Genomic DNA, 144179 nt, shown 5'->3' with positions numbered 1-144179 from the left:
AAAATCATGGGAGTATTTTCTGTTTAGACACAACAGGTTGCCCTTACAGCCACAGCCAAAACTAGCAGCAACTGGCAGCCTTAGGAGTGATCTGACAGGGTAGCAGAAATGCTAATTTAAGCACACTTCCAACTTTCCAGGTCTTTGTTTTCAGAGCTTAACCCTGGCAGTATTCATTAGACAGTAAACTTCCCATACGGAGCTACTGTGGAAGGACAATTTAACATACCTGCTTTTATCAGGTAAGAGATAACTAATCCTTCCCTAGCAATTTCCCTGCATTGTTAGTTTGCTTCAAATCCCTAACGTTGTTTAATTGCCTTTTTTGTAATGTGAATCTCCAGCCACGCACAACAGTGAACGCTGGCTGCTTACACACGGAGACAGGTGCTTCAGTGGCTGCAGGGCTCACATCATTAGGCACACACAGAGCTATTAATCATTGCAGTTTACTCTGAGGCACAAACCTGAATTAAGTCACGCCACTTTCCTACGCAAAACAATAGCTTAACTGTAATAGGTAAGGCAAAGGAGTTTTGAGAGGTAGAGTTTCAGAAACTAGAGCAACTCCCCCCCCCCAATAATCAGGCAAGACAAGAAAACATGCTGTAATTTAAGAACTAGGAGGTTTAATAATTTGTTTTCAACAAGGGAAGAAAATTATTTTGAAGATAATCTTAGAGCCTCACACAGCCTCTTTGTTTCCTTCAGATGCGGGATTCTTCAATATGGGAAAAATTGTCAGTACTCTCATTTACATTCTGTGATCTGTAGCACTGCATTCATCCCAGTGATATGAATGGTGGGGTTTTTTTCACACAATGTGGATTTTTACATAGAGCATGGATTTTCAAAAGAGTCTAGGAAACTACAGCACAAGCTCAATGTCCAAAGTATTCTTAGGTTTTGATTTTTAAGTAAACTACACAACAAAAGGACAAAAAATTAATTTTGCTGGAAGCAACGTAAGAAGACATGTTTAAAATCCTGTTAGATGCTTACAGATGCTTCTATGTTGCTTGAGGTACCCACATATATTTAAAAATTTGGCTGCAACACACATATCGTTAGAGAGTTTAATGTACTTGGCACCCAGGGATTTTGGAAAAGGGATCTAGACTGTTGAAAATATTAGCAAGTGGTAGTACCATAATCTGTCCCACACATGTGAAATGTTAAAATTGTCTTAACCCTTTTGTTCCATCATTTGACTAGAATACATTACTTACTGGGAGAGCTCTGAAATTCTAAAGCTAGTTCTACCTTAACAAGAAAACAATGCATGGAAATCAGTCCCTCAATCCAGAACTGAGCTTTAGAAATCTTGCTGGAAGTATTAGCATCCTTCTCAACTTTGTACTACTACATTAAGTAGATGAACAAGAAAAGATTTGTATGAAACATTGCTTTCTACAACACAGTAGAGCAGGAAACTATATTAACTTTAAAGATTTGCCTGGCAACTGCTGCAACTAACTAGCACACAGCAAAGAGTAATATTAAAGTCAGCAATATAGTTATAATTCATAAAGGGTTTGTTATTTAATGAGATTTCTCAAAATGGAAGATGGAAGAGACACTGCATTTTCTCCCATGTGAAACACGGAAGGATCATTGGAGACACCTAGAAAATGGATTACAATACAGCACATCTCCGATGGTAGTAGAGTGCCACAACATAGCTTAGGGTGAAGTTCACCTAGCAATAACCACACTTAATATGTGCATAATGTATCTAAATGTGGGCTGCTCCATAGAGGCTCCATTTTGTTGTCCCCCCACCAGCTGTATGCTCCCACTACCTTCCTCAAGACAGAGCTATCAATCACACAAAGCAGATGGTGCGTCAGCTTAGCTCTTTTACTCAACCCCAAATCATCCCTGAATAAAACCAAATAAATATGATGTGTGTTTGTGGCAAGTTCAGCAGCTGAGCAGAAGACCCACCTATCCCTATGGCTTCACCATCTGATGCATGGGGAGGCAGTCACGCCGGTGGCAGGTAGGTCACACAAAGCGCATCCTAAAAACGGGCCCTCAGTCCAGGCATTTGCAAAGAAGCAAGCATGTTACAGCAGCCTCCATTTGCTGCTATGGCTTGTCCAACACCAAGGGAAGTTGGTGAGGGCTATTAAAAAGCTTGCAGTATCAACCTTGTCTTTGTATAGCCTGTCCCTTTAGTACATGAAAGGGTCCCCTGGGATCTCATAGCAGGCAAGGAGCAAAGTGCTGCTCCAGCCCTTTGAGCTCCCACATGCCAGGAGAAGAGCAGCAGGCTGGATCCCTTCAGATGGCAGCCTAATGACCACGTGCAGGGCAGGGCTCAGCACACTTGTGTCTTGGACATAAATACACCTTTTCAGCCTTACAGTAATCTTGATAAGGATGAGCACCCAAGGCCCAAGTTTGCTACATTTGCCAGCTGAGTTCTCCTCTTGCTTGCCTCTCACACTCATTCTATCTTTGATCCTCTCAAGGAGAAAAAGGATCTAGAAGAGCTTGTGGAAAACTTTACACACAGCAGCACTCAAAAAAGAGATAAGAAGAAGGTGCTGGTGAATACTGTAATGGCATAATCTACTTCAGTGGGAGATTCTCATCTGGCTGATGTATTCCATTTCTGACACACTACTGAAAGTAGGGTGCAGAAACAGAGCTAGAAAAAAAAAAAAAAAGGACAAGATTTGCCAGAGAATTTGGTACCAACACACATTCTAGGTAGACTTTATGAAGTGTGAAATGATGGCCTGGAGCTGGTCCTAGGGAAATCAGTGTTAAAATTCCATATACATTAATAGAAGCAGAGTAAATTCAGTATTGACTAATTTTGAAGAGTCTGACTATTTAACAGGAAGAGTATCTATTTTCTAAATGTCATGCTAATAGATAAGTTAAGGACATCAACAATTCAGAACAGTCACTCCTGCTTAAACTCCAATTAGAAGAGAAGCACTTGGAACAAACGTAATGGAGCCCTACTGAAGCCACTGCTCTAAAATAGTATTAATGCAATAGCTGATTAAGTCTGAATAAAACATGCACTTGTGTACAAACGCAATAGCAGAAGCTAACTGGAAGAAAAAAACAGCAACCCTGACTGTGACTGTTTCAGCACATAAAGAGGTGGACAAGTGACTGCGGTCAGGATGAAGTCATTCTCACTGTATAGCATCAGGCAACTGGCTGAGTGCAAGGCTGCCCGAGGTTCAGCAAAGTCAGCCTGGTGACATGTGGAGCAGATGCTGAAAGTCTGACAGCTGGAAATGTTGGAAGCACTTGTCATCAGGAGGTGGCAGAAAGCTTATGTCAGCTGGAAAAGAGCCTGGATGCTCGTTGCTAGGGCAGCAAAGAGGGTTTTGACAGAGAGAAGTGTTAGTGAGCAACGACTAGAGATAAGAGAGCAAATCCCTGGGAAGGCAGAGGAGGGCTGGTTCTTCAAGTTTATCTTTAGCGATAGGGATACAACAGGTCACAGCGAACCCCCAGTTTGGGGCAGGGGCTTGCATAGTCCTAAAGTCATCTGCCGCTAGCTTAACCCCAGAAGGGAATTCTTAGTTTGACATTTCATGCTCACTCTCAATGTTATGGTATAAATGCTACAGCTCACAGGAAGGTTGCAGATGAGGAGGAAAGCAAGGAGCAGGGAGAAGAAAATACTCATCTTGGGAAGAGTTAAGATTCACTAGACTTGACCTTGAGAATTGAATGACCAAAGTTTGCATACACTTAAGTCTGCGCCTGGCAAAGTGCCTTCTTTTTGTAATTTACTTTCCTCTGGAGGCATTCAGAGTAAAGCAACAAAGACATAGCAGATGTATCTCTGAGTCGATATTATTTGGTCCTGAAAAGAATAGAGGGGAGGAAAAAAACCAAAGGTTCATTAATTCAGTTTGCTAAAATACAAGTATGTTGAAGAACAGGCAGAAAACTTACAGACTATGGGAAATGCATAGTCTTCAGAAAGACTGAAAAATAAGACCTTCTTAGTAGCTGTTTTTACTCCAGATCCAGTAAAAATACTAGAAAACAACAAAAAATAGAAAGTCTTTTGCAAGTGTTTTTTATTAAACAAGTTTCCCCAAATGTACAGTATTGCTCAGAGATTTTCAAGAGCATGAGCCTCTTCGAAAAGTGTTATAAAAATTACAGTATTGATAGCAATTTCAGATAAATGGAAAACCCAAGGTCTTTGTCAATTTTCACACTATGAGAAGTTCCTTTAACTGAGTACAGCTGGCTGAACCTTTTTTCATTAAATGGTTTATTGGTTTGGACGACTCAAATTGGGGAAATTCACCTAGTGCTGTTTCTTTTTCATTTCCAAGGTTGGGAGTGGACATTTCTGAAATGAAATATTCCAGTTTTGGTAGCAGACTTGCACAGTCACTGGCATTATCTATACTCACTCATGCACACTCAAATAAGATTCGTGAGACAAGATGGCAAACACTTGTCTAGGCTGTGGGAGATACAGGTTTAAAACTGTCCTCTCCTCCCCTCTGTGCTCCGTGTCCTAGTTCAGACCAAGAGCTCAACCAGCAACCAGAGATTTTGGTAGCTACACACTTGAATGGGGAGTATGCTGGGTGTTTCACTCTCAAGTTCTGCTACTGAAGCTTTTCCAAGTTGTATAAATTTATATAATAAATCAGATAGAGAAAGAATAAGCTTATGGCCTGCTGACTAGGTTACTCCCTTTGCACAGCGGCAGGAGAACGTGAAGTAGAGGGGTCAGAGCCTATCTCTTGATTCTCAGCCTCTCTCTTGCCCCTGCAGATGTGTGCCATGGCCCCACATCAGACTCATAAACAGAGAAGATCCAGCACAAGAAACCTGACCCATGAGTTCTGATTTTGCTTGCTTGATCCACCGGGGTTATTTTTTAATCTAGGCATCCTAGGAAAGAAACAGAGCTCCATCCCAGAATACTTAATTTCCAGTGTTAAGACTTTCGTCTGAGTGTTAGGCAAACCTTACTAAAAGCTTGAAGCAGTTTGGGGTCTTGAATTTAAGTTGTTAACATCGCAAGTAAATTGCCCTACTCACTCAACCAGTGGATTAAACGGGAGAGCTGGGACTACTTCCCTCGCACGTTTATGATCCAATCCTCTGCTTTTATTAAATGTACCTGAAAACCAAATGAAACAGTTTGCCAGGTGTTAAAAAATGTTTCTATAACCTCAAATCAATTCTTGTTGCTGTGCTGACAATTCTAAAGAAATGAAGTTTCCATTCAGTCCATAACATTTTTTTTTCAGTTCAGCTGCCAAAATACTTTAAACCCAGCAACTATTTGCACAGCCCTATAAATTAGGTTTACTAAAGGAAACAATTAGCAAGCCTGTAGCCTACAGGAATTTCAATTGGTGCTGCTACAGCGCATTGTTTAAGTAATTAGAAAATGATTCCAACTATTGTGAGTATTTGCAACACAAATGCGGAGCACATAGATGCTGTTCTATTAATAATGGGAGCTATAAAAAGATTGAAAAGCTAGTCTGCAGAGGAGGTCACATGCTTATTAGTCTAACCAGTACATGATTTTTATTGTCACCGAATAGCAACATTAAAATAAAATAGGACTGTACAGGGAAATGTGTTCTCGCACTGCTAAATTTGTGCGAAATCAAGAGACACAGATGTGTCACCTACTCCATTTGAGCTTAAACAGATGAACATCGGCATAAAGACATGAATATAATAATTGGTGAAGTTAAGTTGTACCACCAGACTAGAATTCTGCATGAAATACTGAGCAGAGCTATAAAATCAGCAGCAAGATGTCACAAAACCAAAATGAGTTTCCAAACGAGTGTCTTTTTCCAAATGGAAATAGCGTCAATCATAAATGTTGATCCTGTGAAAACTAATTTAACGGGAAAACTCAGCAGAGATGCTCAAACCACAATTTAATACACTCTACAATCCTGAAATGCATTTGATCTGCTTAAGACGGTAATACTCCCAAGTAATAATTTCAATTGCAGCCTTAAAAAAATTCTGCACCTCACATCTAGCTATTAAGCCTTAGAGATGGGCTAGCAGCCAGATGTTTATAAACTCTTTTCAGGTTACAATTTAGTTACGGTTACAGGGTTAGACAATGTCCTCTCATTTAGCCCTTCAACTGACTAGCTTAACCATTATGTGCCACTACACTAGGCATATGCACCCTGCTGCCTGCTGCTGTCCAATGCCAAGTCATCTATTTCCCCGCTACTGCTAGGCTGAGGCCGCTCCATTCATCCCTCAGACAGCCTCCTTTCAGGGGAGCATTACAGGCTCAACAGACCTCTTTGTTGGAGTTCTATTTACACCACCATTTTTTGTTACTCAGATTGTGAAAGGAAACAACAGGAGATGGAGAGGAGACGGACTGCTAACACAGTGGACCAGAAGTCATCAACCTCGGTTCTTTGAAGTGATATGCACAGTAAGCACAGAAACTATACCGATATGCGAAATAACCTGGTGGTCTAAGTGCAGTTCCAAATAGACGTGTGGATCTATATCTACAAAAAGTCAGCATCATAATCAGCAGTAACTGGCAACCTTCCCTGTTATTTACAAAGAACTGCAGTGTAATTATTCACCCGGCTCCCATTGATTATAATGGGATTTGGATGGATAAATCCCCATGTAACTCTTTGAAAATTTGGGAGCTTTGGGGCAGTCGCCGCTCAGAGGTGCAAGACCAAACACATGTTCAGACGGAATGTGCTCCCTTCCGAGCACAGATAAATGCAGCAGCAGCAGCAAGTATTGTGAGCCTTTGACTCGACTGCCGCCATCTCAAAGCTGTTGTGAGACAGAAATGCACCTCCCTGCAGCAGGGCAGCGCAACGACCATGTGCCTCCCGGACGCAGGAGCACAGGGGCACACGCTGAACTTTGAAGACGTGTTTAATTCCCTTTGACTTCAGCAAGACTAAAGCACACACACAACTGCTTCGTGGCACAGATTTCAGCACGTGACCCAGGACGTAAGGTATATGGCAGTGGTCCAGAGGCATCGCAGTTGTCGGGTTTTCGCTGGGGAAGCTGCTTTGCATACACACCGTGCTGCTCAGCAGCTGCCTCCCCAGTACACCGCGGGCCAGCATGCTCCTTGCCCACACCACAAAGACTTTTCTGCAGCCACATCGCTTCACTCCTGTGAGTCACCCCGTCGACTTCGAGTAGGAGCAACACGCTGCGTTTCAGTGGGCATTAGCAAGACCAAGGCTTTAGATGCTGAGGTGAAAGACACAGAATGTTAAACCACAAATGGAGCGGGCATAAAGGGCTTGGGTTTGGTGAACTCTGTGCCATCGGGACAGGCTCCCTACACTGGAGAGCAGCTCCAGCAAGGGAACATCTGTATCTCTCGCTTCTTTGCCATACTCTTACTGGAATACACCTGTTATCCCCCAGCCACGTTACCTTCTTTGCTTAGTGCAGCACCCCTTCTCCCAGCTCCAGTTTCCTCTCCGGCCCTCAGCTGTCCTGCTACTCCTTTCTGAGCTTCCCTGAAAGGCAGCTCCACGCTACTTCGGTTGCCAGATTTTAAGTTTGCAAGTGCGTGGCACTCCGCTCCCACCAGCTGTGGTGTCCATCAGCCTTCCTAGCGCTCTCTCACTCTCTGCCACTATTTTCCAAGGTAGTGATGCTTTAGACAAGATAAACACCGCTGGAGGCAAAAGTAGTATTGCTTTTCTGTGATAATTATTTCCCATTTCTACAATGGGACAGATGCCAGATAGTGCTGTTGTGTAAGATAGGTCTACATGCATTGCCTTTACCAGGAGACCACCACCAGTCTTTCAGAATATTGTATTGGAGCCTGAACTTTGGGGTCCTGGGATGATAAAGGTCACACTGTTTTCATTTTATGAAATGCACATTTTTAGACTTCCTTTTTCAGGAAAAAAAAAAATTGAAAAAGAGAACCCTAATAGTTAAAAAATTAAAAGTGACTAAGAAGAATTGTAATGTTATTGTGGAAAATTTTCTATTCCTAAACCAGTCACATCACTGGGGGAACAAGGGGCTTGGCTCTTGAATTTTCATTATTTGAAGTAAAAGACGTTTGTCTTCACTAATTTTTGCATATATCAGGAAAAACACATTTTCATGTCCTGCTTTATGGCAGATTAACTTAGTAGTTCTCCCTTGGCTGGTGTGTTTTGCTGATTTTTAAGAGCACCTCCTTCACAAAATAAAAGTGTTCTTCTTTTATCTGACAATATCCAGAGGCTGGACATAAACTAGACAATGCACAGAGCACAGTGTGTGCATGCATGTTTCAATGCACTGAAATTTTCACTTTTAATTCTAACCAGTGCAAATGACAATTAAAAGCAGTAGAACCAGTGCAAATGACAATTAAAAGCAATAGCCTTTCAACTTTTGCAAGAAGAGGTCCCATTTTTCTATTTTATGGGGTAGTTAGAAAAACAAAATTTTATTGCCTGTATAGGGGAACAATTTTCAGTGTTTTAAGACTATAGTGAAACCAGCTGATGTCCATCTTGTTTTATCCATACTGCTTTATTCTTTGATCATAAGTGTATCCAATTAATATTTTTATGTTATTTTACTTTCTTGGTAAATTGTGTGCATAATAAGATATAAAAAAAGTATACTAGTTACTATTATTTTCCTAATGGGTTTTTCTTTCCAGTACAGTATTGTAGTTATCACATTGACAATTTGCCAAAATTATCTGACCTACTCCGGAGCTTCAGCAGTTCTGACATTCCTACAAAAGTTCCAAGAAGAAAAAAAAAAAAAAAAAATCCATTATTTTTTGCTTCCCAGTAGTCCCAGAATCCAGTCTAATCAGCCAGAAAGAGTTGTTCCCTTCTAAGGCCAAAGCAAGCCTTTTAAGCATATCAAGTTTATGATAACATAGACAAATCCATCAAAGCAGTCTTTAGGAGCTCAAAGAATAAAACCTAAAGTGTTTGTTGTGTTCTGTTGAATGGCGGGGTAAAGCTTTGTCAAAAAATTGACAGGGCTGCCTCATCTTCAAGAGATTGAGATGGAAAAACAGGGCCTCAAATGTTAATTGCATATGTCATTTAAATTGCTATGATTTGGTCTACACTAACTTACGCAGCTCCTTGGCTTTGATTAAATTTTTGCCAAAGACTTGTTTGATAAGTGTTATAACGCTACAGTATGTGCATACTGAATGTGGGCACTCAGTCTATGCAGAAACCTCTATTGTCTAGTCCCATTTTGGCTGCTTCGTCCTATTTATCAAAACACTGAAGAAAGAAAGGGAAAAAGTAGGATAACAACATATACAAATTTTCCCTTTAATATTTCTGCTTTGTCAGAGGTAAATGCTCTTTGGCCTTCCAACTTTCAAAAAAAGAGATCCTGCTGTTGCAATTTAAAGAATGCTTAGAAATAAAAAGCTACTACTTTTATAACAGAAAAACATTTAGTGATTTAAACTTGTTGTGAAGGTTCTGATGCATATTCTGGGTTAAACGGCCAGTATGGAAATTATACAACGAAACCGCGTAAAATTATGAAATGCAACCCGCTCTATTAATATATATATATTTTAAATATACATGTATTTGTAGGGAAATATTTAGGAAAGGTACCACTATCTTTCCTAGATAAGGCCTTTCCTTCCCAGCAGTGGCTGATATTAATTAATTATATTCCTGTGGCATTTGTTGATATTAGGGGCTGCACACAGCCCTGCCACATAGGGAGAACTTCGTGGCAAGCACTGCACAGGTCTCGCTGGCAGAAGACTCCAGCTGGGGAGCGGGCCAGCTAGCAGGCAGCAATTCCTGAAGTCGCCGTACTTGAGGAGCGCTCAGTTGCAAACCCAAGCCCCAAGGTGCTCTATGCAGGTGCAGAGCAAGGCCACCCTGGGCTTGCTGCAGGGGATGTCACACGACGAGGGTCAGCCCCTGCTTCTCTTCACGGCAGGACTGATGTCTGCTACGTGTGAGCACGTATAGGGTATTTCTCCCCGCCCCGTACAGCAGAGACACACTAAAAGCCTCCTCCCACGCTACACAAAAAGTGAAGGACCACGTACATGCCCTTGGCAGCCTTGCTACTTAGGAATGAAGCACTTCATGGCCGCTCAGGACTTGCAAGGGTGGCCATCTCTTCAGGATTCTAAACGACTGACATAGAAAGGGCCTGGAGACCACACACCACCTCCATTTGCCTGTCTCGTGCATCAAGTAACAAAATTAAGTAACTATCTGGCCCCAAAAAACAATAAAGTTTGACCAGCTGCTGGTGTGGGAGGCTTTGAGCAGCCTGCTCAAGGAATCTCGTAAGAGTCCACTTCCCCACAGCCACTTGCCAGGCGCACAAAGCAAACGCAACAGGGAGAACATTTAATAAAGACACATATGTCCTCCCTTGTGTTTAAAATGGGTAGTGGAGCAGGAGAGGCCAACGGCGGCGGTCCGGGCTGCACAGGCCCAGCCCAGCATTGGGGTGGATGGAGCAGCGTGCCGTCTCGTCCGCCGCCGAGGTTGGCCTGGCGCAGCGCTACCGCTGAGCCCCCGGCTGGCAACAGCGACGCCAGTAAACCTCAGAGCGAAAAAAAACCCAGACGTTTTGTGTAACGCTTCCATGACTCGCTGCGGGAGCGGTGACGGGCGGGCAAAGCCGAGCCAGACCCGGACCCCCCCCCCCCTCCAGCGCCGGCATCTTGGGGCTCTGTGCGCCCCCCCGCTGCGCCGCCGCCAAATGGCCGCCCGCCAGCGCCCCTGCTGAGGGGACGTGGGGTCGGGCGGCCAGCCGGCCGGTGGCAGAACCATCATTCCTGCCCGTGGCTGGGGGCACGGCTACCGCCGTGGGAGGAGGAAGAGGAGGGAAGAGGGGGGCTGGAGAAGGGCTGGTGGAGGCAGGAGGTGTGGGGGGGCTGTGGTGGACAAACCCACACCTGAACCTCAACCCAGTGCCCCTGCCCCAAAATACAGGGGCCTTCGTGCTTCCTAGCCCACTGGCTTGGCATCACCCACCTCTCCCGGCCCCGCTCAGCAGCCCCTGTTCGCCTCCGTGCCTTTTGCCCTTCCTCTTAGAAAATGGAGCCATCAAGAGACTTTCAACCCTTCCCTGCCCTCCTACAGTTTTTGCAGCGTTTTACAACAGCTGGCCCATGGTGAGACAGGAGTTCTCTGTACAGCTCCATGCATGAATCGCAATTACCCTTCATTAGGACTGCAGTAGTATCAAAAAGCCCAGGCAAAATTTTTTGGTGCTTAGTGGCTAAAGCATACATAAGAATACATGGGTTTTCCCCCAACAACCTTGCCATCTACTTTAAGACAAGATAATAAATGCTGGAAAATTAGTACAACACTGCAATAGAGATGAGCTCAATGATAATGAGCAAAGTATTTAGACAAATTACTTCTATTTTCAAAATAAAACGAAAAACAACACACAAAAACTGTCAGTCATCCAACTAAAGAAATTAAAGTGCACATCAGGGGCATCTGCTTGTCTGCTCTGAAGCTTGTATTTCACCACAGTGTAAATAGACTGGGATTTACCTGGACTGTTACAAGAAAATAGTACTTTTACTCATATAAAAGCCATTCTGCCATAGTTTTAAGCCCGTATTATTTTCTTGTCCTGTTCTGTCCAGTTTTTGGTGGATAGCGTTAGTTTACACTTCATTAGCAAGTACTTTTTACCCAGCAGCCAGAGAGGCCCTGACTGGACAAATTGCATCTAGTCTTTAACCTTATCTGCTGCTGCTGGATGCTGTGTTTAGACAGGAGTTTTGCATTTATAGCAAATACTGTTTTGCCAAGTCACCGTTCGCCACTACTGAGGGGACACTGGCAAGGGAAAGGTCGTTCCCAAGGCCATACATACACCAATCACCCATTGCACACTGATGTTATAGTCCTTAGCTGGGTCCAAAACCTTTAATTGTCCTTTTACTGGGGGCTAGATAAAACTTTTGGATACCTTAGTCTGTCTACACATTAAAACAGGGCTTCGCTGTCCTCTCCCCCTTGCCAATACCCACAATACTCTCCCCCTCGCCTCCATGCCACACAGAAGCCCGTGACGCTTTCCTCTACGTTGTGTACCCAACTTTCATGGCCAGGGTTAGTCTGCACCTGGTGCCCACAGCTGCACACACAGCACCACGCTACCATGTAGTATTTGCCTCTACACATTGTATTTCTCCATGGCCACCGTCAACACGCTCCACCGTGCTTCCTTGTATACACCGCTTTTGTTCTTCGTTCTCCCAACCCCTGCACCATGAACTGCAGCACCCAGATAGCAGCATCTCACGGGACGTTCCTTAAGCTTTCCTGTCCAGTTCTTGGCCCTACGGACAAAGCCCTTCCTAGTTGTGACAAGCCTTCGCCTGCTGCTCTTGGTCTTTGTCTCAGGCGGCACACCCACCTAGTACATGGCAGCCCTCATCACCAAGCCATTGCCACCTCCACAGGGAAGGGCAATTGGAGGTAAGTCTGGAGAGGGAAGGATTGTTTATTATCCCAAATAAAGTTAAAAATGCGACATGGACTGTAATGTTGGTTCCATTTTTTAAGCACTTCCACATCCAAATTCTGGCACAGATAGGCTGATACTTAAAGAAAAAGTGTCATTATCAGTATGTGTTGGTAAAAAAAAATTAAAACAACAACAACAAAAATCAGTATTTTTGTACAAGTTTTTCACTTTAACAAGTTGGAAAGAAGTATACTAATAGAATATGATGAAATACTAGCAAATGGTCTGCTGTGTTTGAAATAAAACTCATTTTATTTTTAAGGCCCAGTAGCCTTCCTCTCAACTGGTCCCTAGCTTCCCACAGAATCAAAATGTTACCATGTACAATGTTGAGAAAAGTGGAATCTAAACTACCCCAAGAATATTTGCAGTTTTATTGCATAGTAACAGCGGAAATCAGGTTTGATTAGCAAGAAAAAGCATTTTCAGAATCTGCAAGTTCTCTATTACTTGCTAGCTGGTAAACAAATAAATAATGCAGTGTGAATTGAAACGCATCTCTACTTTGAGCTATATAATGTAATTTTCACAATTTAATTCAGCTCTAATGAGATTAGAGTTTGCAGATGTGTAGTCCAGTACTTTTGTAAAGGTACATTAGTGTACATATTAACTAGAAAAGCAAGTCTCCATTTTACGGTATTTGCTGACTAAGACTAGACTGTCAATGCCTTTATGTGACTCTGCAAAAGTATAGTGAAGACTTTTTCTTTTTCCTCCCTCAATTTGATCCTCATGACCTCGAAAGATGAGAGATCAAAAGTCAGTTGCCTCATACTTTTTCTGACCGCAACAGCAAAAGGAGCTGAGGAAGCAGAGAGTGGAAGCAGGGCATCTAGATGGGTTGAAGTTTCTGCTAGGTGCAGCTATATCTTTTGGTACTTTAATTCTTCTAAAAGCCTATATCTTTCCCCAAGGGAATGTTGACTTGCATTCCCTGTTTCTCCCTCGGACAAGTGCAAAGTGCCACACAGGCAGATGGTAAAACTGTAGCATATCACTCAGAGCAAAATGCAAGGACACAGCACCCACAGGGCTAAGATGTACATGGCAAAAACCAACATGAAGTGGCACCTTGAGACTTCAAGTGTATATTCAATATAACAGCGACCACAACGAAACACAGACGTTTCAACTGAAAAACACTAAACATTCATAAAAATTGGAAAAAATTATCCCCTCGAGTTTTAGAATTTTTATAGAAAATTAGAAGTCTTATATCCAGAATTGGAAGATTTTAAAGGAAAAACAAGAACTAAACAAATGCCATCTTTGATAATGACCTCTTTTGGTAGAACCCACTTTGTAACCAAAAGTACAACCGTTAGACATCATTGAATACTCTCAGGTTCCCCTTATCAGCCTTTTTTGTGTGAGCAATACTACAGGCTTTATGGTGTACCTGTACAGCTGCCTAATTAAAATAGCTGCAAGATTAGAACTAGACCTTTTTGATAAGTCTAGGAGATATTTAGTTTAAACCTCAGCTTGCTAATTTTGTTGCAGCGATTTTGTCCCCATGACTGAAGAATAAAAAGGGAATTCACTGCCACAGGAGGCCCAAAGGTGCAGTAAAATATCCATCCATGGAGTTATTAATAACTCAGCTGGACTCAGCCCTGAGCATCCTGATGTCCTTCACTGTTTTGTACTGGAGGTTGGTCCAGATAACTGCCAAGGTCCCTTTTTGGCTGAAGTTACACTATAACTATATGTCCACAGAGTACGGCAGCGTCCTTGTTGGTCAGTCACCCTGAGGGAATTCATTAGCTGCACCCATCGCACATCGCAGACATTGAAATTGCTCGACTTCCATCCTCGGTGTAGCCGCAGGTTTCTAAGCAGCTTTCAGGTGAGAGGGGCGGAGGGAGCTTGCCAACCATCCAGCAACCCACAGGATAGAAGGGGTGGTGAGGGTTAAGAGAAGAAAACCCATCTGGCTGTTGTGCATCACGAAGTTCTAATACTTGTTTTGAATGTGTTTCAGGAAAATTATGTATTATCAAGAGAGGAACAATGGAAGTATGTTAATTTACATATCGCTTGCAAATGTTTTGTTAAATGAATTGTGCAATTATAGTGATACCAGAAACCCTTAACATTTGTTCATAGAAGTATAGTTAGTAAAGAATTGTATTTTCTTGAAAAGTTTTACTGGAACTTTTTATTCTGTCAGTTTAATTAGTTCCTCAGCAAAACAAAATAGGGAACAGCTTCATAGCAATTGTTATGGAGATTGTTGTTGTAGTACAGTGTTTTCCTTTAGGTACAATAAATATAATGCTTCCTGTCCTTGCAAGTCTAATATAAAGAAATGGTCCTTTAACCATCATTTTAATACCTGCTTGGGGGCGTTGGGGGGAAAAGCTTGTTATGTCCCTTGTTGCCGCCTTCCCTTTTCTTGGGGTGCACATTAATGGTGCTATCTCCAGCTATCGGCTCGCCCCGCCAGCGCACCCAGCACCAGTGCGCTGCCCGTACGGGGACACCCGTCATTGCAGCCTGAAGGACACCCAGTGCATCGCACCGATGTCCTGCTTCGAGATACTTAACACAAGCACAATGCCTGCAGACAAGATGTGATACCCTCTGGTACTTCCATAAAGCTGGGAAGACAGACATGTTTGACACCGGTATCAGTACCCACTTTGGTGCTGTGGCATCTGAGCACAGCACCCATCACGTAGCCTTTTTTTTTTAATGCAAAAAAAGTGGGCACTTTTCCTTCTGAAGAAGGGATGGGAAAGAACAACACATTTTCAGCCCATATCCAGATTTCTCCAAAGTCAAAAGTTTTAATTGGATTCAAAGTTTGGCTAATATAGGATAGCAAGTAATAGCAGCAAAGAACGGCTTTGGGCTTTTGTGTAGTTCCTTGCTGTGTCTGAACAGAGTAGCTGCTGCCTGTCAGCCACCATGACACGAGGCCTTGATCCACAAATCATCCAGGGCAGGCGTCAACATGCTGCAGCTCCCTTCCAGCCCATGTGCACAGTATTTCTCCCCACAGGGACGGGAGACTGTGCATGTCTGCCTCTTTAGCTTCATTGCAGGGTGCATTTGGGGTGCACTCAGTGCATACACAGATCTAGAAGCCAGGAGGTGCTGTTGAGTCCTGAAATGGAGACCCAGAAAGCTCCAAGTCAGAGGAGAACTAACATCCAGGTTAGTTTGAATCAGGCTCAGAGGAAGATCGGGATTCTTACTGCGGGGACACAAGGCTCCAATCTAACACAGAAGATCACTCAGCTTTAGTTATGAAGGAGGTTGATTTATGGCTCTAAGACAATCCCCTCCTTTCTTAGAGGCTCAAGGAAACTCTCATTAAATCTAGAAGGAAGATAAATACCGGCTACAATTCTCACTTTATAGGGAAGGAAGCTGAAACAAGGGTTTAAGCCCTCTTCTGAGTTTGCATTTACCTTGGGCTAAAAGATTATGTGGAGCTCAGATCTGCGATTATGAAATGTCTGCTTAAAATTCATAGGCACTATGTATTTGTGGCTATAATTATGTTCAGGACTGAGTTACTAGAAAAAGAAAAGGAAAAAAAAGACATCTCTCTGCCTGTTACTTTACTCTACATTTCCTTTTTCAGGATAATAGTTCCAATTACAAAGACCAAGTATTCTTACCTAGTTTGTTACCTTATATCTTCATGCATAACAACACTAATCTATTTCCTCATGAAGTCTCTCTCATATATAGGCTTACTGTCACCTCTAGGTATAACAAATCAATCTAGACTTTTTTTTTTTTTAAAAAGCACACATATTTTCTTTTCAAGTTGCAACATCAGAAGATGGGTGCAAAGCACCATGGCTGTGAATCAAGGCATTTGGAGATGGTTCTTATTCTCACTACAACCTTGGTTGTTGCCCAGATTGTGCTTGTTCAGTGGAAGCAGAGCCACTGTCATTCATACAGTGTGAATAGAAAGACAGGAGTTTTGGAGCTGTAGTCGTTAAGATGTCTTTCTCAGGTAACAGTTGGGATTCATAACATACTCTTAAGGGTTTACATCTAGCCAGACAACTGACCCTCTGTGGAAAACAGCAAGCAGTGGTTCTTGGTCAGGTGGAGAATAGCTTTTAGGCAGGAAGAAAAAAAACCAACTGGTATTTTATTTTCTGTGTATGCATTCTGATGCTGTGGTCAGTCTTCAGTAGGGTAAAGCTTTTAAGGCAAAGGCTTTGAGTTCTCAAACAACTGTCTAATAATGGACCAGGGAGGAGAACAAAGTCACTACCCTTATCTAGCTGAAGTGATGCTACAGAGGGTTTACTGGGAGAGTCCAAGGCCTCTATTCATCAAGTTACTCAAGCAAAAGCCCAATTAGAGAGAAAGGTTGTCTTGTGGTTAACGTGCTAAAACTGGGGCTTATGGTGTTTCATCTCACTTCCTTTTCCCTACCACAGACTTCTCTGCAAACCTGAGAAAACTAGAGTGACGTGATTTCCATCCCTGACCTCCCTATTGAATAGTTAAAAAAAAAGTTAGGCATCTTGGAAAGGGACAGTCCTTAAAAATGTGAGTTTTAAGCAAATGTTAAACAAATAATAGGGTTTACACAGATATTTCAAGCAGGCAGAATTCTAAGCACACAAGCAGTTTCTTAGCTTTTTCCTCTTCATCAGCTGATGAGTGCCCTAAGTCATCTGTAGATTGAAATCTGTTTTTTTGTAACTGAACTTCTTAATAGCAGTGACAGCAATAAATGTCATGATCAATACTTTATCCCTTGACAATTGCTCCTTAGATTCTGAAGCACCATACCCCCTGATTTGACTGGTCTGTTAAACACTAAATAATGAAACCTTTATACAATTTACAGAAACTTTTAGTAAGGGGTATAAAACCAGCCTGATCCATGACAGCTTTACTCTTAGTGGAGTTTCCCAGTCGTGCAAAAAATTGCAATACAGAGGTTGTGAAACAGGCTCTTCAGCTCTACAGAGCTAGGTACAGTGATGAAATGTTCATCATGACAACACATACACAGGTGAAGTGTCTAATGAAGTCACAGGTAGCGCAGCTCATTGAGGCTTTTAGCTTCATGCCACTAACTCCCTACCTTTACAAACACACACTCCTAGCCCTGAGCGCACACAGTACGAGAGCACGTATAGCATCATCATCTACAATACTACTTTACTATTATGTTCTCTTTAACTTCTCTTCAAGACCACTTCTGCTGTATCATTCAATCATTTTATGTTCATGTTAACACCTCGGTTCAGAGCTTTTCAAGTATTTCTTTCCTATCAATTTTTGCCTACTGATTTCAACAGACATTTAGAATAAAGAACACAACACTGAAGTGACTGAAGTCACTCAGACTGTCCATGTCTGTTTTCCATTGCAAATATTTTGCATGAGACTGATACCGAATCAGCGCTGAAACACACTTGAACTTGTATGCATACAATGATGAACAGCTGGGAAGGTCCCTATCTGCCTGGGAAAGCCTGTGGGAGTCTAAGCAGCATGCACTCTGCATTGCTTTGGCATTACCTTTTAATGAACAATTAAAAAAAAGGTAATCTACCAGTACCTTTAGCAGTACTTCAAGTTAGTTAATGTGTACTACATCGACTTAACGTCTGTCAAAAATGCCAATGGAGTAGCCACTTGTTACAGTGCTATCACTTGCATAACCTAGTCTTCAGCAACTGAAGCTTCATTCCCAACTATTAGTTTACAGGAGCCAGTCACACCTACAAAGTGACATAGCCAATAGGGAAAAAATATACTTTTAAATTTATTTAATCTAATTTAGGGAGGCTCCAGTACAACTACAACCATCACAATGCTTTAATAAGACTTCGTGATGGTTTTTGTGTTTTTGCACTGCAAAACATCTGCACCAGAAACATACTGGGGCGTTCGGTGCACAACTGCGTGGCAGCAGCGAGGCCTCCTTCTCCAGCAAAAGAGGAACTGAAGCAGAGCCTCTTTCAGTAAAAATAGTAGGACCAGAAGCTGAAGTTCACTTTGTACTGAGTTTTGGCAGTTCCGCTTCACGCTCTGTTTGGTTGCGAGAGTAATATATTCTCACACCTACCATCTACGTATAAAGTTACGTTATAATAGTGAACACTACTCACAGCGGGTCTCTGCCAGTAGACGGTTTGTTGCATTTATTCCATGTTAGGTAACTTCAGAGCGTTTGTCACTAAAACAGCTTACAAGCTTGTGTATTAAGTTATAAGTGCCCTCATGTTTCATACCCAGATAACTTTTGTATAGTTTTTTAACACACTGTTCATCTCGTTGCATTAGCTTGCTTTTTTTAAAAGCATGTCATGCAGCAATGTTAAAGTTACAAATGTCTACCAGTACAGTAGATGCCAAAATCTGATCCACTATACTTTGAAGACTAACAAAAAGGACAAATATTAAGATCCAAAGTTGAACGATTAATGAGATCTTTACACAAGATAGATGAAAAATAACTTGTATACATTGCTGCATCAGATAAAGAAACCTTCTGATTTCGGAGTAGAAACTGTAAAGATGGTCACATTTAGGATTTAAACAACTTAGTTACTGCGTACAGGAAATTGCCCATTTGACATAAAAATAAACAAACAAACAAAATATCTACTGCTCTCCTAAGTACAGGCAGGTCTAGCCTTCTGCATTACAGTTCTTCCAGGTGGCAGTTATTACGCTTGCATTCATGTGCGTATCATTTTTGTTTTATTTGGTAGGAAACATTCAAATAAGTCAAAATTTGAAAATCAACCACATGCTCACTAAAGAGGAAACAGCCCTCTACTTTCGCTTGCTTACACATTTCTCTTACTTGCCATCCAGCTTTTGACCACTTGGTTTATGCCTGTAGAGTTCACATATAGGTTATGCACAGCAGTGTCTAAATATCGAAGAGAAGAAACCAAACACTTCCCCCTGCTTGTAACAACATACTTGCATCTTTAGCAGCAAAAGAGAAGGAAAATCAGACAAAGAGGTAGGACACATTATTTTCAATGGAAGAGGTAAATCTAAGGCTCCTTTTCTCTGATCAAAACCTGCTTTCTCTTCTCTTTTTCATCTCAAGAGATCAACAAAACAGGTAGCCAGCCCTCCATTGCCTATCGTGGCTTGGAAAGCAGCATCAGCTGACAAATCTGTGTCTCTGATTCTTTGAGGTCAGGATGGGTGTTTGCATGTATATGTCCCTGCTCTGGATACTCATGCTATTCTCAGACAGCTCACAGTCCTGTTAATAGAAATAAAGCAAAAGATTGCAGTGATTGACTCCTACCCTCCCCATCAAAGTGCTTTGAAACATGTAAAAAAGAAAAGTTTGGCTTCTTTTTGAAAGGAAAAGGAAATGAAGGTCAAAGAGAGCATAAAATCAGCCCTACATGCAAAGGGCATTCATTAGCTTGGTCAAAAAGAACAAAAAATAAAAAGCAGCAACTACTTACTAGATGCAAGAGAAACAGCAACAGCCCATAGCTTCCAAAAGAGCCTTATCTAGGCTTATCAAGATGTAAAATGTCTCCTAAAAAAAAAAAAAAAAAAAGCCATGCTGGGGAAGGCTCTTATTTCAAAGGGGCAAGAGCAGAAAAATTGCAGCACAGCAACCAAGGCTCAGCTGTGGGTAATTTTGGCAAGAGGGAAGAGATTGCCCTTCACCAGATGGCTACATATGAAGTAACATGGGTGATGATCCGGGGGTGGGGGGGGCGGGAAATAAGGAAGAGGTTTTTCTAGTAAGTCTTAGTCTGAAATAAAATGTAGGCCACTCTGACAATTGTGTTTTTTTCTTCTAGGTGGTAGCTGATGGTTTGGGGTTAACCTCCATATGATGAGGAACCCGATTAGAGAAAATCATCATTTCTCAGTTACTTTTGAGAATTCTGTTATTGTTATTTGAGATTTAAAAAATAAATATGGAGGCTGTGTTCTGCTGATTCACGTTGTAGAAAACTGATTTTCAATGGATTTGCATCTGTGTTCAGATAATGCTCTCATTTCACCACTTCACTCACGAATTTTGCACTCCTCTAACTCAGTGAGGTGCAGGCAATTATGTGCTCTGGGACATGGGGTGGCAATCAAGAATGTCAGTCAGAGAATTGCCATCCTTGAAAAAAACATTCCTATCCTGTCCTAGCCTATCCTACCCATTTTTCTCAACACAAAGGCAGGAGTCTAGCATATCAAATGGGGAAAGAAGGAAAAAGCTTATTAGTGTTCTGACTCTGTATATTCCCAACGGAAATTCTGACTATCAGGTACTCAGCTGATTCTTATAATGCAATTTGCTTGCCATTGGAAGCTGTCCATTGATGAAAATTAAATAAATATGATATAGCTGGATAAAATCGTTCTCCCCCAGCATAATAGAAATCTTGAAATATCTGAGATAGAAAGGCAGATTTGTCATGGTCTCTGAACAATCTCAAACACAAAAGCATTACTTCTGGTCTCGTAGGTGGTTGCCCATTTTACTGATTATGTATCTTGTATCATGTGGCAGTCATGTAATGAGAACTTACTTTGGAATATAGTTGAAAAATGAAGCAGCGTACTTATGACAGCATTGATTTCTCTACCTAAGTAATGAGGCAAATCTTGAAAATAAGGTTATTTGGTTTACTTAATATAGAAATCCCTGCCAATTTCCAATATACTATCAAGTATAAGCATATTAATTTAAACCTTAAAAAAAAACAACCCAACAGCTGATTTATTATTTCTTTCATGCATATGTTTTTGAGTATTTGAATATGTCTACATCAAAAGAAACTAGATTTTTAGAGAGCCAGTTGCCAAGTTAACGAGTTCTGGTAAGGTCAGTCTGTCACAATAAATCTAATTATTACACAGTTATTTTCTTTATGTATACAGTTTTCACCATATGCTATAAGAAGGAAAGGATAGTGGAATAATGCTGTTCTGTTGAACTTGCTGTTTGAATCTGTTGAATTCTTACTCGCTCAGAGTGGGGGGAATGTTGTGATGGAAGCAGAGGACAGATGGACATTTTTCAGTTGGTGCTTGTATGACCTATTTAATCTGCATAATTAGAAAATGGGAAAGTCTATGACGCTGATGCTGACTTCACTTCTAGGTCTTTCTGAGCTCATTTAAAGTACAGTAATGAGAAAAACATTTTACCTTTGGGCAGCAATCTGATTTGTCAGGAAATTCCTCTTGCTATGATGGGTGAATGAGGAAAATTTGGAATAACATGATCCAGATGTTAAAGCTCCCATTTAGCAGCAATGCAGATGTGTTATTTTATGGCATTGTCCAGATGGTGACCTTTCAGTATTAATAGTAAATCAATACTGGGGTTTTCATCTGTATGACTTAACTCCTATCTTTGTCCTCATTTACATGACAAAATACTCATGCATTTCATGTGGGGACTAATAGTATTAAAATTAGCAATCTGGAAGACATAAAAATCAATAAGGAAATTGAAACAATTACTGCAAACAATATATACCGATTGATCTGATAGCAGCATCACCTGAGAGAAGATAATTGAGATACCATTTTTTAATTGAGATACCATTTTTTAATTAACCAGCATTTCATTTTGCAGCTAACACGATAAACAAAGTTCTATTATAGATTTGTATTAGAAAGTAGCTACTCTACTGAAGAGGTGTGCCTGCTCAGTTTTGGCTTTGCCACTTAAATTCGGATTTTACTTTCAGTCTACTGAAGGAAAAAGCAACCCCGGGTACGTAAGCACGTTGGAGGGGGATCGCATTGGACAGTAGCAAGGCAGGCAGGCAACGGGGAGCCTTTGGTGGCCGCCGGTGAAGGCCAGGAGACCTCATGCTCTGCGATCAGGGACGTGTAGGGACCGCTCACCCGTGGCACAGGAGGAGCTCTGTCACTTTTGTGGTCACAAGCAGCAGACTGCGGTCCCGTAAAGCCAGGGCTACAGGGTGGAAAAATACATAACAGGGATGTGATCTAATGAAGTTGTGTCACTGTCTTTTACAGGTGTTTCTAGCTGTTACTTTATTTAAACTTAGATTGTGAAATGCCAGTTTGCTCAATAGTTGCATGCTGTTTGGGGTTTGAGGGGATTTTTTTTAAGAGTTTCTCCTTTTTCTGAGGAGAAGAAGAAGGATCCAGTCCTGTTTCAGTTGAAATCTGTGGCAAAACTATGTTCAGTTTCACAAGGAGTAACACACATTCCCTCAGAATGTTAAGAAAAGAGATTCATCTTCCATGGAAACACCTTTTTACTTTAGATGGAGTGTGCTTTTTGTTCGCTTTTAAAAAATCCCCCCGCTCCAAAGCAAACATAAATTTGAAAACCATTTCCCCTCAGGTTTCTTTTTTAATTTTTAGTAACCTTTCTGTAAAGATGCAGGAGCTAACTACAAACATATATTAAAGTCAGTCTTGCTTTACCTTTGTCATCATCAGGCTTCCACAATCCCAAATCCACAGCTTATTAATGTGATCATGGAGACAACTGACATTACAGGGCTTTTGACTCTTCAGTGGGTTCCCAATATTTGCTTATTGGAAAAGAAGCAGGGTATTTCATCACTGTGGGCAATTCAAGCAAATATACCTATTAAGCTTGATATAATTTCATTCAGAAAAACAGTTTAAAAGTTTAAGCCACAGCATTTTCTTGTGCTGTAGAACTAGTTTTTAAGAAAAACCTTCAGTAGTGCGGTCATGTAACTGAGCAACATCCCAAATGAATGCAGCCAAATGTGCCTGTCTGAAAGTTTACAAGAGCAGCTTTAAGGCTCAAAGGCCAAACTGTCTCCACCGGTTGCTAAAGTTCGTGCATCAGCAATAAGATTTTAATTATTTCTTGGTAACTCTGTGCATCCTGGCAACAGTAAACTAAGACAACTGTAGCTGTTTTCGTGCTGTCCTTATCTTTGATGGCACTTAAAATGCGTTTATGCATCCTTGACTTTCAGCAAATATTTTGTTGTTCTTTGGCTTCTTTTTTCGTGTAAACTTGATCTTGACAGTTTTACAAGATCAGTGGCATACCAACAAGAAATTTGTCTAATGACATCTGTGCAGTCTGCGGGAAGAAAATTTTTGTGGATGTAAATGAAGAAGGGGATCATTGAAAATACCTACCAGCTGTCCTGTAATCATGTGTATCCTTTCCATGCAATTATGGAACTGTTGCTTTCTCCTCTTTTATGCCGCATTAAAAATAATAACAACGGCAATAAATACCAAGAAAAAAAGGAACCAAAGCCACATTCAGAAACAACATAACACAGAAGTAAAGATAGAAGCCTGAAATGTACTTCGGTTCTGTGACACAAGTTGAGGCCACGGCGCTTTTTGACAGACAAACCGATGCAAGAGTGGCCGTAATCACAGAATCACAGAATCACAGAATCACTAGGTTGGAAAGGACCTTCAAGATCATCAAGTCCAACCATTAATCCAGCACCACCATGTCCCCTAAACCATGTCCTGAAGCGCCACATCCACACGTTTTTTGAACACTTCCAGAGATGGCGACTCCACCACCTCCCTGGGCAGCCTGTTCCAATGCCTGACCACCCTCTCAGAATCCTACAGTTTGAGACCGAAATCCGCCTTCCGGGTACCTGGTGCGCAGCCTGTGCGGGTGTGCCCGGCACGGTGTCAGGCCAGGCGCGATGACCCACCGGTCAGCTCTGCCAAATCAGGCACCCGTGTTCTGCAGAGGATTTCCTCCAGCCGGCCCTGGGGCTGTGTTTGCTGGCTGGTTTTAAGGCAGATGTGGAACCCTTCTCAAAAGACGGCGCATACGTACGAATACCAGTCTGGATGTTCAGGACGTTGGATTCAACTTCGAAGTAATTCTAAATGTTCTAAAGAATTTGACGTCATTTGAAACTGATTGGTTATTAACCAAGGCAGTATCCATAATCAGTCATTAAAATTAGCTGTTGATGGCTTGACTAGGTTTGCAGATGTAGGCACTGGGCGTTGTTTATATGTGAGATTCCTTGACAATACACCTGATACCAGGTTTCATGCATTCTGCATCTGTGGCTGGTGCATTGCTGGCAAGAACCAGACTTGCCCATACTGCCCTGAGAAGGCTGATTTGAAGAGGATGTTAAGCCCATATCCTTAAACCCATATCCTTTCCCTAACAATTGTGCTTTTGATTTGGGTTTTCTAAACCGTAGCCTGATTACTGGCTAATTCTTGTTTTGATCTGCAGTGGAGGGATGAGATGGCCATGTTAAATAAATGGAAAACCCATTATTATTAAGGAACAATTATATTTAGGAAAGATGATAGTTTTGTTTGGCTTTATCTTATCTAAGACCCCAAGCAAGCTAGGAAAAGAAAAGTGCGTATATATTTTCCTTCCTGATTTTAAGACATCCGGAAATCATTTTTATAATGAGAGGAACATTTTAAAGAATGTAAATTGCAGTTTTATACAGACCATACAGTGGATTTTGCTCTTTAATGAAATAACAAAATTGATACAATTCACTTTCAGAACAAGTGCTGGTTTTTCCTCCAAGTAAAGTAAAGTAAAGGAGCAAGTAAACGACATTTTTCCTTTAGCAAATGAAATAATAGTTGAAGATCTGCTGCTGCATCTGTAGAAACCTACTTGAGTGGAAGCAAAGTTTGGCTTACTTTTCTGAAGCCTATTTTAACCATATGTGAGGAGGATATTTAAATTTAACCTTACCCCAATAAAAAAGGAGGTAAATTAAAAGAGTTGAAAGGAAGGCATTTAAAATTTTTAACCCAATACTTTTTCTTTGATTCTGGCTAAGAAAAACACTAAGATTTACATATTGTTGCATTTTCTCTCCAGTTTCCTTAACAAGAGATTAGGTGGGAGTGCACACGTAGTGTATGGACAACTTTTGGACTAGCTCTGCTATCTGGTGGTTTGGCAACCAGCTGCTATAGGCATCGTCCAAGGCATTAATTACTCACTGGGTGTAGAATAAGATTCACATTATTAGCGAGAATGCAAAGTGTTGGATATTTGCCTGTCTACAATAGTATGCATATTCTGTACTTAATTTTAAAAGACGAGAGAAAATAGCAGTTAGTTGAACTCTGCTGTGCTATATATCCTTTTGCAGGATAGTGCCTCTTTTTGCATTACAGCAAGACTGTACAGCACGTTATTAAAGCATTTTTTTATTTTCTCAAAGTAAGAATTAAAAGAAATTGCTACCTTTAATGAGAAAATTATGTTAAAAAAAGCCCAACTATTTTCTTAGTATGAATATTCCTTAAATAAACAGGAAAAGAAAGCGTCAAAATGTTGTTTGTTTCACTATTAAATATATTGATAGTGGCTTCCAGTTGAAATTCTGACTACAGAAAGTTGTGCAGCAGATAAGGACAATTTTAAGTCAGATAATGGCTTTGTATACAGCAAATTCTGAAACATTGCACCCAAATAGTTTGATCATTTGGTTAGCTTTTTTCCCCCTCGCCGCTTTCAAGAGCTGCTGTATTGTAACTCGCGCATCTTCCAATGGCCATTTACAAAAAGCTCTGACCACAGCAATGTTTACAGTGTGCCCGGTAGTCAGATAGGCCTATATGAGGAGGTCCTGTATTATGTCCTCCTTGACTTGCTGTCACCATGTTCAAAAGTCCCAGCTTCCAATAACCAGCTCCTCAAACACAGGAGGATGAAGTTCCGATCCCTAACCACCAATTCCATATGTTGCTATTGCTTTTAAAACAAAACAAAACAAAACGAACAAACAAAACCAAAAAATGAAAAAAAGAAAGAAAAAGCAGATCAAAATGAATGCATGTCTTGCTGCTTAGCAGCTGGATATTTGACATCTGTACTATCCTGCCCACACCATGAGGAACTGAAACACAGCGTGTTTATGCAAGAATGGGCAGTTCTGCTTAGGAGTCAGAGAAGCTGGTCTAAAAAAGTAATTAGCCTAACTGAAGTAGCTTTTTAACTCAGACAAAATATGGTCAGTATTTTAATAGTCTTTACATCGTCATTAGAAATCAGAAAGACAGATTAGCTTAACTTACACTTTAATATGTATAAGAATAAAGCAGAGATTGCAGGAAGCCATCTACAGAAGAAGGTAAGGTTTAGATGCTAAAAATAGGAAACAATGCAATTAAAAAACCCTTAAGTAAATGAAAGAAAGAGCAAATCTTAAGTACATAGAAGGAAGGTGGCTTTGCTTGCTTAGATGAAATAGCAAAGTAAATAATTCTCATAACGCGTTATGTCTGTGTTCATATATGCAAAAATGCACATAAACAAATCTTTCTCTTTGCATTACACTGTCAGAGTTGCCTAATTGTGGGTATAACGGAAAAATGTTTGTCCTCAGCCTTCTCAATGACTAGCAAAGGACGGGGGTACTTCTGCTCCCACTGACACGTTGGCTCTGTGGAGAGGAACCTTGTAAAAGTAGTAACATGACAGGTACCTGTGAGATGAGACTTCCAATGTACCAACTCAGTTACAAATCCTGAGATGTTTGAACAGAGATTTTTTTCGTGTTAGATGCCCAAGACCAAAAAACAACAATGAAAACACTATCTTGGACATGATCTACTCACAGATACAGCAAAATGCTGTAGGCATTTCCACGTGAGGGCTTTTAAGATCTACTTCTGCACATGCCTGGAAATGCCCTACACTGTGCCTAAGCCCTGAACCGATCCAGAAGTTAGTTGTCTCTCTGGCCTACCAGATTCAAGCTGTTAGGGTTCATCTGGAACTTCCTGTGGCTGCAAGGCAAGTGTCACCTAAAATACCCCTTTCTTTTTAGATCATCTGTGAAGGAAGAGCCTGGTGCCAGTGTCTCCCATTTATTCCACTTCTTCAGCAATTAGACACCTTGTCCCAGCAATCTTCTTGAGAAAACATGGCCCCAGCTGACAGCAAACACGTCTCAGGTGGGATGCTCTCTACCCACTGTGGTTTTGTGGACTACGTTTACAGAGAGCAAAAACGTAGGAAACACCCTTTTCATGCCTGTCCTAAGGCTGTTGATCAGAGAGAGGGGTATGGTGTTGGATTCAAAGACTAATATATACAGTGTTTCCCATGTTCTAGCTGGGAATAGCTTAAACTCCATTTACGCAAGTCAGAAGAGTGTTTGGACCCTACTGTGAAGGATCTATTCCCACATATGCTACAATGAAAGCAGACAAATCATCCATAGGTGTCTTCCACCAAGAGAGTTGTCTCCCATAAAACATCTATGTTACAACAGCCACTGCCACAGTGTGAAAGTGCATTTTTTCATTAAGCCTTGCAGCCACAATGCTCAGGAGATCTGGACATTAAACGTAACAGTGATTGAGAAATACTGCTGAGAATCAGTCCTGAGATCCACTAACTAGGAGAACTAGGACAAAAATCCTTGCTGCATCAACTGATTTCTATTGCATTAGATTAGAAGTGGTTTATACAAAGAAGGCAGAAATGCCTCTCTCCTAAAGCTTTTGCAAAGATACAGATATATAAACTACATAGCTGTATATCTAAACAACTTTCTGTCATTAAATATTTAAATGAAGCAGCTTTTGCTAACACTGCTGATTCACGTGTGTAGACAAGTGTTGTGGTTTAACCCAGGAAGGCAGCTCAGCACCACACAGCCGCTTGCTCACTCCCACCGCCGTGGCATGGGGAAGAGAATGGGAATGGTGAAAGTGAGAAGACTCGTGGCTTGAGATAAAGGCAGTTTAATAGGTAAAAGCAAAAGCCGCGCGTGCAAGCAAAGCGAAATGAGGAATTCAGTCAGTGCTTCCCACTGGCAGGCAGGTGTTCAGCCATCCCCAGGAAATCAGGGCTCCATCACGTGTAACGGTTACTTGGGAAGACACACACCGTAACTCCAAACATCCTCCCTTCTTCTTTCTTTCCCACAACTTTTATTGCTGAGCATGGCGTTTATATGGCATGGGACATCCCTTTGGTCAGCTGGGATCAGCTGTTCCAGCTGTGTCCTATCCCAAAATATCATGCACCCCAGCATACTCACTGGCAGCACAGTGTGAGAAACAGGAAAGGCCTTGATGCTGTGCAAGCACTGTTCAGCAATAACTAAAACATACCTGTGTTATCAACACTGTTTTGGTCACAAATCCAAACCACAGCACCATAGGAGCAACTATGAAGATAATTAACTCTATTCCAGCCCAAACCAGTACAACAATTCACGACCACAGCTACAAGAAGAAACTAATACCACAGCAGGTAATAGAATTTATGGTAGCTCATCTTTCTGTTCTCAAGATACAGATAGGTGATGGGATGAACATGCAAGGGAAACAAATACAGAGAACATTTGCTACATATTTAGCCTTTAATGTCCCTGTCTAGGATTTTAGAGCTACTTTCAAATTAAACCAAAACATCACCTGCTGCTCTTCTTCAAGAGGCCACTCCAGGTAGGTCTTTGTGTTCATGATCTTCCGCAGTTTGCAGAACCTCTTGGGAATCGCTTTGCTCTGGATGGGCTCCAGGAGGACGAGGATCGCTGCATCGTTGTTCTCGTCAAAGAGGCGGAAGTGTGAGAAGTCCAGCTCATACTTGCACCACTCGCTCTGCACAAAGTGCTCGGACAGCACAAAGAGCGTTTTGTGGCTCTTCTCTATGGAGTCAATGATGTTGTCCACAATCCACTTCCCGGGCACAAAGTCCCGCTTATGGAGGCAGAGCCGAAACGGGGGGCAGGCCTGCTCCAGCTCCCGCACCATTATGTTTTCCACCCAGTCGGAGTCGTTCTCGCTGTAGGAGACAAAAGCGTCGTAGCAGATGTCCTTCAACGGGGCTCGCTTGGGCTTCCGCTTAGCTTGGAGCCATGCCCAGGTCATTCTCAGGTACCAGACCACGTGGTACTTGTAGCCAATGGCCACAAGGGCGAGGATGACCAGGAACACCAGGACGCAGATCAACGACACCACGAGGGACCTGTGGCACTCCATCAGGGAGAGGTGCACGACTCCAACCTGCGCCCCTCTCACTGCCAGGGGAGAGTCACACACGTACTTGTCTGGCCACCCCACCAGCACCCTGGCTATCCCGGCCTGGTGGTGGATGAAGGAGAGGAATTCACAGGAGCAGATGAAGGTGTTGTCGCTGGCATCCAGCAGCTCTATTTTCTTGAAGGACTCAAACTCTTCCCTGGAGAAACTGTTGAGCTTGTTTCTTCTGATTGACAAGGCCACTAAGTTAGGCACAGGTGCGGCACTAGGCAAGGTCTTCAGCTGGTTTTTTGTGAGGTACAGCTCTTTGAGAAACGGCAGTTGCAGTCCAAACTCCCTCAGGTTGTTGGCGCTAACGTCCAAAACTTCCAGTGTTGGGGGAATGCACGTCGTTAGTTTAGGAATTTGAGTGCTGGAGAGGTTTAAATATTTCAGGGTTTTTGGCCATTCACACACATCTGGAATCTCACCAAAATTATTTTGGCTAATGTCTAAGAGAATTAGTTTTTTTAGATGAGACAAACTTTTACCTGTCATTTCTAAGTCACTCAGTGAATTCTGACTTAAATTTAGAGTTTGTAGTGAGTGCCAGCCACCCTGGCAGGCCGAATGCTCCAAACTCTGGTCTCCAAGTAAATTTGCACTAAGGTCAAGATACTCTAATGACAGAAGCTGTTGTGAAAGCCTGCATGGTACCAAAAACACCTTGGTGTTTTCAACTGTGACTTTGGTAAGAAGAGATACTAGTCTTCCCACAGCCTGAAGATCTGTAAACAAATAAAATTCTTCTATAGATAATTTCTCTATTGTCAGAACTCTAAGAGTCTGTGATTGGTTTGCTTGAATCTGTATTTCCCATTGTCCAGTTCCCAAGAGTCTGCAGTCTATTATCTCTACCTCCACTAATTTTGGCATGTCTTCTAAAATGCTGATAATCTCAGGCACAGTAGCATCTGTTAATAAGGCCTGTTTAAAAGAAATTTTCTTTGCAAAAGAAGATGACATGACTCTCAATAGTTGTATTTCGGCAGGTATACTGAATGCTATTTCTCTCACTTCTAACCAAGTGACGGAGTACAGAAGGTCCCTGACAATTGCTGAGAATATGTTAGTATTACTTAGGTTTATGATCATGTGATTTATCTTCTTAATTGATTTCAAACTTCCCAGCTCATACCAACTGAGATTGCCACCATCAATCCACAGCTTGTCGAGAAGGTCAATGCCCTCAAAGTTCCCGTGCCTTATCGTGGAGAACCACGGGTTGCCCAGGTGGAGAGAGCTCAGGTTCCTCAGGTTAGAAAAGGGGGAGCCTTCCCCCAGGTCTCTGTAGGAGTTCCCTTGAAGGTGGAGGTGCTGGAGTGAAAAAAGGTGCCCAAACCACGCAGGGGACAAGTGAGCCAAGCTGTTATTTGATAAGTCCAAGAGCTCCAGTTTCCCAAGGGAGCAAAACGAGTCCTCCTCTATTGAGCTGATTTCGTTGGACTGCAGCAGCAGGGCTCTCAGGTTCACAGCCTGCTGCAGATCCTGGGATCGGATGTGCTTTATCCTGTTGTGGGCCAGGTTTAACATTGTGATTTTGTCCGTGAGCCCGGGGGGAATGAAGTCCAAGCCCATCGAAGAGCAGTTGCAAAGCTGAGTGTCATCACATGAAGGACAAGCCTGCTTCAGCACTTGCTCTTCGGAGAGGTTTGCAGCTAAGACCATGTAGATGGTCCACACTCGCCAGGCGTGTGTAGTCATTATTTTGCCTAAAATATGAAATACAGTAGAGTAAATATAAAATGAATAGTTAGTTTTGAAGAAGCTATGTTTTGGATATATCTAAAACATAATCCCTACTGTTCTGTCCTGTTGAAGGCACTATAAATATATTTGGTTTTAACACTGTTCAGAGGTGAAACATTTAGTCAAAACAAGGCACATTGCACATAAATATTTCAGAATCATTTGCTAAATGCTAAGTACACTGAATTTACTCTTCCCTGTGGTTTCTAATTTTGGAATGAGGACTATCAAATTAATTAACAGCTGCACAAATCTTTTGCAGATTCAGCTAAATATCTGAATAATCACATCATTACTAATCTGATTCTTCGCCTGTTTAGAAAATAGTCTCCGTACATCCCCCCTCAGCCCCGCCTTAGGTCTTTTTCTTCTGGATCTGTGAATATTATCTTGTATATTCATTTTTAACTATATAGAATCTCCTGTATGTGTTTCAAATTCTGGTTACATCAAGAAGAGTCAGCGTCTTGTGGGAGATCTAATACTCCTTTCAAGCATACGTCTAATCTCAGTTCTGACAATGGGGAGAAGGGGGCCGCGTATCTTTCAGTCCCTTTCTTCATTTTATCTGTCTTTGGCTATTCTGATTGTAAATGTACTAGGAGCAGGGAAATAAATATTTTCCTGGATGTCTGTGTTGGCCATTGTTATCATGCTGCGATCAGCCCGATATTTGTTGAGGAAGCTTAAGATGGGAAAACTGACTGTTGCAACCTACAGACTTTTAGCGCTTCCTTTTTACTGCCACATCCTTCTCCTCTGCCGGTGCCTTTTTCTGCTTTGGGTCTCTGTGGCAGAGATGAGGTCAGGCCCAGCCACAAGGAAGAGCCAGGGCCTTTCAGATCCTCCTGCAGATCAGTTGGTTGGGCTAGATCAGCATTTTCCATCCCCACAGCTTGTTCCTCATTTTCTGGACTGAAATGATTCAAGAGGAGCCACAGAGCTGTGGATCTTGTGTCAATTCTCTTTCCCCTCACAGTCATGCCTTTCATAGTACTGATTTGACATGGCTTTTTGTGTTACAGAGCTTGCTGCAATATCCAGCCCGTCCTCACTCCTAGCAAGATGACTTTAGTTCTTCTGTCCTTCTGGGGAGTTGGTAAAACAATTCTCAAAACCTGAGAGGGCTGTTTTCTCTTCAAAACTCTTATTATATATTGAATTATAACCCTTTTATGGTTACGTTTTCTTGAAAAGGATCAAAGACCACTTTAAAGCATAACTTTCCCCAGTGTGTCACAATCCCAGCCCCATCTCAGTAGGTATCTTACTGAGGGTGAAAAGAGTGAACTGACCCCAAAGAAGCCAATGAACAGTTTCCCCAAAGATCATCATGGGCTCTGTATCATGTTAATAGGGTTAAATTTGCTCACTGAGGAGTATTTTCTCCTTCAGTCATCCCACTGAGACTCTGTACAGAAGATCTACTGTACCTTGAAGTCATACTCTAATTTGTTTTACAACACCTGACCCCATGCAGCCAGGTTCATACAGACAAGTCCTACTCTTTTAGTTGCATTATTTTTAGCAAGAGTTGCTTGAAATTATTCAAAAGGTGCAGAGTTAGCTAAGGTTGTTTGAGCATATGGGGAGAGGAGGAAAAGTTGTGGATATTTTTTTCGATCATTCCATCTCTTCCCACCTGACGGACTATAAACATTTTGACCTCTTGTGTTATTTTCCTTTAATCTCTGTCTCTCTCATGTAGAGCTTTGGGTCTTGAAGGACACATTCCTCTTCCCTGTCTTTAGATGCCCACAGCTGATCTGGTCACCCACCATGTCCTCCAACACAAATGGAGAGAAATAACTTTTAGGGTCAAGTCACATCATGTCCCTTAGATACTCACATTAAGATGTGATAACTCCAAGAGAAATGACCCCATCAACTTAAAATGGAGCACCATAGTTTAGATACCTAGAGATTTATGTATGTGAAACCCACCCAAAAATTGCAAACTGTAGTCACACTCACCTGCTGTCCAGCTGAGGCTCTTTCACAGGGCTTTTTTGGTCTTGCAAGTCTGGCTGATAACACAGTGCTGTAGGCCACAGAGGCAAAGCTATGAGTAAGATGAGTTTCACAAGCAACAAATTAAAGGGATTTTTAAAGTTGCCATCAAAGTGCTTACTGTTAGAAAAATAAACAACCAGCCAACCTGGCCTATCAAAATCTATCTGTAGGTAGGTTATTTACAGCTGGAAAATTGGCAGCACAGAAGGGAACTGGGCATGTACTGCGCTGGAAATATCGGCTGAGCCTAATGGCTCCCCACCTTACCAGCCTGAAACCAAGCAGGGACTGCAGTACTGAACCCCATTTGGTTGGGGCAGGCACAGGATGCTTTTCCTTATTGCCACTTCCCTGAGTGTCTTTGCCAGCTTCTTTTGCTGATCTGTAATGTGAGCAGACACTCAGGGAAATCCCATTCCCACCCTCATTCGTTTTCAGCCATTCTCTTCCCCTTCTCATTCCTGCCTAATAATTTGTCTTAAGACCCTGAGCTGCAGGGCCGTTTCAGATCTCTGCACTCGCTCAGAAATACAGCTCCACTTCACGATATCATCGCCTTACCAAGGAATCACTTCTCCCTGTTCTGCTGGGAAGAAAAAAAGCCACACAGGAATTGAAATTCAGCTAAAAATATGGAAACTTGCACAGATGCCCTCATACCATAAGGCGTTGTGATGAACTAACCTTTCGAAGTGTTGCTGGATCACAGACAAAGAGTCCGAGCCATCAGACATGCTCAGGACTACCTTCCCTGGCCCAGGCCAGTAAAAGTATTCGAAGAAACACGCGCATGTTCTTAGACAAAACCCGTGAGTGCCAACAGAATGAGGTTCTATAAATGCTGACAAATGCTAAAGGCGAATGTAACTGCTAAAAAAAAGCGTCCCAATAGTGTGCAAATTGACTGTAGCCTGGGGACTGCTACCAAGCTAAATAAGGGCTGGTAAGTTCGAGCAGTGCCATGGAGCCTGCAGCGGGAGGGTCGCTGGTTGGTGAAGAGCTCAATCCACAAGCAGACTGTTGGGTTGATGGTTGGACTTGATGATCTTAAAGGTCTTTTCCAACCTTAATGATCCTGTGATTCTGTGAAAGCTGCAGCTTTCCACTGCGTTGTGTGTGGGTTACATACGTCCTGGCTATCACCCACCAGCACTGCCTTAATAGCCAGTGTGTGTACGCACACACGCGCAGACATATTTAGGCATGCCCCTTTCTCGCTCCTGACACAGAGGATGTGCAACGGGGCAGGGTGAGGTGAGGAGATAGCTGATCCCACTGCCCCGAGGCCATTGCTGAACGAGCTCTTTCCTAGTTGAATTCCTAAAGCAAACGCAGCCCACCTTCACACCCAGCCTTTCCTGGGCAGCCGGTATCGACACACAAGTGGGAAAACATACAAACAGGACAAAGCACATACAAGGCAGCACACACCCCGCCACCCCTCCCTGAGGAAACTGAGTAGAAATGGCAGAAAATGACCTAACTCATCCCTTTTCCACTTGCTGCTTTCCTCTCTCCCCTTTCCTGAAGGACATTGCTCCCATCAGCATGTCCTGGCTCTCCCAGGCAGCCTTCCCTCTGCTGCCTGCCTGCCTGCCTGCCTGCCTGCCGTGCAGCCCTGCCAGCTGCCTGTGACTGCACCTGCCCGCTCCACTTCTGCTGGCAGCCAGACATCCCTCCCCGCGCCCGCGGGAGACGGCCCCGGCCCGGCAGCCCCACGCGCCCTGACCCCGCCGTGCAGAGGAGGAGAGCTCGGTGGCAGAGGTTAGGTGGCCTCTTCCCAGCACTCCCTCCCTGCTTCTTGCTCCGGCCTGGCCGCTCCGCTCTCTCTCCCTGCGTCTCCAGCCTCCGCCTGCCTGCAAACTCACCTCTGCGCAGAAAAGATTCCCGGGGCCTCCAGCTCCGGTGCCTGCATGCTGGTTAACCCATGTTGTGTTTCGTCTTTCTCAAGCCGACGCCGCTTTACCCAGCTTCCTCTCGCACCGCTGCTTCCTTCCCACTTCGCCTCTCAACCTTGGCAATGTAAGCAGGGGAATTCCCACCTAGGGGATCCGATTGGCGTAAGAGCAGTAACACTATCAGCCCTTTTAAACGTGCCGGCACGTAGAAGTCTGCGTTTATGGTATGAGCACACTGTGTGAAAGCCAAGGCTTCTCCTACCCCTCTCTCTGACCCAGCCTTTGAAATGACCAGCAAGACATGTTTTCCTCCTTACCTCTAGGCACGCCGTCTCCTAATCCGTTTTATCAGTGCCCAGTGTTTGCTATCGGATGATTCACTCATCACCGGAGTTCGGCCTTGATTAGCCCGTGAGCTGTTCTTATCCAAGAGAGTGAATAGAAAAATTCTTTTCTAGTAGGCTTTTGGACTAACCCTAGAGATACTGTTATAACAGGAAAGTAGAACTGAAAGTGGTGTTTGCAGGCTACACGCACAGAAACTATCATCTCATGTGTGTACATATGTATACACTTACACAAGGGAGTGTGAATATACACCTATGCATAGGGCATGTACACAGATATACATTTATATGAATGTGTACATGTATACCAACAGAGACACGTGTGTATAAGAAAATTTCCCCATTTTTCAAATACCCACTCAGTCCATATGCCAGTGCCTCGGTGTTTCACCACAAAACAGTTGCACATATGAGGTTTAATCAAGATTCATTTAGACTCTCCTGCACTTGAACTCCAGCAACACAAGCGAAGGGAAGCATGGAAGTGCCGAGTTAGAGAAACCCACATCCAACTGTATCCCCTCGGAGACGATTTCAGGTTTCCACTAGAATACCTAAAGCACAAGAAACCCACAACAGCTGTGACTCCAGGCCCTCAGAGTGGGACCAGATATCTTAATGTAAACATCTGTTATCTACCTGCTTGTCTAGATTCCCTTTATACTGGTGAAGAGCAATGCAGTAGTTCTAGGAGATACCTCATACTGAAGTAGAAAGATGAATTGCCTCTTATCAGTGTGATTTTCTGCACTGGTTATAAAGGAAGATACGTAGAACTGTAAGGGGTGCGCAGCCCAACTATTACTTAAATGTGCCGTGCAAAGTGGAAGAGCAGAAACAAGAAGCGAGCCAGTCTACAACACCATCTATCCTGCTCATTAGAAACACACGCTCGCACCCCACATGTAGAAGGCTTCAGCAATTTCTGTGGGTAGGTAGAAGGGAATGTGGTGGTGACCGCGGAGAGAAAAACAAGCATTCACAGGGAGAAAGAAGCCTAAGGAAAAAAAAAAACACAACAGTGATTTAAGGCCTCTGGATTTCACCACAGTGATTGTATATGGTGCCAGGATGCTTCCTTTGCAGGTGTTAAGTAAAGTCCAACCTGTGCATGGTGGTATGGACTCTGGTGTAACTAGCCAGAATAACAGACTTGTGAATGGAGGTATGTATTCAATACTGTCTTTTTGTGTGTTGCACAGAAATGGTAGGGTTTCGGAGGGCTAATTTTAATGTAAATCCTCAGGTTTTTTCAGAACTTAATTTTAATTACCCTGCCATGCATGATGGCACTGAAAATAAACTAAAGGAGAACAACAGACATGGGGGAGTATTGAAGCACTTAGCTTTTATTTTCATTTGTAAATTACAATGGCATTGTTAGGAACTAGTTTGGGCTCTGGTAACAGGAGGAAGAAGTACAGAAATAACCTACATTCAGCTAAATGTATGTAGAAAAGAGTATGAAGTCCAACATGGCTTCCAAATATCATAGTTATTGGCAGGGATTTTGAAAGATCAGCGTATCAAATCACTGGAAAGCCTAAAGTGGGTCTTTCTCATTTACTAAGAAGATAATTATTTATATAGACAACAAAGCAGGTTGTCCTTAGGCAGAAAAATAAGACAGAAAAATTTGCTTAGCAGGAAGAAACACTGACATATATCCTTTCTGGAATTATACTGAAACTGGGGCTGCCAACTTGTTCTATGACTTCAAGGCTTCTTTCAAGTTTTCCCAAAAGATCTGCTGCTGCTCTTCACCAGGAGGCCACTCCAGGTAGGTCTTTGTGTTCATGATCTTCCGCAGCTTGCAGAACCTCTTGGGAATTGCTTTGCTCTGGATGGGCTCCAGGAGGACGAGGATCGCTGCATCGTTGTTCTCGTCAAAGAGGCGGAAGTGTGAGAAGTCCAGCTCATACTTGCACCACTCGCTCTGCACAAAGTGCTCGGACAGCACAAAGAGCGTTTTGTGGCTCTTCTCTATGGAGTCAATGATGTTGTCCACAATCCACTTCCCGGGCACAAAGTCCCGCTTATGGAGGCAGAGCCGAAACGGGGGGCAGGCCTGCTCCAGCTCCCGCACCATTATGTTTTCCACCCAGTCGGAGTCGTTCTCGCTGTAGGAGACAAAAGCGTCGTAGCAGATGTCCTTCAACGGGGCTCGCTTGGGCTTCCGCTTAGCTTGGAGCCATGCCCAGGTCATTCTCAGGTACCAGACCACGTGGTACTTGTAGCCAATGGCCACAAGGGTGAGGATGACCAGGAACACCAGGACGCAGATCAACGACACCACGAGGGACCTGTGGCACTCCATCAGGGAGAGGTGCACGACTCCAACCTGCGCCCCTCTCACTGCCAGGGGAGAGTCACACACGTACTTGTCTGGCCACCCCACCAGCACCCCGGCTATCCCGGCCTGGTGGTGGATGAAGGAGAGGAATTCACAGGAGCAGATGAAGGTGTTGTCGCTGGCATCCAGCAGCTCCATTTTCTTGAAGGACTCAAACTCTTCCCTGGAGAAACTGTTGAGCTTGTTTCTTCTGATTGACAAGGCCACTAAGTTAGGCACAGGTGCGGCACTAGGCAAGGTCTTCAGCTGGTTTTTTGTGAGGTACAGCTCTTTGAGAAACGGCAGTTGCAGTCCAAACTCCCTCAGGTTGTTGGCGCTAACGTCCAAAACTTCCAGTGTTGGGGGAATGCACGTCGTTAGTTTAGGAATTTGAGTGCTGGAGAGGTTTAAATATTTCAGGGTTTTTGGCCATGCACACACATCTGGAATCTCACCAAACTTGTTTTGGCTAATGTCAAGATTAATCAGTTTAGGTAGACGTCTTACAGAATTTGCAGTCTGTTTCAGAGATTTCAAAGAGTTTTGACTTAGATTTAAAGTTTGCAATGAAGGCCAAGCATCTTCACAGATTGTCTCACTTAAGCGATTATTTACAAGCAAATTATCATGAAAGTCCAGATACAGAAGTGATGAAAAATGCTTCGCAAGTTTGCATGGTACCATGAAAACTCTAGAGCTTGCAATGGTAAGTCGTTTCAGTTTGTTTATTTGTGACTCCATACCTTCCAGGTCAAAAAACAAATGAAAATTCTGAATCATTATATTTACTACTGATACTGTTTCAACCAAACTTTCCCCACTGCTTTCAATTTCCTTAGTATCCCATGCCCCTTTCCCCTCAAGCACACAATCGATTGCCTCCAACTCTTGCAGAGATGTGATTTCTTTCAGTAATACTATTATTCGGCTAATATATTGATCTGTGAACACAGCATCTTTAAATGTAAGCTTTTGTATCCTAAAAGGAAGTGTAGAGTTCTGCACAAAGCTTTTTTTTTCAGTCTTTAATTTGATTTCTCTCACTTCTAACCAAGTGACGGAGTACAGAAGGTCCCTGACAATTGCTGAGAATATGTTAGTATTACTTAGGTTTATGATCATGTGATTTATCTTCTTAATTGATTTCAAACTTCCCAGCTCATACCAACTGAGATTGCCACCATCAATCCACAGCTTGTCGAGAAGGTCAATGCCCTCAAAGTTCCCGTGCCTTATCGTGGAGAACCACGGGTTGCCCAGGTGGAGAGAGCTCAGGTTCCTCAGGTTAGAAAAGGGGGAGCCTTCCCCCAGGTCTCTGTAGGAGTTCCCTTGAAGGTGGAGGTGCTGGAGTGAAAAAAGGTGCCCAAACCACGCAGGGGACAAGTGAGCCAAGCTGTTATTTGATAAGTCCAAGAGCTCCAGTTTCCCAAGGGAGCAAAACGAGTCCTCCTCTATTGAGCTGATTTCGTTGGACTGCAGCAGCAGGGCTCTCAGGTTCACAGCCTGCTGCAGATCCTGGGATCGGATGTGCTTTATCCTGTTGTGGGCCAGGTTTAACATTGTGATTTTGTCCGTGAGCCCGGGGGGAATGAAGTCCAAGCCCATCGAAGAGCAGTTGCAAAGCTGAGTGTCATCACATGAAGGACAAGCCTGCTTCAGCACTTGCTCTTCGGAGAGGTTTGCAGCTAAGACCATGTAGATGGTCCACACTCGCCAGGCATGTGTAGTTCTTGATTTGTGGTTTCGGTTGAACATTTTGCTATAGGAAACAGAAAGGGGAGAGGATAGTATCAATTTTTAGTTTTGAACAGCAACTGAAAACAATTGAAAGCCAATGCAATTTCATCAGGAAGTTCAGGTTCAAATTTTTTCATGTAGGAGTTATCCTGTGACATCAGTCTTCCTCTCCTACTTCAGCTGCTCAGTCCTGCAAACCTGGCGTGCTACTCATCTCTGGGGTACAGCCATGTCATGTCTCAACAGTCAGAAAGGACAATTCTCAACATCCTGCCTTTTCATATATGCATTGGCTATGGCTCTCACCTCTTACGTCTCTCACTTTACACCTCCTCTCAGCAACGAAGCTACAGCTGGATGTTTCATCCCTAAACATTGGAAGATGGTTAGATCATCACTGATCTGGATGAGGGGATTGAGTGCTCCCTCAGCAAGTTTGCAGACGACACCAAGTTGGGTAGGAGTGTTGATCTGCTGGAGGGCAGGAAGGCTCTACAGAAGGATCTGGACAGGCTGGATCAATGGGATGAGGCCAGCTGTATGAGGTTCAAAACAGCTACATGCCCTGTCCTGAACTTGGGTCACAACAACCCCATGCAATGCTACAGGCTTGGGGAAGAGTGGCTGGAGAGCTGCCTGGCAGAAAATTACCTGGGGGTGTTGGTCAACAGCCAGCTGAATATGAGCCGGCAGTGTGCCCAGGTGGCCAAGAAGGCCAACAGCGTCCTGGCCTGTATCAGAAATAGCAGGAGCAGGGAAGTGATGGTTCCCCTGTATTTGGCACTGGTGAGGCCACACCTTGAATACCGTGTTCAGTTTTGGGTCCCTCGCTACGTGAAAGACATTGAGGTGCTGGAGCATGTCCAAAGAAGGGCCATGAAGCTGATGAAGGGTCTAGAGCACAAGTCTTATGAGGAGCGGCTGAGGGAACCAGGGTTGTTTAGCCTGGAGAAAAGGAGGCTGAGGGGAGACCTTATGTCTCTCTACAACTACCTGAAAGGAGGTTGTGGCGAGGTGGGTGTTGGTCTCTTCTCCCAAGTAACTAGCGATAGGACGAGAGGAAATGGCCTCAAGTTGTACCCAGAAAGCTTTATATTGGATATTGGAAAAATTTCTTTACTGAAAGGGCTGTCAAGCACTGGAACAGACTACCCAGGGAATTGGTTGAGTTACCATCCCTGGAGGTATTTAGAAGATGTGTAGACATGGTCCTTAGGGACATGGTTTAGTGGTGGACTTGGCAGTGTTAGGTTAATGGTTGGGTGATCTTAAGGGTCTTTTCCAACCTAAATGATTCTATGATTCTAAATTCTCACAGCCTTCGCAGCATTATCCTGTCCATCTAGTATGGCTGCCCGTGAGGCAAAAGCCCGAACAGACCGTGTCTACTCTCTCAGCCCTTCGAGTGGGCTGTGGCTTCTGACACCGCAAACTTTCCTGGAAGAGATTGCGGGGCCCCCCCATGGAGTTTCACCAGCCTCAGGGCTTCTAAAAAGCAGAGCTATGTAGGCTACTGGCACACCCTTTTATACACTGTGTAAGCAATTTACATTCTTTACTGCAAAGGCAGAACAAGCTGATATGCAACCAAACAAGTCTATCACCCTTTTCTGTAAATCAACACTGGTAGTAGATGGGAATTGGATGTTACCGTCACCCTATAAACAGTGGATGTAATTAGAACAATACTGATTTTAATTTACAGAAGGGCTGTGTTTCCTGCCACGGGTGCCAAAGAACATTCCTCCATTGGCTACACCAGAAAATAAGTCACTTATTAAAGCTCACAAGCTGGTGTAAACAGCTCCAGTACTGCCGACAAACAATATCCCCAAATCCTGAATATGCAGGGAGTAAACACTTACCTTGTATACTGCCTGCTGTGTTTCAGTCTCCTCGTGTGCTGACCGTGTACTCTGGGATCCGTGCGGTCACCTCATACGTGCAAGTACAACAAAAGCTGGAAACCCTTTGGTAGGTATGATGGATGACAGTCCTGGAGTGAGAAAATAGTTCAGTTCGTGCTCCTCAAACTAAACTTTATGTTGACAGTTTCCCAACATCCTCTAACTACTCAGCCAGTGAAGCATACCAGTTTGCACAGCTTTTCTTCAGTGGCAGCTCCCCTAAGGAAACCATGGCTTCTGAAGAGTTTGGCATTTCCTGGCATACATGACATTGCCCTTCAAACTGGGATTTCAACCACTTCTATTGCTGCTGCTGACAGGGTATGCAAAAATGAAGGTAGATCGTATTTGCACTCTTTTCTTTGCAAGCTGAAATGCAGTGGCCGATATCTCTCCTCTCGTCAGTCATCACCCATCGCTGGAAAGGCTGATGCAACCATACTGCACAAGTCATTCTTTCACAATCACTTCCTCCAGCGTTAAATGCAGAAATAGTTCCTAGGCAGAACTGCATTCAGCTCCCTGTATCTCTACTTTCAATGCTTATTATTTGGGGGTGGGTGTTCACTGTACTGAGCAAGAGAACATCTCAGCACTGTCATGTTATTTTGTTGTGTGGGGTCTGTAAAATGTTATCGATAGATAGATTGAGATATGTATTATATTGATATTAATGTTGGAGTCAAACTGTTTAGCCAAAGAGAGTACTAGAGAAACACTCCGTATCATTTCATTTCCTAGGGTACGGCGTTCATATGTTATCAACAAATAGAAAATGTATAAGAATGGGAACGAAACTCTGTCTGAACAAGAAGACACAGTTTGAAAGGAAGTATCCCTCTGTAAACATCCAAGGCAATTTTGAGAGTGGAGGTTTGATGATATTTATTTTAGCCTGACTGAATGGAAACACATGGCTGGCCAAATGGCCAAGCATGCTGCATGCAGGAAGGGGTAGGGAGTCTTCCTACCATCTCTGAAAGGGAAACCCATTAAATTCAAAGGCCAAACCTTCCTCCTGCCATTTCTATTTTTTTTCTATGCACAGAAATGGTCACGATCTGCTGCCTGCTTGCACCAAGAAGTACCTGCCGGAGAGCAGACAGACAGACCGATTTCTGCCAGCTGCTTGGCCACGTGTCAGAGGGCTCACGGTGACCTCTCATGTGCTGAAGGGTGGCAAAGCCCAGGCAGAGGCCCGAGTGCGTCTCATAACAACCTTCAGTCCCACTACATTAAAATTAGCATTGCACATTAGGTTAAGAACTCAACACTTTCCAAAAAAAGGAACTGAAAGACTGAGGTACCCTTGTATTTTCTGTCTCTTACAGAGGATAGATGATAAGCATAACAACATTTTAAAATAAAGACAGAGCAGCTGGTGAGAATAACGTTCATCCGCTTTTTCTCCAGAGTAAATGTATGTTTAGCACTGAACAAAGTTGCACCTTGTGGGTGTTTTCTCTCCTCCTCCAAGTTTAAGCTATGATTATCCTCTTCTATAGTGTTTAAAAAAGGCACGTACCTCCTCACCTGTGCCAGTACTTTTTCCCCGCAGAAAGGCACAGATCTGCGACAAGCCTGTGCTTTTGCAACTGCAGCTGCTCCCAGCAGAGACACCACCCAAGCCTTTGCCGGCGGCTAGATAGGGCTGACACAGAGCTGTGCCCATCATTTTTGAGGCTCTCTTGCTTCAAACGTTCCTGTTTACCCGACAGCAGCACAAGCAGCGCACGCTTCCCCCAGCTGGCTCTTCCCTGGCCCCCAGCTACAGCCTGCTCAGCACCCACCTCTCGCCACTCGGCGCCGGGTCCCCGCGTTGCCGCTGCGGGCAGAGGGACGGGCTCCTGCCACAGCCCTCCTCCGCTAGCAGGCTGCTGCGGCCAGGCGGGGCAGGGCCGGCGGTGGGGGGCTGTGTTAGTCAGGTGGTGAGCGAAAGACTTGTAGAGATGGAAACCTATCTATGTGGGGCAGAACCCCGCTGCTTTTCTGCTGGTCAAAGACCACGAACCAGGCGGCAGCACTAGTCCTCAGTCTGCCATCGGAGTTAGAAGGGTTATTTCACTGTTACAAGCCCACTGCCTGCTCTTTCTGCGTTGTGTTACTCAGGGAACATGGCTTTCGGCTCAGACTCCGGTTGCCAGAGCCCTGCAGCCCTCTCCCCTCTGCCAGCCACAGCTACCAGCTTCTCCATCTCGTGCAGCATCCGGGCATGTCACACTCCTTAAAGCACTTCCCCTTCCCAGTCCCACACGAGAGGATCCTGCAGCCCATCCCCTCCCTTCCTCTCTTTCCTCCTATATGTCAGCATCCACACTCAGAGCCGCTTTTTGCTTTTCCGCTCAGAAAAGACAAGTAAGTAGTGCAGAAGGGGCCCAACCCAGGCAACACCCTGCCCCAGACCCCCCTGCCTCGAAGAAAAGGCAGAAGCAGTAGAAAAGGAAGGAAGGTCATGAATCTGTTGGCCAGCCTGCAATACGAGCAGAAACGCTTTGCAAATCTTTGCAAGCAGTGCAAAACCGCTTCCTGATACTTACCGCTGGTAACCAGGACGTGTCAGCGCGTCAGCTCAGCCGCAGCGGTGCCAGCCGGGCTGAGCCCGGGGCACTCTTCTCCTAACCCCCCCTGGAAACAGCTGGCGAGGAAAAGCAGTCAAATCTGTGCTTGCGCTCTTTGGAGCAGGAGGTATACTACTTGTGTAATTGAAAGCAGAACGGCTTGGCATCCTTTCATGGTCCTGGAAGCAGAGCCTTGGCATGCACCGCTGGTGCCTACGCTTTAATCTGACTTGCAGGGCTTTGGGTATTCGTCTTCAAACTACAACAAAAAAGGAGTATTATAATGAAAAATAAACAATTTTAACTTTGTCGTGTTCTGTATCAGACCTATCCCGCCAGCAGCCCCATCCCCTGGTTAGATCTTCAGACTGAAAGTTCAAATGCAGCGGAGCAGGTTCCCCTTGTTTCTCTGCTGGGCTGTCCTCGCCCTGCCGTTGTGGCAGAGCATGGTAATGCTGTGGAAATGGTCACTCACTCGACAGCCAGCCTTCGGGACTGCCTCCGTCCAGGAAGCAGGGTTGTGGGGTTTTTTTATCGTATCGTTTCTGAAAGCATTCAATCAGAATAACATGATGCTGATTTGCTGCCTTAACAGAGGAGCAGCTAGCAGGGAAGTTCTTAGGCTAAGACACCAAAGCTTATTCTAATAATATGGAAAGTTTTGTTTTTCTACAACGGTTGCATCAGCATGACTCAACAAGAGAAAAGCCTTAATTTATTCCAAAATAATCCTGTTGAGTTTTTGACTCCCAAGGAAATTGCATCAACAGAAAGCAGCCTGCATGCAAGACGAAACTGGACGACGCAGTTCCTTCCTTACTTTGCACTTTCTTGGGTGAAACAATTTGCTTCAGGTGAGAACATTGGGATTTGCCATGAATACACAGCTGTAAAACAGTAAGTACTACAGCAAGTTTTGGCACCCTTTCCTGAAGTCCACTATGACAAAGCAGCATGGGGCCGGACACCACTCAAGCGTGCCGACGGGTAGCTCAGCCGCACGCGAACGCTGGACACGCAGCGGGATCACAGGCGCCCGCCTTCGAGCGCGCCTGCCACCGGGCTCGCTGGCACACTGCCGGGAGCGAGGCAAAATATAAAACTGAGACCAACAATTAATGAAACTCCCTTGGCGTGTGCAGGGGAGAGGTCTGCCTGGAAATACATCTGGTTGAGTATCGCTTCCCTACGGGCACCGCCGGGGGCTTCCTGAATCCCTGCGGAAGGGGCTCAGCTCCCAGAGAAGGTGCAAGGGGACCAAACATGCAGGCAGGTGCCCAAGACCCACAAAAATGCTGCTGAGAGCAGCCTTGACCTCAGCTTTTCTTACAGGCTAGCTTGGCTGTACCAGCCCTCATACTTCCCATATTCATCACCTTGGATCTGCACAGGCACTCCACAGGGAGCCTAATCAGGCTGTAGGACTCGGGAACCTGACACACAAACATCACAGTACTGGGACCTTGGGGGTCAGCCCAAATGTACTTCTCATCACCTGGGCAAACGGGCTTGCTGCTGAGGATCCATCCCCTAAGACAGACATAATCTGGAAATCACATCTTTTAACATATTTTCTGCGATTTTCATACTGTTAATTGGTTCAACATTCTCAACGTGCACAGCTATTTCTTTGGTGTTTTAGACACCTTCAGGAAATACCTCTGTGCAGCTTTCTGAAGTACCACTCAGTATTTCGAAGGACTTTTTTTCTTTGCTCTACATATATCGCACTCTTGTTGTGTCCATCCGCTTGCTTTGCTGCACCCCAAGCTATATGACAGAGGTCATCTGTTATGGGCTGCCCAGAGAGGTATTTGGAGATATAAAACATATTTCCAGCTTTTAAGAAAACGAGGTGACATGCCTCTTTCAAAACAAGGATTTTGCAGGTTTCCGGGGAGGGCCACATCCACTCTCGCCTCTGGCCTCCCAGGAGGCACCGAACCTCACCGTGCTGAGACGGTGTCATCCCCCCAGAGCATCCCCGGCCGTCGGGGCTGCTGTCAGTACCCCAGGGTTGTGGTCCTCACATACCCTACAAGGAACAGACTGCACTACGGGGGGTCGGGAAGAAAGAGGAACAGGATGTCTTATGCTTACTGTTGGATGGCTTCTGCTTCATTTCAGCTCACCAGGAGAGAAAACACCCTGTCACAGCCCGCCGGGTGCAAGCCATCATTGGCAGGCTGTTGCGAGGAAGTTACGGTTTAATATCCCAGCACTGGAATTTCCCGCAAGGAGGAAAAAAATCTTCACTCAGCTCCAGAGGAAAAACTCCTTCAAGAGAGGCTGGGCAAAGGGACACGCATGTCAGTGCGCTTCAGTGTGGGGAAGGTCCAGCAAACCTTGTCTTGCCTTGTTGAGAGGAATGCATAGACACATATCTTGTACCTAGGTCTAGCTAGTGCTAATACATTGAAAAAGTGGGGGGGTTTCTTTCTTCTTTTTTTTTTTTTTTTTTTTTTTTTATGGAAGGGAAACATTCCTGGGAATGGGACCAAGTCATTGCAGAACCAGCTAGAGTTTGTTTCCTGTACGGAGATGGAAAACACTGTGCTGGGGCTACAGAGATACATATTTAACTGCTTGTTATACAAAAAAAAAAATTCTGTTTAACAGTTGGGCAAGAATCTGAGCAGGAAATGAATCAGATCATTATCATATGCCATAAAAATATCAAGATTTTTGTATTCATTCCAAAAAAGACAATGCCAGGATATATTTTGCACAGGTAGTTCAGGCTTTGCATTCAACTGCTGCCTCCCCCTGTATTTGATGCCATGAAATATTTCAGACATGACAGTGCATTTCAGAAAGAGAAAAACAGTCCATTCCAAATCTTTATTTCTAGTTATTCAAGACTTCAGAAGCTCTTTCTTCAGTGCAGGTACTTTTCTGATTTATCACCTATCAAAGCTCCATTTTTAAAAAAATAGGAAAAACAAAAAATTTAGTGGGCTATTTTCCTAGGGCTTTTTGCACCGAAAAAAATCACGCTTCATGAATTTCTTGCAGGGACTATTTCTATTGTGTTCTTTTGCAATTGTATCATTTTTTAAACCAACTTTTTAGAAGCTTGAATACAGCAGAGTTGTAAACACCCATAAAAAAATCATTTTTACTAAAAATGAAAATCCTGATCATAAAATTATGTCAGTAAGTATTTGAAAAGTGTGTGTTGACTCTGACAGAGCCACCAAAACATCTTCAAATAATTAGCTATTTCCAATATCTGACCATTCTCTGACTTTCCAGACTTGAACGTGATTGAAAACAGACATCCCAAGCTGATTTTCAAGTACACACTCAGCTATTTTAATCATTCCTCCTAAATTATCCTCAGATTGTATTTCTTGCTCTTCTGTAAGTTTTCTTGAGTGCAGCAGTACCAGCTTAGTAATGATAGATTCAGAACGGGCCGTGTAACTCTTGTGCCTCTGCTGCAAGCTGCCTTTTTGTCTTTATCGCAGCATCTGCTGAAAGAAATACCCCGTACTGGGGGATCAAGCCCCAAAACAAGGCGCTTTCTACTACTGTGAAATGCCCACAGGTACAGACTTCGAGATGAATTCCTGTCTAACACCCAAAAAAAGCTACCTGGACATGCCACGTAGAGCATGGCTGTGCCTTGGCAATGCAGGTATGGCCGGGATGGTCTGGAGACACCTCCAGCAAGCCCCACCGCAGCTGGCCATGCTCTCCCAGCGCGGTGCATTTACTCAACAGCTTTGGTGGGAAATGCTTTGCCTTGCTTTCTCCAGGTTTGGTTTCAACCCAGCGGTTTCTGCCAGGCCACGGTCTCCATTTGAAGAAAGGGAGCACAGGCGTGGACTTGAGAGGGAATAGTCCTTTCTTAGCAATGTCCCATTACTCCAATAGTGATGGTCCAGAAACATTGCCAACCCTGTAGGGCTTTTAAACAGGACTTGGGAACTGCAGCAGAGACCAAAACCTCGGTGCAATAGGTGATTGCAAGCACAGGGCAACAGAAACAAAAAAACCTCCGCTCTTCACTTGAAAGCAAGTAGGGAACTTATACAAAGATTGCAACAGGGAGTTGTAGTAATGCTTCGGCATTACTTTTGTAAATCTCTAATAAGTGTAGGATGCATGGTAACTCGCTTTCAAGTAATCTGCTCTGTACTTTGCAGCTTTTGGACAGAAGAGTTATCAAAGGAAATATCATGGGCAAAACAACCATGTAAAAACAACCAGCTTTCATCTCAACAGCTGGACAAGAAGTCAGTTCACAGATAACTGCAGGGTAATAAAGTTTGTCTACCTTACATCTGCTCCACTGGGGGAAAAGAGCATCAGATTAGATGCACTCCCTTACCTTGTATCAATTCACGTGATATTTCTCCAACGCTGAACTCGCCGTGAGGTTTGCACCTGCGGGCACAAGAAGATCTTTGTTTGGGTCTTAGTATCTAGCATTTAACAACTCTTACCCAGTAGACTGGCCACCTGGGTTTTTTTCAGCTTACAACTTACACAAGCGTCAGTAATAGAGATTCTTTTCTATTTATAGAAATTATGTTGCATTTGCACTTCTTTCATGTGCTGTTTTTATGACATAATTTTAAATTAATTTCCTGTACATTCCATGATTAATAGTTTCAACAAATTTCCTTTAAAATCAGTCCTTCAGAGTAGTTTATTTCTCTGGGGTTGGTTCCTTGAACTCTTTGTTCCCAGCTCACATCTGGGACCAAAAGGCCAGGCAAACCATACTGAGGTGCACAACCCTCTGCTGAAGGGACTCTCTCTCAATCGTCTCTCTGGTGGCTCCATGTTTCTGTCTGATAGTGTCCGCTCTGATGTTTGCAAAGCCTTCCAGTTGATTAGCATCTTTCAAGAATCACTAACAAAAATGCAGTAGTAATGGGAGAACGGATGGATAATGTGAAGGCTGGCTGGACTTTTCTCCCCTGCTGTTCAGAGGTCTAAATTTTTCTGTAAAATAAGTATTCTTCACACTTGTCATGACGAAACACAGCCTATGAATGAGTTTGACTTGTTCCCTGTTTCTGCAGGTGGAGAATTCCTGTCTCCAGGCCGGGCGGCCCCTTCTCTTTCACAGAGAACTCAGCAAGGACCTGGACAAAAAACCTGTGAGCTCATAACTTCTCGCCAAGTAACGGGACAACATTGATACCACTGACTCACTCTGGGCAAATCAGGCCTGCAACTGGATTAAGGGAGAAGGGAGTGCTGCCATCCATTTTGGCTCTGCACGCTCCTCCTGCCGAAACAGCCTCCTGGCCGTGAAGGAACTGCTTTGTGCTCCGCTCTGCCTTTTACTCCCGTTAGGAAGTCCCCAAAAGAAACTCCCCCGTCCCCCAGGAATGCCACTGATCATAAAATAATCCCTCCCCATTTGCTTTCCCGAACTCTGCTGGCACGGCGATGACGACAGCCGCTGCCAAAGTTAACAAGCAGGCACGTTAATCCCCCCTCTTGCTGGAGAGTCTTTCCAGACCTGCCGAAGCTTTTGGCCGGGGGCAGGTTTGTCTCAGGGCGATTCCCAATAAGCCTATCTGCAGGAGAACGGCAAGCGAGCACCTAATCTGAAATGAAAGAAGCACTCGGGGGCACGGGACCAGCTTTGCTGTGCGGCTGGCGCTTTCATTTGCAGTTTTTCATTCGGGTGGTTTACTTTGGCTAGTCATCTTTGGTAAACGTCGTGCAACACTGAAACCAGGAAATACCCGAAAATAAATAAAGAAACGGCGATTACTAATAGGCTTCTCTGTCCTATTTTGTCTTTAAAGTTTCGCACCTCCCGCTCCGGCATTCAGCCAGGTGTTTTCCTGTCCCTCCAGCCCTTGCTTTTCCCCGTAGCTTTCGGCGTGAAAGAGAACAACTTTTGTAGCTAACACTGTTGCCTTCAGCGGTGCCTTTACTCTCTAATTAGACGGACCCCTACTGCATTTTAAAGAGGAAATCAGGTAGTAAAGGTGCTGAGGTGCTGCAGGGCCGTCTGTCCGGAGCGGGGCTTGCGTCCACCCCTCCTTGCTCCTCCAGGGCAGAAGCCAGAAGACGGGACAGACTGGAGACGAGGAGATCCCCCGGCTCCCCGTCCCCGCTGGTGAGGAAGTGGCCAGGAGCTGGGTCACCGTAAGCGGGTACATTGAATCCAGCCTGCATTGGGCGGGCAGCAGGACAAGACCGCTCCTGTACGCAGAGGCACTGGCTTTGCCTGGCTCTGGAGAGCCGTAATCTTCCACCCTAGAGGCTGTGGCAGGGGGAAGTGACCAAGACAATCTGTCACAATTGCTCTTTTTCCTACAACAAGCAGGATACATACAGAAATTCAGGGCAGATTGCCACAGGACTGGAGCTGGCGTTGGGTGAGGGGATTGTTTTGGAACCAGAGGACTCCCCAAACCTCTGTAAATGCTCCCACAACTGAGATACAGAAGAACAGAAGGTGCTACTTTCTCCTCTTCTGGACATGTTTTCTGAAGGAGCCAGGTGGTTAGGAACTGGGTTAAGCCTTGCAGAAAAGGTGGGCAGAGGAGATAAGAGCGAGAGCTTAAATACAGGACACTGGCCGGGATGGTCAGCACCAGCTGCACTGAGACATCCTGAGCATCCTCAGAAGCAGAGCCAGATACCCAAAAGGAATCTAAACCCCAGGGCCTCCACATATCAGGTGCCAGCTGAATATGGGACACCCGAGAACTAAATACTACTCTTGCATGTCTAAAAGGGTAGCAGGATCCCAAATTCTGCCTGAGCCTCTTCCTCTTACCAAAAGGAGGCTGACTTTCTTTCCTTCTCTCTTTATTGTAGGAGACAGGTTAAGTTCTAATGGTTAAGACCGAATTCGAGAAAATATCCCTGCCACAGATTTTTTGCACGGATTTTGGAGGTGACATTGACCTCCAGCTTCTTGCATAGGCCTTCTGGAAACTCTGCTCCAGGCCATTTTGACGGGGAACCCAGGGGAAGGGTACCGTTACCAGATCCAGGAGTATCTTAACTGTGCTCGCTGTCTCCATCTCCACTGCCACAAACATGCTTTTCAATCAAGCCAAGGAAAAGGTTAGACTCCTTAAAAACAAACATTCACGTAACAAACAAAGCGGGCAAACAAAACAGAAGCCCGTGTCCCGGGAAGCCAAGTCTCAGTGAGGTAAAGGAGTGAAGGATCACGGCGTTCCCCTCTGATAGCACAGGGCTCGGCTTGACCAACAGAGCAGCAAGGCACAGGGGAGAGACAAGCTTTAAACCGGTGTTCAGTGCTGCTGGAAAGCAGAAGCAGCTGTTCTGCAGACAAACTAATAAAAGTCAGCCTCTCGCACAAGAGCGAGCTTTGCTCAACTGTAACTCTAAAAAAGTCTGGACTCCAAAAGGTTTATTCTAGCTTGGGGGAAACGGCCTCTTCAGCCCTAGGGTAAATTGTACAGCTGGAAGACAGTTTTCTGAGCTTGCAGCAGCTGGCGCACGACGTCTCCACTTGCTGCAGTTCCCATGGCTTCGGTCACGTTAGACATCAGACGTATAACCTGTCCAAGAGACCACATGGCAGCACAGAGTCAGCTTGTACCGATCTAAGGCAGGCATGCTATGGTCTTACTTCTCCCTGTCTCTTTCTGGAAGTTAAAACAGATACCCATGAGTAAGCGGGCTGATCTAAGCAGGCAGGGATGCTGACATACTCAGCCCCTCAAGGGGACCTGGGCAGCTCCAGAGACTTCCTACTCCTTCCTCTCATGAAACGCTTCCTTACCAGGCTCTCCTCTCAGACCCCAGGCTTGTGGACTTCTCTTAATATCTGCAGTATGTTTGAGGCAGCACTGCGTCCACAGTAGTAGTAATTAAAAAACAAGAAAAAAACCCCAAACCAAAACAGAGCAGTCATTAGGCCTTGTTCACTGCAGGAATACATGGGGGAATTTGAAATCAGCAAGGCAGTCCCGTTAGTGTAAGGATACATTTTGTCTGTCATCTATTAAAATGCATGGCTGTGTGTGCCTGGCAAGTGCTTCAATGTTGTTCTTTTGATCTTTGCAAAGATAAAACTGTAATATTTTTGTAGGTATATGAGAACATTAGTTACTAGACTAGTTAAAAACCACTTAACTTTTGAAACTGGTGCCATCTGTTTCCTATTTTTATTTATTGAACTCAATACTCAATCTCTTGAGGACTTCTCTAACAAACTCTTAACACAAAATATCAGCAATGCCTTGGCCAAGACATCTGAACTCCTGCTTGACAGGTCTGCGGATGGGGCTGGTCATACAGACAACGGAGTATTCAGACAAGAGAAAGCAAGGAGAAGGCCGGGCAGAAGGGCATCTAGGAGCTTTTTGCTCTCACCCCTCAAGTCAGCTCTTCAAAAAGAAGAATACTGCCCTGGTTAGGCTTCAGGCTTCTCTATTACAGCAAACAGCATCTTGCAACCAAAACCAAACCTGCAGCTGACTGAGCTTCAGTCATGTAAGTCATTCTGGGGGATGCACCAGGCTTATATTAGGCTAAGAAAACTAATAAGAGTTAACAGATACTTTATATCTCACTCAAGGATTTTGAAGCATTTCTATAAGCCATTATTTGGTCCTCAACAAATTGTGTGACAAACTTTGGTCCTTAAACTTGTAAATTATTAAAAACCTTTCAAAACTCGTTAATTATTAAAAACCTTTCAAGTGAACAGAAGGGTTCCTTTCTTATAAAAAACAAACTCTTCGCCAACCAGTGAATGCACAGGGCACCTATAAAAGGCACAAAGATATCTCTCCCTAATGACATTGTGAACTTAGGGCTTCCAAAAGTTGCACATTGCTGTAGGGTATTGACCAGGGTCATGAACTTCAGCTATTGCAAGGGAAACTCATAACCTTGCCTGTGAACCTTGCTCAGAAGGCAGAAATACTTACAGACAGGAAAAGCTTGTGTCACCATAAGCTCAGCCCCTGCAGGCTGTCCACCCCCAGCATCTCCATCAGGTCTTCATGCTCCAGGTTTCTACTTGCCATCAGGAGCATCCCTGCTCCGGGGTGTCCTGAGCTGTCCGCAGCTCAGGCCAGGCCATGTGGGGCCACGACGTTCGCGTCTGCAACCGAAAGCGTAAGCAAACCCTGCAAGCCAGGAGAGAGGGAGACCAGCTGCGCTTGCTGTGATGTAGTGGTGGTGAAAGTGATAGCAAAGTGCCAGGAGGAAACTGCCCAGCCACATCTGTGCTCACCGGGGTGATGGTGTGGGAAAATTGGACAACTGAGCCTTGATTAAGCAGAAGATACCTATGGTCTGATTTCTTGCAGCCCTGGAAACTGCACTGCATGCCAAGGACACATAGACGGGAAAAAAAAGAAACTTGGTAGTCAAAGTCCTTTGGTGAGCACATGAACTGGATGCGGTACCAGCCATGGGAGCGCAAAGGCACGTGCAGCGCGTGCCTGACGTCCTTAGCCAACAGGAAAGGGTGGTAGGCGCCTAATTAAAAACCAATAACCACAGGAGGAACACAAGCTGGGATTTAGGAGAGGCTTTCATCAACGTAAGTAGGGCCAGCATCTCCTCTGGTTAACAACCGCTTGCCGTCCGCAGAGAGGCTGATCGACCCGCAGGCAGCTCCGGAAAGAGCAGATCGATACAAAACCACCGCTGAGCTCCAGAAACCATTTACGCCACAGACCGTGGGCCAGGCGGCTGAAAAGCACTGGGCGGGGGGGGTGTGAGCTGAGGGGGAGCGAAGGCTTCCCACACTGCTCCAGAAACGGGGCGGCAATGAGGTCATTTTCCATTCCCTCATGAGCACCACGCGCCCCGTCCAGGAGGTACATGCGCCGTGGGGAGCCGGGCTGGAGGACGGGTGAACCGCCCTGCGTGCGAGCGGCTGGAGGAGCGCCGCGGCGATGCGGACTTTCTCACGTGAGCGCCGCCGAGGAGAGAGCCACAAGCTCCCACGGCCATGCCGCTGTCTCACAGGCCTGAGGAGAGCGGTGGGGGAAGGTTACTGCGTTTTCTGCCGCTTCTGCAAGGTTCCCTTATCAGTTTCAACATCTGGTTCGCACTCTTCGGCGTTTCCTACGCCACACTGCAAAACACCTTTCATCTAACAAGGCCGTGTCGAGCGAATGAAGTGAAACATTTCTCTCCCTAAATCAGAACCAGCAATCGTAGTAGGTTCTCGTAGGGCGTTGCTGGCCGAGCGCGTCACTGCAGCACCTCGACATTGTGTGAGACAGGTTATTTCTGCTTCCGAGACAGCCCCGCACCACAGCACCCGCTGACCCCAGCCCGGCGAAGGCGGCCCGCCTGCCGCGCCGCCGCCTCTGGGAGCCGCAGCGGGTCCAGCGCGCAGGCTTCCCCCACATCTGTGCGAAGGAAGACGTGCGAAAGCATTAGCTTCCCTTCACAAATTGTACATTCAGTCAAAATTAAAACCAAACAAATGGCTCCCAGCAAACCAAGCGTTTCGCCAAGCCCGGTCGGAGAAAGGAGGTCTGGCAAAGCCCGTCACGCCACGGGTACGGCAGCCGTGCCCCAGAGTGTGGTAGGGTGGTCGGGGGGATGGTCTGTCACCTTCTCAAAATCACTGCAGGGAAGTTGGGTTTACTGAAGGGGACAGGGGCTTTTTGGTCACTCATGGAGGAGACGTGCTCCTTCCAAGAGACGTATACGTACGCACTCGGTTGCAAGCCAAGCCTGGCTGCTGGTAGCTTAGCTGACAATGATTAAATAACCGGTTTATGCTAGAGGAGCAGCTCGTCCACACGAGCTAGAGCAGCTCATCTGGCACCGGAGCCTACGCTGGGGAGGCCCCTCGTTCCAGGCCAGCGCAGCCCCTGCTCACGCAGCTTGCTGGCAGCCTCCAGGCACCAAAAACTCCAGAGAGGTGCGTAGGGCCGCGTGGAAACACCAAACCACCACTGCCTCTCAACAAGGCCGCTGAAACCCCAGACGGCCCGGGAGCCACTCCCGCGCACGACAAGGGGAGCAGCCAGAAACAGCCGCCCTTCAGAGCAACCCCAGCCAGAAAGGGTTTGTGGGGTTGTGCTTGCTGCTGCTGCTGTTGAAGCAAGCAGCAAGAAATGAAATACAGCAGAGGTCACGGAAAAAGCGAGCCGCCTGGTGTGCAACCCACAGCGACAACGGAGGCATTTTTGTCAGGCAGGCACGGACAGATGGCTTTTGCAGGGAAACCCGCTCCAGAGATGGAGGGAGGAGCAGTAATATTCAGCTTTCAGCAGCAGGGGAGCGCCTGTGTCCGTGCATTAGCGACGAGCTGCAGAGGCGGGTGCGAGCTCCCAGGACCTCCGTTGCAACACCACCTTGTCGGGCCGGGACAATAAATCCTCGCGCCGCTCCGCTCTTGTCGCCCGCCCGCGACGGGGCAGAGCACGGATTGCCCACTGCCTCCCACCGCACCACCTCCTCCGGCTCGCAGGGGCGGGGAGCACCGCTGGGTCTCGTCCAGCAGAGCCTCCTCCAAGGGCAGGAATGGGCAACTGCCCCCACCAGCGCCAGGGACCTCCTCCTCCAGCTGGGACACCGACCGCCGCCAGCCTCCTGCCTGTCAGAAAGGCAGGGTGGGTGTTGCATTGCCCCTGGGACGGAGGACAGCCGCAGCAGCGCGGCGGTCCTGGGGAGACAGCCCACCCCAGGGTGCTGCAGAAGAGGACGTGCTAAGCCCTGCCCAGAGCCGTTTCCCCCATAGAAGCGGACGGGCAGGCGGAACACCGGGATGGGGCAATAGACGGTACAAGGAAGACGCGCCCACTGCAATGGGGCACCTTTTCCACAGCTTGCTGAAAGCAAAACAAGTACGTGGGGAGGGCCAAAGAAGATGGGGGTGACTTGATGACTAAGAAAAACAAACAACGGGTGTTCCCCGAGGCGGAGAGAGAAGAAAGCAAATGTTTGGAAAACAAGGCCCAACCTACCATCGTAAAGACCGCCCAAGAGCTCACCTGGCAGGACGGCAGCGCCGGCTCTGCAGGAACCACGGCCTTCCAGGCGGCACCGGGGCTTCTCCCGAGGCAGGGAGAAGTTGGGTGCTGGTGCTGACGGCTCGGCCAGCCCCAGCGAAGGTGCTGAGCACCTCCCCGCTTCCTCCCCTTCCGCCCTCTTCCGCGGATTCGGAGAGTTAACAGCTCTCTCTTAATGAGCTCATTTGCCCGCTGGCAATCGGATCTCTCAGCTGCCCTCGGAGCTTTCAGGCTCATTTCTGCAAGTGCAGCAGCGAGCTGCTTGCCGGTCATCACTCCTTGGAGCGGCTGGAAGGGTCCTGCACGCCCAGGTCCAGCTGCAGGACAGACCCGCCAGCCGCCCCCCTGCTCGAGACGAGGTCGGGAGAGCGAGCAAGGATGGCGCTGCCCGGGTGCGCCTGCCTTCGGGGCCGCCTTCCCGCGCGCTTTCGCACTCATGCACGGTATTCGCAGCTCGGTCTGGCCAGCCTGCTGCTCCCAAGCAGCTCCCGGGCCAGAGCGCTGGTGGCCAGGCTGCTGGGCAGCCCAAATACCTCCCTTCAGAAGCAAGCTCAACACCGTACCAGCCCCACTCGCCAAGAAACAGGGTCCCAGCAGAGCACTGCCCTCTCCTATGGCAGGAGAAGCTGCGTTGGACACTCCTCTTCCCTGGATGCTGAGAGGGGCTTGCTGCAGCCTAGCCAGGCTGGGGCAGGTGGACACCCGTGCAGTAGATGCTGGCTTTATCCAAACGCTGCCTCTCATAGGACCTATAAACCTTCACAAAACGTGCCAGGAGTATTCCCTGGCTCCAGGATGGAAATTCCGGACAAACCAGGCAGGCTTGGCCAAGATGTCCCGTGTATCCTGCCCAAGGAGGGCGACACCTTGGGACCCCCAGCTCCCAACGCACACCTAAGAAGCCGCAAACCCGCTGGGAGCAGCCGTGGCTGTCACTTCTCCCAGCTCTCTTTTCAAGAAAAAGAATGTCCTGAGTTTATATAGCGTTTGCATTGGGACAGAAATCAACCCTGAAAGCTAGGAACCTCTCATGATTTCCCCCTCCCCCATAACCAGCCCTATGAGAACTGTGCAAGCTATTCCTCTTCTACACCGGTATTTTTGTGGGTTTTTTTTCCCTTTGCAGTCTTCAGCATTTCTTGGGTTAACTGAGAACTCCTTTTGCTGACGTTCTCAAAAAAGTGGTACCAGTTTCAGAGAGATCAGTGAAGCTCCCAATCTTGCTATAAGGAATTCCTGGCACAAGGCAAGAAATTGGGAACTATTTTGCTCACGACAATGAGATGTCTTTAGAGCAACCTCTCCAGTTTCACTCTAGTAGAATTACAATCATTTTGGTACAAAGAAATTTGTAGTGGAATTATTTATTTCAATTTCCCCTTAACTGTAGGAGGAATGATTTTTAACTGAGCTCAAATCCACTTGCATTCAGTGGATTGCTAATTAAGCTACAGATGTCTCCTGATGGCAGCAATTATTCCTGGTAACCTTAATAAGCTTGTTACATTCCTTAGTTATTGTTATGAAAAGTTATATGAAATACTTTGCCTAATACTACACAGCTCCTGGGGGAATTACTTCTTGTGATCTGTTCTGGTGTGATTAAAGAGAATGATTGTTTTCTTTCTTAGCAGTATTTCTCAAGTTTGTTGTGGCTCATTTCCCTTGCCTTTTGCTGGCACTTTAACAACTCTGACCAACTTTTTCAGAGAGGTCTTCTTTCCCAAACATTTCTAGCTTTTTTTGCTCTCCCTGAACTCCCCTGTGTCTTTGCTTGGTTTATTGCATGTTTTTTTTCCTCTCTTCTTTCAGTGATTTATTCTGTCCGGAACATACACATTACAAGAGGGACTCACTCGGTGCTGATCAGAACTCTGTAGGGTTTTGTTGTTGTTGTTACAGTTTGTTGCAGATGGAAGAAGAGCATCTCCTTACACGGGTACTTGAGGAAAAGCTTCACTTCAGTGCATGGAAAACACAGATCTCCTTAAAATAATTAACAGAATTAACAGAATGAGCTGGGTAAGCTAAGTAAGCACAGCTTTGCACGTCCTCTCTTCTCTCCTGTGCCTCTGCATGTCCAAAATTCAATGAACATGCTACACAACAAGCAACATTATCCAGGGAATAAAGAACCACTGCATTTCAAACTGAATTACCACTTTTTTTTTCCTCCTCCGTATTTATTGTGTTCGCACTCCCTCTCTATTCCACCCGAAATCTCCTGCCATAGGCAAGGGGTGCACAGGAAGCACGTCAGTGGTTACGATAGCTTCTCATGGCTTAGTACTGATTTCAGAAGCATCAAAGTTCATATGGACACGTGAACTTTCCTTCAGAATCACAAGCAATTACGATTAAACTCCTCAGTCAAACAGATGCCCGCCCAGCACAACGCATCACGGAAAGCAGCCCAAGGCTCCAAGCGCTAGCTCCTGATCAAGCCATTAAAACACCAGGGTTTTGAAAAGCATTCAGTGACGATCCCATTTTTCTGACATCGAAACCAAGGGAAGGCTTAGGAGCACCATCCACAGAAGCAGCTAAAGCAGGTAAATGTAGCAGCTTTTGACTATCCCCACCCAGTCGCCACCTCTTTTTGAGCTAACTCAAAGTAGAGTTAGCGCAGGAGAGCGTAGCTAGTACGGTATCTTTCAACAAAGCTTTGTTTGCAGGAATTGTTGATGTACTAAAACAAACTTCTGGCGGAAACGGGCTGTTTCTGGTGAAACATTTCAGGATCTGGGATGGCGTTTCTGGCTGAAACCAGCAAGTCAGAGGGGCTAGTCTGACAGCTCAGCAACATGGTGAGACTGGCTGGGCCAGAATTCAGGTTTGGGAGCTCAGACTGCCGAGTAGCCTGGCATGCAGGCTGTCGGCTATTTTGCGGTGCCTCTTCTGCTCCGCCTTTAAATAAAAACAAATGTGAAAGCCTCAACATTTTGGTGTCAAACGGAGGTCCTGTCTTCCAGTCAATCCAAGTTCAACGGGCAAGAGGAAAACAATTAAAGTACCAAAAGTAAGAAACTCGCTCAAGTTCACAGAATCCTCAAAATGGTGACCAGACCCTGGTGGTCTCTAGTCCGACCTCCCATGAGGAGCAATACACTGCCACCACCACCACCACAGCAAGTCACGTGAGGCTTCCTTCGGCCACGTCATCAACACTTCCAAGCACAGAGATGTGTCCACCCCTCGGGGCAACCCATTCTCCTGCAGCACCACCCTCCGAGAGACGTCCCTTGTGTTCAACCTGAACCTCCCACGCCACAACCTGTGACTGCTGCCGTTGGCTGTAACGCCTGCAGCCACCACACGGGCTTTGGTTCTGCCGTCTTGATGTCTTCAAGCAGCTGTACAGGCTGCTACTGGATCCCCCCTTACCCTCTCTTTCTCCAAGCTTGACAAGTCCCCTTGTCGAGGACATCTCTGAATCTAAGGGATGCCTTTGCCTTTCTCTGCCACCTATAAGGGTGAAGGTGCCCAGACATGCTCTGCCATGCCAGAACAAAGGGCCCCATGGGAACCGTCTGCGGAGACAACTTAGGGCTCCACGGGAATGCTCAGCAGAGACAGCCTGCACGGTGGAAAGACTCAGCCCCGAGCTGGGTGGCAGCACTTCCCCGGTTGCCTTTCCAACTACAAAGATTCAGTCTCGTCACACGAGCTAACACAACGCTGTTCTGTTTCGGAGAGTGGTGTGAACTCCACTCTCAAAGAAATACTTGTTCCAGTTCAAGCTTTGGCATTTTAAACAAGGGCAATTAAATGCACTGAAAATGCTATTGCAACATGAAGGCTAAAAATAAAAACACAAAATGTCAGGAGTCACTCACAAGAAAAGTTCCTGAAAGAAACGCCCACTCCCCCACGCTGCACAAGCGTAACGTCATGCAAGTGACAGCTTGCATTTTGAAGCCAGATAAACAAGCCACAACTCAGCCTTTTTTCTATTGCCAGAAGTTTACACCCACAAATAACTATGTCAGCAGTAGAATCTGGCACCACTTGGAAAATCTCTGATCTGCATTAACAGGTAGGTCCCCAGTGTTACTGTTTGGTACAGATGCGATTACTTTTGGGTGCAAGTTTGTACCTACAAACACTGAGGCCCTCCTAGATTATACCACAGAATGTAAACTTCAGAAGAAACATGCAGTACAGGTTCAGGAATGATTTTAAGAACCTAACACTGACCTTAAACTTGAAAAAAAAAATATAGCCTTCACCTGACAGAGGTGAAGAGCGTCCTGAATATGCTTTGCTTTTTAAAATGCACTGAATGCTCAGACTTCAGTAAAAAAAATTTATTTTCAATATAAAAGTGCCAAAATATCCACCAACATTGTAATCTATTCAACAACCAGCTTACTCTAGTAATCAAAATTGCAAGCATCTTTATTCACATTTTAAATCAAATTCCTTTCACACGTTTCCACAGTAACCCGAGTCCCTCGAAAGTGGGAAATTTGCATTTCGATTGGCTGCTGTAGTCCATATGTCCAAGTTCATGTAGGCACGGAAGGGGTTAAACCTCGGATAGTATTCCTGCTTACACATAACTGCCTGGTTTTCCACGTGGGTCGAGTGTTGGGTCGTGGCACTGACGGGGCAGCAGCCTTCATAAACATCACTCTGAGGTGCCCAGATGGAACCAAAAAGTCCAGACATTGGAGACAAGCTTCGGGTGCTTGAGAGGTAGGGCTGTAGGGCAAGATAAAATTATCATGGGAAACTGCAAAATGGACCTTTTGCCAACGAAAACGTGGAAATGTAGTACCGAATGGGAGGAAGCAGCATTTATGCAGAGCGCTTAGGAAACAGACAAGTAGAAAATTGCACACAAGTTTACAAAGCAATATGGTCGCTGAAAATAGTACAGCAGTGTGTGTGTGCGCGCGCGCACGTGCGCAAATGCACTTTGCTAAATGAAGCCATATGAGCTCCTCCCTGCACGGCATTGGTATTACTGTAACAGGAACACAATATTCAGTTCTGGTCAGGCTGTTAAGAAAAATAAGGGAGAAAGAGAAGACATGTGAAGAGCACCATGAATGTTTTGAGAGTTAAAAGAGAAGGACGCCTAAGAAATTACAAGAAAAAGGCAGAAATACGTGTCAGTACTGAAAGACTACGCACACCGGGAGCAGAGAGGGATATTCAGTATGGAAAAGAGACTATAACTGGGAGCTAGGGAATTTAGTTAGAAAATTTCTAAAGCTTATAAAGAACCTCCTGGAGGGCAAGATGTGTTAGTCTGCGAGGAAGTCTCTCAGAGAAGGTCATGGAAGTCTTGGGACTTTTAAAACTGAATGAAACACTGAAATGTATTGTGGGGAAAAGCGTGCCGGGGAAATGAACTGAATTATCTAATGTATTTTCCAATCTCTACCTTCTGTGTTTCCTGGCATTCCTGAATAAAATATGAAATAAAGCCACGTTTATTTTAGGAAACAGTCTTCTACCAGTTTTGCCACTTTTTAACACAGCAGAATTTTCACCTTCACAGTTGGAATTATTTCTTGCTTTATTTGGTTAGTTTTTTCAAAATAAACCTATTGTAAATAAAAAAATAATTCTAAAATAGAAGATTTGAAATATGAGCAGAAGAGAAGGTGGTTACAATTAAAGACCACCTTGAACAGAAGTCACTACATTGCACTACGGGATGACATAACATGGCTAGTCTAGAGCGTAACAGGTCAAAGTCAGCACTCAGAAATCTGCACAAATCCAGCTTAAATCACTTGGACTTCCTAGCAAAAAAACCTGTCAAAGTCACTGCGAGCAGCTCTCCATTCAGCTCTACAATTTCCTAATCTCCTTGGGCTTTGCTGTCAGCACTTTTTGTGTTTTACCCTCATCTGGAAAGGTCGAGTTTGATAGAAAAAAGTCTCAGTAGACTATGCAAGTCCAAAATGTTTTTCCGTATGTAAGAAGATTTTAGTCAATTTTCAGGCAAAAGGATCAGTCTTAAAATTTCACAGACAAGGTCCAGTAACAACCTTGACCAACAATTGGGAAAAAGCCACGCTACCAATGCCAGCATCAGATACATACATCAGGCTACTTAAAGGATTCATGAAGATCATGCGAGCAATAGGGAAAGACAGGAATGCACCAGGAAGCCTTTGAAGCGGCACACAAAGGCAGTGCCTCGCAGTGACAATACTCACTGTGGAGTTTATGTAACTGGCAGGCTCCCAGGCAGGTGGCATGTTGGGAGGCGCGTTCCAGGTGGAGGGACAGCTCTGGTCAATAAAGGCTGTATTCTGCACTGCTGCAGTACCTGGGAAGCCACTGGGGTAGTTCATGTTTTCTGCAGTTTATAAAAGCAGGAAGACAAAATAAGGCTTTTGCAATATAAACGCTACTAACATTTCTGTGGAGGAACATTGAATCTTCTCGGAGCGAGCCAGGCTGGAACCAACCTAAGCCTTCAGTGACTTCAGGCAGCATCAGGGCAGCACAGCAGCTAAGCGTAACAATTTCTGTTAACAAGACTACCACTCTATGTTAGGGACCCACTAACAAATTGCTATCAGGAGGACGGGATAAAGAGTTGGCAATTCTCTACTGTAGAACAGAGTCTTTATTAACCACAGAACGTGCATGGCAGAGCCTACCCAGGCTTCACTGCCAACATGCCTCAGCTCTAAGCACCCAAGGGACCACTGTGCTGCTTGTGATACTGTAGCCTGACCTTTAATTATTGCTTAGGTAATGCTAAAGAATTCTAGGTTGCTGCCAGTGTGCTTCCCAAGCCAAGAAACTCTAGCCTGGAAAGGTAATTGGTCACAAGAGGTCTTCTGTTTCACACACTGGAAGGCAGAAGCCTGCCAGAGGGAAAACAAAGAAAATTGTGCAAAAAGATTTGTGTAATACTGTGGTCACAAGCGTTTCTCTCTATTCCCTCTCAGACAGAGTCCTGTATACTGGCTTTTCAGACTTAACTCCATACGAAGATCAGTCTTCTCGTCTGCCACACACAGACAAAGTTTATTACTACAGAGCACCCAGTCAGCTGGAAACCATGAAGTCCGCTTAAGCAATGAATGCCCAGATGTTTATAGACAAGCTCAGCCTTTTGTTCTACAAAAGGTGAGAGAAAAAAAACATGCTCAGTGATAATTCATAAGCTTTATTTCATCTTACCTTCTGGGAAAGCACCATATTCGTTCATCTCTAGTGGACAATACATGTTGGAAAACTGGCTGTCACAAGCTGCATTCCAGTCGATGAAGCTGTCCCAAGAAAAAGAAAAATCTGCTGTCAGAAACAATTCGCAGAACTTCTGAAAATTATTTAGAAATATTTATTTAATGTAAAGCGGTTAGATAGAAAATGTCTGTAACTGATGATGAGGCTTTTCATATTTTGCTTGCCAGTTCTGCCAGTATCTACTCTGTGCCACTATGTAATCACAGCGATTCTCTCACTGAGCTCTTTTTGCTCTGGGAGGATGAACAACTTGTAATGACAGCTACCAGAGTCCTGCCACACCTAACTCGGTTCAACTTCTTCCTCTGTAAAAAGAAAATAATTGTACTTCTTTCCCACAACCATGGAAATGGTAGGTATAAAGTGACATAATGTGATTCGAAATAGAAGAAAATGTAACGCATTCTCAAGCATTTGAATGCTTCAGAATAGCAACTACAACGGGGATTTCTACTTTCCCTACCACACATGTTCAAGTCCTGTTAAATATGTTTTCTAAACTACACGTTCATTTGAGGGATTATACTTGTTTTAATTAAAATAATTTCAGAATTTCAAGTAGATTTTTCAAAAGTAATTCTTAAAGATATGTCAGAAGTGAAACAAGCCCTGCTATGCAGCGAGCTTGAAGAAGTTCAAGTCTGGACCAAGTCTGGACCTAGTCTGGACAAGGTAGGCATATGAAAGGTTTTCACGTTGTGCTGATTCAGTTTCATTATTAAGGCAAGAAGTTATCATAAGTTATCATTACTACCTATGAATAATTAAATGCATTTTTCCATATACAGTCCAATTGAGATGGGTGTATGAAAAGCAAAGTAGCATAATACAGAATCTGCCACAAATCACCATATATTTCATCTGACTAGAGAGTCGGACAGACCGCTGGCCATTGCTCCCAATCGTTAGGGCTGCAGTTTGTTGACATGACAGTTAGAATTGAGGTTAGCAGGCTGGTCAGGGCCACAAGATCATCTCTCGGGGATTTCTGTGTTACCACTCTGTCATTTTAGACGACAGGGTATGACTTGAAAAACTGGCCGTATTGCATTGCTATGTGGTGGCAAAGTATTTCTTCTCACTAGTTTGTGGTGCATCTTTCATTAATAAAATTTGTAGCGTGGAGAGTCTGAAGTGCAAGAATTATTCAAGTTCACTACTACAGGAAGATAAACACAAATCTACAGAGACTGAAACAGTGAGACCAACTTGTATCCTTACACCACCTTCAAACTGGACTATTTGCCTTTATTTAACAATGTCTGTTCATGCCATTTAATGTGAGTACACACTGCGTAACACACCACATAATACAAAGAAGCTATGTGTTTAGCAGGAGGGCAACGAACCTAAAAGCCAGGTTCTGGCTTTTTTTTCTGCCTGGCCATGCAAAAGAAGTGGAAGAAATTAAGAGCTTTACAAAAATTATTTAATTAAATTTGAAAGAAGTTCTGGAATATCTGTATATGAGCAGGAACGCCAGTGGATTTGTCTTAGCAAAATTAATCATGATGTACTAATGGAAGAGCATAAACAACTAGCACTAAGATTGAAGTGACAGCAAGAATTTTACTTTAACTATTATCTGCCTTACAAATATTATAAGATAAGCCCAAGTGCAGCCCTCTGCACCACCATAACTTGCCTGTTGTGGACAGAGGGAGTTTCTTGGATCATGCACGGTATATTATTCTCAAGGTTGTAGTTTAAACTGTTGGTCAGGCAGACCGGCTGAGCAGGCCACAAGTCTCCTGTTGGGTAAAGACCTAAAAAGGGAAAAGGGAATGAAATGCACAACAACAGGAAGGAGGCTCCACAAACTCTGAATATCACAATGACACTTTATTCTCAGATCCACAAAAAGGACTATATGCTAGATAAAAGATCCCGAGCTACCAACCAATCTATTTTTTTGTGAAAGACGAATGTCCATCTTTAAACAAATCTCATAATTTCTATTTGTTAAAAAATATATATAAAAAGACTTGGATTGAGTCTGAAATTCAACAAAACAGGGCAAGAAATTGCTACAGAGAGTCCTTAAATCATTAGCCGCCAGCTCCAAGGCAGCACCCTTCCTCATGGCAGGATGGACGGCAGGGATGCAGTCCCCACCAGCCTCCCCTTTGCCCCCACCCATCAGTCCGTAACCATCTCTGAAGTCCAACTGCACAAATGCAGTGGGAACCACGTCGGGTTTTTAATAGACTAGAGCCATTCACAACAAACAATATGTGAATTCGTTACGGCTGTATTTAGCCCCTAGGGCAGATATTCATTGTGCTGCTCTCTACCGTCTGAGTTCCCTGACTGCCCACAGATACTTGGTTCCTATCAACTCTGTAGGAACAGGCAGCTGGAGAAAGGAAAAAGTAAAAATCAGCAGTTTCCATGAGACAACGGTTGCAAAGTTGGCTCTATTTCATTATTTCACACATATTATGAATATTGCTACTGTGGAAAAGGTTTAATCAGCATTTGTATCCTACCAGACACAGGTTAAGCCTACAGCAAAAGGGACAGCCATGGGCAGGCAGTTCTGCTGCCCAAAGAACCATGCGCCCTCCTAACCAGCTTTTGAACTCCACCGCACCATGTGGCCTGTCGCTTTTATGAATCCCACTCAATAAGTTAGTATTATTTCCCTTTGATATACAAACAATGAAAACTCAAGAGTTTCAACAGCCCAACCCAACCTCATTCACTATTGCTTTCAAAGAGAGCAAGTTCCAACGATGGAAATTTAGAGAGAAAAATGGCCCTATTTGATTTGATGACGAGCTTCTTTTTAACACAGCAAGCAGTGCTCTTGATCTCCCAACCACATTACTTTTGGACATAAATCTGTGCAAAGCAAGAGGATGAAAAAACAAAGAACACCTAAAACATGAGTTGAAAGCTAAATGCTGTCTTCACACAGAGAAGATGCAGCAAAAAAAGTCAAGGTTGCAATATTCCATTTGCTAACTTTGCTCTTAACTTGTTTAGAAGTAAGTCAGGTCCAGTTACAACAGGTCTGTCAAGTTGGTGTATACAAGTGTTATTAGCAACATAACTGAAACTGCTTGACAGGGTATGCAGAAACCAGCTTCAGTTGTTAATAAAGTAACTGACCTTTATTTTTGTCAGGATCTGCAGCTATGTCAGTGAAATTGGGACATAAGGTTTCAGGATATTGGGGGATGCTGTTCATGTCTCTGCTGAACGAAAAGAAAATTCAGTTTCTTAAGTCTAGGCACTGTTACGTTTCATAGTGCAAAGTATTTCAAAGGCAATATACAAAGATCTAAAAAATACTCTAATGAACATCATGATTGCTATTGCTTTCCCACATTCTTTCCAAATTTTTCTCATTTTGAATTACCACGTGCAATTTTAACAGTTTGTTTTTCCAATTAAAAGCCAGCTACTTATTACACATGCAAAATACATACATACATCTTAATTACCCCACTTTTATTATCAAAGTATCAACCTATTGCAAATTAATTCAACAGCTCTTCTCTAAAATTCAAAAACAAGCTATAGTCCATGAAGATGAGCAGGATCTCTCATGTTTCAATGCTCCCAACAACCTTCCAGCAAGTTTACTTTCATGTGCATGAAGACACATGGGCACACATGATCATCAATTTCGTATTCGTTGAATCCCATCAAAGAAACTAGTCAATATGAATGGAAAAGGAACATTTTCAAGACCAGAATCCCAGAGGAAAAGGATTAAATTACTTCTGCTAGTGAAGAGAGTCATGAATGAGAAGTAAAATGAGGACTCATAGCAATAAAAATTGTAGATGCTATTTCTACTACAGTAAAGAGGTGGAAAGGAGTGTGGGGGAGAGGGGAATCAATCTTCATGCTGTATATCCTAGGAGAACATTATTCCCATTAAAAGAATAACATCAACTTGAAAGTCTCACTCCCACCTTTTTTTTTTTTTTTTTAAGCCATTATTACTTTAATATAACTAAGTGCTAATGGAAATGTAGTTAAGTTGCTAAGATCTGGAAGAAATGAGATTGGAAAAATAATTTCCTTTTTTCCCCAATTTTACTTTACATTTGGAAGCATTTATCACATTTCCCCAGTATAATCCACTTTGCATAGATCTTTTCACATACTGAAGAAGATTCTTCTTCTTCCAAGAAGTACAATTAGATGATCACAAAACCCGACAACAGGTAGGTATAATTTATCAAAATGAGACAAGATTTCAGGTTGGTGTGTTTCTTTAATGCCTTACAGGTGTAGATTCAATTTTTTTACCTGGTATTGCAGATGTTATGAGACAGATTTAAAGTGATAGGAGTTTCAGATGGAAAGTCATTTTGTGAAACATTCTCTCCTAAAGAAAAGAATGACTGTGAAAATCAAAGATCCTAAAAAAAGAAGTATGCACAGAATATACATACACACAGACTCATCAACTGTGTTAATTGAATTTTCTCGCACACCAGAGTATCACTAACTGCATTAATTTCAAAATGTGCGATCTATGTCCACGTGGTTTTAAATGTATTTTGTAACTTATAAGTGATTACCACACTCACGGAGAGTGGAGAGGTTCCTTGTTACTACCAAATTAATTTTGAATTTGAAATTACTTATTTTCTTTTTTCTAAGAGGCATTACAATTTTAACAAACAGAAAAGTCATGTGCACACAATTCGTTACCTATTAGATTCCAGGTTCAGATACATCACACACTATCTTTTGCTAATGTAAAGTTTATATACACAAATACACATGTAAGTACATGCACATTTTTAAATTATTCAAAACAGCTTTTTTTCAGGGACTCAAAGCTGGTTTTACTTGTGTCGCTTCAGCACTTTCTTTAAAATTTACTTCTAGTGCTACATCAATCTGGATAGTGATGGTGGTGACAGGGTTTAGGCTTTCAACTATTTTAATGGTATTCAGGCATTCAAACAACTGCAGTAATGAACCACAGTTCCCATTTCTCACACTAGTCACGTGGCTCAGGTCTCCCGACTACTTATGCCTCGAATACCGCTATCCAAACACAGCCTCCTCACATCTGAGCTCCTTTCACACATTCCTCATTTGTGGATTTCTTAAATAGCTAAAACAGAAAGATCATATTTTTATCAAAATAATGTGATGTAACATAAATTCAAAGGCAGAAATTGCTTTGACTAGTGATTCTCAATTCTTCCATCTTTCCAAGAAAACACATTGTGCAGCTTGCTCAGTGAGAAGCCTGACACTTTCTCAGTGAGCCTGACAGCTCATCTTCATCTCCACAAAACTTGTGCTACTTTTTTTTTCAAGTACCAAGTTCCTTAAACCTGTCCTCATTTTCCTGAGAGGTGCCCTATAAAAGACAAGGTACATGCCTCATGCCGCGGTCCCCCTTTCCATTCAGAAGGAAGGCTGAAACTCTGCCCACTACGGTGCAAAGGTGGTATCTGCAGAACTTACTGGATGGAAGAAAATGCCTGGCAGTAATCATGGGCTTTTTATCTCCGTCCGAACTGCTGGTACTGCTCCAGCTACCCCAGCTCCCACGACTGGCACGAACACTTCCCGATGAACTTCCACAGTCTGAGCTTGAATCAGAACAAAACTTCTCCAAACACTTCTTTTTGGACCGTTGATAAAAGCCTTCTAAAGAAGTTGCAAAAACAAAACAACACAAAACACTTAAGAAAGTCTTTCAGCTGAAGATTCAGTGAAAAGTCATCTGAAACATGAATTCACATGGATTCTCTGAATTTCTTGATAATAGAACAGCAAGTAGTATTTACTGATAGCCTCAAGAAAAATGTGCCAGCCCCTACCAGGAGGAGCTTATGACCTACATGACATCCCCAGTACAACAATTGCAAGTGAGGATACAGTGCAGTTAAGAGGCAATAGTTTGAAATAGGAAGCCCCTACTGCTCTTTGAAATATATACTTAATATTTGAAACATATCCTGGCTGTAGGAACATGCGTATTAAAAGCAACAACAAATGTTGCAAGTAACGAATTCATTAAGTGATAGATTTTCCTTTCTCATTATCTCGTCAGGAAGGCAAAGGACAATCCTATAAACATTGATAACCTCTTCAGCCCTCCTCTTCCCAAAAGCCAAGGAAAACAGCTGATTAGAATCCTGATGGAAAGGCAGGAAGCAGGTACCCAAGCTAGCGGTGGTTTTTAAAACTGATGTGCCTATTCGAAAGGTGGCCTTTGCAATACAGCCGCTCCAATTAATACTGGCTTTAATTTGAACACACAAGCAGACTGTCAATCCTTCACCCGGGACTGATAGATTATGGCTTCAGACTGATCCATCTTCCGATTTGCACCACCAACCAACCACATGGGGAAAGCATGTGGAGCCCTTCAGAAGTGAGCAGGTATTTCAGGCACTGCGTCGTGCCAGTCCCGCCATCTTCGCGTCAGGGTTCAAAAGGGAGAGAAGCACCAGTCTCTCAAGGAACGAATACAGCTCTACTGTCACAAAAACCACATGACATTTCTTCCCCCGGGTAAGACAATTAAGATTGCGTACCTGTTTCTCCCTGTATAGACAAGCTCCCAGCTTTTTGGTCTGCTTTACAATTTTCCCCGTTACCCTGAGGACACCAGGCTCTTATTCCAATATTCGCTCTCAGATCCGGCCTTTCAAATTCACTGCACATATGCTTCAACTCACTCTGCTCAGGGACCCTAATACAACCACACCCAAAGAAACATGTTTGCATTTTACATTTCAGCTGCATTTTCCTTTTCAGGCATTAAACACTTCAATTCACATGGCTATCGAGGCAGGATGTGGGGCAAGGCATAGGTTTAGGAGTCTTATTCCCCAACTTCACAGAAACCTAGAAAAATCTTTCCCAAAATGCAGTATCCCACCACACAGCCTACTGCTTCTCAGGGGGAGAAGCAAAACAACGTGCGTACGTTTAACTCCGTTCTCCAACACACTTGCAGAAGGCACTCGGACGTTACCGTGGTAAGCACAGCCCAGCACCGTACAAAGATGGAGATACACAGAAACACGTGTCCTACGTCTAATTCGCTGGCATAAGTATAACTAGAATAAAACCATCATCTGCAGTAATCTTAAGTTTTTGCTAGTACAACAGAAATACCTGGATCCAATATCATAATCAGAGAGTATTAAGGGATAACAAATAAAAGCCAGCTGCCAAGTTTCCAGAGGAAGGAAATGGTTCCATCTTAACTCAGAAAGTAGTGACTCGCTGAATCAGTTCAAGGAACAGATGCCAAATTTCAGTGCTTTTTATCCTTCCTACTACAAAGGTGTGCATCCTGCAAAGATTTACACATGTGCTGACTTCCCACACAATGAATAGTAATTTGTTTATAATGAGTTATAACAGCCCCTTCAGATTTACAATCTCCTTGTTAAGTCCACTGACCTCAACAGGACTACTCGCAATAAAAATTAAGTCTGTGAAGGCTTTGTAGGATTGTGACCTTAATTCAAAAGGCTGGGGGAAGGGAAGTAGGAGCATTTTCTCCTCATAAGTGTTTCTATTCTAGCAGCAGTTTGTAACTGGTATTTTTTTAACAACAGTCCAAATAAATTTTAAAAAATCAACAACAACAAAAAAAAAACCCAACCATCAATTAAGAGTAATGTAGCTGACTTTAGAAATGCATTTAAACAAACCTCAGGGGAGGAAATAACTTCCCAAATTGCTGTCAATATTCTTTCAAGCTTAGTGCTGCTCTAACCTTTTTAATCATTACGGCAAAAATGCAAGCCACTGTCTCTTTTCTATGGATTTCTCTTCCTCTTTCAAAACTACTAGAAGACAACATTCCCTCAGTTACTCAATATAGCAGATGCTTCTCTTGAAGGTGGAATTATTTCATCAATTTTGTTTTCCTTTTTTCACTGAAGAGAATACACGACTGGGTTTTATCCACACAAGACGCAACGGAAAGGAAGCTAACCGTCCAAACTTCAGAGACAGCAAATTCCAGACTAGAACGGGGAGCGACCACTGCTGTGCAGAATGGGGTGTGTCTATGTACATGCAGATTTAGAAATGGAAAAATTTTTTTTTTTTTTTTGCTGGTGATACTTAGTACTGCACATTCTTAAAAGTTAAGGCTCAGGCCAGGATTAAAGTGTGTTTATTTAAATAGATAAAGCAATCCTGCCTAATGTACTATGCAAAACCTGTGGAAACATTACAGCAACTCTGGATTTCTTCATGATTTGGTGAGGCAATACATACCTTGTAGATACATTAACATTCTTCTTCTTATTTTTTCTAGATGTCCTATTTCTATTCCAATTCATATTTGGTACGTTTCCTTCCTTCTTCTCCTGAGGTTTCTTCTTTCTATATGGATCTTCTTGCTAAAGGTAAAAATATGAGCTGAGACAATACATACATTATAAAATGAAGTTACCTCAGTAAATGAACTCCATTGGATTTTTCTAGCTAAATTTCTCTGGACAAAATGACCCGACCCAAATGCATAGTTATTTCATGATTTAGTGCCTTTCCACAGCACATCCTCTTTCCAGCACCATCAATTTGACCAGCCTTTCCAAGACTCTGTCCTTCAAGACACCAACTGATGATGAGAGAGAAATTTTTGAATTCCCAATGTTAGCATTTTCCCCCTCACAGCATCTAGTTCTGACTCTCAGAGAAATAAAAAAAATAGAGGGAGAAAAAGGAAAGCAGTCAATAACATTCCCAATGTGCTAAAAACAAAAAACATCTGCCAGATTTATGATCAGTTTGTGTGCAAGTTCAGCAGCACTAAATCCTCCCTTTCCTCAGCAGCTGGGGGGGTGGGGGGAGGCATTCATTTGAACTACAACTGAGGAAATTATGGGGTAACTTAACCAACAAATGGTTGGTTAAGAAAAATGACAATAGTCATTTTTTAAAAATGCAAGAAACCAACTGAAGCACCATCAGCCACACACAGAAAGAAGTTTGTAACCACAGTTCCCAAACAGTTCCCTGTCTTTTCTGATACACATTCCTCAAGCATGGTAAGCAATTCCTCCTTACACCTTTTTGCCATGGAATTCCTATCCAGTAGACAGGAGAGAAACATAACCCAAATTCTTGGGTTTACTAATTACCTGATGAACTTCTTTACACTGCCTGCAAGACAGGTACAGTCTGTTGTGTTTTTCATGCTCAGAAACCAGGGATGAAAAATGATCCTTCTCAGTAGCTTCACAATACGTTAAGGGGGTTTCTGCCTGCTGTATTCTCAAACGCAAATTTCTGACACAAAGCTCTGTATTTGGAGATCAGGTCTGCAAACGAAGGACGATATGCCCATCTAGGACACCTCCCCTCCGGAGTACGTTCCCACATCATTACTGCGGCTGACATCTGGCATTAGATTCCAGTATGTTTGTGCCTGCTCCGACAATAACAAAGAATATCTCTGGTTGTGATACGGCCAATATCACAATATAAGGGCTGTTTTAATTTTTACCCAAGTTGTTGAGCATTCTATCTAGCAGCATTAATATGCAATGGCTGTGGGATGGCACGTCTGCATACTTCCTCATTCATCTGATTTAGAGTTTCAGATCTGTGACTGTAATAGTCCCTACATACACGTACATACCTATATGTGTATACATATATAAATAAAGAACAAAAGATCATTTTAAATTTGAAAAGCAGAAAGATCACAATACAAACCTCAGAAGAGGTAATCTCCTCTTTTGCGCAGCAGGGAGTCTCTTCCTTAGGTCCCTTATTAATCTTTTTCTCCGTGGAAGGCTTTAGGTTGATCTGCTTTTTTAAAGTCTCACAGTTTTCTGTTTCATTCCTGAGAGGCACTTGCTGGCTATTCCCTACAATTAAACAGTAACATCAGTTTGCTTGGGAAAAGAATGGGCTCCCCATCATAACTACAGTTATCTTCTACCTGTCTTTAAAAACAGACTTGTGCTGCTTTCCAAAACACTACGAGACTAACCTCTAGGCTGATGATGCTGAAAATTTCAAAATCAAAAGCTAATACTGTATAAAAATTCTTACAGCAGTTGCAAAAAAGTAGGTCTGTATTGACTTATGCTCATGGGCACACCACTCCTGGCACATGCATAAATTACCCAAGTCCTCCTCATCTCATCTGAATTTGAGCTATTTGGGTCCCAGCCATGGGTCTGTAAGGTAGAATCTGAAGCCAGATTCTAAAGCCAGGACTAAAAAACCCTGCAAGCTGGGTGGGGAGGAAACTTTTCAAAAATGGGTCGATCAAAACAAGGACAGCCTTTATTTGGAGCTTTACATCTCTGAAGTGCTCTCTGCATTCACCATGAAAACAAAGGGAAGTCCTCCTTTCTTTAGGATGAGTTCTGCATTAAAAGTTGATTTTCTTGAGAGGCTTGCAAGGAAGAAGAATTATTCTTGCATAACAAAAGCCAAGAGATGAAGAAAATGAGAGGAAGCCCGCCTCAGCAACTAGCTGAGTTGCCCAGTCAAGTCACAGTCCTCCACCTGGGCCCTGCCAATGCTGATCAGGACAGAATTAACTTCAGCTCTGATCGATTCCAGGTATCTCAGGTATCTGCAATACGTGCACAGTGGTCTGCTACTGAGACTCTTGGCTGCTCTGCATGAGAAATACCGTCACTTATCACATTGAACTTCTCAAACGGGAAAGGCACATGTGAACGTTTTTACGGTTTCCTATCTACCAACCAACCACAACATCTTAGCTGTGAGTCAGCCACCCCCTCCTCTCTGGAGCGGGCAGTCATGATGACTGCAAAAGGAGCCCATGTAGATGAAAGACTGGGGGAGACACCAGGCAAGGGAGGCTACCAGAGCTCTAAAGAACACTCCGTTGCTTTCCAGCTTACAAGCACACGAGAAGTACCTGAGGTCTTGAAGAGTCCTTGTTTGCACAAAAACAGGTCTGTAACTATAACCAAGAGACACACACTGCAACATGGTACATTTTACACTTTGTTTATCCCACCAAACTTCTTGAAACACAGAAATACTCACATCCCTGACAGTGCAGAAAATCACAACTGCTAATAGACAACACGACAGATTACTTGTATTCAGTGGTAATGCGCTACAAGTAACTGCCAGTACTCCTGAATCACTCCCTCAAGGTGGAAGTTTTGTCAGTGAATTGTTTGTGAGATACCAGACAATTGGTTTATGTATAACCATGATTTCCACAGCCTGTACTCAGAGTTACTTTCCTCTGCACGTAAATACAGTTAAGACATAATTACTATTTCTTCCCCCCAGCTGATTTTCTAATTCAAAGCAAAGAATGAACAACATTACAGCAGGTCCTGAAATCCCTCTGTGATGGCTCACTCACTAAATAAACAGACTGCCACAGCTACAGCAAATGCCAGTGTTCAGCATTCAACTACTCTGCCGAGTGCCTAAGTAAAGCCAAGCTTCCAGAGGACACATTCTCCTACACTGCTCTTGATTTCCCCCACGTGCTCTTGGGCTGCTCTTAAAATTTTGACTTGTGAAGCTAAGAGGTTAAGACTTACCAAGAAGCTTAATTCCACAACTAAAATAAAAATGAAAATAAAAATATAGCTATGCAGTTACTAAGAGAAATGTTGATTTGCAGATTCCTACAAAATATAATTTCACAACACACTGATGTCAGCTTTTGTTATTTTAGGTGCTTTTATCAAAGGAGTTCTGAATATCCCGTATGAAGCGTACTTGCCTGATGACTCTAAAAACAGGCATAAGATTTTCAGTGGACCTGAAAATCAAGAACTGTGATGCTTCTGAATATTTGACAAAGGCAATTTGCATTTTCTAAGAAGATCTATGACATCAATTATTTTAACCATTAAAATGCTACAGCACAAGCTTGAAATCTGTAAACCAAGGCAAATTTATGATTTATGAAACAAATTGTAATGCAAGCTATTTCCTTAGGCATGTAAACAGATAAATCATAGTCAACACATAAGAAATACCACATCTCCTTGTCCCACGCAAAAGACAAAATCCTAATCACAGTGAACTCCACAGAAGATTTCACCCAGTAGTTTCAACTGACAGAAATTGAAAAAAAAAAAAAAAATTACCACTATTTTTCCTAGAAATTTCTTGCAGTTCTGGCTGTTGCTGAGGTGAATTTCTGGACAAGTGACTTTCAGGTAGCTTCTTGGACATCTTCAAAGGACAGAACTCCTGTTCTTTGAGCTCAGCTAGATTTTCTGAAGTTTTAAGGTTAGTTTCCTTAGGAAACATACATGTTTGAAGATCTTCCTTCAGATCACACTCTGAAGAAGTATTTTTAATGAGAACTGTATTTTTCAGTGCACTTTCTTCTTTACCCAGAAAGTTTTCTGGAAGAGTTAAATTCTTGTTAACGTTTATGCCATCTGCATATTTTAGAGTCACCCAGTTCTCACTGACAACATCAGTGCAAATGTCCTCTTTTGGTGCTGAGATTTGGTTCTCCACCATCTGATTTTGTTTCTCATCAGTAGTTGCAATGGCACTGCCAGCTGCTGTGTTTGGTTTCTGCTTACTGTAGAAAACTGAACATTTGTGTTTCTTCTGGGAGTGGCTGTAGGTCGCAGGACTTCTCTTCGCCGCATTCTGACTTCGGCTGGAAGAAGTGCCTACAGACAGGAAGCCCTTCCCTTTACCTTTATCTGAGGAACTATAGGAATCCATAAATGTCTTGCAGCTTCCCCTGGAGAAAAAATAAATTAGTTGAGATTTGTTTTTATCTATGAAGCTATCATGAATTTTTTTATGGGATATTTTTGTAACAAAAAGAAAGGGGGGAATATTGACAAGCCACTAAACTGCATTAGGTCGTCAGTCTATCATACCAGCTAAGCACATTCTGATTTCAGTGGGAGTTGAGCAAGACTCAAGTGTGTGCTCAGACTTCAAACACACATATGCTTGAGTAAGCACCTAACTGACCACTCAAGAGGGTCAGATTTGAGAACCATTTTTCCATTCCTTCCACAGCTGCTGCACATGGTGCATCCTTTACTTCCATCACACAATTTTTACTCTATGTACTACTGATAATATACAAGATTAATAAACCCTTGAGTTCTTCCATTTCTCTTTTATGGAGATGAATATACACCACACTGAAAGCTCTCTGAAAGAAGTTGCCTGGAACACTATCTCCTTTAAACCAGCCTGCAGCAATATCAAAATACAAACAGACAGAAAGCATCACTCCACAATAAACAGGGTACAAAAAAAGGCAATTCAAAAGAAGAAAAAAAAGTATTTTTACTTGTAGGAATCAGAGCTGATTACGTTAACAGAGTTGCTGTTCTGCTGCGGTGAAGAACTAGGATTTGGCCTCTGCCTCGATTTCATGAACTCTGCTAGAATATACTGGGCTTGCTGGAAGGCTATCAGAATCACTCCGAGCAGGGACAAACTGCCAAAGAAAACAAGAGATACTGGTGTCTGCAGTTTTCAGGGGTATTCAGTGAAAGGGTTAAAAAGCTTCTAACAAGATGCACTTTTCAATCATTTTGTTAGTAAAGTCTAGGTAAGACAACAAACGAGAAAACTCAAAATACAGTTTAAAATAAATAACAGTTCTAACGGTCTTTTCCTATTTTCCTTTTAGCCCTTGCTAATTATTCTCTCAACAAAATAAATCAGCCATGAGTTTTACAAAGAAAAAAAATCTAACGAAGAAGAAATCCATTCTAAAAAAGCCAATACTTGGTTTGAAAATCAGTTAGAAGTCTCACTGCAACACAATAATATATCAGAGTATGATACTTATCAATTTTCTGAGTACATTCTATTCATTCATAAGAGTTATATCACTATTTTGACATTTAATACTCTCTTTTCCTAGAGAAAATGCTGGCATAAAATGGGCTACAAATGCCACCATACTTCTGAACTAAAACCGAAGCTGCAAAACAATCTTTCTTTCTCTCTGGTGTATTAATTGCACCAAATATGAATCGACCAGAACAAAAATCTTCGCAGTTCATCAAACCACCATCTCAATTGTGCAGTATAAATTTTATCAGCGGGAAAACAGAATGAGCAATTCCTGATTTTTCAGATCCCTGCAGTCTCCTTCTGTTGCACTTAGAACCATGTAACATGGTATTAACTGTTGTTTCATTTGTGCTCTGACTGTTTTCAGTGTCAAAACAACAACGCAAGCAGAACAGTGTGCATCAGTATCTCAGGTATGCACCGGCACACATATGTATCACCATGACATTCACATTCACTGCTTGTTAGTACTGATTGTAGGAATTCAGGGTTGGTGTGATGAAAGCACTGGACATCATCTGTGACAAACACATCATTCAGTTCACGCTACACAGTGTGAACAGTTAGTAAAGGAAAGCAAAAGAAGAATATGCGTAGGAGCAGAAACCTTAATTGTTGTACAAAGGTACAGTCCCCTTAACGGCAGTTTACCACGTGCAAGCAATGAGTCAGCTAACACAAGCCACATCATCTTTCTCGGGTAGCCTGTTCGGAGTGTTCTTAGCAAAAGCTAACAATGGACATGAGTATTTTTTAACAAGTGAAAGGAGGAAAGAAGCAGAAGGAAAAGCAGGTCCTCACTTGGTTGTCTGAAACTTTACTAATAATATTCATGTTTACTTTCCAGAAACACTTAAAGATAACCTACCAGTCCACTCAATTCTTTTTATGACGTTTGGATACTAATACGTTATATGTGCATCTCTACTGCAGGGGGAGTAAGTCTTCTAGCAAAGGGGAGTATCAACTGCATATTCCTGTGGGGGTACCCAAATCCTTTTTCTCTACAGCCTTAACATGGAAATTTATCAGAAGCAGCATGAAATGCTTGACAACTCCATCACACCTAGGCTGTCACAGCCAGCTAGCAGGACTCTCAGGAGACTTAGATGCAGTAAAGATTTAGGCCCTATCACCACTAAAAACCTAACATAAGCCAAAAGTGCTTGCTGATCTTTCACTGGTGGGCCCCTTTCCATCTGGTGCAGGAGCCCTAAAGCATTACCTTACAAAGAGGACAGTGAGCCTCCAGAAAGACTCTTCCCAGCTGGGTCCTGGCACCACATCTGCACACAGTGGTAGCAGATGGTGAGGAAGAGTCACATTGAGCGTGAAGTGGAACTCCAAATCAGCAGCAGTCACCAGTGTAAGTTCACGGATTACCCATGAAGATGTAAAGTCAGGAGTGAATCTGTCAGGGAAAGCAGACAGAGCTAGTGTCATTTTTCCATTGTGGGGCTGAATTTCATTTTCTGAAGTCACACTGATACCAAAAAACACAAAATAATTTCTGATTTAATAACAGGAAACAAAGAAAATGAAATAAGTGACCACTGTCTGCTTAGACTATGCAGATGGCATTAGCACCTAACAGAGGTAAGACTCTGAGGCCATCTTCAAGCAGTAAAATATGTGGTTTTATTGTGACTCTTCACAATACTCTCGTTACTGTGACTCATTTTCGTCTTCTCAAGGAGGTGCACATCATCAAATCATGTTAATCAAAACACTCTTTACCAAAAGTACAGTTGTCAAGAGTACAGGCAGCATTACTTCAGAAAGGGCCAGGTCCTAGAGTAAGTCTAGAACAAGGCTGGAAAGATAGGGAAAGCAGAAGAAAACACCAGATTTGTCTCTTCTTCCACTTATTTCCCTGAGTCATACCATGATTCTATTTGACTGCCAAGGGTACTTGCCTTTCCAATCAGTAGAGGTGATACTTGTTGTACATGAAACCGCAGTTACTATAATACAGTAATATTAACTCTGCTTATGCTTAAGTCATGACTTTCACTCAACAGGACTTAAAAAAAAAAATCAGTTTTAGACTATGTGCAATGTTAGGAAAACGTGACTAGATTGTGGTCAGGCTACTTGGAACAAGCTAGAGAATAACAATCAAATAAAAAAAAAAAGCCAGTGGCAAAGCATTCCTTACTCTTTTATCGTGACAACTCTTTTGCTTTAATTTATTAGTCATAATGCACTAATAAAAGCATGTATGCTGCTTTTTAAAAATAATGTATTATCAATTTGCTAGTACTACCCTTACTGAAAAGGGGAAATGCTTATGAAATTTATATTCAAAGCTCACCAAATTTTGTGTGCAGGTGTGCTATTGGAGTGTCTGTTACTGAAATCAATTATTTCAAATTTCCACTTAAGTTAATTTGTCAGCAAAATTGTCAGTGCTTACACAATGCTGATTTCTCGTGATGAGTTCTGAGCCAGGAAAAATTCCTGACAGTCTAACACTTCAAATCCATATCCTTGGCAACTGTAGCCATTGATTTTCATTGATGAAATTGTTATAGGAAGAGGCCCAATATTCTCTACTTTGAAGTTCTTCGTAATGGATAGAATTTGCTTGCTGTCTTTCAGTTCTTAAAGGAAAAAAAAAAAAATTATTTTACAGTGCTTAAAGACTACTTTCTTATGTTTATAAATAAATTGCTATTTTTACTTTCAATTTAATAAAAAAATTCAGAAGTTACCAACATTTTAATAGACTGTGTTGCAGTAGTGTATTTCTAGAATTTGTAACTATCCTCAGTCAGTCTTTTGAGAAAACAGAATCAACACCTCTCATGACCAAGCTCTTCAGCTTTTCCTATTTCAACATTCTGTTTACTTAACATCACTGTACCATGTACCGTATTAGTATCACTACAGAGTAACGCAGCCAGCTACAAAATCAGAGACCTGTTTCTTCTTACTCACGTCGTCTGCAGTCCATTAGTGTAGCTTCTGGCACCTTGAATCGAAGAGATCCTCCCGCACCAGGTAGTCTCCCCCCTACTTTAAGCAATTCTTTGGCTCCAAAGCCTTCTACATTGACCACATCCAGAACAGTCAAGTTGTTTCTGCCATAACATAAAAATCAAGCAATCAGCCACTAAAACACAAATGAAGTTTGCAAAGTCATGGCTTTGCTATCTAGGTGCCAATCCAAGACAACAGCGTTTCAGTAACAGAATCACTGGCCACACCTGGACAGGTTTCCCCTAAATACAGGCAGGATCACTCCAGAACAAGTCACCAGTAAATTTCACACAGTGCAGGAACAAGCTTTGTAACCACTGCCACCGGATAACAACAGTGCTACCTAGTAAAAATGGTTGCTTCTTCCATTAACTTGCTTTTCTTCCAGAGATAACCAACGTGTGGCTGCACATCGACCACAGATCAAGAAAAAAAGGCTCTATTTTTAAATGACTGAGACATAAGGCACAAAGACGCCTTAAGCAATTTTTATTAAACTGGGGGTATTCTGACTGTCCAATTTTGATCATCTGTCTTTGCTCCAAGATTTGGCGAATTCATTTTTCCATTGAGTTGTTTGAGTCTCACTTACAACTGAAACCTGGCTTACCTGATTAAAATAAGGGAAGCTACTCTTCTGAAGTCAACCGGTGTAAAAATTACACCAACTTTTCTGGTTTCCAGTGGCTGTAAACTTAACCAAAGCAGCTCAGAACTGCATTTCTTGTTGATGAGATCCTCTTGATGGGCCTTCTGTTAAACAAAAATGCACTTCTTATTCACAAAAACCATGTGTGTTTAAAGATCTCAATAAAGAAAGCACTACATCTTTACTTAGCACCACAGAAGGTATTTTTGGCAAGGTGCAACAACTGCTAAGTTATTATACAAAAGTCTTTCAATTTGACAACATAAAACATCAGATAAGGTTGTTTATTTGAGCAAAAGTTCATATTACTGCACTTATTATGAGGAATGTATTATTTCATTTTTTAAAGCAGCTTTTATTTGCTCAGATGGAAAAGAAATTATAGTGTCTTTCATATTCAAGGAATCCTGAAACACTTCACAACACAATGAGAACTGACAGTATACTGATTGCACAGGGAAATGTGGCAACCATTATACCCTCAGTGTATGACTTGCAACTTGATTTAAGTGAGAAAGGGACTGCTGGCAAATATGTTGATCATTTGAGTCACTGGAAACAAGCCAAAGTGAACTCCCTACCATATTAATTGAAGACCAGAACCACCATAAGTTCACTGAGTCTAGAAATAATGTAAATTTTCTTTTGGTTTTTTTCAATGCTGCTGTTTATTCTTTTTCCCATTAGAAAAAAAAAGAAAATATCCCTAAAAGTTTCTATTCCAGAACTGGGGGTCTCCACTTAGAAAGGGGGGATCAGACACCTATAGCAGTTAAAACAACCATAAACATTACAAAATGGGCTCTTGCTTGGTTGTTTTTCAATTTATGGCTGTTGTACTAATGGCTTTTCTGATTTTTTCCAGTCCAAGATGTTTTTCTTCTTAGTGTATTTTATGAAAAAAGAACATACAAAAAAGTTTCAGAACCTGCATTTAACAGTCAATATTTATTAAAAGCAAACCACATATGGCATTTGCAAACTTCACCCTGTCACTCCCTACAAACAAAGATACGCATGCACTCAAATGTGTGCCTAACAATTCGTTACACATGTACATAAAGTGACTAGGGAAATGATGACAAATCCAAAAATGTAAATATTAACAACCAGTGATTTGGTTAACAAGCCAAGATCCATCTCATACATGCCGAATACCCATCTAACCATACATGTTCCCTCTAGCTCTTCAAGTCTCTAATGAAAAACAGATATTACACACACTGATGTAAAGATTTGCCGCTATTTTTCCATTTGGAAACTCAGTCCTACCAATGTACTATTGGAACTACCTTCTCTTTTTCAGTGTGTGCCTACAGGCTATGGTTTATGAACTGCTGTCTCCTCTCTTTTACAACAACTCTTACAACTGTTGCCAGAAAGGAAAGGTTAGGTTTGATTAGTATAGCAAACATAGTCTTTACTTTTTATAAGGTACTAATCTTTCATTAAGGTCTTAAAGCATATGTGCAGAAGCGTGTATCTACATAGGACACTAAAGATATGGCTGCAGCATGCCCAAACAGCAAGGAAATACATCAATTCCAGGCTTTTGCACAAACTAGAAGTCTAAGAATAAATTCTCCGAGTACCCTGGACAGTACTCCGGTCATCAGAATATGCCAACATCCCTGATACAGCATCTTCTCTATTTCTGTCATCCATGACACAACACCTCAGAGTATAACCACAGCTCAGCACTGCTGTGACATAGTCTCATGTTATCACACTCGTGTTAAAAATGAGGCAATGGGAACCAGAGAGCGCCACGACATTCCAACCTGAATCCAGGAGTTGCAATGAGACTGAGGTGAAGTGTAGAAATCCAGCCTTCTCCTCCCTTGAGCTATCAGACAGTATTTCCCTCTACTGAAAAGATTATCAGCTAGCTTCTGACATCACTGACTCAAAAGCCTAACATTTCATTGTCAGCCTGAGGCTAAATGTAAGTCCCAACACAGAATACAAATGGTGGCCTCTTCAACACATACACACACGCATACAGACATGCATACACTCCCTCCCTATAGTTTTTTTCAAAACAGACTCAAACTCTGAAAAAAAAATTACTGCAAAGATACATGCCTGACAGAAAATCAAGAAAACACTATTAAATTGCTTTAAATAGCACTTGGGAACAACTCAGAGTAGCTCGAAAAAGCTTCTAGTGTGTCTGACCACTTCTATCAAAATTAGCCATCTTACCCTGTGAGAACATTCATCCATGAGCCTGAATTCAGTGGTTGTGAAATTAATAGCTTGCACGTTTATGCCGAACCTAAATAAACCAAAACAAAAAATTAAGTGCCTCAAACCTAGTCTGTCAGAACTACACTGACTTATTTTTATATGCTGGCATTTATTCTTAAATAAAGAATACTTTCACAATTGCATTTTGGCAGATGTGAAACACAGTGGAAATATGGGTCTGCATTTCAACAGAATATACTACAAATCAGTTTTATGTGGATTCCGCACATTTGGAAAACAGACAAATGTTTGATCTCAGCATACAATATTGCAAAAGATCACAATCAAGAAATACAATTTCTAAGCCACACAAACACAAATGCCCCAAAGCTTCTTCTGCCAATATAACTGTTAAGAAATAATCATTATCAAATCCCATTCATTTACTTAAATATCCCTCTTTCTGCTCATGATTTGTTTGGGACAAATTCTTATTTTCTTTCACATACTTTGCAAATTGAATTAACTCGCAGCAGTTGATTATTTGCCTGAGAGCAAATTATAAGCATTTAACATTAAGATATTAAAAACAGACATAGGAAAACCAATAGGTAAAATTTAGATTATAGAGGACTAATGGATCTCCAGCCACTAAACTGGAAATTCACTTTTCACAACTTTCTATGACATATGGTTAAAAAGAACCAGTTAGTGGACGTGATTTCTGGTAAACCTAGAAAATCTGCAGAAACAAAGGCGTGCAAATACAGAGAATATGTAGTTTCAAACCACTAGAAAGAGTCTATGTGGAAATTATATTTAGTATGTAAAGAGATGTAGTTTTTAACATGCATATATATATACACACACATACAGACACACACACACACATATATATGCACATACACATACCTGTGTAAAGAAATGAGGTTAAGGAAGCAGTTACACAGGGGTGTGGACCCCAAATAAGCAAGTTACACTTAAGCACGTGAGTAGTCTCACTGGCTCCAACTAAGCAAGTAGTCCTACCAAGTACACATTTTTTCCAAAGTCAAGTGTGACAGCCAGGGCTTATTTTGGTGAACTTCAGCCCACCCCTTCACCATGCCCCTTTATATGTTCCTTTCACTCTTAGCTATATTCCTCATTAGTTCTTCTCAGTTCTAAAACAGAAAGTTCAAAACAATGTAGAAACATTTGCTTAGCTGGCCCTAAACATTTACATTTCCTGGCTCTGGACTGAATTTTTGTTCCTGGCTCCTGTTTCCTCTTCTTCAACCAGGGTTTTTACCTAAGAAAAAGCTAAGAAGAAAACTTTTTCTGGTGGGAAGGTTCAGTTACCTTCCTCCCCACTGATCAGTCTGCAGACCCTGTATACTTCCCAACCTGCCTTGCAGGGAGAAGCACATACCCAATTCTGCACGTTGCTCAGGGGCAGCTTTGCACAAGTTTACACCAAGCCTCGTATCTTAAAAGATAACCTATTATAGTTTAAGGCTGGCAGACATATTGGTTTTATCAATGATAAGGTACATTACAAATCATGCACCATACAGTGAGCGGCTTGTATCTTCCAAAATGGGTCAGAACATTTTCCTCACCTAAGTTATGTTTTGAAAAACTGAAACAAACAATAAGCAACAATCACAAGGCACAGCAAATAGATCTTTTAAAAGGGAAAACAATATCCTGAGATAGTTATACTCATTACCATTTGTTGAGCAGACTCAGTGAAGCTTGGGGATCAGGGTAGTAAGAAAGAGGCAGAAGCTGCAACGTAACTGGGAAGGATGAAGGGTTTCTTAGTACAAAATATTTTACCTAAACAGTTTGGAAGGGAAAAGAAGTAGTTAAAACCTACATACTTGACAAGTGGAAGGTAAAATAATTCAGCACTGGTCATATGATCTGCATTTTCAAGGGACTTCAGCCTGGCTTCTGTCTTAATGTAATAAAATCATATGTGCACAAAACTGCATGGAACAGCAGGTCACATGTCACCACAATGTCATCATTTGCAAAAACAGCTAAGAGTGCATGAAAAACTGCATGTGCAAAAATACAGCCCTCCTCCAGCCCCCAGACAACACTTTTATCTGTATTTTGATTTTTGCAGGCACACATGAACAAACCTCTTCCACAGAAGGTGAAGTTAATGAGGTGCCACCCTTTCTCACAGAAGTCTAATTGCAAGCAGGTTGTACACATTACTATAATGACTGACAATTAAATGTCACAAATGGAGTATTAAGGTAGTTCACAATATGTGCATATAAAAACTATCTCCATATGACAGGTTCTGGCACAGGCTAGGTTAGTAGTGACCTATATCTGACAAACAAGAAAGAAAACCACCAGTGTGGTTGGAAGACACATAGCTCTGCTGGTCTCTCAAGTGCTGTATTCTCTTGCGGATATTTTACACAATTCTGTTACATAAGGCAACAGCATGAGGAAGGCCTTCCCGTAACCACATGCATCATTAATGGCAGTACATCCTATCCCTAGTCTCTTGTTCAATTATTTTATCGCAAGCATGTAACTTATACAATGATGCAAGGAAAGCCTTAACAACTAGGAACAATTGTTAGTTAAGACCTACACTGCTTTACTCCTCTCCTTATATTAAAATATTACAACTAGGTAGCGAGAGAACTTATCAAAGAGCCAAAGGGATACAAATCTGGTGTCTTAAAATTAGACTTCAAAACATTGATCTACAAGCAGTGTGAAAATGCCAAGCATCACCAAATATTAACTGCAAACTTTGTTATCTAAACAAGCTAAACACACATCAACTCAGAAAAAACTTAACAACAACCATCCTCACCATACTACTTTTAACTGCTGTGGCACTGAAGTTGAGCGTAAGGCCAGGCTCTGTAGTCAACCGTGGCAAGAAAAAGGCAAAGGACTCCTCTTCAGGCTTCTTCTGGTGAATAAAGCGAGCTGATCCTAAAATACTTCTCCTGCTTTATTGGCAAAACCAAAAGCTTTGTTAATTTTCTCTTCTTTTTTCTTTCAAACAAAGAAAAAAAAGTAGTTGCCAGGACCTATAATTACGTCAACTAATCTTTCCTTGAAAATGTACTTCACAAAATAAAGCCCATAAAGCTGTAACCTAGTAGTTAGAGAGTCAGTGTAACTTATATGCCTCCCTTCAGTCTCCACTTTTCCACCTGCAACATGACTGTGGTTTTAACAGCTCTACCTCCTTATTCTGGAAAGGGGCTGATGTCCCTGATGCACTATCTCTACAAGAATTGCTCGGTCACAGTGACTGCTCCCTTCCCACCATCCCCAGTATGCAGTATTTATTAGGCCTGGGACTAAAAACCTTAAAAGCTATTCAAAGACCACGATCCTGAAAAGACTGCTATGTGACCTGTTGATGAAGGACTCATGCAACTCCACAAATGATGTGGTAAAACATGCTTTGACTGGTTTCACACTGGGTAGCTGTGGTGGGGTTGTTATAGTCAGAACATTATTTACATCCTAAAGTTCAGGCATATGAAACGTTTACTTATGGCTGGCAGTGCCTTGAAATGGAAGCTGGGGGTGTCTGGGGTGCTCTGAAATTCCAGGTGCTTCAAGATAACTAACTTAAGTGCAGGAAGGTCAAAAATGTTTGTTCTAATTAAGAATACTTCAGAACAGAAATACTGTTTCTTACAACACTGTACTGGCTTGATTTAAGAACCTCAACAGATTCTGTACAGACCTGCAGGCTTCCCCACGTCTTATTTTTTGCCATCTTTCATAAAGTTCACTTGCAAGCTCAGAATCCACATCCCAGGCAGAACGGTCCAGAGAGAGACTCTTCTGCCAAAGCAGATTTGCTAAAACGATAACAGATTTTTCATGTTTTACAGAGATAACATTTGCTCCTTCCATCAATCTACTTCTGAACACGAGTTAGCAGTATCTGCAAAAGGTCCTGACACAAAAAATGAAAAAGGCAACCCACTTTTTCCCTTCAAAGCAAGCGTATGTGAGGGTATATATATTATTGTCTGTATCTGATTTGCTTAAAGAAATACATCTGCAAAACCACAGTAATTCTACATGCAAACAAGAGTATGGATATTGCACAGGCTTTGTATGCACTAGTAAGCCCTTTTTACTGTTGCTATTTCTAATGGATACCATTGAAAAATCATGATGTTATCAGTAGTCTTAACACAGAACTCTCCACTGATGTCAATAAAGTATCAAGATATATACTATTCTCTACATTGTGGTACAAAATTATAATATCACAACACAGCAGGGAGCAAAACAAATCCCACAGTTTGGCAGAAATGGTGTTTTCATTTTAGCTTCTTTTTTCGAGGTGCTGATGTTTTTCTCAAATTCTTCTTAAGATAAAATTGCAAGGCTTTACATCAGCCTAAAGATTAATGACTTTTAGAAAGATAGACTCATATTGGTTCAGGCATTTTCACATAGCAGAAAGGAGTTAGAAAAGCAAATTTCTTTTAAAAGAAAACAAAAATGGCTTATTTTTAAAGTACATGTACTTAATTTAAAAATTCTTAGTGTTTAAAGTAACCAACTGAGATTGATGATGACTGGAATAATCCAGCTACAAGTTCTTTAGGTCAGTATTTTCAGGTTTGTGCATTAGACTTTTCTATTTAACAAACACTAATATCCTAAATTAGAAGGCAGAATACCTGCACGTAAAGATCCATTTATGTGTGTTGTTAGAATGGAAAGAAAATAAGCAACAAGGACTTACTTGTATCAGCAAGTATTCCTTTATATAGATTTTTTCAAAAAAACAAAAATCAAACGCTTGCTTCTAAGATATGTACCTAAGTGTGCATATGTATCAGTAATTCTTCAAGCCACATGTTTCCGTATGTCACTTCAATTCTCCTTTTTACATTTGACTGACTACTATTGCCTTCTTCATATCCTCATACAAAAATACATTTTAGGAAAGCATCATCTTGAAAACACGTTCAGGAGAGCACCCACTTAAACGTTTAAAGCCTATGGTACCCAGGTGCCTACTGAAATTCCTTACTGAGCAGAGATTAAAAAAAACAACACTATTCTGAATCAGCTTTCATCAGATTCAACATTCTTCAGGCAGTACCATGTCCATGTAATACTTAACACTGTATTTTGGTAAATGCCAGCCAGGTACTTAAAACAGCTCCCAGCATTACAGTATCTGGAGACAGATTCCTCAGTTCCAGAAAGAATGAGACCCCTTCTTTCTATTTCACATCATAGGGCATGAAGGATGCTGTTTTATAAGCCTGATAAATGGTCTTTTGCAGAAATTTATTAAATTATCGCTGTGAGAACAAATAAAAAGGCCTTCAGATTTAACTCTGGCTAAAGACAGGATACTGGTCAACATTTGTTGTTTGGCTTATGTCAGAGACTTCCCAAGTTCTGGACCCAGACTATGCACATTTTCTAATCACTTTGAGCTTTATCATTCTACCTTAACATCTGTGGAGAACTTGCATATGAAGAAAGCAAGGAGCAGTACACCACCAATGAGAACTTATAGGAGAGTCTTAAAATATTAAGTAAAAAAAAAGTTTCAAGACAGAACAATAGCTTAGCATATGCTATGGAACTAGAGGTCTGAAATACTGCACAGTGTACTCAGTACAGGTTACTCAAAGCCAGAAAAGTGGATGTTTTTAAAAATTAAGTACTTGGTACAAACAATTTCAATAGCCTCATTACAAGTCCTGCTACATAAAATGAACTTTCTACAATAAAACTATGGTCAAATGCCTAGAAAAAAAAAGATGAGTCTACCTGAATGAGACTTTCCCAAGTAACACTGAATATCACAGTGGGCAATGGCTTCAAAACGAAGATCCCCCTGCTGGAAAAACAAAACAAAAAAATACAACTGACCATATGACAAAACAACAGGACAAATTCCAGTTTCTCAGTGCATAATTTGGACGAGTCAAATTAGAGAATTAAGATTGCCTAGAGAACTGCAATTCCATCACTGTTCACGTCTAAGGGCTTGAATGGTTTCACAGAGTGGTCTGGTACTGAGTTTTCGTTTCAGGACTAAGGGACAGATTTCTGGCCTAGGAAAGAGGTTTGGTTTGCAGTGCATAACGATCATTCAACACAACTGAATATGATACCTTGGACACAGTCGAATATATCTGCAGAGGTATTTCAAACATTACTCCCACATTTGTGGCCAAACAAATACTAGAAAGCACATTTGTTACAGTGTCTTTCACACTGAGCTTCAAAGAGAATACATTCCAGCAGCCTGGAGGTAGAGTCAAAGGTTCGGCAAAGTTCAGAATCTAGAAAGAATCAAATGACAACTGAATTAGAATTAGTACAGTATTTTTGGTGCAAGTGGTACCTTGAAGAATGCAAACTTTCTCTTCCTTCATGTTTTTGCTGTTATTACACACACATATGTGCCCATAACTGATCCATACAGTGCACATATGTAAATCTCCTATCTAAATATACGAAGAGCCAATTAGATGTCTACATCATGTGCTTATTCATAAACCAGATTTGTCTGGTTTGAATCAAGCAATTGCACGAGTAAATTATTGGCTTCGCCTTCTAAACTTCAAAGCTCATCTATGTACTAAAGACTTCCATTACAGTCTATGAAGAAATGCTGAATCCTATAGAGCACAAACACACATGCAACAATTCTGAGAACAGAGCAACTGTCTATAATTTGATGCATCTGTAGCTGCAACTCAAATGAAAGAACAGTTGCTAATAAAACAATAGAAAAACAAGCCGGACAGTGAATAATGCCTATTGAGAGAGTAAGCTCTTCAGGACCTAACAGTTACAGGCATACATGTACCCTTATTTTCAACTGATTTCAACCAGCTCTGAGAACACAGAGTTCTTCAAAGAATCTCTTTTGTATGTCAAAGGACCGTACCCTTAAATCAAAGACAAAACATTATATGAAGCAGAAATAAAGCTTACCTTTAAAATGTTCTTTGTTTCTCTGGCTATGAAGACTTCATTCATACCAATGCTGAAGTCAAAATTGTTTGTAAACCATATGGACCAAAATCCTGAAATATTATGATGTGGTTCTATATGAAACAATGCTGCAGAAGGATCTACACCAAAATACCTGTAGTAAATACAGAAGAAAAATAAACACATCTGCAATTGTCCCTGAGCACACATAAACAGTCCACACAAGAGAAGATAACTGTAGAATTCTTGCACAATGAGGCTCTTTCAAGGTTTTAAGGAGAAAGAACAAAATTATTTTCTTTGGAATATTTGCATATAATATCAGAGTAAAAATAGAGAACAACATCAAAGAGGTAGACAGGTAATCACTCTACCCTCTTGCTATGCTACAGTACAACATTGCCTACTGCTTTGTGATATCGCAGTTTGGATGAAATTGGCAAAAGACGACTGAAGAAATGACTTCACATTTTTTCCATAGCTATCCTGCTTCTGTGTTGGATTAACAAGGATGGTGGAAATTTTATCACAGACTCTAGCAACATTTATATGTTATGAGGTGCTAAGGCCTATCTTTTTACTGGTTCCTGAAATTCTTCCTGGATAAAATACAGAACTATTGCTTGAAATGTCACAGGTCTGTTTTGGCAAATGACACAGCAACAACAGGAATAAGCCTCTTCACTGTCCCTGGAATCGTTCAGCGGCAAAGCAAGCTAACCTCCTATCTTAAAGTAAGGTACAATATTCTTCTTGTAATACCCGTGAACGTTAACAAACAAACAAAAATCCACTGTTAACCTACCCTTCCATCACAGGACAGGAAAGACAGGCTTTTAGTGTTGTAGTGCCTTCCAACAGATTATTCTTCATGTTGTCAGCATAAGGATTTTCACTGTCACAGGATGCAGCTGGGCAAAGAACAGACATACAGGAGAATACAACATCAGCCAGAACAAAAGCACATCCACAATGATTTTCACGTGAGGACTTGGAAGAACACTAAAAAGGGGAACATTTGCTGGTTCTGTTCTCACACAGGTGAGCAAAGCATCTAATTGCTTATGTCCTAATTTTCAGAGGTACCATACCTTGCTTTAAGAATAATTTATGAATGGTACACACACAACAAGGCTGTGCAAAGAGCAACCTGACCATTTTTAACTACATGTCACTGGCACAGCATTCTTACTTATCAGTGCACACTGCCCCCTTTTAATAAAGGAAAAACTGGTCTGAAAAAAAGAATAACTTAACATATAGTCCCTTCTTTCTTCTTATTTGCCCTTTTTTTGCTAGGAAAAACAAGTCCCAATGTCATTATAAAAGCAGCCTGTTTCATAAATGTTTGAAGTCTATGCACTGCAGTCTAGTGGTCAGAATAAGAAACAGGCTGGAGTCAGGAATGCTTAAATGTTAATCTTTGCTCTTCCACAAACACGCCTGGTCTCAGGCAAGCCTCTTCAATGATTCTGCCAAGAAATGTCATAGAAAATGACCACCCAAGCACAATAGCCTTTTAGAAAATATACTGGAAACAGAAAAATAACCACAAATTATAAAAGTATGTTGAAAAAACGTAGTCAATAATTATGCTTATTGTACAATCAGTTCACATTTTAGCAAATGTTTTCTTCCCGTTTTTGAAATATGTATAGCTTAGAGCCTTCGATCGGCATAAGAGGAAGCATATATATACAAAAATGGTGGAAACAATTAGCAGAAAGAATTCATTCTCCTCCTCAAAAAAGTCCAGACAAGTTGATTTTGAGATCTTTCAGGGTCTCTATCTCCTGAAAAAAGCCACCCTTTTATAATCAAATCCTGTTTAATCATATTATCTGTAAGTATATGTATCCTGTACCTTTACAAGAAATAGAAGCAACTTTTGTAAAATTAGTAGATGATGAAGATAGCAGTACTGGCTCAAACTCCATAGGTAATCTGTCTTTTTGTGACAACTGCCGTATGTCCTGCATGAAGAAAAGACACAATGATCCTTGTAGCAGTACTACCATTATTGTTGTAGCTCCTGTATTAGTGTATCTTCTTGTCAAATTTGCAAGCCGATATCTGCCATTTTCTCACATCTTTTAAATCAACCCATGGATTTTTATTCAAGTTAACAGCTATTAAAAAAAAATCCATCACTGAACTACAATGCATCATCTTACGATCTATTAGGTGTTTGGGCACATTTTAAAAATACAGAAGCATGACATTTGCCACCAGCAAAATCAATCTGCTATCAGAGAGCAAGTCAGTGGGCTAAATAATTCCCCAATCAAATTCAACACCCTAAAATATGACTTCCTGAAGCCCATGATTACCTGTATATGCACAAGGCTGTTCCCAGAATGCATGACGTACACATCTACTGAGGAATCACCTGTCCAAAAGAATGAACACTGAGGTAAGTTCACCAAGGGTGGAAGCACTCTCACTTTGACAGATACTCAAATGAGAAGCAACCCTGATTTAAATTATAAAATCTTTGTGTGACAGCTACCCTAGTAAAAAGGAGGAACTATTCACATCTTGAACTGTCAATCGTTTCATAAAGGAGTAAAAATCCACTCAAAATGTTTTTTGGCCACAAAAAAAGCTAAGCATCAACAGGGAATCATCCTTCATTATCTCCTAAATCCAAGATGGAGCACAACTCCTTCCTTTCCTATGGGCAGGGAGATGGGAGGCACAGCTGAAGGAAAGAAGGATGGCTGATGCTGCCGTAACTTTCTAAGTCTAAGGGCCAACCTATCAAAAGCACAAGCGTCTCCAGTAAAAACTGTTCTGTATATATACACAGCTGTGCAAGAACCCGGCTCACCTGCTATGAACAGCAAGCATTCTCAGGAGACAATGCGAAGCTGGATTTGGTGCATAACACCTTTTGGGCTTAAAACAGGAATGGTCCTATCACTTGGTGGGGTAGTAACCTATTGACTAGAGCAACAGGAGATGGGAACAACTTGGCTTTCACCGGCCAATAGGTGATACAGCTATATTGGGTAACCACCCTGATTCTGGCAAAGCTATGTTCCTGTCCACAGGACACTACGAAGATGTAGAGGACCAGAAGAAGGACAGAACGAGCGATGACTATTATATCAGGGTGTTGATCGACACTTCCATGAAGGAAGATGACCCGAGTTCTTGCCCTTGCTTATACTTGTATTACCTCAGTAGACGTGGGCTGACATAAAAAGACATTCTTCCGATTCACCAGGCACAATTTCTAATAGTAAGTGTGCTTTGCTCAGCTGTTTGAAAGTAAGACTAAAGGTGCCAGCTTCCCAGAGAGAGTTCAAGATGTTGATTCCGAGTGAGCAGATGCTCCACATACCCATAGCTGTTTAAAGCACATACTCCCCTTTCAACCTTTCCAGCTGTCTAGTTGCCCCATGCAGACCTCGCCTACCTTCTGTCCCACTGTAGGTGCTAACACAGGTGCTGTAGACGGCGACTACACCGCATTCCCTTTTGTTAGGTCTTTCCCTCAAGACCACGTCTCTCATTTAATTACACAAGCGGAAGGCAAGCAAGCATTGCTGTTTGATATGGTAAAGCCACCACCAGTACTGATGGAGCAAGACATGGAACTTCCCACTGACAGCAAGTACCAGAGGGCTTATATGACCAACCTCTAATACAGTGAGGACTTACAATTGCATTATATTTAATAGAAAACAGCCTCAAAAGCACACTTCTAGAACTTTAACCATCAAAAGTGTTAAGAGCAAGCACCCTTGACACAGCAGATGTGAACAATTCTCTACCAGCATCAGAATAAACGTATGTCCACAACTGAACATAACAAAGCACTGGCATCTCACTGGCAGGGAAACTAAGTTTACAGTGGGTATTTCAGTTTCAGCTCTGTGTAAATACCACATCACAGAACAGGCACACAGGGAACAGCATAAATTGTTTTGTGACTAGATCTAGAATGCAACTTCTTGAAAGACAAAAAAATAATGTCCTTTTTTACTAGTGTGTTAAAAAATATTATTTTAATCCGGATTCTTAAGTAGTTCCTTCTTCTTCAATCAGAAACTAAAACTGGCAGAAATGTCTAAAAATGCTATTCAAACAGACTGCAAAGCTTTATAAATAATTTAAAATCCCCTGGATTTAGAGGATTTGTTTGCCCAATAAATGTAGCATAAAGAAACTGCAAGGAGTTGATTGTTTTGCCTGTGGAATTCTAGCTTACAAGAACAAATGATGCACATATCTGTATTACCTCATTACCCTACTTTCCACAACAGCCACTATCCCCAGTACTGTACCAACCACTCTGCCTTCAACGATCTGCCTACAAATCATTCATGCCTTCTGTCCTATTATGGTTAATTTAATTAATGGGAAACCATAAATGCGGTTGTAGGAATTGAAGGACCATGACATCTTTCTATAGTATTTAAGCAGATGTATAAGCATGCGGGACTAAAGAATGACACAGATGTAGTTTACAACTTTACAATCATTACCTTTATAAAAGAGGACTACGCTTACAGTAACTCTGCCCTAAACAAAGTGGCTGACAAGCTGTGTTTAAGTAAACTGATTTGTTTTCCCTTACTTGCAAAATTTGGCTGTCACTGAATTTGATTCAATTTAGCACAGCAAATTACAACTTATGTATAAAACCAAGTCTATTACAATTAACAGTCATATTTAGGACTTACCCGAGGTCTTCGTTTTTTCCATTGCTACATAAACTACAAAAAGATTCTCCAGTAAGTATTGTCTGTGCTCCACAAAATCTTGTTGGGTATTTTCCATTCTTACCATTAAGCTCATTTCTAGCAGCATTGGATCATCAGACATAAAACAGCAACTCTGGAGCGAGACAAGGGGATATCATGTGTGTGTGGTGGGGGAGGGAATGGAAAAATTTCATTACAGTAAGGTATCTTGAGAAGTTAATCAAAGGTATTATCTAACAGACAAGGTTTCCAGCACCAAAGTACTGGCAAAAAAGGAGTAATTAGGACCTCTGCTAAAATCTCAGCAGAAACCAAAGACAGTGCAGGTACAGACAGCACAGCAAAAACAAAGACGAAAAACAACTAAAAAGGACACTGAACCTTGAAAGAATGCAAATTTATAAACTGTCTTAGTCAGTCTCACCTCAGGGACTGCAAAACAGTTTCCTTTGTTATATCCTCTGCCTTCAATAAAATGTGCCATAAACAGACTGATGCATGTGTCTTAATGGTAGGAAGACAGTTCATGTTCACTGGTCTGTTTATAGTTAATTTTTCCAAATCCTGTGTTTTTTGTCTCCATTTCTCACTGAAGTAATTTTAAAAAAACAAACATACATGTACAATTCTTAATAGAAAACACTGTCGTCTGGCTAGAATACTTCAAATAAATACAAATAGGATCTTATTTCCTTCTCTAATTAGCAGCTGCTGTTAAGACAAGCTGAGTCTCAGCAACTACAAAGACACAGACACCATTTCGCAAAAAATTAAAGCCAACAAAGCAAAACAAAACTAGACAATCAACAGTGAGTAACATAAATTTGTCCCTGCATCACACCATGAAGGCTGCTAAACTCAGGCTCCGATGCCCTACCAAAAGGACTGATTTGCGCAGGGCGAGGAGGAGGAGAAAACCTCCACCCCTGGCACGTGAAGTGCTCTTGTCAAGCGGCACCAAACCACCTTCAGCTAATCTGAAGTGCTGCAAGGAGGTACAGCTGGAGTGGCAAAGTGTCTCTGGGAATGGGATGCCAGTTCGCCACTCACACAGCATCAAAGAAACCCTCGGCACTTGAAATGGCTCCCAAGGAGCAGGAGAGGGCTGCTGTGGAGACTGGAGCACAGAGATGGTCTGCTCTTGGAAAGCTCACATCAAAGAGCGGGCAGCTGCACTACGTGAATCTCAAACGCCCAGGTGCACCTCAAGTCTAGCCTTATTCACCAATGCAACGCAAGAATCAAACATGGGAGTAAAACAGCACGGGATCACTGTGATGTGTAACGTACAGAAAAACACCTATGGAGTCTGGGCCCTGTCACACTTGATGAAAGGTGCCACAGACCATCGCACGGGCCTATGTATCTGATCCAACAAAACACCCCATCAAGTACCACCATTGCTGTGAACCAACACCCATTTACTGTGTAAGGTCACTGGAGAGACGGGGGAAGAGGAGATTCAGATGGCACCGCCCAGGAGGAGGAGACCCACTGTCTTGAATGCTCAGAGCTTTTGGAGGGGGCTTTTTTTGCTAATGAGCTCACCCCTCCACACCTCTGCCCAAAGCCAAGGTCACCTTCAAAGCCTCCTGAGCACATGGCCCAGGCAGCCCAGACTTCAGCCTCTCAGTTCATTGCTCTGTTGTCAGTATGAGCCAGAAACTTGCGAAACGTTTCTGGAGAAAGGAAAGTACAGGAATATAATCACTTTTGTACTCCATGTAAGTAATACAAGACCTACATATTAAAATGCTTAACCTGTCGGGTTGGGTTGGGGTTTTTTGGGGGGTTGGGTGTCTTTTTCCATCTCCCCCTCTCCTAAAGGTTATAGTGTGCCACATTTAATTTATACCACAGGGTATGGTTTTATAAAAGCATAGCTAAAAGCACAATTCCCCTTTAAACTGAGACATTGAAAATTGCATTGTTGCTAAAACTTCTAGAGCTCTGAAAAGTGCCCCTCTAAACTTGGATTAAAATAAGACAACTTAAATAGATATAAAATGATAATAAAACATACCTTAACTTGCTGATATGCATCATTAGGTAAACTGCATTCAAGGTGAACACGTAAGAGACTGGCATTCATCGTTTCTGCCTGTAAGAAAGAAAAGTGAAGAAAACATCAAGCAGATTGCTTCAAAAGATGTTATCGTATAAATCTGATTCACAAGCCACAATTTATAAAGATAATAGGGCTGTTTTGGCATATGCACGACAGACACCTAAGGAAATTTTTTAAAATAAATACAATTGCTCTGTACAGTAGGCCAGCAATCAATCTCCAATTCTCAGGCACTCCACCAGTATCTACTTACTTATCAAACTATTATTAGTCATGACTACTAAATATTTATACAGCATTAACATAAGCAACCCTTCTAAACTTTCATTTGTCAATAAACTGTATTCAACAGAGTCTTTTTTGTATAATATAAAAGCTTCTTTCCTTGTTTTCTGTATATTTTCTTTGTTGATCGGGTACTGAAATACAGTTGCTAGGCCAAGAGCATAACGCTTCTTGGACATGGTCTGATATGAAGGCGTCAAGCCAAAATGGACAGACAGAAAATACTTCTTTCACCTTTTTATTGATTGGAAAGGGAAAAGAACAGAACAGAAGACACCGATTGTGCCATGTATCTCATAAATCTAATGGAGCAACAGCACTGACAAAGCCAAGCATAGTTCATGAAAGCTATCTGGAAACCTGGACCGCCAAATTACTTACACAAAATGCTCAGCCAGTATATCTTGATTCTTCATTTTAAAAAAATTCATACTGGCAGTCCTGTCACACTATCAGTGCCTTAATTATAGTAAAATTACCTGGTGACTTTGAGGCTGACGTGGACACCCCCTACCCCCAGTTTCTCTTGCAATACTGAACTAAATAGCTGAGTGGGGTATCTGCAGGTTCAAGTTTCTGAAGGTGTTGATGCAACTGACTTTAAGAGTTCCCATAATTTGATGTTGAAAAGCAAAATTGGAAAGAAATTTTTTTAAAGCATCCAACACCCTATTTCTTATCTGTCTGGGAAGGACGAAGTGGGCAGGGTGCATCTGAGCAGAAGAGAGTTGCCACACACGCGGCATTTCATGGGGTCCAGTTTTATAAAAGCACAGCCAAAAGGAAGCCAACGTACATTCTGCATTCCCGATCCAACCAGATTTCATACCAAAATGACTAGGGCTTCACACAAGAGGGCGATGTAACCTCTGCAAAGGTGGTTAAGCGGTGACCCAAACCCTGTCCCCAGCGCAGCTCTCTGAGGGATACAAACCCCTGCCACCTCCTTTCTTTTTTATAAAAGCTTTTGTCCTCATCAAATTCTGAGCGCAGAAGACACATCCACTTGATTCCAAAACACGCACTACTTACTAACCTCTCACAGCCATGACTGCTAGTGGAGTTTTAAGGAGGCAGCAAGATAACATAAAGAGCAACTTTGGGGGTCGCTTTTCTGGTCAGATAAACCTTGATGCTTAGACTTCCCTTCTCAGTGGCTCTTGAGAGAACGCTATGGCTTTCATGGTCCTAAATAAGGAGTTGTTAGCCGTTATTCAATGCCATTGTAGTTTAAAACCCCACACCCCTATTAAAAAAAAAAACAAACAACAGCTAAATCATATTTTTCCAACTTCTTTTTTAACTTCTTTTCTTGACCTGGCATGAGTCTACACAGGAAACTGCTGTCACCTTAAAAATGAAGCTGCTAATATAACATGCACAGAGGGGGAAGAAATGTTATTGGAGTGTATTTGATGTTGATCTGTTTTTATGGGAATTTTTTATTTCTCTTTGTGAAGCTATCTTCAGAAAAGGAAAAGGGTTTTCATTTATCTAGGGCAGACAATAGATGCGTAACTGTCATGCCTATTATCTTACAACACTGGTAGGATGGCTGTGTTAACCATAAAGAGAAGATAAAGCATCTGAGAGGAAAACACTGTCAGAAACAGAGCTTCCAAGAAAACAAACCCAGAACCATGTCCACATCTCCCAGCAGTCCAAGCACTCCGTTTACACTGTAAATGTCACGGCCTATGAATCAGAGCAGAGAGCCAAGCTATGCAGGGTATGTTTGCACCAGGGGCAAACTGAAAAGGAGAGGCTTAGCACAAGGGTAAAAGTTAGAAAGAGCGCTGCGAAGCAGTACAAGCACTGCCACTTATCACCTGGTGCCTCTGTTTTGTATTAGGTACACATGCATACACGCTTGCATGTACACACACGCTCAGCACCCACGAATCCTACATGAACTGAATAGAGAAGTCTGAGAGAAGCCGCACAAATTAAAGTCTTACCACTTTTGGTAAGTTCTTACATTTAAACTTTAAAGAAACAGAGGCCTCTCTCAAAAAAAAGCTAAAAACCTGAACCATCTGATCTGCAACGAGCCCTGCTCCCCTGGCAAATGTCTCGGATTCTCACTGGGGGACAGTACAGTAGGCAATTAGTTAGGAAATAATTCATCCATCAAAAGAGAGACAGAGCATCAACAGGACGGCTGGCACAGGCCAGCTCAACAGCCACCAAGCAACCACAGACCCAATGTTGCTTTTAGGGGAAGAATTCCTTATTCTGCCTTAGGTGCCCTATCAGACATGGCCCTATACAAGATTTTCACAGAGATATTCTTGCATCATTATCAGGACTGTAGATTTCAAAGCACTCCCTGGAGTTTGGCTACAGTATAATTAAACAAGAACAAACATTGAACAAGCCTCCCCTTCTTCCAGCAGGCTGATACTTTGAAATTTCTGTCCTGGGCAGTCCCTGGCCCTACAGAGCTATTTCCACTCTGAATGGTGTTAATAAACTGTCCCTGTAATAATGATTCAGCAGAGTTTCATCAGTTTTTGTGGCAGTTATCAGGATGGCACACCAAGAAAACTCTACTGTCCTACTACCTTCCTTCTCCACGCCCAAGCACCACATTTGCTCACATCTGCTTCTCTTATCCTCTGTCCATCGGCACAAAACATAGCTTAAGGAGTCGGGTTCCTGCTAGTACTTGCAGTGTTCCCCATGTTGTTGGTTCATAAACTCTGAGCTCCTCTGGGAAGTCAGCAAAGCGATGCCCGTGTCTCCTACAGTAAGACACCCTGCAGGCCGCTCCTCCGTTGATATTTCCAGTGTCTTTGTGCAGCGTTTTGAACACAACGAGGCAGTGATATAGCTGCCCTGTTAGTGCCATCCAAATATTAAACAATGCCAAAAAAACAGGCAACTGGAGCAAAGACTACATCCAGAAGCTGGATAAACAAAGATGACCTATATGGGCTCCACCATCTGTTACGGCTTAGTGGTAACTAGCCTCTGCTGAAGGCCACGTGGACATACTATGAATTCACATCACAGTGTTGGACATAGCTCTTCTTTCCTTCCGATGAGTGAGCCAGGAGCCCAGAAATCCGGGGATCCAGGACCACAGCCAGAGCATGCTGAACCTAAGCACTTCAAAAGCTGAAACACTGAAAAGGGGTGAAAGAGGATGAAGTTCAACTGCAGAAAAGGCAACTTTTTCTTTCTTTTTCTTTTCTTATCAATCACAGGAGTTTCTTCTAAAAAACCTGGGGGAATGATGGAGAAGAAAGGCAGGCCTGCATACCTTTGCCTATTAAAGAATAAAAACAACCAACAGAATCAATGGAAGTTCATTTTCCACACAAAACACGAACACAAATCTGTCATGTACTGTATTTCCAGAGGAAATACTCTACAGTGTAGAGGCAAACTTTCATCCGTAATCCCCAGGGATATATAGTATTTATAACATAAACACTCTGTAGAGGCAAAATTTCATTCATATTCCTATGTACAATTCTGGCCATTCACCTCTGAAACAAATTTTTACGGATTTGAAAAGCTGCAGAAAGGGGCTGTCAATTTGGCTAAGAAATGGACATCCCATCACTGAAGAAGATGCTACAGAGCGTGGACCATTCAGCTTGGTAAAGCAAAAGCTGAAAGATGCAATGCCACCTACAAATGCTTCTGAGTATAAGCATCAGAAGCAGGAGGGTTATATAAATTAAATGCGTATTTTAACAAACAAATATAAACCAGCCACAAAGCAATGTGGATTGAAAGTCAGGTGTAGGTTTTCAACCATCTAAGGAGTAAAAACGAGTATTTGGGGTTATGGTAACAATGCCTCCAGCAGTTCTGAGAAGCCATTTTACCAAGCACATGATGGGACTAAATGACGTTACCTTTCTGGCCTTGATGATCAAGGGTGTATTACTAAACAGCTTAAACACAACCACCTTTAAAACAGGAGACAATAGAGGCAAAAACCAGACACACACCATGCAGCACTCGGTGAGCTTTCTCACAGGTTTCCAAGCAGTATCAGTAGACTTCAGAGGTAAGGATACCTTTAGCATATTGAACTAGACATTGTTGCCCAAGGTTACAACTCATCTATCCCAACATGACAAGGGATGTGTAAATGAGGCTTACGCTATCCTGATCTTACACTGGTATTTTACTTCAGTTACAAATAAACAGGGGAAGGCAAATGTGCACAGTTAAGTGAGTATGACCAGTTTGTTTTAAATGGTTTTTCATTACAAGTATCTATTGTATGTTTAATAGTTATGTATCCTTAAGTTTGCAAGTGTGTAGTCACTCACCGAAACCTCACAGACCTCTCTTCCTTCCACAACTTCTGAGTCCAAAATATAAACTGGACAAGACAGAATCATACGAATTTTCATACGAGCTGGACCAGACCATTAGTAGGGTGAATTGAAGGAGGCACTTCTGGAGAGGACAGCTATGTGTAGAGCAACACTGCTCTAAAAGGAACCCAAACTCAAGCCGTAAGTTCCTCTTCAGTATCTAGATCTTGTCTACCACCTTCAGCAGCTGAGAAGCCCATCCCACTGCTGCAGCATTTCCATCCAAATCAGTAACATTCAGTGAACTGAAAAGTAATTCACCAGTTATAGCCTGGCACAGAAAAATTACACCCAGAGCTAGGAAAACTGAGTCAACTCTCTCTCACAACTCATCTCCTGCGACTACACTGGTGCCAGGTGGTACCATGCTGCACTGCCAAACATGACCTCAAGTTTGTACTCTAGAGAAATAAAGCATAGGAAAATGTTCCTCACTATACAGTAAAGAAAATGTCAAATGCTCCCCAAAACTTCTCTACTCAGGAATTCAGACAGAACTGCAAAGCAGCAGAGACTGCATCCAAACTTCAGACAGTACCTGACAATAAGCCACCAAGCTAGATGTGAAAATGCAGCAAGACGTGCCATGAACAGCATCCAAAAAACCCTTCTCAGTTCTACTCCTACTACCCCAAATTACAAAACCTGAAGATTTTTGGTTCCTTCACAAGAATCTGTGAACGCCCACAAGCAAGCACATTTGTGTGTGTACAGGAAGGAGATTTGTACAGAGGAAAAGAAAGGAAGACAAGGAAATCGTGCATTATCCTCGGGAAGAGGAAAGATTGACCTAACATATTTCAGCAGACTGAAAAATGAGACCTGCGTGAGAATTTTGCTCAAGTAGAACAGAAGACAACATCATGAAGGCAGTCAATGTAGCTTACATTTAGATAAAAGATTAAATTCTGATACGTGCTAAGATATTCTAAATAGGTTTTTAAAAAAACTAAATCCATGTACAATACCAAAGGAAGGAAGTTTCAAAGATCAATTTTTCCAGTTATTCACTTGAGGGGTTTTGTATGGCCTGGAAGACAATGAAAATACCTGCAACTGCAACCAAATGACAGACATCGTTAAAGCTTCTTTCAAATGGAATAGTTATGCCTCATAAATCCACTTTGCTGTATTCTCCACAGCTCCCTGCTTTAGTCAAGCTGAGGTAAGCAAAGCTGATGTCTTCAGCACTGACACTGGCAGGAGGGGATACTCCAGCCTGACTCCCAGCTCTCGTTCTCATCCATGCAGCATGTTGTGCTTTCTAACTGTGGCAAACTGTTGGCACAGCCCTGCTGTGAACTGACATGGGGAACGGATCTGATGCAAAAAAAACCCAGAACAAACCCCAAATAGCCACTCCACCCCCAACTTTACAGTACAAAGTTTATTTTTTTTTTTTTAAGGACAGATCAATCCTCCAGTTTAGTTCAGAGCAGAGCCTCACAAATAGTTTTGTCAGCACAACTGAGAGGACAGCACACCATAGGAGTATGAACGAGAACAAGCGGGAATAGTTTAAACGCCAACGACTGTCTCATAAAAGCAGAACACCAGCCCATCACAGTAGCCCTGCATCGTGCAACCTCTCTCCTGCAGTCACTGGTACTTGGACTTTTTGTTAACGTTCCTTGCACCCCAAAAACCTGAGGACAAAACCTTTTTATGTCTAAGAAGATTTACATTTTATCTCTGTCTGAAATATATACTGTACCAGTGTGTGTGATGCTTGGATGTTTTGAATGTGTGGAAGCAGTAAGTAGGCATTTGCTAGCTGCATTCTAGGTTCTTCTGGACAAGATGTCAGAGTTCCCGTTCCAAAAACCTGGTGTTAAAAAAAAAAAAGTCATATCACAGTAAAGAGACAAAACCATTTTGCTAATAATAACAATCTTCTTTCAAAAGACAATTTATACATATAAAGTTCCAATGTGGAAAGTAACTATACACATATATGGCACTTTAGCACCCTCACTCTTTCAAGCACTATTACAAAAACAAAACAAAGCACTCACCAGCAGAGCATCAGGTTATCTCAAAAAAAAAAGTCTCTAAACTCTCTTGCTATTCTTCAGGCAATTACAATATACGTATCACCATTTGGCAGTGCAGTAATTGCTGGAAAAACTTTTATTACTAGCCCAACTGCATATTGGATTCAATGGTTTTGCCTTAAAAATTGAGTAAAATAATTTTTGATCATTTTGGTTTTTAAAGTTTTCAGAGCACTGTAAGATTTGCAAGTTGAGTGTTTTTACTGCATTCATATCCCGCACCACTAAGGTTAGTTTGTGACAATGAGATGCAAGATAGCGGGGGTAAAAATCATTAGAGGTTTAGAAAAATGCCTTGGAGTTTTTCACTTGTACACAAAGATTTAAATTTTTTTTTTTTACTAGAAAAACACACGTTTTAATTAAAGAGGATAACACAATGCATTCTATGTTCACTGAAGATCTCTGACTGCAGATAGAAAATACCGGATCAAAGGGAATATGCTTCCCCCCCCCCCGCCAGTGGAGGCATTTACAAAGTACATTTTACTATAATGGTACCGCTTCACCATTCGGGTGAAGCTCCTGTACATACTTTTGCATACTAAATCCATTAGAAACATCAAATATGTTTCAAGACTTTTGGGCTCTCAAAAGCACTGTAACTGTGAATCAACCACACAAGTTATGCCCAGTTTTGAAACTCCTAAACCAAATGCAAGCTGGAATCATGGGCAGCTACTTCCTCTGTTTCAGGTGACTCGTGATACTGTCCATGAAAACCAGACCGTCACCAATTTTAGAAGCAGTCTAACAGGAGACAAACTTACATTTTGGTGACACTGACAACTGCTTCCCCACAACTTGTTGATAAAGGGCCCTAGCTGAGCTGCCCAGGCAATAAATCAAGGGGTCAGGAGTGAGTGCAAGGAGAAGAGAGATGGAAAAAGGAAAAGGTCAGTCAGTCTATAATGCACTCTTCCCTCATCCTTGATGAAAAGGTTCTGCCAAATGTGGCATTATCTCAAATAAATACTAGATAAATGCAATATTTGTATTAAAAAACATGTATTTCAATTGAACTTACCTATGTTTCAATTTAATAAGCCTTTTTTTCCAGCACAGTATCAAAGTATAGGAATGGAATAGCTGGATGGTTGATTAAAGCTGGAATTGTTTTTAAATCACTGAAATTTGGAGTTAGATTTTTCTTTAGGAAATTAATAAAAGCAAAGAATTCGGAATATATAAGGTCCCTCATAAAAATAAAAAAAGCTTAAGACTCGCTTGAATTCACTAGTTAATCAGACAACAGACAGCTTTAATGCACAACCATTACGTTGACTTTCATGTTCTAAGGGCCTAAACCTCTCATCCTGCGCTACATCCCCAATGAGTTTACATAAAATCCTGCAGAGTAGCTGAAAACCATCTAAAATATTTCCTAAATAGATTTTTCATGACAAATGCATTCCAGCACAGTACAGTCTAAACTGCAGTATTATATGAAAACAACTAGTATTGACAGGACCATGATCTTGTAAGTACACATATACAAAACCATTTAGGTTTACTACCACAAGTAGCCCTGCTAACAGTACTAATTTTAGCCATCTACTTGTATAAGGGATCATGAGACTAGCAAAATCTGGTAGAAAGGATGAATTGTAAACATTACCCCATCTGATTTGTATTAGGAATTCAACAGACTTTGAAAGTCTCTAAGTGCAAAATGTATGAAAATCACCTTTTAGAACACAGGTAAATCCAAAACTCAAGCTAAAAATAAAGAGTAGCTACCTGGTATGAATGTACTCCATGAGATGAGGTATCTATAAATAGTGAGCCCTCAATACTGCCTTCTTCTGTTGGCAGGAAGAGTACTCTGAAAGAAATTTTTCCCATCGCTGGAATGACCTGCAGAGACCACAAAGAAGCTTGCTTGCTTGCTTGCTCCGTGCCGGTGGTCACGACACCCACCATTCAGTCGCACGGCCTGACAGACGTTGCGATATGTACATCCCTAACCCGTAGATCCCACTAAGCAGAACCTCAGCCCTGAGAAGTTTCATCTGCACACAACTCTCGACTCTTACCATGGAGAAGAGCTGAGACCATGCAGCAACTCGCCACATTACAGCTGAAGCTCAGGCCCCGTCAGCCAGGAGCCCTTTTTGCACGAGAAGTTAATCATGCAGCACCGACAGCCTGTGCATGCACGACAACGCTTCCCTGCATATAGATACCTATTACAAAGTGAATCAATCCCCGCTGTGATATACAGTCAAACGAATCAAAGCTGAACTTGGGCAACACAATTAGTAACCAAATGGGTCTAACTGAAAGAACAATGACATTTATGTCTGCGCAGCAATACCCATTCACCCAAATCAGATGAAAGCATAATAAAAACACTTTGCACATCAGCAGAGGATAAAATCTGGACTTCATCAGACTGAGATCACAGCCATTCATTCTTAACATGCGTTATATTGTTATACGTCATTAAAAAAATTCAGAGTTAAAATAATGGTCTTAGATCATAAGGCAATTATGCTCATAATTGCAATACAAAATGCATAAAACATTTCACTGCAGTTTTTTTTGAGGAATATGCAAGACCATTCAGAAGACTGAAAATTCAAAGCTGCAAAACACCCACATGCCTGTGTATTACTGCATAATACTGCACAGAGCAGAGTAAGATTTAAACAGCCTCTTTAACACTGAAAAATTCTTCTTTCTCTGTTACTGTGTCTTCTCCCTTTACCAGTCTAAGTAGAATTGAGGGAAAAAACCAAAACCTAGCAAAACAGAAAAAAAAATTGGAGGTCCTACAAAAAAGCACGAAGAGAAAACACAGAATTGGAAAGCTTAGGCCAAAGGAAGCACGAAGGCTTGGCACTTGGCCATTACATAGTTTCCAAAAGTACATCAACACTCACCCGGCTATGAGCAGGAGACACATGAAACTGTCTAGTAGCTGTAAACACTGAATTCACTACAATTTCTCTATCTCTATTAGGGTTGTAGACATGCAGCATTTTAGCTGTGGGTAACCCCAGTAATCTAAAGGAGGGGGAAAAAGAGAAAGAAATTATTCACTTTGTAAGCACGGGCAATGCAGAAAAAAGCAACACACACAAATCACTCTAAAACATGTTGATATGCAATGACTTCCTAGTTGTAACTATTCTTTGAAAAGATGCCAAACAAGTTTTGCCCTCTAGTATACAAAGACAAGTAAGCAACATTTGGATGTGAGAGGTACACTTAACCAAAACTAGTTTCAACCACTGGGAGTTTAACAAAAAAGCAACCCTTATGAGGCACAAAGTTTTGAATAAAAAGTTTAAATAATGAGATTCCTGTTTTGTCAGCTAAAGCAACAATTCTCTTAAGGCTTTCGCTTTAGCTAATACATCCTAAAACCCAGAATCTTATACATTCATTCTGTGCATCCTCTGAAACATTCTTTAACTCACAAGGGGACCATGTTTCTTTTCAGTTACTGCTAGAACAAAGGCTGATTATCATTTAAGAATAATTTTTAAAGTTTTCTTAGAGGAGAAGTAAAAAAAAAATAAAAATCTCAAGTATTCTACCACTATGTTTTGCCTGGGACCTTCTGGATTTTATTTTCAGAAGTTAAAGGAAGCAAGAAGCTCCCTCTCCACTAAGAAGGCAATTTTTCAATAAATCAGCAACCAGCATGAAGAACTGATTTGACATCCATGCAGAATCACCTGAAATGTACCCAGAATGTGTTATGGTTCCCTATTCCCTTTTCCTCCTTCCTAAAATTATGCTGTGTTATGAATCCCTATTCCCTTTTCCTCCTTCCTAGAATTATGTTGATTTTCATTTACGAAGTACTGAAAGGCAAGAAACACAGTTCCAACTCTGTGGCAATTACTGTTTGTCTTTTTTTCAGAGGATGGCATGATCTCAGCTAATGCTCTTTACACAAATGTAGCCCAGTATAGTTGTTCCTCCTCTCTTCATTATTAATCAAAATGACAATAACGTAAGATACTCACTGCATTCCAAAATGCAGAACTGATGGGTGAAAATGTAAGGCCTTCCCATTTGGAGGTATCTTCGCTGAGAAGCTGAAAAAAAGGGAAAAGAAGCCACAATTATTATTTAGTGGGCGTGATGCTACACATTGCAGGGAAGGAAGATAAGTTACAGGCTCTGGCTCTTTATATTCTAAACACACTCTATTTCCAAATCTTTTCATACATTCCTCTCACTGCCATAAGACTAACCTTTTAAGGTTTCCATACAACAGCACATGCGGGAGAGATCATGCCAATAAAAGTGCAGCTTGAGAAGCATCCCATTTTAGCGGCAATGCTGGCTTGGACAACCTCCCTTCCTTGCACATACCCCCTCAGTCACGCTGATACACCGATTTATGGGCTGCGCTACAGTGAACTACAGAAGGAAAACAACTTTTCATTCCCCAGTCCTGGGGAATGAAAATTACGTCAGCATGGAGCAGATCCCCAGTCTCATCAACTCGACATCCACACAAGCACTTGTATGAGCACACCTGAGAGCTGCAGAGGTAGAGGAGTAAACAGCAGCTTGGGCAAAAGCTGACATCAAAAGAAATGCTTGCGCAGCTGTGGCTTTAATGCAAAAGCCAACTCATTTCTTATATGCAAAAGAGAGCAAGAAATAATGTGAAACACACACATCATCACCTTTCCTTTGCCCTAGGAAAATTCACAATAAAGTTCCCATCAGTTCTAGCACATTTTTAGCTTATTTCAACATAAGCCGATGCCCTATAACGTAGACAGAAATCCCAGGATATCTTCACCACTTTCTCAATTAAAACTTGTCCTCCACAAGTCCCAACAACCACAGTGGTAAAAAAACAAGCCCAGCACTTGTTCATTACAGCTACATACCCAGTGCTATGCTGTTAAAGACTTCCCCAGAAGCAGTCTGCATGTTTCACAGCCAGGATGAGTTTCATCTTTACTGGGTGATGCTAATAAGCATCACAGCAAGGATGAGTCTGAGAAGGGAGGGATGGACTGTGGTCTCATTAGTTATCCAGCTGCTTTGCATAATGTGTGACAGTACAGTTAATTGGTCCCCAATTACATTTAAAAATGTAGTACTGTAACACTACACCTTTAATATATTAAAGTACCTACATAATTCTGTTGTTGTATTTGAAACCAATAGAGACATCATAATTTATTACCAGTCAGGAAAAATCAGGTTTATTATGATGAAAAGCCACAACTTTTAAGAAAACATTTCTCATTCAAGGCAGCAAACTCCCTTGCTATGTGGCAGGAGGAATGCAATATATCCAGGTAGCATTTCTGCTAGAAAATAACGAAAGAACAGATGATGCAGAGCTACAAAGTCTGGGTGAATGACAGTCTCCTTCCAACTTCGTCTCTGCTCCAGCCAACTCTTGCTCCCTTCCTAGAAACACCAAATAAACCAGCACCTTCTTCCCTTTCCAAAAGTCAGCCTCAGCAACGTACTCAGAAAGAAAGTCTGTGTACTGTTGTCGTAAACACACACAAATCAAAATTACTATTACAGTAAAAGCCCCACACATGGGAGAAGGCAATTTCTTAAGGGTCCACAGATCCTTTTTTAATATGTGCACACATATATAGCAAAAATAAAAGTTAAGCCAGCAATTTATGCGCTATAGTATCACCTTGAACCCCATCACTGCTTAAGTTTCTGGCATCTTACAGGTACTGTTGAAATACCTTTTCCCACCAGAAAAGAAACTTTGCTAAGAAGAGCAAGAAGCTGAGTGCTCCTCTGTGCCAATTCGTGTAATCGGCAGCGGCTCTCCAAGACTTACTAATCTTCCTTCTGGGGAGCTCTAGCAGCATCAGCTCTTTTCCTCTCAAGCCTCGCTCTCTGCAACAGGCACCCAATGCACAACTGCAAACGCGGCTCTGTGGGAGGAGACTGCATTTCGTTCGATGTGGGAGAACGAGGACATGCTGTAGCACTGGTTCTGAAAAACGCACTGTATTACTGCTCGGACAACAGTCACAGCCAACCCTTTAGCAGCCAAAAAAATGGGAAAAGCCCTGTGACAGCAGCAACAGCAGGACCCTAGGGATGCCATCCCACTCCTTCTGGTGAAGGCAGCCTTGACCTGGGATGGCTGAAGCTGAGCCTCAGCTAATGAACTTCACAAGCTCTCGAGATGACTCCTGAGCATGGAGGTAATTTCAGAGCATCCGGGCACACTGCCCCCCAGCAGCCCCAGGAACAGCAACGTGGTTACAAGACATCCACCTTCCGCTCTGCGCCCCGTAAAAGCTGCTGAATTGCTCCGAGCCCCAGCCTGGCCCCGAAAGCAGAACAGCCACATTCCTGCGGCCAGCGCTGTGCTCACAGCCCTGCCCGCTGGCCAGCTCCAGGGCGTCTGCACCGCTCGCTTATCAGCGGCCCCAAAGCAGTGCCAAAAAATAACTCGAGAGCCGAGTTTATTCAACGGCAAGACTAGTGGACAGAGAAATCCACCACTTCTGTAGTTTTTTGGGTTTTGGGTTCCCCCACCTTCCAAGGGAGAAGACAACAGGTTGGAATAGCAGGAACGGGCAGGGAGCTACTCTGCCCATCACACCTGAACAACCAGGATGCATTTTAAAGCCCACTGTATAGAGAGAAAGGGATAGGCCCGTCTACTTTAGAAGTTTAATTCTCCAATGCGCTACCGAAAGTCTCCCAAAGCCAGCTGGAAGCTGGCAGAACACCCTTCTCCATCCCCGCGCTCCAAACACAGTTCAACACATTCAGATCTCTGCAGGGGATCTGACAGGGAAATAAATGTCAAAGGTAATTTATTAAGACATTTAAAAGTTGAATTCACTTTTTAGAATAAAACATGCACTTCTTGGATTTTTTTTTTTTTTCTTTTAAGAACCTCATCTTACTAATAGATTCACCTCAAATTATGCCAAAAATTTCTCTTTTGGCTGCAGACATGTCCAAAAAAGTGCACGGGTCGTTTCATGAGAATGTTACAGGCATGGGAAAGACACACAAATATCAATCTAAGAATGGAAGTCTTGAAACAACAAACGTGGAGAAACAGTCCTCTTCGTAACAGGAAAAGTCTGGTTTCCAACTACTCTTTAATTGCTTTTAAAATCAGCTAACATCACATTAAGCATGCCGTCTAACAAAGCTGGATCCACACTCACTGGCATCTCTCTGTTTTTTCAGGCAGATCAGTTGAACACTGGCTTCTGAATTATAAATTTTGATACAGCAGGTCAATTCCAAAATTTATGGGGACATTTTTAAGCACAAGCAAACAGAACTGGAGGGAAACAGGAACAAGAAAGAAAAGAGGGGAAGGGAATTCCTGGCAATAGCTTTGAACATCTAGTAGTAATCATCTTTGTATCAAAAAACTAGTTTAACTGCCTCATTATCACTTACCAGCCCAACAATTAAATGCCCTTCCTCCTCTCCCCCTCCTCACAATATATTTAAAATGCTGACACCCTGGACCATCCACCTCCAGAAAGAAAATAAGAATATACAGAAAGAACAAAAGAATACAGAAAGAAAGAAAACATCTGGAACACTGGGGAGGTGAGGGAGGGCTCCACAGTCACCCAGAGCACCCAGGGCTGGGGGAAAACGGGGGGCAGGCTCTGGGGGCAAGGAGAGGGTGAGCCCAAGAGATGCGCAGCTCCAGCTCATCACCCGGATTCACACGGAGCATCCAGCAGAGAAAGGCGAGCCCTGAGCGCGGCTACGCGCGGCAGCAGGGACGCCAGCCGAGGGGAAAGGCGGATGGGGAGCACGCAAACAGGGGCCGGAGGGGAAGGTGGGATGAGGAAGAGGGGTGACACCAGGGGAGCACACCAGGACGGAGGAATGCAAGAACCCCCAAGTGCCTCTGCACGCAGAGGAACGCGTCGCCCTAGAGTGGCAGGTTTGGTGTGGGCTTGTCTTTCAAAAGGAGCACGAGCTGTAAAATCTTAAGCCATCCCAGAGGTTTATCTGTAGGGAAAAGGGCATCAGAGGAACATGGAGAAGTTCCAGCCTTTTACAACATTTCCTGCCCCAGGAAAGAACATTGTGGTGTCCTGTTGATGTGGGACTCACGAAAGGGGATGCTAACACAGGGATGCTCGCGACGCACACTGAGCGTGCTGTTAAACACATAGCTGAAACTGGTTTACCCTTCGGTTCTTTCAGTTCTGTTACTCTCAAATGTAATTAATAAAAACAGGTAGACAACCAGGTCATGAAGATTTCTGTATATTTATTTACAGCCCCAACACCTAATATTTATATGCAGTGTATATTATACACAAACATTTGTTCCAAACAAGCAAAAACCCTTTTATTTGCCCTGAAGTGCAGCAGAAAAAGATTTTTCTTCGTAACAGTATTATTCATATTTCACTGGCCAAAAATCACAAGAAAAGTATTTCTCCTAAAAATCCAAACAAAAGGCCAAATCTACTCTGAATAAATTGCTGGGTTTTGTGGTTTTTTTGGTTTTGTTTTGTTTTTTTAAATAAAAGTGAGTTCATTCATCTAATTATACATATAAACCACTCAGAAATCTGCAGAGTAAGCTGCATCTGAGCAGCAGCGAAGGGAAGTTTCCTGGAAGGAAGTTTATCCCAGCGTCCCTTTCTCCATTAGCTCCTTCAAGTCTTCCTTGTATCTTTATTTCCTTGTTACTTTGATTACTTTCGATTATCTTAGGATGCATGTTAGCTGATGATTCAGATCGCAAGGTCTGTAGTTGAGAATAATCGTAATTGCTACTTGGTGCCCTTTCTTCATCCTTCCTTTTTGTGTCCTTTGTTCACATATGATAAAGAAAAAGCGAGTCAGGGGAAGGCATTTTATTGTCGGGTCTTTTTCTTTATGGTTGCAGGGTTTTCTTGGAAGCAGCAGGAAAAAAGGACTGGATTCTTTAACATACAAGAGGTCCTTTTTTAGTGAATCTGCTTAGGCAGTACTGTTTTCTTTTTCAGTATATTGATAGAAGTAAAATTTTACTTATGTTTGGCATTTTTGGCACTGTACGCTCAGTGCAGGAATATCAATGAACCCACAGGATGAGGTTTTGAGATACAAAAGCATGTATGTATTGTAAAGGAAAGCACAGGTTTTGTATGTAAACTGAAACAGAGAAATGAAATTAAAAACCCTCATTTACTGCCTAATTTTAGATTCATTCCTCTAGACTACACTTGATAAACAAAAAGCAGACTAAGAAAATTAAATTCACACGTATGGAAACAACCAAACCCAAGTATTTCTAAGTGTTCTCATTACAGCTGATGCAAAGAAACTATTTTGACAAATGAAAATTGTTAATTAAGAGGAAATTAACATAGAAATAGAAACATCGCAACAGCAGTTGAACCAAAGTCTTCTGCAGAGCTGATACAAAGCTTTGGTTTGTCACATCCCCATGGCCCTTCTCTTCTCTCAACTTCCCATTTACTAAAGGCAGTAAAAGCACCAAGCAGTAGTTATGAAGTTTAAACTGCAGCTCCTGGAAGACTTACAGCAGCATTGAAAGAGACGATAAAGTTGTTTGCAAATACAAAATTAAAACTTTCGTTTACCACCAAGGAAACTCTGTCGAAAACAGAAACAGGAATATTTTTAAATTATGATTTTTTTTTTTTTTTGCAACCAACAAACTTAGCTTCTTCCCTAGAGGCAGAAAGAGTTCTCAGAAATGAGAAAGTAAGTTTACCTTGTAACAACTCTACACAGCTCGCAGACAAGCTATACCTGGTGTGTCCCCGTAGGGCTGCGGCACCTGGAGAAGCACGGTTCCTGCACGGCTCCCCATGGCCTCAGCCCTGCAGACTTACAGGACTTCTCCCCAAGCCCTGTATGGACCGAAGACTCAGGTGATAACATATGAACCACTCAGTCTTTGTAGATTTTTTTTTTTTTTCTTTAAAGGAAAAAAATGTCCAGCAGGTAAAAGAACAAAACCGTGAATTTTAAACACCAGAAACCTAGAAGGCAAAGAAGTCCAGTATTTTTAGCACTGCATTGTTTAGGGAAGAGGGGGAGGACTGACTCACTGCTTTTGAACGCTTGGGGATTGGCAACCCATCGTTAGGAATTCACTTACATGCTTTACCAGAGCACTGTGCTGCTTCTGGAAGAAGGGTGGTTGTCCTGACTTCCTCTGAACTACGCTATGTATATCAGGGACCAAATCCTAGACTGGAAAGCAGGAAAGGCCAAAACAGAGTTACCTGTCAAATAACATTTGTGCATGCTTGCCTGCCATTTTGCCTGTTTTCGGTACAGGAAAATAAGAAAGGGGAGCTAAACCAAAATAAACCAGTGAAATGGAGAAGACAATCTCTCTGAAAACAAATCTCATGATTTATGGCCAAAGTCATGATTTAAGGGGGCAGACCAGGTCTAGCAGTCTTTTTTTTTTTTTTTTGAACTTCTGAAATTGGCAAACCAGCACGCAGCCAAGACCTGCCCACCAAAGTTTCAATGGGCTGATACTCAGTTTATTTTAAAGAGTACCGGGATAAAGAGGTATATAAGCCTAGCTCAATGTGTAAAGCACAAACCACCGCTACTTCCATTCGGCCCCTCGTGTATTGCTCTTCTTCAGCAACTGTGAGCAGCCTCCTTGGCTCCTCTCCTCTAGCCCTGGTGTTTCCACTGCCATTAGTTGTCTTTTTGGGTAACCTCCTCTCCTCTCGCTGCCTGTTCTCCCTCCTCCTAGAAAATTCTGCAATAACATTCACACAAACCCTTCGCAGAATAGTCACCTAAGCCAGCAGTGCTTCAGTTTTATTTATTACAAAATTACAACAAAATTGCAATAATCAAACTCTCATGTAGCACTTATAAGGTTGCATTTCTCAACAGGTTGTAAATGGAAGGACACAGATAAAAAACTGGCTTTTCTCCTTACCCTCACACCCAACCAGTCTCCTTGAAAAGCATCCAAAGTAGTTAAATGCGGACCACAATAAAAATCAGAATAAGACTTGCACAGAAATCTAGCGGAGAAGATGAGCAGTGAGGCACAAAGCGTTATAGCGAGCATCCTAGTGCAAAGAAAAGCCTTTCTTCTCCAGATGTGCCTGTGGTTTGTATTTTAGCAGCAGCAGCACAATAAAGTGTGTTTAACAGCAGAACGGAATTATTCCTTCCCATAAATCAGTCCTCAACTTCTGAAATAACTGAGATCTGTATTAAATTAAGAAATTAATTCCCAGTGACTGAGTTCATTTGAAATTGTTTTCTGAAACATCATCTTTTGAAAGCCTTTATCCATCCAGATTTCAAGCAACAACCAGCGCTCTTTAGAAATGGTCCAGGGGGACCCTGTATTTTTTGGACAGTCTGCTTGAGCAGGGGCAAAAAAAAAGCAGAAGTTTTAAAAATCAAAAAGTATATAAACCCCTAGAAACTGCCAAGCACAGACCTGGGAGAACAATATGTGGGTTATCAGTGAATTGGGCATGCAGATCAGGCACCCATGTGGCCTAAGCTGAACTGTCAATTACCTGTGGACTCACACAAAAAAAAGTCTTGTTTCAGCTAGGCTGAGAAACATGAAGTTACTTGTTTTGGATGAGTGTACGGTGCCCACCAATTCAAAATACACATCAAACATATTTTCCTCTGAAGCATCTCTACCACTGCCAGCAAATCCCAAATATCCTGGCTAGCAGAACATCCACCTTCATTTTCCTTTCTGCTTCATATAACTTAACAATTGCCTGTTTATTTTGCAATGTTCCGTAAGGTGATCTCTAAGTATCTAAGAGGATGATAACTGCTCTGAAATAAAACCTTTAGTTTGCCTTTAAGCTTCTTTACAATTTAACTTCTTTTTTAAGAAATCAGCAATCTTCTGTTAAACTTAAAAATCACAGAAATTATCAAGTTTGTTGGGTTTTTTTTCAATTTGTTTTGGGAAAAACTAGAAAAGTCACTTGCCTAATACAACAAACACTGCGAGCTCCACCAGGAGCCTTGGCATTTTTGATGTTTTATCTTGAATTACCAGGTCCTGGACTTCTGAGGTTATGAGAAAATACTGCATTTCATGTCTTTTTAAAAAATGCTTCTATCCCATGAGTATGTGAATAAAAACACAAATCCCAAAGACACACAAAGGAGCTCATGCTATTTTTTCCCCCTTTTTAAACGTCAAAGCTTTTTAGCCAAATTCACTTTTTTCTTAGGAATCTGATTACCCTGTAGTTGCCAAACCCTAAAAAAAAAAAGCAAAACCAAAAAAACACCAAAAAACCCCAACCCCTTTAAACTGCCAGCATAACCCAGGTTTATTCTTCAAAAAAACTGATGTTAAGATCACAAATGAATTCAGATGTTAACTTTTGCCTATCTTAATTAACAAGCATTAAGAAAGGCAGTCAAACCTGGCCTCCTTTATACATGTAAATAAATGGCTCTTTTTGAAGAACGTTGCTCAACTCTCATAACTGAAAATCGCTTCAAGAAGAGCTATGAGACTCCACACCTCTGAAAAATCACGCTGTTTACCCAAGCTCCTGCACAGCCTCTAGACTGAGAATTAAGCATTTTCAGGTGGAGATGTGCTGCTTATGGCCTTTTTCCAGACACTTTGAAAACATGAACCCTAGAGAAAGATAACACAGAAGTATGTAGAGAAAAGGCTTCGAGTGTCAGCACGCTGCCTTATCCAGCTAAAAGCAAAGCACTAACTGCAAGCCTTGTGCTGAAACACTATGACATTTAAATGACTGTTCCCTGTTTTCAAAGCATTTTACTGCATTTCCCAGCACGGCCCTGTGAAAAAGGTAGGATAAAATAACCTTAAGAAAGGCAGAAGATAGACCACATACCCACCTGCCTTGTACCTACGGACAGCACGCTTATTTTTACTTTAGTAAAGTAATTCTGTCCTTGCGACAGCAAAACCACGGCAGAAGATTTTAGTGGCAAGAGCTGCTCTTCAGCACAGTCTTGTGCTAACACAATTAGGAATCTAACAAAGGAAGAGACAGAGATTCAAGAAGAAATACCGATTCTATCACACCTTCCTCAGTCAAATTCATTCCTGCAAAACAAGGAACTTGTTTTCTGTTCCTGCAGAGCGCCTACAGGACAACCAGCAGCATAGAAGGAAGAGACCCGAGTGAAAACAGACCTCGCGTTTTTAATGCGTCAACTGCAATTCTGTATTTACTGGTTAAAATTATTAAAAAAAAAGTTTCATCAAGCACACGATTTTACTCCAAATATCTCCTAGGCCAAAAAGCAAAGGGCCAATGTCTGCCAACTCGGCAGCAACCCTCCTTCAAGTGTTTCACTTTCACATGCCGGGGGCAAGGCAGTATTTCTCCGGCTCAGGGGATCCGGCTCCTGCCTTGAGAGAAGGGGGAGGCCACTGACAGGAAGCACCGTGGGGCTGCAAAGATCACGGCAATAAGGAAGTTACATTCTTGTCAAGTATCATTGCACCCAACCATTTCCTTTTTCTATTTACAGACTCAGCCAAAAATTTCCATCTTGACAAGAAACCATTTTAAATTAGAAGAGTTCAGCAAAATGTATGAAAGAGCTCTGGTCGCTGATAAGCTTGACCTGCTTAATAATTAAGAGTGATAATCTTCCTACAGCAATTAAGAGCTATAATCTTCCTACAGGAGATGCCTTTTGCTGTCTCTGCATTAATCCAAGACTTCTAGTTTCTTTTTATAATGAGAGGCCTGTAGGACAGCTAAGGCACAGATTTGCACGGTAGATCCTACAGGCCCACAGGAAACCTTTACACTGAACCGCTTAAAAGTACTAAAAATTCCCTGCCCTTTTTCCCCTGAAACAGAAAAAAGAAAATTAACTAAAAATGAAACTAAGCAAATACAAGGAAAAAATCAGACTTGGGACTTTAAAAAAAAAAAATCTGCTTTTAATTTATTCCTTTTGGTCTGGACAACGCACGTGATACCAAGTTCCCTGAACAGGAGCCGTGGAAAAGTCAGCAAGTTCACGTCTCCTAAAGCTGCAAAATCCAAGTTTGACGTAATAGTGGAAAATATCAGCCTCGACTTTGCATTTCTTCTCTTTTGTGAATTTCAGCCCAAACCTTTAAAAACAAAGTATAATCTTTGAGCATCAACCTGTAAGCATAGTAATTTAGCTAGGAACATCCAACACCATTCCTTGTTTAAGCCAACATATGAAGACGGACAGCCAAAACGAGTTCAACCCAGAAAATCACACAAGTTATCTACACAGATAGCTTCAAATGCTACTACTGTGGAAAAGCAAACACTACAATATACGGTTTAGATACATTAGGCGGTAAATTAGTTTACAAACTGGTAAGACACTGGGGAAGTCCCTCTCAAAAACTTAAATACATGCACCTCTTTCAAAATCCTTGTAGCAAACATTTGCTTGAGTAACACATCAAGACCAGCTTTCTCAAGTGCTGTTTCAGTTTTATAAGGAGAAAAACCTATCACTGCTATTCATTCCCAGACTTATTAAAAACTTCATTCTCTAACAGATGAAACTTCAAAAAAGACTTTCTGAAGCATGTGCAAACTACTCAGAATTTAAACTACATACACCACCTTTCTAAGAATACCTAATTTTTCATGTCACCGAACAGCATTTTCACAAGCCATAATATATGACTCTGAAAATATGATGCAAAGAAGAAATACAAAGAGAAGGAGCAAGGCTACACTTTTCTTAAAGGTACTTTAAGCACGGTGCTACAGGGTGAAGCTGTGGTTACACAGTCGTTCTCTGTACAGTAGAGGAACAAAGCTGCTCTCCCACACCCCAGGGGCCACTACCAAATCTTAAGGAGGAAAAGTCAGAGATAGTTAGTAACAAAATAGCAACACCAAAAGGTAGCTTCAGCCCAAAATTAACATCTCTGTCTCACAGGAGCATCACTCTCTTGTTCTTTTTTCCCACCCCTCCCATGCCATTTTGCATATGTGATGCATAGTATTATTTATCAGATGGGACACGTATTTCCTCCAAAATAAATACAGAACTTTTTTCATATGAAGAAACTTTTAAAATTGCAATAGCAATAAAAAAATTTGTAGACTACTTATTGTTCATTCATACTTTATTAACTGATTGCACTGTGCATTTTCATCTTCATCTACACACTTCAACAGCCCAGCCATATATACCTAGTCTTAAAGCAAAAGCTTTTCTTTTCCAACTCCCCATACAAAACTCTGGTTCTACTTCCAAGCACATCCCCTCCCACAGTCAGAAAAAGAATGGGGGAAGCCTCCACAGCATCGGATCATTTCCACTTTCTCACCTAAAAAGCCACTAAACCCCTATGGTGGCAGGACACCATGCAGCCAGCCTGCCAAATTCCCCGGGCCACCCCCTTTGAAAAGAGCGGCTTGCTGCACTCGCCTGTCTTGTGTCACTCGGCGCTCCGTGTCGTGGTACGCAACATGAAAAGCGAGCTCCATGATTTAGTGCTATTAATAAAAGGAAGCACTCTCACAGTGTATTTGTGACCTACTCTTAAGTACTACCGTGTATTTATACTTTGTTGATTACGCTGTTAAAGAAAACATAGATATGGAAAAATTCATATCAGAAAATTCAAACTGGCAAAAATCCAAAAATTTTGGCATTACCAGGATTAGTGGTTATAGCGCTTATTGCGGAAATTACCAGGTCTCTACAAAACATCTGGGATCTGTTGAAGCCAATGCACAGCATATGCTCTGAGCCAATTTCTTCTGACGTACAAAATGCTGCAACCTTCTGCTATTAAACAAAGCAGAACCATATGAAACACACTCTGTTTCACAGGTTTATTAACAAAATGTCTACCAAAAAAAAAAACCCCTCGGGTATGTTATGGCTGGCACATTAACCTCTAGAGCTCTGATTTCCAGCAACGGGCACCTTGAACCAACAAGTTCACGTTTGTTTCCTTCAGCAGGATAGCTGGTAGGAGAAGGATGAGGAAAAAAAAAGAGCCAAAAAAAATATCAGGAAGTCAGCTTTTATTTTGCATCAGTTAAAAAAAAGTACTTGCAATCCAGTACTATATTAAGACTCCATCTCCCCTAGATTCTTGCATTTCCTCCGTTATTTCAAAGCTAAGAAGCTAATCAAGTTCACCAACTCGAAATTTTCACCTGTGAAACTAAAGGGCAAAGAATCAGTAACACTATTTTTTCTTTCTTAACAAAGCCTCAACCCTGAAGTCTGCTTCCACTTCAAGAAAAGGATGCACTTTGCACCCTCCATACAGTAACCTATTTGACATGCCGGAGTTTCTCAAGCTGCTTGTGAACAGAAAAGCTCCTTCGGACAAGTCAAAGATATCTCTGCAGTCCAAAAGTGTATTTAACCAAGCTTGGCCGTATGTCTCTCAACACTCCTTCCTCTGCAAGATAACAAGCAAATAAATGTCACGGTCCCGCGTGGGAACCCGCTGAGACCTGTGCAAACTCCCGCTGAGGCCAGTGGGGCTTCTCGTGGGGCAGAGGGGCAGCGGGGGTGGGCTGGGGAGCAGGACCAGCGTGGAGCGCTTCACCCCTTCTTACGGGCACATTTGAAAGTACGGGTGCACGTGTGACCTAACTGCACGAAAGCAAGCTGGGCACGTGCATTCGGCCTCGGAACAGGCTTCGCCACGTCACGCCACGGCAGTGTTTTACACTAAAAAAGGAGCACTGAAGCTTTGTAAGGTAGATCTCCGTTTCAAAATGGAAGACTTGGCTTTTGGCAGGAGCGTGGCAAAAAGACAGAGGGAATACAGAAGCACGAGGTGCTGCCCCAAACCATGGTGAGCAGTAGGTAACACATGGACTTGCAGCTGCCACAAGATGATCTTTTCGACACCTCATCTTACCTTTCCACAGCCTGTAAAATTTCAGCGGATAGAGGGAAAATAAAAAAAGTTACAAGTGTTGAAACCAAGTGTCATTGTCCCTAATCCAGTACCCAGGGCCCCAGCAGGGCCTAACCTCCAAGCCAGACCTCGCAACAAAGCCACGACAGGCACAGGGCAGCTTGCAGTTCTCCAAGTCCCAAATGAGCTTCCTAAGGTTGGGAACAAAAGCAAACGTCTTCATCTTAAAATCTGGTATGGCTGTGCACTGCCATCCCCTCCCTGCGCCACAAACACTTCAGTAATTATTCCAAGAACAAACCACCCACCGAAACGCAGCCCACCATGTTGATGACCAGAAAGCATTAACAATTGTATTTATTTACAAGGAAAAAAAAAAAAATCCAAGCAAGACTGAAAGCATGGGGACCGGGGCAGGGGTGTGCATTTTAAAGTGACTACCCGCATCTGCAGGATACACCACATTATCCCAGCAACATTGGGAATGCTCACAAAGGCCAGAAATGGTCCCTTTTCAAAAGGGCAGTTTAAATGCTGCAGAAATTGGGTCAGCAAATTGGGCCACAGAAATACTTAAGGCAAGCAGCAGGCACCTCATGCGTCGTAGGCAGCAGGCTTGTGGCAAAGGACTCGAATAAAAGACAGAACACACCAAGAGAGAGATCAGACAATAGCTGTTGAAGAAAGGCAGGTAACAGCAACAAAGCACATAAAGCACGGGTCAAGGAGCTGGTCAAGTACAGGCCCTTCAGCACCCCACCCTCCTCCAGTTGCCAGGAATCAAGATTTAGACACAAACCAGCCGTGCACATGGCACGCAGCACCAGCAGGCAGGCACGGAAACTAAGCAGGCAGGTTGAATCCACAAAACGATAAGGAACTGCAAAACTTATTCTACAATATTACACAGCTGCTCACTTCCCGAGGGCAGCGCAGTGCTCCTCGATGTTCCGGTCTCATTTGAAAAAACAGGAATTACACAACTTAATGTTTATATATGGTTAGCACGTTCATCATCTCTGTGTTCAGTTCTTTACTGTTTGTACATTTATTGATGTGTTTATCGCAGAGACCTTAATTTTAAAATGCCAACCGAATACTTCAGTCGATAGGACAACATAATTCAGCACAAAAAATACCTATGTAGGCAAAATGTTAAGAGGTGACCTACAATGTCGCTAGCGAGGTCCGACTTGCTGACTTTGTCCCCTGTGTAATAGCTGACATGAAGCGAGCGCGCAGCAGCACTGTTGCACACTTCTGCCAGCCGGAGTGGGGAAACTTGATTCCGTTCTGCACGGACCTTAAAATCATTTTACATAAATGGAGGTGGTGGTTACACAAGGTGCAAGCAGTTATGAATCAGTCACTCCCTCCTTTCTCTCATTTCACTTCCTCTTTGCTATTGTGCATATTTCCTTTCATCATTAGAATGCAACCTGCTGTTGTCCCTTATCAGTTGTGCCTATCACTTCAAATAAGCAAGCTTTCATTTTTCCCTTCCTACCACTACCTTCATTCACCTCAGGTGTTTTTTTTCAGAGGCACTTTTTCCCTCCCCCCCCGCACTTTTTTTTTTTTCCCTCTGCACAATCTTTAGTCATTTTTTCTCTTGTTACCATACTTGCCACCCCTGCCTCCCTGGCAATCACACCCCGTCCTTCCCCCGCTGCCAAATTCTAGCCCAGACAGGTTCAGCATCGCATCTGAGCGGTTTCCGGCATCGCGTTAGGCAAGTTGTCTCACCAGCATCACATGCCACTCGCCGGCTGCCCAGCCTCTTTCTCCCCAGCCAGGCGACCATGCGTGGATGGCGGCGTCCTGTTTCGGTAGGTTCTGCCTTCACCACCACGCCGCTCTGTGCTTCATGAGAAGCAGTGGGCTGAAGAGGAGCACTCTGTGGGAGGTATATGAAACAGCTCTCCCAGGCTTGCACCACTGATCGAGAAAGGTCTGGGTGCCCTTTGCTTCTTCAGCAGAACGTCTTGCGGTACCCAAGGTGCAGACTGCCAGCCACAGCCGACGCTGGTTTTCCCACTTAGCTCCCCACCAGGGAGCGGGACCCAGCTGTTGCATCCACAGGGTTTGCAGCAGCCCCTCCAGAGCAAGCTGTGCTGGGACATGGGTTCCATGAGCCCAGAAGGGACAAAAAGGAAAAACCCAGCACTCGGTGCAACCTGGCAGTGTAGCTGTGAGATGAATACCACCGGGTACCCAGCCAGATAGTGGGCGCTTAATGACAAAAAAGAAAACCACCCCTCCTCCTCCCACGTTCCGCAGCAAATCCCACCGCGTCTCCACCCAGAGGTTTAATATCAAGACCCGGTGTAACTGTGATGCTGGGCAGTACTTATTAATACCAACGACATCACTACTCCAAAATGCTCAGGGTTTGTGGCTAGTGCACAGTGCAGGAGCTGACCTGCTACGGCATCGCTTTGGCCACGAGCTGGTGCCCGATGCCCAGACTGCACCACAACCATGGCCATCCAGCCCTGTGAATGATGACAGTCACTTGCCAATAACTTTAGTAGAGTCCTAAGGTAAAAACACAAACCTCTTATACTTCAGATGCATCTAATAATCCCTGTTAAACCGTTCTACTTCTCAAGCAGAGAGCAACCAACCTCACACAGTAATTTCTACATTAACTCCTGGCAAAGGCAACCAGACCTTTCAGAAGAACATCTGGTATCTAGAAGTCTGAAATTTCATACAGAGTACATCTTCATACTCTAAACAGTGCCTCAGCAACAGTCACAAAAGGATAATTATTTCAAACTTCAAAATTACTGCTTTTATTTTCTACCAAATGTAACAAGCAACTTTTTTTTTTTAATGAATCACGCATTTTATCCTCAAAGAAAATAAAACTACTGTATCATCAGACAATCCAGTAAAATTCAACTAATTTTTGCATTTTATCCTACGACTCTCTTGGGATTTTGCACTCTCGGGATTTGGCTCTGTTGTGCAATGACAACTGCCAACACTAAAATGTATGTGAGGACAGTTTTCAAACGGAGTGGAATGTACCCATAGACCCCACCTGTTCATAGAACACCCAGACTGTAACAGATGAGTAATTAGCAGCTTTTGCATACTCCCACCAAGAAAAGCCTTCAGAATGTGGTGCAGTTTGCTCTGACGTTCTGACGCAGAGCAGATAGAGGTCTGACAGCCTTAAAAAATGGCACACGTGCATTTTCAATTGCTTGTGGAAACTGCACCTCTGCTCCGAGCACACTACAGCGATGGAGTTAAAAGGCAGCACAATATACAGGAACCTCAAGTCCTTGGAAACCATGCAAAAGATCCTCTTCGCAAATAATACAAAAAAACAAGCATGCATCTGTTTTTTCTCTCTCCAGGGCTTTTTCTCTCTCATCATCACATTGAGATCGCTGGCTCAGAGTCAAAGTCATCTCCAAAGTCCCTCTTCATTCCAAGAGTATTCTCCACGGCAGCGCAATACACTGCTCGGCAAATGTGGACCAGCGTCCTAAATGCCAGGAGACTGCATTCAAGCACACAGACATGTATCCATATGGCCCAATTTCGGTTTGATACCTGACTGCTGAAACCACTTCTGTTCTCACTGATAAGAAAGATACCTACAGCTGAAGGACTGCAAAGAGTTGCGGGATCGCACCAAACCCACGTGCTGCCCATAGAGGAACTCTCCAGAAGTGCTCACAGGGAAGGAGCACCAGCAGGAAGCAGGATGCCAGATATGTGTCGTGTGTCCCCCCCCTTTTTTTTGGCTTTATTTTGATAATCAGAAATGGCAGAAACAATTGAAGCAGCTTCACAGGAAAGGTCAAGACTTTCAGTATACCAACAAACTTAAAAGGACTTAAATATTAACATTTGGATCCACTGTTTGTCATACACTGTCAGCTCTGAAAGAAATGTTCAGGAGTTGATGGTAGCACTCAAAGTGACTCAAAGACGGTCTCTAGAGCTTCTGGAAATCTTAGGGTCTTTACAACAATCCCATTTTGGACCTGCAAAAGCTTTTCAAGCGTATACCCACCACCAGGAGAACACCCGCCTCGTCAATCATGAGGGGAAACAGGCTGTAAGAACATGGCAGCATTGGGGGGGCACAGAGAAGAACAGTAGAACAAGAGAGATTATAACTTTCCACTAGATCAGATATCAGCACTCACACGATTAAAAAAAGCTGAGAAATTTACACTCGGGAGATAAATACATACATGCTACCAAGAGGGCAGATGGTAGCAGAAACTAAGATAAGTACATTATGAACTGGTCATTTATCTCTCTACTTTGTAAAGCTGAGACTGCCTTTAATTCAAAGTTAACTTTTTTTTTTTTTGAGACAGAGGCACAGAGATATGAGACAATGGAATTATCCTTTAGTCTCTCAAAGAAAATAACCAGGTCCCAGAGACAAACATTAAAACAATGAACAGCAATTAAAAAAAAAAAGGAAAGCAATATATAACAATTTTTATATGCAAATAAAATACTAAGAATGTATGTCAGAACAATTTTGACTTGAGGTCACTTTCTTCTTCATATATATCATTCAGGTTTCTGAAAGTCTTCCCAGGCATTTTCAAGTGTGTCAAATTATCATCCTATTGATACACAAGCCTCTCCAAAGGCCGGACCAGTTTCAAATCTTAGGGTTGCAAATGAACTGAGGTCATTTATAATGAAGGCTCAGCTACACTACTTCAAGTGTCACCATCCATCATCTCAAAGAACAGTTTCTAATCAATCCAGGCTTAAAAAAAGTAGTGAGTTGTCTTCTGGATTTCTCATGCTTCCTTAAGGAACATGCTGTTGCGAACAAACATTTCAACAAAATTTCTTCCTCAGAAAGACCAACTTCTAACGTAAACACAACAAAACCATGAGCAAGAGACAATACAGCCTGTGCTTTCAACAGCACTGAACATTATACACCATATTAACTTTCCTCTTTTTAATTCCAGGTCTTTACAGATTCTTCACAAAGTTTTGAAGTAAAAGCTGGCTTTTACCTGGCAACAACAAAAAGCATTATTTTGCACTTCAAGTACCTTAATTTTGACATCCACGGATTTCTGATGTACAAGTGGGTGAGATGGTAAAACCACCAACTACAGCTCGCTAGGTATTATTGCAGCAGGTATTTTGCAGCACACAAGAGGATGAGAACGTCACAAAACAAGAACAGAGGGCTACTTCTCACCCTCCTCCTGGAAAACATTTTCTCTCCTTTTCCTCATAATTCTGAGCAAAAAGCCCTCTTCATGGTGATTGTCTCTGAGGAATTCCTGTGTATAAAATTTATATGAAGTCCATTTGTTCTACAGAAAGCAAGTCTGTTTTGTTCACACACGCACAAAAAATATACCCTGAGCTGTTCTTGTCTAATGACTTTTCCATTATACTTTCTAAAAGTTACCAAGACAAAAAAAAAAAAAAATGCAGCCATACTTGTACACCACTTTGGGGGCAGGAGGTAGAGAGGGAGATAAGATGACTAGTAACACAGACTAGCTTTACCCTCTGTCTTCCTCATCTCACGTTGGCAGCCTGGATGGAACACAGAATGGTGGACCCCTCAGAGGCCAAGCAGACACCTGAATTAATCATACTTGACCACGTGCTTCTCCTAGGCTATTAGCTTATTTGATTAAAGCAAACTCTGCTACAAATATAAAGCAAATATTTGCAGTGAGTACTCAGGACTCTGCAGAAGAGTTAATACACACTGTCATCACATTCAAATATAAAATTTGATATACTTGTCCTCTCCCTGAAGTGGACAGGACTATTTTGACCTGATGAAGAGGGGCGTTGGTCATTCTACAATAACCACCACAAAGAAAAAGTCTCTTCCCAAAGCAGCTACTGAGGAAAGCGGATAAACACTAACGTTTAGGACAACATAACTAAGATTTTTTTTTTTTTTTTTTTAAACTTAGGCTTGAATTTATAACCAAGACTGAACTGAAAGAGGTACAGATGAGCTACTTGCTTTGTTTTCCTGCCAGTGTTTTTACTTATGTTACTATGGCAAACACTAAAATTACTGAAAAGGCTCCTTCAACTACCTGCCTACAAGCCATGCACTCAGAGCCACTGCCAGGCTGTGGAACATTTCCTGTTCCGATTAAAATAGATGAGGCATTCTAAGATAGGTTTGTGTTACCTCTGAGTCTCTAGGAAAATGAAAGGCAGGTAACAGCACTGCCTGTAACACTCTTACACCACATCAGAGAGATTTCAGGTAACTTTATACTCAGCTTAGAAAAATCAAGCCAGCGTGCTAGGGCTGATGATTAAAAATGTGGAGAGTCTGCAAATTCCTGAAAGTGATCAAGCTGTTGTTTTGGGTTTTTCTACTTTGTCACAATTTGCCAATCTGTAACAGCAGAAAAACTATTACTCTAAATTCTTATAGGGTGTCAACTTTCAGATTGCTGACAATGGTCTATTATTCCAGATATCTATCATTTAACTGCACAATGGTAAAATTAAAATTACTGCAAATTAAGCCTTCTTAAGGGCAACTAAGAAGCAGCTATTAGGGAAGTAAAAATAATGTATTAATGATAAATGCATAGATATAAAGTTAAATCTTTTGTGGCACACTGCCCACAAATCAGGAGGATTAGCTTGAGATTAACCCACATCTGAAATTCATTATTAGTGTATTAAAATGCAAAATTAGAAGCATAAGAGAGGTCCTACTCTGAACTGCCTATGTTACAGAAGCAGCATGTATGGGCTAAGGGGACACTAAGTTTACAGTGACTAGGACAAGGACAAATATGCCACAGTAGCTGTTTGCTTTTCTGTTCCACCCCCCGTCCCCCTTCTTCTCGAAACATACAAAATGTGCCCTAACATCCACTTTTTCAAAACAAGGCAGGTTAAGTTTAACAAGAAAAATGCCATGTTCCAGAGCGGACTTGCAGAGCGCTCACAGCATGCGGCTGCCTGGCACTAGGAGCCGACCCTCCCCACACATTTGCCGAATGACTATACCGACAGCCTGTGCCACCACGCCCAGACCTGTCCTTGCTCCTGCATAACTTTGCAGACAGTACTGAAACAAACACGGAATGGGAAATAAAACACTGTATGCCCTTGTCCTACTTGCTCAGATCAGGACTGTCCTAACTCTAAAGATCGTGCATTCTGGGTGGACTCCGTCCTGAAGCATAGGCTACCAGGGGTTTACCGAGAGCCTGAAAAAAATTAAAACTGTGCACAACAAACAACATGTGTGCGTGTGCATTTGCCTTCAACTCCCCATAGAGTGGCAGGCTGTGTGATTCTACCTTCAAGGCTTTGCATCGGTGTGATGGATATGCTTCACCCTCCTCCTACCCAACAGCCACTGATTTGATGAGGCATTACCCCCAACGTATGACAAGATGCTCTCCCTTACAGCCCCTCTCCTCAGCTGCACGCTGTTGGGGACTAACCTGCTCATCTCACCAACAGTGAGCAGAGCAGCAGATTTGGCTGGGTTCCTCCCCAGCCTCTCCTGCACTGCAGTAGATAAGAGCACAAGGAGTCAGCCTTGGCCCAAATACCACCACACAAGCTCCCACCCCAACAGCAGGCCAGAAGGCAGGTAGAAGGAAGGGGACAGAAGAGAGGGGACCGCAGAAAGACACCACGAGGTCTGGACCAGAGCCACACCGAGACACAGGCAGGCCTCCCTGGGAGCAGCTCAGGAGGAACGCAGCGAGATGCTGTCCTGCAGACACAGCTCCGGTGCCAGGTCCGGCGCCCATCCAGCACAGTGGGAAGAAGGGACCGAGGAGCACTTTTGTGCACGTTTTCAACTGACACTGCCACAGAACGCAACAGGGAAGCCGACCAAAGAATGATAGCAGGCAAATGTCAACCTGGCAAAAGCAAGATAAAGAAGTGCGTTCAATCCAGAATTTTCTGATACGACTTGTAGGGCTGCACAAGGCAAGGGACAGCGCTGGGGCAGCAGAAGGCAAGACAGACTCTTCCTCTTGCAGTACGGAAACTACAACCGTTTCAGGCACGGCCCAGACAGAAAGTAAAAAGGAAGAAGAGACGCCGTAAGGAGGTACGCAAGACGTCTGTGGAAGAGACAGAAAGCTGAGAAAGCGGGTAAAGAAAGTGAAGAAGAAATTCAAAGAAGATACAGGACACCGAAATGTAAAGCCCAGCTTATATGTCCATTTAAACCAGGTCATTACACGTGGAAAAGTTTACTCCAGTAGCACATATCCACAAATACAGCTCCTTCACATGCACTAATCCCTGCGCAAACAGCCCCAACTGGGAGGAGACTGTCGCTGCCTTCTCTTTTTACCAGTATAGAAACTAGGGTAAGGACAGCCTGTGTGGCTTTTCAAGGCAGCATGAGCCGTATGAAAGCACGAGTGTTAGCTCTCAATCAACACACCAAGATTGTCTTCATTTCTCAAAGTTAAGCTGTCACCCATAGATGAGAAAGTCCATTTTAGGTTAGTGTACAAGCCGACGTACAGATCACTGATCTGACCATGGGCATCTTCCAGCCCAAGAGGGCTCACAACAGCAAGGGAAAGACATACGTACATACCAGCAGGGTTTTTCCAATGCAAACAGACATGGTTTTGATGATGAGTGGGATTGCAACAGCATATCAAAGAGTAAGTATATCTGGCCACACATCACCTTTAAAAGTATTTAATTTAAGGTCAATTAGGACTTAAGCTGAGGACAGAAGTTTGACCACTCTTTGCAAAAAACGCAGAACTGTCTCGTTTGCCATTAACTCCAGGTCCTAGAGAGCCACAGCATTAGCTCCTCGAGCTAGTGGCAAACACAGCACAGCTGGCCTAGGCCACGGCTCTCATTTCAGAAAAAACTGAAAGTGACTTTTGAAACAAATGGATAGCTGACTCATTTGCTAGCACACAGCACTGGCATGCAATGTCCCAGGAAAAAAAAACCAAAACAAAACAGGTTTTTTACTCCCTGTATCAGCAGACAAGCAACACAATTTTGCAAAAGGACCAATATTTTGGAAGAAGCAATGCACATGCAGGCACAGCTGTCCCTAACGGCATGTAATACCAAGTTCAGCAAGGCAAAGTTTGTCAGTGAATGAATTACAACACATAAAACAAAGATAAAAGATTAAAGCAGCAAGAGTTCAGCCTGCCACCCTGGCTGTGCCTGGCAGAAGAATAAGGAAAGAGAGGAATAACACTGATAGTTCCTTCCAAAACAATATGTTTCTTCATCTACAAGAAAGCCCCCAACTTTGCTGCCCTAATAATTCTCCCCAGTAAGCTTTTTTTATTCTAGCTTCACATTATCCTTTGTGTTGCCTACACATTTTCACCCAAGCAGAACAGGTAGGTGTGTGCATCTCATTTCCACTCCTTTCCTTCTGAGGGTTACATACAGTAAGTTTCATTTTAGACATCCAGTAAAACTTAAAATGGGCAGTCCCTTGATGTTTTGGTGAAACTGTAAGTAGGATACAACAGCAGTGACTTACCAATTAAAAACAAAAGTTAACCAACATTGAAGTAGTTTTTGGTGTAACCCAGTGAAAACACCCATTCTGTGCATACTCCAGAAACGTGTTACTTTTAGTCACTATTACTGCACTTGCCTAAAAAAGCTTCTTCCCCAAGAAATGAGGCTTTTTTCCTTTTTTAATACACATGGGGATTTCTGCTTCTTTTGTAAAAAAAATTTTAAAAGCTATTAAAAACTTAATAAAAGCAACTGTCACTACTACAAGTTAGGACCAAGTGTATATCCTGGGAAAAGTCTTCATGTAATTTTTCAAACACTTTCAGGGGTAAGTTTAATGACAATCTAAATGATTAGTGGTACTCAGCACAAGCTTAGGTTGAAAATAGTGGTTTAGGATCGTTCCTTTCAAACAGTTTAAGCACTCACTGACGCTCTCAAAACCACTTTTCAGCTTTTCATTTTGAAACACTTTCTCATTGGATACTGTTTGACTTTAATAAAGATGTTTAAAAAGTAAACACAACATAAAGCAGTGGGGTGTTTTATACTTGGACATTTCTTCTGGCACAAAATAAATTTTTATTCTTTTAAGTAAGAAAAAGCGTTAGGAGAACATGTCTGGTTGGTCCTAATCTATTTTTCAATCTTTCTTTTCCTGGCTTAGCCACCATCCAAGCTAGTTATTTGGTACACAGGCTTACCACCAGTCCCATGCCACTACTTTCCAATAACCAGACTGTCAGAAATTACGGCACTAAGACCACGGGCTTTTTTGAAGGATAAATCACTCGTAAGCTTCTGGACCTCTGAAGTGTCTTAACAGTACATCCACAGCGCCAGACTCATGTGTGCCTCTTGACTGGAGATGAGATGAAGTCGTGGCCAGTGAAAAATGGCCACATACGACCTCGCAAGGTGAAGCAGGCTCATTTTCCCCAGCCACGCTGCATTTTCCCTGAAGCAAACGTTATAATGGTATCTCTTAAGTATCCACTAAACCCCCAAGTAATTTTGCAGTTCACTGCTTTGCAGTCTCTCAGGCCACTAATAAGCTACTCCCTTGCTACCTTTATTTCCAATTTCTCTTCCACATCTGGAGCACTATTTCACAGACACAGCAAAAATGACAGGATTAGGAGTAAACCCACTTGGCAACCAGAAGAGGTCAAAGTGCCGGGTGCCAGCTGTCACTCCTGGGGCTGCACTATCACCCTAGCAGGAACCCACTGGCAGCTGATACCATCTACTGCCCCAAGCAGCTCCAGTCCACAGGGTCAAACGCTCTCCCAGTGATCAAAGGCAAAGGTTCAACAGAAACGCTTGACTGAGCTAACTGCACAGCACTTACAATTTTCCTAGTAGTTGATACCTATCTACTTAAAGCAAAATATGCCCTAACTGTCACAGGTAAAGGCTGGAAAATCATTTAGGTTGGAAAAGATCTTTAAGATCATCACGTCCAACAGTTAACCTAGCACTGCCAAGTTCACCACTAAACCATGTCCCTAAGGACCATGTCTACACATCTTTTAAACACTCCAGGGATGGTGACTCCTCCACTCCCCTGGGCAGCCATTCCAGTGCTTGACAACCCTTTCAGTGAAGAAACTTTTCCTAATATCTAATCTAAACTTCCCCTGGTGCAATGTGAGGGCACTTCCTCTCATCCTATTGCTAGTTACTTGGGAGAAGAGACCAACACCCACATCGGCACAACCTCCTTTCAGGTAGCTGTAGAGAGTGATAAGGTCTCTCCTCAGCCTCCTCTTCTCCAGACTAACCACCACCAGTTCCCTCAGCTGCCCCTCATAAGGCTTCTGCTCTAGACCCTTCACAAAGCTTCATGGCCCTTCTTTGGACATGCTCCAGCAACTCAATGTCTTTCATGTAGTGAGGGACCCAAAACTGAACACAGTATTCAAGGCATGGCCTCACTAGTGCCAAGTACAGAGGGACAATCACTTCCCTAACCCTGCTACTCTTGATACAGGCCAGGACACTGTTGGCCACTTTGGCCACCTGGGCACACTGCTGGCTCATGTTCAGCTGGCTGTCAGCCAGCACCCCCAGGTCCTTTTCTGCCGGGCAGCTCTCCAGCCACTCTTCCCCGAGCCTGTAGCATAGGACCCAGCACAGAGTCTTGCTGAACTGCATTCAGCTGGCCTCAGCCCACCAATCCAGCCTGTCCATATCCCTCTGCAGAGCCCTCCTACCCTTAAGCAGATCAACACTCCCACCCAACTTGATGTTGTCTGCAAACCTGCTGAGGGTGCTCTTGATCCCCTCATCCAGATCATTGATAAAGATATTAAACAGAACTGGCCCCAATATTGAGCCCTGGGTAACACCACTTGCGACCAGCCGTCAACTGAACTCCATTCACCACAACTCTTTGGGCCTGGCCATCCGGCCAGGTTATTTTTAACCAGCAAAGCAGCCAGTTTCTTCAGGAGAATGCTGTGGGAAATGGTGTCAAGGGCTTTACTAAAGTCTAGGTAGACAACATCCACAGCCTCTCCCTCATCCACTAGGTAGGTCACCTTGTCATAGAAGGAGATCAGGTTGGTCAAGCAGGACCTGCCTTTCACAAAGCCATGCTGCTGGGGCCTGATCCCCTGGTTGTCCTGTACGTGCCACATGATGGCACTCAAGATCATCTGCTCCATAACTTGTCATCTTACTCGCTAATTATATACCATAGTCTTAGTATTTTAAGGCTTTCCTTTCTCGTGGACTATTAAGGCACATCCACATTAACAGTACATGCTCCACATCTTGAGTACAGCAGTTTATTCTGTGCAAATGTTCTTTAACTTGTCAGATGGGAAACTGGATCCTCAAAGGTCTTTTCTCCAGAAGTCCTCAAAACCAAGGATTAATAATGTCATACATGTGAAAATTTATTTTTTCTTTTGGTAGTCCAATGTCTACTTCCTTGAAGTAGAAAGCTAAAAAATTCAATAGCATCATTTGCGCACATCACCTAACAGTACTGTTCCTTTATCTGTGCCAGATTTCTGCATTTGACTCATTCCACTGCTTTACCAAAAGTGTAATAAAGCAAGCATCTTAAACCTTCAAAATTGCTACTGCCAGCTGTGGCAAGTGAACAGTCACCAGCATGAGGGGAAAAAAAAAACCAGACAAAAACCCCCACAAAACTACAACAAAACACTTTCTGTCAACACCTGTCATTGACTTTCTTCTAATAAAATTTCCTAAACTAAAGTTGATCTGGAAGGCATTTTTTACTGCCGATTTCAAATGTAAGAAACAGTTTAAGCAAACCTGAAGCTTTTTTAATAGGCTAGTCCAAATACATGTGGCTTTAATTCTGTCAAAGACTGTGGCCTGAAGCAGTACATCCAGCAACTCAAGTATCTACTGTCCAGCATTTCTTATTTCAGACCCTGACCCAAAGAGACACAAAACAGCAGAAAGCAACCTGTGGTAGCATCCAAGCAATCAGAAAGGCAGGAAACATAGGCTGGAAACTAAGGAGTTGCTAATTACCTTTTTCTCACTCAGGGCAGCTGCAAACCCACAGACCTCCAAATCAACCATTTCTCATTTACCTCTGATATAGCTCTTTACAAAAATTGCTATTTTGACAATGTCTTTTCACCTCCATGCAAACTTCTGTATTTGTTAAAAAGCTAAACGTAAGGCAGAAATAATGAGACTACATTCATCCCCCTTGTGCACTTGCCACAAAAATAACAGCAAACCAAGAAGTCCACCCCAAGTGGAAGAACCTGTGATGCACAGGAAGTCAATTAACAGACTGTTAATACTTCACTTAAAAAAAAAAAAAAAAAAAGCAGGTTAGCAAACTCCCAAGAGAGCCCATTAACCTAAAACTAAAAACTGAATAAAACAATGTTTTGGGAAGAGACTTTCTCCTTTATGCCCCAAGATGCTGAACTCCCTCTACGTTCTTCAGCTATGGGGAAAATTTTGAATTATCTATTAACTTCTGTTCATACTGCTACTTTAAGGTGCTTTGCTTCTGGTGCTCTAGGGGCTTCACATCAAATTTCAGTAGCTTTACCTGATTTCCCTAGAGTACTCTGGCAGACAGTGAGATGCAGATGCTACGAGCTCTCAGGTTTTGCTGCTGCAGGAAAAGGAAATCCCCATGATTTCACCATCCAGTAATATAAGCCAAAGGAATGAACGTTAATCTGGAAACAAACTAATAAATTCTAGTTTTTCTAACATACTTTTGTTAGGTCTTCTTCATAAAGTCTACACTATAACATTCCTTCAGTATACAGAGCACACACAGATTGGTGTTTACATACAGCAGCAAACCAAAACAGTTTAAACGACGCACACAAACCTGTGTCTGTTTAGGCAAGTTTCCTGAAGCATTTCAATATGACAATAGAAGGATGTTTCCATCCATGCAAGTGAACCCTATAAACTTTACTTTCAGAAAACAAGTTCATTTTTGGAAATGAGTAATTATGAGAAAAATCTTTTAAGCATCTGAGTGACAAAATAGTCAAACCACTTTTTCTTATTTCCTGAGTCTGAAGAACTATTTATCTTTCAATAAGATTTTTATTATTGACATAGTAGCCAGTTAACTCCATCTACCTCCAGAGAAAAATAGGCAGGCAGACATTTTTTTTTCAACCCCTACATCTCTCTGTCTACTAATGAAAATCTCAGAAAGCAACTTAGGCACGGCATTTGAGACTGCTGTCTTCTGACTACTTCTCAATACGGAGAGGGTGCTTAGGCACACACTGAAAATTTTGCATCAAAATCAAACCAGCTGAAAGTCAGAAAGTTCTGTATTTGTGCAGGGAAAATGCTAGCTTTTAGTAGCTTACCCCTTTTTTCACAAGTGGAGGAAGAAAAAAAAAAAACAACCCAATCCCTCCCTATGCAGGTAGGAATCAAGGGACATAGGTAAGCACAAACCATCAGCACCAGCTGTCAGAGGCAGCGGTAATTCTCCCATCCTGTTTCTATACCATCTTTGTCATTCCCATGGAGATGAGGCACAGGAGCCCTAAGGTGATGCTGGGTTCCAACAAGAAGGCTCCCGATGGGGCAGAAAAAGGGGGAAAAGCCACGTGAAGAAGCACTGCAGTACAGGACAGCTCATCGTAACCATCCCCTTCCCACCCTCAGGCTTACCCCTTCTGCCAGCTCCCAGCCAGGCTTTTGTTTTATCAGATCTATTCCCTCTCACACCCAAGCTAAGGGCATAGATGGGAGATAAACGAGAAAAGCATTTCTGGCTAACTGTAGCCGTCACAGCACAGTGGTGTTACATGTGTTTATGTTCAGTCTTGTGACCTCTCTGGCTGGCAGGGCACTGAGAGCTGTACCCACATTAACACATACCAAAGGAAGGAAGTGTTTCACTGGTAGATGTCCAAGCATTTTAATCTGGACGCTCAGAGGAAACAAAATGTGTATTTAAAAAATAATCTGCAATGCTATTTATCCAACCTTTCAAAATAGAGGAGGCCTGATATTAACAGAAACAGCAGAGTTGAGGCTACAGTTTTTAAGAGCTTTATTATTTATCTGATTTCAAAAATTAAGGCAGGATATTTATTGTTCCACAGCAACACAGTAATAAGCCTTTGGCTTTAAAACTTCTTTACGTCCCTACCCACCTTGGTACACATTAACACTCCAAGACTACTTATGTTTGCAAGTTTTGGAACAAAAAATAGTCCTCTTGTTTAAAGACATTAATTACAAAATATACGATAAAGCAGAATTAATAAACACAGAATTTTTTGTGTAAAAGCAATGAAAAGCAAATACAGCTAGAGATAAGAGTAAGAAGAAAGACGCAAGAGGGCGTATGCTGTGCGCTATTTTCTGGTTTCAGTAACAAATTAATATTAACATTAGTTGAGAAAATCTTAAGCCACAAGTAATGAAAATCTATTTCATAAGCAGCAGAAAAAAACATTTTAGTAGTCTGCCCAATCACTCTTCAGTATTTCCTAAAACAGAAACCAAAATGAGCTTCAATACTCTTGTCTTCATTTGAGTTTTGCTTACCTTTGCTCTTGTGGATGCTCTTCCACATCCTCCTCCGAATCAGCCTGACAAACAGAGAAAATACTATGTAAGAATCTCAGAATTGCAACAGGGTGCACTGGACATATGTACTATTTTTAACTCTTCCAAGGATGGACTCTCACATGACTTGCAAAACAAACTCAGAAATCTAAAATTCCTACAGTGATTCCTTCAAGATTCAAGTAAGATGGATGCTGGCTATCCCATTTGAGGTTTCAGCTCATTTTGCAAATACAAATGGTGACTTAACACGACTACTCCATTATTGTTCTTTCCAAGTGTTGACCGAGCAGACTTATTTTCCATTTATGCAAATGCACCTATATAAAATTCTGCTTACACATACAATTTCAATCTAGTACCATCAATTGTCCTCAAACTACAGGAAGACTATTTCCTCAACCTTCAAATTATCTGGCCCGTGTCAGTAAATTTCATTAGCCAGTACCGGAGAAAATAGGATGCAGAATGCCTTGAAATTCAGGACACATGGTAACCCAAAAACCAAAGGCCAAGGTACCACATTCCAACGGAGACGGCAAGATCCCAAAACAGATCTTACCAATGATCAGCAACATGTACAGAAATCATAGACAGTAGAAGTTTTAAACATAACAGCTTAGCTCCATTGCTGGACTAAGCTAATTTTTGAGACATACAGTTAACAAACTGTGCCAGCTTGCAGTTCGCCGCTAACTGCTTTGAGCTGTCTCCAGAAATGAACTCAAGCGCTGGTTCAATGAGCTCCCTGCAGGAAATCCATTCAAAACAAGCAGGTAGCTGCTCTGAACTGGTCGAAATCTCCAGGAAAGCTTTAGGTACAACTCAAAATGGAGCATGTCACAGCCACCCAGCCCACACTGATGAAACCATGGACAACTTTGGGAAGATTAACATTCTTCAAGAAGAGGTCACAGTTATCCTGCCAAGCACAGCTGGTAAGTTTTCTCAGCTACTGCATAAGCGGGTCTTGGTGCCACAAGACAGAAGCTACAGACCTTAGCCGCGCCCCCCCCCCCCCCTTTTAAAATTAAAGGAGTGCACCTTCCACCACCCCTCCTACACATTTTCGCATGTACATGCATCACAGAACTGGCCTTGACTCCAGCTCCTATTTTCACTACATACGGGGGCGGAGGGGAAATCACCTGTGCAAACACCAAACATCTTTCTACAGGTTTCAGATGCTTAAGCAGACCAGGCAGCCCTATTCATGTACTGAATGGGACAGACAGCAGAATTTCTGAAGACCTGAGCCTCATGAATGGAAAAAATGACAACCACACCAAGGCAGCAAATATTGTTAATATTATTATTTATTATTAACATTATTATAGCTAAAATAATGACATTATAGCTAATATTACTCCAGATCTTGCCAAAATCTACCAGATGCATCTGAACATCAATCTTTCACCACAAGCAGCTCATCCAACAGAAGCAGCACAGCCTTCACCATAGCATAACCAAATCTGTAACAAGACTGACAGGGAAGTACGAGCTAATTTGAGGACTCGATCTTTCTGTATGCCTGCCCTTAAAGGGAGGTTGGAGACACCATGATAATCATCTAGGATTTGCAGTGCATCATGTGGTTCTTCAGCACAGACCTACTCAGACGTCCCAGCACCTGGCCCTCATGAAGACCTGGCCATCTCCTCTAACAACTGAGCTAAGCCTTGCTGTTAGATTCTACTGGTAAGGCATGATACAAATCCATCATCTGTTTTCCAGCTTCTCCAAGCTCCTTTTGCACTTCCAGGACCTCAGTACAGTACCCGGAAAAATTAGAGAACTCCTTACCCACCTCTTCCCAAAACAGCTTCGCTGCTTCAATGAGCAGGCAAGCCATCCTCATTTTAAACAGCTTAACGCCTCCTTTAAATGGCTTAACATCTACCAGACATCAGAAACCTGGGACTGTGTCATTACACAGTGCTCACCCTTAACACTAGCTATCCTAGCATAGACAATTTCTCCTCTTCACTTTTCGTTAAGCGACAATGAAGAAAATTTTCCCAATCTACAGTGCAGCCACAGCGTAAAATCTGAATTGTGCAAGGAAAAAAAAAAGTGGTTTTTTTTCTTTTAAAAATCACCCTCGACAGAGCATACACAGAGTCCCACATCCAGCTTCCTCCTACCTCCTCTCCTCTGAGCCACAGGCTACATGTATACTTACACTGAGGATTTAAAAAAAAAAAAGAAAGAGAAAGCTTTCTCAAACTACCATATCACCAAACAAGTACTACAGGGGGGGGGGGGGAAGGGAACAACTCCTAAAGCCAAAATGCAGGTCCCAGCAGCCTATCCATGCCAGGGAAAAAAGTCCCCTTCCTCCAAACCTCATCCTGAATACAGGCAGGTGCTTATCTTGTGCTAGAAAGCCCCTGAAAGTGCCCCTCTCATGTCACACAAGTCATGAGAGCCTGGGCTGACAGCTTCTGCATAATCTGCATGACCAACCAGCCCCAAGTCCTATCAGCACCATCCAGAAGCTCAGCTGGGAGGCTGGAGGAGCCTTTTAACAGCCCAAAGAGGAACACAATTCCCACCCCAAGTCTGTCTCAGGCTTTCACACAAATTGTGCGACTTCAGACAAACCCTGCTTTGAAGTAGTTGACTCCGTACATTCAATTTGTGCATAGCTGATGGGATGCGCCTCTGTTAATGACACACTGCAGTGCTACATATCTCAGATACATATGTAAGATCAAGGTCTTCATCGGCTTTCGAAACCGGCAGAACAATTAACCTTATTAGCCCCTGAGCTGCACTGAAGAACAGGAACTGAAGACGAGTCACTACTACATGGGAAAAGAAAAAAAATAATAAAATAGTCTTTCAGACCCAAGCAGAACCTTTAAAGTGAAAACCCAGGCAGCAGCTCTGTATTTGCCTAGTGTCTGTAACCGACTATGATACAGCAAATAATGTGGCATCTTTCTCTTTCTCCAAAATTCAAGCACCTGAAACATTATCACAGTAATCTGAAATAAGCAGTCCCTGTAATCTCCTAAGTATCTGCAAGCAAATTGAAATGTACCCAAGGCGTTCCTCTAATGAAACATCTCACTCATCTCCTACATGCGACTCGCAGGAACAGTAGAAAACTCATCACATCACACAGACATGGCACTGACACCGAGAAGAAGTTTGGTGTATATTGCCTCTGATGACTTACTGCTATTTTCAAGCATGATAACAAGACCTAGGACTTAACCTTCATTATTTCATTTTCATGTAGTTCCTCCCTCGAAACTGAAGGAGCTGAAAGGAAAGCACTGAACGCCCTGCAAGTACCCAGCCCGCCTGCCCCTGCCTTCAGATGCTCACAGTGATCACCAAAGCAGTTTCTGACGGACAGAAACACACAACCATGACTCTCCGACACCTCTTTTACATGGCGTCTAGCACAAACAACAAATGGCATTCGTGCTTCTTTCATACGCTTGTGGCTGTAGAGACAGCAGGCTGAATACCCTTACTATGCTTTTCCTTGGGCTCTTTCCTCTCCTCTTTAGAAAAAAATAAAACTAAATAAAAATTAAAAAAAAAAGGCAGTTGCCTTTCAGCTTTGCACTGAAGTGCTCCAACATGGCTGTTTATATTTGGGACTTTTTCAGCCTTTAATGGTAAAGGGCCTGGGTGTCAAGTCCTACACAAAGGACCTTTTCTCCCAAGCATTTTAGTTAAGTATTAACAAGTTACAAACAAACAAGCAAAACCACAAAATTATAAGGAGCCTGAATAAAAACCACAACTGCTCTAATGAAGCCTTTCGCACTTGAGATTTTCCATGTCAAAATCCCACTGATTTTCCATGCATCCCCCAACCGTCAGGGCAGGCAAGACTTTAAATTTTTTCCACATTGAGGACAAATGATGGGAAGAAAAACAAAAACAAAAATCCAGCCACTGCCCCCAGGGACATTTGCTCTAAAAAGGAGGGCAAGGAGGAGATGGAGAGCAAGACAGGAGCTCTGCGGCTACCCTACCCTTCACACCACCTTCAAGAAGAAAGAGGAACTGGGTGCAAGGGAATACAGGCACTACATCTGACTGGGAAACCCAGCTCGTCTGAAAGCAAAAAGGGAACCCAGGAAGAAATGTTAAAACACTGGAGCAAGCTGCAGACCAGTGGAAGACTGTCAGCGTGCTAGATAGAGCCACCTCGTTCTCAGCTCCGGTGTGCAAAGCCCACGCACACCCTCACCGACTGCAATGCTCCGGGCACTCATCAGGCTCAGCTGCAGAGCAAAAGCAGTAGGTGAGCCATCCCCGAACGGCTCTCCAGGCCTCAGAGGAAGCTGAAATCAAAAGATCACAAGCACGGGGAAGGGAGAAAGAAAAAACAGCACAAATACATGTAAGAGGGAAGCTGGGAGAGGGCACACGAGAAGTACAAACAATGAAAGGGAAGCAAGAGGAAACAGAAGGTAGAACGACTGACCAGGGTGGAAGCGCGGGGGCCCTGGGCAGTTGCGCTCCAGCATGCAAATTCATGCCGTTCACGTAGACAAAGCGATGCTGTGAGAGGCCTAGAAAGCAACTACAAATATTGAAATGCTTTGTGGTCCCGTCTCCCCCCCTCCCCGCCTCTTAACACCATGTCTTTATTCGGTATGTACTCTTGGAACAAAAGCACACGTGGGCAACCTGATGGCTGAATGGGCTACCGACCCATCCAACTTTCATCCTCAAATCCTGCAGGCAGCAAGGAATGCTCAAAACTGCTCTGTCACAGGCAGCTGATGATGCATGGAAAATAAGATAATAGTGCAAAGCCCAACAGAAAGGGAAAAGCATCCACCAGACAGCATTAGTAATCCGTCAGAAATAGGCAAAAAGGCTGGGCAGACAGGGCAATCTAATCCATACCCCTCTCAGAGCCTGCGACACACAGACAGGAGGGAGTTTATTTGGGTGAAGAGCATTCATGATTCCTTCCCTGGAATTTTCAGTTCTGCATACAAAGTCCTCGCTCTCCTGTGCTGCATGCCTGCCCGCCCTCCTCCAAAAGACAACAGGAAGAACCAGATCAAGGAACCAGGCCACTTCCCATTCCCAAAGTCTTCCCCAAGACCAATCTTTAAACATGTGAACAAAGCAACCCTTGGATATTGCCTATCATGCAGTGTTTATTATCCACTCAAAAGCAAGGAAGTTCTTCGTCTTACTGGACCTTCAGCATTGCATCACCACTGCTGTGGTACATGAACACCAGGCAACAACCGTCTGTGAGTGTTTCAGTGAGAAAGTCTGTTCTTGCAAGGGAGAGAACATGGACAACCTCCTCGTAGCAGTTAAGTAAGACCATTTCTTTCAGTGGAATGTGTAGACCAACGAGCAATAAACCTCTTGCAAGTTTAAGCATCCCTCTAACAAAGAAATGGCAGTCAGATCTTAACAGATGAATTAGTTTTCCAAATCTCCGAAGCTGAATCCGCCAGTGCCCCTCACCAACCCACAGTGGTCACCCAGCAGGCTGACAATGCCAAATTGCCTTCAGGAGCTTGCAGACGCCACAGGGGATTGCAACAGGGTGGGTAACCCTCAATTCCTCGGGCGCTCAGAGGAGAGCCACCACTTGCCATCACAGAGTAGTGCCACCGCTCCACAAACACGGTGTTAGAAGGGTCCTTTGCCACATCCGCAGGGACAGAGGGAGGTCTCCTTTCCTTCTCCCCCCAACAACTGGAAAAGGTGGCTTCAAATTTGGCCACAGGCCCCAAGCCCAAGAAATGCTGGGTAAAGCCCAAGCCCGCAAGGGAACAGAAATTTGGGCATCAGAGTTGGGCCTGGAACCAAGCTTGGGTCTTAAAACCTGTTTGAGGAACCCAGGGCCCTTCTGCTTCAGCTTGAGCGGTCACCAACGCATCAGATGCTGCTGTGGTCCCCAAGCTCAGAGGGGAAAGCCATGCAAAACAGCCGCTGCACCACTAGTGCTCAGAGACTGGTTCAGCTGTCCATTTATTTCAGCGAGCCAATCGCTATTTTTACTTCTTGCCCTGTTGCAACTGAAACTAGAAGACTCGTTTTCTTTCCTGCATACCTAACGCAGCATCAACAGAAATGACAGAGGAGCAGCCGCCTCAGCTTGCCCTTTCACTGCTGCAAGGACTCAGCAGTACCATACGCTCCGCCACACCAAGTTCAGGGCCATTCATGCCTGGTTTTGCTTCAGTCACGCTAGAGCTTTTTATGAGGATGCTCAAGAACAAAGTGTTTTCCAAGAGGACCTAATCTCCTCAGGAAGTAAACATCACGTCATCATCGCTCAGTTGCAGCTTTGCAATGAGGAGCAACTATAAACGACTGCATTACATGGTTCTACATCTAATGCATCTTAATGTCTTTGAGGTAAAGCCTGCACAGGCAAAAGGCCGAGTTCCTTAAGCATCCCTGGGCACAGAGACTCTCTACACCTTCCCTTAGCTACTACCACATCTGCATCAGGCAAACCCAAACAACATAATTTTTTTTTTTTTTTTAAAAGTATTTGTATATATAACAGATGATACTTTTGTAACACTACCACACAAAACGCTGGGCCCCAGTAAGCGGCATCAAACTGTGAGCTAGCTGAGGAGAGAAATAACACTTCTGCTGTTTTTCCCTACATTAATGGGTATCAACGGCTGAGCACTGAACAGAGAATGATATAATGGCTTAAGAGAAATAAATTACTCTCTTTTCCCTCTCACATAAGATGATGTCCCTAAGGACTGCTTCTTCCCGTTTACGAGCCTGGTGCCTTGAAGTCTGGGAAGGCCCAGCTCAACATATGGCAGAGTCCGTCAGCACAAGTTAAATGACTGCCTCAGATGCCATAAACCCCAGACCACCGCTTCCAGCACCCCTCCTTGCTTCCAGCCCAGCGTTTTACTGTACTGGCTCCTCTTCCCATACAGAAAGTAACAAATCATGTTACTGCTCAACAAAAGCGGCTAAACAGAACAAAAATGCGCTACGGCAAGAGAGGAACGATATCATAAATGATGTGTCATTGGGGGGGGGAGGCTTCACCTGAGCAGGTCCGAGATATAAATATACGGATATTCATTATATGCGCACCCAGTATTCATCATGCACAAATACAAACGTTAAAAAAAGGGGGATAAGAGAGAACGGGGAAAAAGCACAAGGGGAAAAAACCAAGCGAGCTGAAGCACGCTGTCGGTCGCAGCCCCGGTAGCAGCAGGGCGCTGGGAGGGGGAAGCCGGGGGGGGACGAGGCCGCGGCGTGACAGCGGGCAAGGCCGTCCCCGCCGGCCCCACTGTGGCCTCACACCCGCCCCCCGGGCCCAGACCCAGCCCCCGGCCCCTCAGGGCCCCGTAACGTCTCCCGACCCGCAGCGCCCCAGCTCCACAACGCCCTCCCCACCAGCCACGCCCCCCCCCCCCCCCGGCGCCCCCTCACCTGGGCGGGCAACAGGAGCTCTCCCTCCTCGGCCTGCCACAGCTCCACCACGCCGGGGATGGGCTCGATGGCTGCGGGGACAGAGAGAGAGGAAGGGCAGATGGGCCGGCCGCGCTCGCAGGAGCCAGGTGGCTGGAGCCCGTAGGCGACGGCCCGGGGCTGCCCGCGCTGGGGCTGGCCTGCAGCGACGCGCGGCCCGCCTGACACCGGGACGCGGCGGGCACCGGGGGGCAGGCCCGGGAGGAAGGCGAGCGGAACGCGAGCCACGTCCCGGCTCCCTTTGTGTCCCCGGGCTGCCACCGCGGCAGCCGCCCGAGGGACGGCGGCGGGGGCGGCAGCTCCACTCGCACGGCCGGAGCGGGCAGCAGCGGCACCCCCGCTCCCTCCCCCGACCCGCCCCCGTCGGCGGCACTCACCTTGTCCTTGCGCCTCCCCGGGGCGAAAGCAGGGCAGGAGGACGTGGAAAACGCCCAGCAGGAGGTTCATGGCCGCGGCCGCGCGGCAGTAGCCGCTCTGCTGCGGGTAGCGCAGCCCCGCCATGCCGTGCCGCGCCGCGCCGTGCTGCGGCTGGGCGGGGGCGGGGGGCGGCGGGGGGGCGGGGCCGCGGCAGCCGCGGGACCCGCCCCCCGCCACGCCGCGCGACTGCGCGCCGCCACGCCCCGCCCACGGCCGCTCCCACGCCCCCCCATCCCCGCCGCCGCAGGCAGCGCTGAGCGCGTGGCGCGCCGCCAGGCGGGGAGCGCCGCCCCGTCCCCGCCCCAGCCCCCGCGCGCGCCCGGAGGTGCCCGACGCACACCCCCCCCGCCCCGCTAAGCGGCGGAGGAGGCCTGGGGGAAAATGGGGGAAAACGGAGTTCGTTGCCGCGCCGGTGCAGCGGGTGCGTGGCGTGCGGCGGGAGGGGAGCTGCCCTCCCTCCCTTAGGCCTGTGCGGGCTGTCACCGGGCCGGGGTGTTCCCCTCCTTTTTTTCCAAAAATGCATTAGAAGAGTGAGCGAAGGAAGAAAAGCAGGAGGCAGCACGAAGGGGGAGGGAAGAGCGCAGAAAGAAAAAGTGAGTGTGTGGGGAAACCCCAAAATAGCCCCCATCTGGTGACCTTAGTGCAGATGTTCTGAGGGGAGATGCTGCCAAAGCAAAATGGCGGGCATAGGGTTCGGAAAACATGGGCAGCAGGGTCGATTTGCCTTGGTATTCGGTGACC

The 144179-nt window shown here is 43.0% G+C and overlaps 3 protein-coding genes across 3 annotated transcripts; all 3 read right to left on the bottom strand.

Moving 5' to 3' along the window:
* Positions 1-28827: 28827 nt before the first annotated feature.
* Positions 28828-31179, bottom strand: LOC309404292 (toll-like receptor 2 type-2; the record flags this gene model as incomplete). Its single annotated transcript, XM_081998698.1, has 1 exon — positions 28828-31179. One exon carries the CDS (start codon positions 31177-31179, stop codon positions 28828-28830), a length of 2352 nt encoding a protein of 783 aa, XP_081854824.1.
* A 6011-nt stretch (positions 31180-37190) lies between these two features.
* On the bottom strand, positions 37191-39569 carry LOC309404639 (toll-like receptor 2 type-1; the record flags this gene model as incomplete). Its single annotated transcript, XM_081999149.1, has 1 exon — positions 37191-39569. The coding sequence occupies one exon, from the start codon at positions 39567-39569 to the stop codon at positions 37191-37193; it is 2379 nt and encodes a 792-aa protein (XP_081855275.1).
* A 20772-nt stretch (positions 39570-60341) lies between these two features.
* TMEM131L (transmembrane 131 like) lies at positions 60342-143522 on the bottom strand (the record flags this gene model as incomplete). The annotated part of the gene is made up of 35 exons (XM_081998995.1): positions 60342-60665; positions 62138-62280; positions 63117-63205; positions 64828-64948; positions 66297-66382; positions 67449-67527; positions 68628-68813; positions 69707-69864; positions 71412-71536; positions 72858-73012; positions 75245-75861; positions 76429-76578; positions 78169-78354; positions 79360-79546; positions 79884-80026; positions 80536-80678; positions 82780-82852; positions 84476-84585; positions 85595-85736; positions 86489-86606; positions 88555-88624; positions 88902-89072; positions 89731-89884; positions 90536-90641; positions 91595-91703; positions 92061-92119; positions 94422-94575; positions 96466-96543; positions 102850-102960; positions 104930-105046; positions 106075-106198; positions 107170-107241; positions 135540-135583; positions 142983-143053; positions 143399-143522. 35 exons carry the CDS (start codon positions 143520-143522, stop codon positions 60387-60389), a joined length of 4854 nt encoding a protein of 1617 aa, XP_081855121.1. The 3' UTR covers positions 60342-60386.
* Between the last annotated feature and the right edge of the window lie 657 nt (positions 143523-144179).

This window comes from Phaethon aethereus, assembly GCF_964289735.1.
Source record: "Phaethon aethereus genome assembly, chromosome: 4".
NCBI classification, from domain to species: Eukaryota; Metazoa; Chordata; class Aves; order Phaethontiformes; family Phaethontidae; genus Phaethon; species Phaethon aethereus.
The sequence above is the reverse complement of the archived record's forward strand: the minus strand, read 5'-3'. Positions and strand labels throughout refer to the sequence as shown.